The 115,700-nt window shown below is 42.5% G+C and overlaps 3 protein-coding genes and 1 pseudogene across 5 annotated transcripts; 3 read left to right on the top strand and 1 right to left on the bottom strand.

The window, feature by feature from the left end:
* The first annotated feature begins 4,084 nt into the window (after positions 1 to 4,084).
* LOC311133189 (protein NDRG3-like) lies at positions 4,085 to 53,950 on the top strand. Of its 2 annotated transcripts, XM_084166637.1 has the most exons (16): positions 4,100 to 4,262; positions 29,467 to 29,538; positions 31,159 to 31,191; positions 45,318 to 45,423; positions 45,652 to 45,835; positions 45,949 to 46,009; positions 46,733 to 46,819; positions 48,995 to 49,051; positions 49,201 to 49,304; positions 49,425 to 49,490; positions 49,588 to 49,639; positions 49,810 to 49,857; positions 49,973 to 50,008; positions 50,110 to 50,161; positions 51,960 to 51,998; positions 52,564 to 53,950. In XM_084166637.1, the coding sequence occupies exons 2-16, from the start codon at positions 29,482 to 29,484 to the stop codon at positions 52,734 to 52,736; spliced, it is 1,155 nt and encodes a 384-aa protein (XP_084022763.1). In that variant the 5' UTR covers positions 4,100 to 4,262; positions 29,467 to 29,481; the 3' UTR covers positions 52,737 to 53,950. The 2 variants fall into 2 exon arrangements, with proteins under 2 accessions (XP_084022764.1, XP_084022763.1); XM_084166638.1 differs by lacking the exon at positions 51,960 to 51,998 and having other exon boundaries at positions 4,085 to 4,262.
* Positions 53,951 to 58,348: 4,398 nt separating this feature from the next.
* Positions 58,349 to 63,379, top strand: LOC311133565 (src-like-adapter 2). Its single transcript, XM_084167069.1, has 8 exons — positions 58,349 to 58,444; positions 58,785 to 58,899; positions 59,029 to 59,128; positions 60,049 to 60,135; positions 60,993 to 61,096; positions 61,269 to 61,421; positions 61,574 to 61,703; positions 61,872 to 63,379. The coding sequence occupies exons 2-8, from the start codon at positions 58,827 to 58,829 to the stop codon at positions 62,008 to 62,010; spliced, it is 786 nt and encodes a 261-aa protein (XP_084023195.1). The 5' UTR covers positions 58,349 to 58,444; positions 58,785 to 58,826; the 3' UTR covers positions 62,011 to 63,379.
* A 237-nt stretch (positions 63,380 to 63,616) lies between these two features.
* On the top strand, positions 63,617 to 77,809 carry LOC311134161 (short transient receptor potential channel 4-associated protein-like). The gene is made up of 17 exons (XM_084167771.1): positions 63,617 to 63,754; positions 67,341 to 67,469; positions 67,596 to 67,712; positions 67,869 to 67,926; positions 68,029 to 68,084; positions 68,201 to 68,329; positions 68,472 to 68,673; positions 68,904 to 69,092; positions 69,329 to 69,471; positions 69,586 to 69,717; positions 69,862 to 69,920; positions 70,007 to 70,108; positions 70,294 to 70,609; positions 70,808 to 70,919; positions 71,077 to 71,189; positions 71,339 to 71,545; positions 75,546 to 77,809. The coding sequence occupies exons 1-17, from the start codon at positions 63,629 to 63,631 to the stop codon at positions 75,681 to 75,683; spliced, it is 2,328 nt and encodes a 775-aa protein (XP_084023897.1). The 5' UTR covers positions 63,617 to 63,628; the 3' UTR covers positions 75,684 to 77,809.
* A 1,034-nt stretch (positions 77,810 to 78,843) lies between these two features.
* LOC311133958 (myosin-6-like) lies at positions 78,844 to 95,962 on the bottom strand (annotated as a pseudogene). Its single transcript has 36 exons — positions 95,762 to 95,962; positions 95,046 to 95,189; positions 94,635 to 94,791; positions 94,388 to 94,415; positions 93,880 to 93,976; positions 93,229 to 93,262; positions 92,289 to 92,383; positions 92,089 to 92,192; positions 91,824 to 91,962; positions 91,542 to 91,660; positions 91,097 to 91,246; positions 90,705 to 90,874; positions 90,320 to 90,477; positions 89,773 to 89,948; positions 89,165 to 89,253; positions 88,920 to 89,037; positions 88,703 to 88,826; positions 88,440 to 88,576; positions 86,156 to 86,411; positions 85,799 to 86,041; positions 85,301 to 85,477; positions 84,980 to 85,125; positions 84,802 to 84,885; positions 84,275 to 84,651; positions 83,259 to 83,437; positions 82,942 to 83,125; positions 82,593 to 82,758; positions 82,209 to 82,333; positions 81,986 to 82,101; positions 81,639 to 81,831; positions 80,819 to 81,177; positions 80,507 to 80,677; positions 79,643 to 79,747; positions 79,337 to 79,427; positions 79,131 to 79,213; positions 78,844 to 78,943 (listed from the first exon to the last, which is right to left on the bottom strand). The product of its transcript is annotated as a myosin-6-like (transcript).
* Positions 95,963 to 115,700: the final 19,738 nt, after the last annotated feature.

Below are 115,700 nucleotides of genomic sequence, written 5' to 3'. Positions count from 1 at the left end.
CAGGTGCCTCGTGTTTCCATTGATCATCCTTGAGATGTTTCTACAACTTGATTGGAGTCCACCTGTGGTAAATTCAATTGATTGGACATGATTTGGAAAGGCACACACCTGTCTATATAAGGTCCCATAGTTGACGGTGCAAGTCAGAGCAAAAACCAAACCATGAGGTCGAAGGAATTGTCTGTAGAGCTCCAAGATAGGATTGTGTTGAGGCACAGATCTGGGGAAGGGTACCAAAACATTTCTGCAGCATTGACGGTCCCCAAGAACACAGTGGCCTTCATCATTCTTAAATGGAAGAAGTTTGGAACCACCAAGACTCTTCCTAGAGCTGGCCGCCCAGCCAAACTGAGCAATTGGGGGAGAAAGGCCAAGAACCTGATGGCCACTCTGACAGCTCCAGAGTTCCTCTGTGGAGATGGGAGAACCTTCCAGAAGGACAGCCATCCCTGCAGCACTCCACCAAGCAGGCCTTTATAGTAGAGTGGACAAACGGAAGCCACTCCTCAGTAAAAGGCACATGACAGCCCGCTTGGAGTTTGCCAAAAGGCACCTAAAGGACTCTCAGACCATGAGAAACAAGATTGATCTCTTTGGCCTGAATGCCAAACGTCACGTCTGGAGGAAACCTGGCACCATCCCTACGGTGAAGCATGGTGGTGGCAGCATCATGCTGTGGGGATGTTTTTCAGGGGCAGGGACTGGGAGACTAGTCAGGATTGAGGGAAAGATGAACGGAGCAAAGTACAGAGAGATCCTTGATGAAAACCTGCTCCAGAGTGCTCAGGACCTCCAGAATGGGGTGAAGATTCACCTTCCAACAGGACAACGACCCTAAGCACACAGCCAAGACAACGCAGGAGTGGCTTTGGGATCAGTCTCTGAATGTCCTTGAGTGGCCCAGCCAGAGCCCGGACATGAACCCAATCGAACATCTCTGGAGAGACCTGAAAATAGCTGTGCAACGATGCTCCCCATCCAACCTGACAGAGCTTGAGAGGATCTGCAGAGAAGATTGTGAGAAAACTCCCCAAATACAGGTGTGCCAAGATTGTAGCGTCATACCCAAGAAGACGAGGCTGTAATCGCTGCCAAAAGTGCTTCAACAAAGGACTGAGTAAAGGGTCTGAATATTCATGTAGGGTACTAGGGGGTAACTAGCCCCCCCCCCCCCCACCCCCCCCTAAGAACAATGTCTAATTGCTGACACAAAAAAGCAATGTTTGGAAAAAAATTGGTATGTGGATGAAAGTCATGCTTAGGCGAATAAAATATAAAGGGAAATAAATGACTACAGTTTACACTTTTTTTAGTTATTTCATGAAATGTTTTTTTTTAAATTGGAGCACAACTCATGAGTCCACCTCCTGCACTGCTCACACCTAATCCAGTCCCCACCTGTGACTGAAAACAGCTCCTCACAGAAAAGACACTCCGCATCCCCTTCTTTGGTGGCTGAGGTGGCTTGTTGTGTTGCAACAACCTTCTTTGAGACAACCTTTTTTTGAAGAACCTGCTTTGTTTTCTTACTCTCTCTCTCTTTTCATCTTGTTGATGTTTCTGTCCTCCAGCAACCTTTTGTAAGGTGAGGCTGTCAGTACAGCCGCAGACTCTGCCTTCCTCTTCCTCGGCCTCGCCTCCTGGGGCCTCGGCCTCGGGGACAACTCCAATAGAACTGCTGCAGCTGTTGGTTCAAGCAAAAACAAACAAACAACAAGAACACATGAGTATTGGTACAATAAACACTTGTAATCACTATATGCAAATATATTCCCTAAAATTAGTGCTGACTTTTATTTTTCTTAACATTTGGAGCAAGGGTAGGGTGGAGGTAGAGGTTTTGGTTGTGGTGGAGGTAGAGGTTTTGGTGTTACAGTTGGTGGCAGTGGAGGTAGAGCTAGTGATGGTGGTGGTAGAGCTGGTGGCCGTATCAGTAGAAGTGGCAGTAGAGCACTGTGGTTGAATGGATTCTTTGCATTGAAAATAAACAGCAAAAACAATACATCGGTGTTAGTACAATAAACACTTTCTACGAAGTACTTGCTGCTTCTGCTACTTTTCTTTCATTTAGATTACTTTTTCTTACCGGCAATGGGCTCAGGCTCCTCTATAACCTCAGCGGCCATGAAGTTCGCCTCTGTGAAGATGTCCTTCTCCAAAGGCCACAGCCCACTGGCCCGGAAGCCCTCCACTCCTCTCTCCACACTGGCCACCTTGTTATAGGCCTTTGCGAAGAGACCAGCCATTTGGTATATACCTATCCTTTTCCCAGGATGTGTCGTCATCCACTGATCTGCTGCCCTGTTGTAAAAGGCCTTCAGACCCTTGAAGACGATACGGTCTGACAGCTGCATCTTGTGGCTGCAGTGGGGTGGCAGAGTGATGAGAATCACTCCCTGGCCTCTTGCTGTCAGAACAGCCTCCAGGGTCTGTGGGAGTGGTGCCCGATGAGGATGTGGGGTTCCTCAGGGGTGCAACCAACACTGTGGGCGAAGTGTTGGAGCCAGTCGACAAAGATGGTACTGTCGACCCAGCCTGAGTCACTCACCCTTCCGACAGACATTCTTCTTGTATGTTCTCATCTGAAAATAAAAACATGAAATTATATTAGGAACTGACCCTTAACCTAAGTCCTGACCCCTAATCTAACAGATGGCCCCTAACCCTTACCCAAAACCCTCCCTAAACCTAACCCCTAACTACCCCACACAGGACTGTGAACATTAAGACAAGCCAGTTTCTTTCAAACCGTTAGCATTAACCTGCAGGGGGGAGAGGTACCAATTTAAAAGCTTTCTCTTAAAAACGTAGCTAGCTATCTAGCTATATGACATAAAATGCTGTGTAAAATAGCTAAAAAGCTATAAAGTAAGATTAACTGTAACGCTATCAGTCACTAGTGGAAACATTTACAACTGCAATTAAGTTATGTTATCTTTTTTTATGTATTTTACCTCAGATGATCTTGTAGTAAGGTTGCTAGCTAGCACTGCTAGCAGCTTATGCTAACTAGCATTTACTACTAGTAGGATTGCTAGCTAGCAGGTTAGCATAAACTAGCACTAGCTAAATGTCTAAATGACAGGTAGAAACACATTCATAACCATAAAGGGGTAGCTAGCCCCCAGGGGCCAGTTACCAGTACTACTTTACAAAAAAATTATCGAAATATTTCTCTCTAAACAAGTGGATTATTTATCTTAAGGCTTTCCTACTTGTTTTGTTTGAGCAAGAACAGTGGCAGCCAGGGAAAGTGTTTGGAAAATAATCTGGTGACATCTTGTGGTCTTAATGTGAATTACGGGTGGAGGGGGGAGGGGGCTAGTTACCCTCTAGTACCCTAAATGTGATATTTCAGTTGTTTTATTTGTAATAAATTTGCAAACATGTCTAAAAATCTGTTTTTGCTTTGTCATTATGGGGTACTGTGTGTAGATTTATGAGGGGGGGAAAACAATTTTATCCATTTTAGAATAAGGCTGTAATTTAACAAAATGTGGAAAAAGTCAAGGGGTCTGAATAATTTCCGAATGCACTGTAAATACTGTGGATCTGTCGCTGTCTGAGGAGTAAATGGCGCATGGTTTTGAAATAATCAATAGTGCTTTTTTGGCCACACATTTTTCTACACAATTAAGCACAAATCCAGAAAAAAAAATTGCTTGCCTAGTAGGCTATAAGGTATCTTTGTTATCTATCCCTTTCTCAATGCATGTTTATTTTTCTCCCTCATGGCATGAGCACTTAAAGGAAAACAGTCCAGCTGATCCCTACATTTTTACAGCTGGTCTGGAAATGGCCTACAACTTCAAAACAAGTCCGAGGTTTAGATCAAATCGAGTTTGATTTAACATGTTGCAGCACAGCATGTTTGTATTCTTATACAATCAGTTGAGGAATTAAAATAGAAACTAAATTCTAAGCGCATTATCTCCGAGAAATGGGTAAATTCAGTGATGGGACTGATAGTGTACACTGTACAGTATTCAGACAGCATCTTCTCAGTTAAACCTCTTGGGGGCGTTCAAATTAATTTGTACTGCCTCCTCGTAGGCTATTGGCTGGCTGCTTCGTTCGCTTCGCTTGTCCTGGGTGTCTAGGACGCAATGTGTAGTTCCGCCCTGAGAGAGACATCGAAATACTCGTTGAAATAGGAAAGCAACCAGGCAAAGAACGAGAACGTGCAGTTTACAACACCGGTATTTCACCAAAAGCCCAGAGGATTTGACGCAGATCGAACGGATACATATTCAATCCAAGTGGTATGTGTAGATCTATACATTTTCTAATACTGCTATGCCAAATGCAGATGTGGCCATTGGTGTGGATAATCCACCAGCTCGCGGTGTATTCTTGATATAACGTTCCATATCCATCTTCCAGACAGTTCTAATGTAGGCCTAGGTGAGATCTGTGAGTAGCCTAAATTATACGTCAGAATTGTATCCAATGTAGCCTGTCATCCACGATTCTGCGCGCTTTGAAACAAATGTAACAAGATGAGGATAACTTGATAAAAGTGTCAAATGGTGCATGCGTAACTGTATTGCTACTTTATAACTCAACTAGCCTATTCACTTTAATTGTTGCCTCCAACACGATTTGCTGCTGCAACAGTAGCCTCTGTTGGATATCATTTCCTGTTGAATAACTTACTTTTGAGTCACAGGTTAGGCACTTCATACTGTATGTCAATGGCCCGCCCATATCTATAATGTCTCAACATCGAACGATTAGGAAGGCTACTGTATGCAGTTGTTGAATATTTTGTCACGATCCTCGAGATAGACCAATAGAAAAACTGCCTGCCCTGTTCGACTCATGTCTAGAACCGTTCATTGTAACATCAACGTTACAAATCATGTTCTCGCTCGTAGCCTATTGAATTATATGGTTGCTTAATTAAATAGACAAGACTTGGCAAGCTCACGCTGTAACGCTGATGTAGTTGGCAACCAGTGGCGTGGAGAGATTAGGCTACATATCATTCTTCTGGCACCACATGACATTGTCAGCAGTCACCTGGATAGGGTCTATGAGACCAGGCTGGGATAGGTGAAGGTCACACAGGTGTAGCTGTAGGTCATTGGATTCAGGGGTGTCATCATTAGTCCAAACCAGGGGTTTCAAACTCATTCCTTGGATGGCCTGGTGTCAGCTGTTTATATATTTTTTCTTTCTTTTCAATTAAGTTGCATTTTGCAAAGTAAACGAGAGTTTCCATTGGACAAATTCAGGTAGGTCCCTCCCTGTTTTATTCTGTTTGCTTCGTTTGGTTCTGTTTGGTTGCTAGTGAATACACCCCAGGTGTGACCTCACAGCAGGTGTTTGAATTCAGTTGGTGTGAGAGAGGGACTATTACCCAAATGACCTCAACAATGCCACATAATCACCAAGGCGGGCATAGAGTTTACACAATAAACAGTGACATAGTTTCCAGTTGTTGTCATTCACAACAGTGCTCCCATTTGGTCAATTTATTATGGTCTAATGAGGCTTTAGTATGTGACCGAAAGACACACCAAAATTATACTTTAGACCAGGGATCATCAACTAAATTCCACCGCAGGCCGATTTATTATTGAAATTATTTTAATTTTAATTGTTTTTAAGCGGATGATCGTGATCACATCTCTCTTTGTTATGCGTCGGAATACTTGGGGCAGATTACCAAAATTAAAATCACTTGGAGCTGATTTCATGTTGTTTTTACAGTCTTTTATGTCCAGCAATGAAAATATAATAATAATAATAATAATATTCTGCTCAGAAAACTTGGGGGCCAAATAAAACTTTGGCCCGCGGGCCGCCAGTTTGGGAACCCTGCTTTAGATGTTGTTGTTATCATAATAGCCTTAGCCTTCTATTGGGAGGGAGTTGCAGACCACCATGGTTAATTATCACGGTAGAAAGTGATGCCTAACAGGTGACTGCTGACAGTGTCATGTGGTGCCAGAAGAATGATATGTAGTGTAATCTCTCCACGCCATTCACATCCCACCATTCTTTCTCCAACAAAGCCGATGTGTGTGCAACTTTGGGGCAAGACAGACGGGGTTGGCTTTCAATCAAAACAACTCATGGCTTTTAGCCTTTGTTGCATACGCATCAATATCGTGCGCGTGATGTCGTCAACTTAGCCGTCTTTACGTCCATCTACCAAAGGAGTATTCAAATTTGTACTCAGGATGCCACATCCCACGTCCTTTCTTCATTCTACATTAGTTACAGAGGCACAAAGATTATACCCCCAAGACATGCTAACCTCTCACCATTACCAATAATAGGGGAGGTTAGCATTTATTTGGAGGGGGGGGGGGGAGGTGATATTTATACCTTGAACTTTATCACTCATCAGTATTCACGATTAATTCAGGATTATCCGTAATCATGATAGCATCCACATTCATGTCGAAGTGTTAAGAAACATATTCAATTCTTTCTTACAATAAAAGTGACAATTTGTTAACAGAACTCCCCCGGCCAGAAGATACCATTGTCAATAGGCGCTAAAGCAGTTAGCATCTATGAATGGGTTAGTCCAGACTCAGACTGTTTTAACACTCTTGGTTTGACCACCAGATGTCATTTTTTGTTAAAATGACACAATACATTATTCACCATTAATTTATATTGGGCAGAACATAATCTAAACACAACCAAAACAAACTGCAAATGCTCCCAACAAGTTTGTAGAGTCACAAGCTTGATGTAGTCATTGCCTGCTAGGAATATGGTACCAAATACTAAACTTTTGACTACTTTAATACACAGTATAAGTGAATTTGTCCAAATACTTATGACACCTTCAAATGGGGGGACTAGATAAATAGAGTGCTTTCATTTCTTAACAGTATTCAGACCCCTTGACCTTTTCTACATTTTGTTACGTTACATACAGCCTTATTCTAAAATTGATTAAATGAAATTTTTTCTTCATCAATCTACACACAATACCCTATAATGACAACAGAAATACCTTATTTACATCAGTATTCAGACCCTTTGCTATGAGACTCAACTGAGCTCAGGTGTATCCTGTTTCCATTGATCATCCTTGAGATGTTTCTACAACTTGAATGGTGTCCACCTGTGGCAAATTAAATTGATTGGACATGATTTGGAAAGGCACATACCTGCCTATATAAGGTCCCACAGTTGACAGTGTATGTCAGAGCAGAAACCAAGACATGCGAAGGAATTGTCTGTAGAGCTCCGAGACAGGATTGTGTCGAGGCACAGATCTGGGGAAGGGTACCAAAACATTTCTGCAGCATTGAAGGTCCCCAAGAACACAGTGGCCTCCATCATTCCTAAATGGAAGAAGTTTGGAACCACCAAGACTCTTCCTAGAGCTGGCTGGCTGCCCGGCCAAACTGAGCAATAGGGGGAGAAGGGTCTTGGTCAGGGAGGTGACCAAGAACCTGATGGTCACTCTGACAGAGCTCAAGAGTTCCTCTGTGGAGATGTGAGAACCTTCCAGAAGGACAACCATCTCTGCAGCACTCCACCAATCAGGCCTTTATGGTAGTGGACAGATGGAAGCCACTTCTCAGTAAAAGGCACATGACAGCCCGCTTGGAGTTTGCCAAAAGGCACCTAAAGGACTCTCGGACCATGAGAAACAAAATTCTCTGGTCTGATGAAACCAAGATAGAACTCTTTGGCTTGAACGCCAAGCGTCACGTCTGGAAGAAACCTGGCACCATCCCTACGGTGAAGCATGGGGGTGGAAGCATCGTGCTGTGCTGATGTTTTTCAGCAGCAGGGACTGGGAGACTAGTCAGGATTGAGGGAAAGTACAGAGAGATTCTTGATGAAAACCTGTTCCAGAGCACTCAGGACCTCAGAAGGTTCACCTTCCAACAGGACAACAGGACAACGACCCTAAGCACACAGCCAAGACAACGCAGGAGTGGCTTCGGGACAAGTCTCTGAATGTCCTTGAGTGGCCCAGCCAGAGCCTGGGCTTGAACCCGATCGAACATCTCTGGAGAGACCTGAAAATAGCAGTGCAGCGACGCTCCCCATCCAACCTGACAGAGCTTGAGAGGATCTGCAGAGAAGAATGGGAGAAACTCCACAAATACAGGTGTGCCAAGCTTGTAGCGTCATACCCAAGAAGACTCAAGGATGTAATCGCTGCCAAAGGTGCTTCAACAATGTACTGAGTAAAAGAGTCTGAATACTTATGTAAATGTGCTATTTCAGTTTTGTATTTGTAATACATTTGCTTTGTCATCATCTCCCGAGTGGCGCAGTGGTCTAAGGCACTGCATCGCAGTGCTAGCTGTGCCACTAGAGATCCTGCTTCGACCCATGGGGCAGCGCACAATTGGCCCAGCGTCGTCCAGGGTAGGGGAGGGAATGGCCAGCAGGGATGTAGCTCAGTTGGTAGAGCATGGCGTTTGCAACGCCAGGGTTGTGGGTTCGATTCCCACGGGGGGCCAGTATGAAAAAATAAAAAATTAAAATAATGTATGCACTCACTAACTGTAAGTCGCTCTGGATAAGAGCGTCTGCTAAATGACGTAAATGTAAATGTAATTATGGGGTTATGTGTGAAAAAACTATGTAATCAATTTTAGAGCAAGGCTGTAACGTAACAAAATGTGGAAAAAGTCAAGGGGTCTGAATACTTTCCGAATGCACTGTATGTATGAAAATACCCTCACATAAATGGTGACATTTTGTCCAGTCTCCTCATATGAAACATTTGATCTCATATACAAAATGCTGGAGTATAGAGCCAAATTAAAAGTTTTAGCTTCACTGTCCAAATAAGTACATGGGGGTGTGTAGGACACTTGAGACTGTGTTGTACCTGTAGTTACAATTTAAAAAACACACACACACACACACACAGATTCCTGTACCCCATTCCCATAAGTGAGGAGTCTGGTGATGGAGAGATGTGAGACTTGTAACGGAGTTGGAGAGATGAATGTCAGGGAATACTGGCCACAGGGGATATGAGCGATTTAATTAAGCTGTGCTTCCAGTCAGCCAGTCTGTTGGGTTCCCTCTCACCTCAGCTTCCCTGTCTGTCTGTCATGGCAGGAGTGCAAAACAATGCCCTGGGAACCATGGCAAGGAGAGAAGTAATGCGTCTTGAAGTTTTCACACCTCCATGTTTCCTCCACATCCATGTCTCACCCTCGGGCTGCTAAAATTCCTATCCATTAGTCTCATATTAAGTGTACGGTTCTAGTAGTGACGTCTTCTAGCCTAGAGTATCAGACAACTTCGCTGTTTGTGGTTATTTTCTCACTCACTGGTTGGTATAGTTATGTGCTACGTCTCTCTATACCCATATCACTATTTTTGGTTTTTGTAACGGTACAGATTCACGTATTTGCCCTCAAGCAAAGTGATGGGTCTTTAGTTGCTGTAGTTGAACTGTGTGGATGTAATTTAAGCTTTGCAAGTCCCAGCAATCCTTAGCAGTACCTGCTTTGCACAGCAGGTTCTTTTAAGTGGACCTATCAGAGGAAAGAGCTGATGCACTGGCATCTGTCCTGGGGCGGTGCCTATAGTTCTTGTAAAGGGGATTTTCAGGTGAACAAAAGAGAAGAGCAGTCGCGGACATAGTCAATCATAAATCATTTCGATTTATTTACAAGTTGCAACAGGGATACCCCTCCAGCACAGAAGCAGAGAAAATCTCTAACTTGGCCTTCGCCGAGAAGGCCCTTATATTCTAATTACACAGAACCAGGAAGTAAATTTCAACTTTGTCAGCTGCTACAGAATCACACAGTGTTCCACAGAACAATCAGTGTCCTTGGTACTTGGACCTCCAGTCTGGCGTCAATCCCTATCAACAGATATGAGTTTACCATACAGCATCGAGTCTAGTGACCATCAACCAGTGACACAAATGAGTGTCACAAATAGAACACTTGAAATCATGTGAATTACATAAAGGGAAAACATATAAATATGCTAATCATTGTGTTAATGACTCTTAACTGAATATGAACTTGATTAATCTTAAATATTCCCCATTACAGTCCTCCATTTTGGTCATTTGACATGGGCCTCTGTATGCCTATGTAGATATTCCATTTAAAAAATCAGCCGTTTCCAGCTACAATAGCCATTTACAACATTAACAATGTCTACACTGTATTTCTGATCAATTTGATGTTATTTTAATGGACAAAAAAATTGCTTTTCTTTCGAAAACAAGGACATTTCTAATTGACCCCAAACTTTTGAACGGTAGTGTAGGTAGGGGTAAAGTGACTATGCATAGATAATAAACAGCGAGTAGCAGCAGTGTAAAAACAAATGTAAATAGTCCGGGTAGCCATTTGATGAATTGTTCAGCAGTCTTATGGCTTGGGGGTAGAAGCTGTTAAGAAGCCTTTTGGACCTAGACTTGGCGCTCCGGTACCGCTTGCCGTGCGGTAGCAGAAATAATCATTTTTTGGGCCTTCCTCTGACACCGCCTATTATATACAGTGCCAGTCAAACGTTTGGACACACCTACTCATTCAAGGGTTTTTCTTTATTTTTACTATTTTTTACATTGTAGTATAATAGTGAAGACATCAAAACTATGAAATAACACATGGAATCATGTAGTAACCAAGAAGGTGTTAAACAAATCAAAATATATTTTATATTTGAGATTCTTCAAATAGCCACCCTTTGCCTTGATGACAGCTTTGCACACTCTTGAATTCTAAATACATCACTGACAGTGTCACAAGCAAAGCACCATCACACCTCCTCCTCCATGCTTCACGGTGGGAACCACACATGCGGAGATCATCCATTCATCTACTCTGCGTCTCACAAAGACACGGCGGTTGGAACCAAAAATCTCAAATTTGGACTCATCAGACCAAAGGACAGATTTCCACCGGTCTAATGTCCATTGCTCATGTTTCTTGGCCCAAGCAAGTCTCTTCTTCCTATTGGTGTCCTTTAGAAGTGGTTTCTTTGCAGCAATTCGACCATGAAGGCCTGATTCATGCAGTCTCCTCTGAACAGTTAATGTTGAGATGTGTCTGTTACTTGAACTCTAAGTTCAAGTTCTTGGGCTACAATTTCTGAGGCTGGTAACTCTAATGAACTTATCCTCTGCAGCAGAGGTAACTCTGGGTCTACACACACATATACATACACATACACTACCAGTCAAAAGTCATTCCAGGGTTTTTCTTTATTTTTTACTATTTTCTAAATTGTAGAATAATAGTGAAAGAACACATATGGAATCATATAGTAACCAAAACAAGTGTTAAACAAATCAAAATATATTTTATATTTGAGATTCTTCAAATAGCCAGCCTTTGCCTTAATGACAGCTTTGCTCACTCACAATGTAGAAAATAGTAAAAATAAAGAAAAACCCTTGAATGAGTAGGTGTTCTAAAACTTTTGACCAGTAGTGTATGTTTCACAAGTTTGGATAGCACAATAAAATACAATACAGTAAAGAATAGTACAGTATATTGTACTGTACTGAACTATACTCTACCCTACTCTGCTGTATTGTACTGCACTGTACTCTACTGTGATGTCCAAACTTGTGAAACATGAGGGGAATGACATTCATATCCATAATTATGCATTTACATTTTAGACATTTAGCAGATGCTCTTATCCAGAGCGACTTACAGTTAGTGAGTGCATACATTTTTTTTCATACAGGCCCCCCTTGGGAATCGAACCCACAACCCTGGCGTTGCAAGCGCCATGCTCTACCAACTGAGCTACACGGGGCCCGTTCAGATCAGGGACCCAATTCGGTTACCAGGTGTAAATCCACTTCACTTACTCTAGTTCAATAACCAAAATATATCTTTTTCAAACTCAAGGTGCCGTGTCATAGCTGACACCCCATTCTGCAGACATCTTTGAATCTTAAAACCTCTATATGTAACTTTTTGGGTGACCTGTCGAAATTCACATAGGAATGTGACTTATAGATCTGTCATTCTCATTGAAAGCAAGTCTAAGACGCAGTAGAGCTGTTCTATGTGCGCTATTTCTATGCTTCCCATTCTAAAGTTTTGTTTTTGTGTCTTTTACTTTCGGTTTTGTACACCAGCTTCAAACAGCTGAAAATACAATATTTTTGGTTATGGAACATATATATTTTACAGCAGTTTATATGGTACAGTGATTCTCTACACTATACTGTACTGTCACATAAACTGAATTTAGGCAAACTATTAGAATTTTAGTAACCAGGCAATGGCAGAGTGATTTCTGCATAGTGCATCTTTAATTCGGAGCAGATATTTACGTTTTTGGAAAATGTGGTCACATAAAAACCTGTGAGATATTTTTCCGTAATTCTGTTAACAAAGTTTGCATCTGCACAGTTCTTCCACTAAATTAGTTTTTGTAAAATTTTCTGTGGAAATTGTTAAAAGCATTCGTTGTGCATAGAGTTGTATGGTTTGTTAAACTTTGAAGTACATGGTTTTTGTTTGGCATACATTTTAAGGGGAAAAAACAGAGTCAAAGCGTAATTCCTTTAACGTGGAATTGCCCATACTCATAAAATGTTATTTATGTTTATTTTAAAGTGACCCCCCCCCCGGCATACTGTATGTCCCTAAATCAATGTTCTGTTAAACCTCTATTGGATTATCCTATTCAACAAACATCAAAGACAAATATACATGAGTATAGACTTGTGGGTTGTGACCAACAAAGTCGATGCATGCATAACTTTGGGGCAAGACTTTGCGTTGCACATGCATAAATATTGTGATGTTGTCAGCTAACCCGTCTTTACATCCATTTACCAAAGGGAGTATTCAACATTATATTCAGAATGCCGTTCACATACCGCCGTCCTTTCTCCATTTTGGAACGTGTTTTAGTAACTTTGATCTACTGTTCCAAAAGTTTAACAAAATTCAGTGGTAATCTTTAGATACCAGGGGAAGACAACCTCTTGGAGAGAAACCACAGAAGTACACACAATTGACTCACCTCCAGGGAGCTGATTCTGAAGCTTTGCTCAGCGAACATGGCTGAAAACCTTAGCATCCCATCCTCATTGCCAAACTGTAAAGAGGATTTTCAGGTGAACAAAAGGGAAGAGCAGTCACAGATATAGTCAATCATAAATAATTTTGGTTTAATTACAAGGTGCAACAGGGAGACATTTTCTCTGTTTCTGTGCTGGAGGTGACTATATCAGCAGTCGCTGATATCAGCGACTGCTGTTCTCTTTTGTTCACCTGAAAATCCCCTTTACACTTCTCGTTTTCAAAACCTGGGGCTATACTTAAATGGTCAGTCTTACAACATTGCAATAACACTAATAGACTAGTTAGGCCTATACTCCACTACTGTACTCTAGCCTGACACACAACACAGAGGTGATTAGTGTGTCTAGTCTGTGCTGAACCTCTGTACAGTCTCATCATAGTCATATGAAGCTTTGTGGTATCCTGTTCTCACAAAGCCAATCTCTTGGATCACACCTCTGGGAGCTCTCTCTCTTCTTCATCAGTGTCAGCAGTAGCAGCAGCAGGTGGTGACAGAGGGAGAGGGAGCACAGGTGGCCGGCTTGTTGATCCATGAAGATGGATAGAGTCCAACCCGGACCTCTGGATGCCCTGTGCTGTCCTTCACTGCTGCCGGGGTTCATATTCACACTCGCACGCATACAGACATGCACGCACGACACGTACACATGTACACACACACACACACACACACACACACACACACACCTCTGCTGCAGTGAACTATTAGGAGACACCAGACCACAGATACTTTTCTCAGTCGACATCTGGGTATCTCTACACTGTTGGATATTCTCAACAAGGTGTCTGTGAGTGTGTCCAGTGACTGCATTTTATTGTATTTTTTTTTACTGATTAAGATCTATGGACTGGACAGTAATGGATGGATGTATAGTCCTCATTATTTTTCCTCTTAATGGAAAGACTGCTCTTCTGTTGTGTTCATTTTTTAAAACTTCATATATTTTATTATATAAAGTTGAAGTCGGAAGTTTACATACACCTTAGCCAAATACATTTAAATTCAGTTTTTCACAATTCCTGACATTTAATCCTAGTAAAACTTCCCTGTCTTAGGTCAGTTAGGATCACCACTTTATTTTAAGAATGTGAAATGTCAGAATAATAGTAGAGAGAATGATTTATTTCAGCTTTTATTTCTTTCATCACATTCCCAGTGGGTCAGAAGTTTACATACACTCAATTAGTATTTGGTAGCATTGCCTTTAAATTGTTTAACTTGGGTCAAACGTTTCGGGTAGCCTTCCACAAGCTTCCCACAATAAGTTGGGTGAATTTTGGCCCATTCGTCCTGACAGAGCTGGTGTAACTGAGTCAGGTTTGCAACTGCTTTTTCAGTTCTGCCCACATATTTTCTATAGGATTGAGGTCAGGGCTTTGTGATGGCCACTCCAATACCTTGACTTTGTTGTCCTTAAGCCATTTTGCCACAACTTTGGATGTATGCTTGGGGTCATTGTCCATTTGGAAGACCCATTTGCGACCAAGCTTTAACTTCCTGACTGATGTCTTGAGATGTTGCTTCAATATATCCACATCATTTTCTTTCCTCATGATGCCATCTATTTTGTGAAGTGCACCAGTCCCACATGTAGCAAAGCACCCCCGCAGCATCATGCTGCCACCCCCGTGCTTCACGGTTGGGATGGTGTTCTTCGGCTTGCAAGCAACCCCCTTTTTCCTCCAAACATAACGATGGTCATTATGGCCAAACAGTTATATTTTTGTTTCATCAGACCAGAGGACATTTCTCCAAAAAGTAAGATCTTTGTCCCCATGTGCAGTTGCAAACCAAAGTCTGGCTTTTTTATGGCGGTTTTGGAGCAGTGGCTTCTTCCTTGCTGAGCGGCTTTCAGGTTATGTCGATATAGGACTCGTTTTACTGTGGATATAGATACTTTTGTACCTGATTATGTTGTAGCAAATTGTCTTTGTCCTCAGTCAAACACAAAGTATTTCAGAGTTTTTGTAGAATTAAGATAAAATAATGATGTTCAGTTTGAACTTTGTTCAACCCTGGCTCACCCTGGCTTAACCTGGAGATGGATTGTGGACAACATGGCAGGCCCATAATCAATCTCTCAAACATACCCAAGCGTAACCCCTCTGTCCCAACCCGTCACACTATAATTTAATCAGGAAGACGCTCAAGGAGAGACAAAGGGTTCAGTTTGGTTTCAGTCACTGATATGATACAACCGAAGACAGGTCAGATGACCAGAGAACAAACACATAAACCCAGTGAGAGAAACCAATTACGTTCTTGCCTATCAACAGAGATGTATCATTAACCATGTCTATCCCATAGTCCACTGAAAAATACTCATCATATGGTTAAAATATTTCCTGGCTCTGTTTCACAATTCCCTGAACTATTTCCTTGCTCTGTTTCAGGCCTCTTCTTTTCATGTTGTGATGAACTATTTAACCATAGATTGTTAGCTTTTCATGATGTAATTAACTATCCTTACTATGCTTAACTGTAAAATCCCCATAATTTCCTCCAGCATCTTCACAAGGTCCTTTTATGTTTTTCTGGGATTGATTTGCACTTTTCGCACCAAAGTACGTTCATCTCTAGGAGACAGAACGCGTCTCCTTCCTGAGCGGTATGACGGCTGCGTGGTCCCATGGTGTTTATACTTGCGTACTATTGTTTGTACAGATGAATGTGGTACCTTCAGGCGTTTGGAAATTGCTCCCAAGGATGAACCAGACTTGTGGAGGTCTATAATCTTTCTTCTGAGGTCTTGTCTGATTTCTTTTGATTTTCTCATGATGTCAAGCAAAGAGGCACTGAGTTTGAAGGTAGGCCTTGAAATACATCCACAGGTACACCTCCAATTGACTCAAATGATGTCAATTAGCCTATCAGAAGCTTCTAAAGCCATGACATCATTTTCTGGAATTTTCTAAGCTGTTTAAAGGCACAGTCAACTTAGTGTATGTAAACTTCTGACCCACTGGAATTGTGATACAGTGAATTATAAGTGAAATAATCTGTCTGTAAACAATTGTTGGAAAAATTACTTGTGTCATGCACAAAGTAGATGTCCTAACCGACTTGCCAAAACTATAGTTTGTTAACAAGAAATTTGTGGCGTGGTTGAAAAACGAGTTTTAATGACTCCAACCTAAGTGTATGTAAACTTCCGACTTCAACTGTATATTTTTACTTTTACTTGTTCATAAGTGTTTTATGCATCTGTTATTGTGATACCTTTGCCTGTGTATCTCAGCTTTTGTGGGTTACATCTATAGATTTCTCATGTTCTGTAGCTAAAGCACCATTTGGGAGGCCTTCGCTGATCTGTGCTCCGTTCAACAAAACACTTCAGCGACCGATCAATGATTGTGGTCAGGCTCCTCCCATACATAAATATCCACTACACAGTCAGCCATCTAGTGAAGGAAGTCAAACGATGGAAGGTTAGAGATAGGTAACAGAGTATAAGTATTTTGTCCTTGGATTCTTTTAACAGGCCCAGAAAATGTAATACCCTACCAGTTGTAATGGCAGAGAAGCAAATATGACGCCTGAGTGAATGTAATTCCTCCTAGGGCTGTGTTTCTGTGAGTGCAGTTAAACGGAGAGCGAGGGGAACATGACAAACAAACATCAAACACTCATTTACTGAGTGAATGGCACTCCGTGAGATTGGGCCTGTGCTTAGCAGCAGCTCCCCAGTGAGTTGTGACCCTGCTGTGTGTGGAGTGTATGTAGACCACAGGATAGATCTGGGCATTTCCATCAAAGGACCCATAAGCACCAACATGTGAAGTTCATAGGAGCATGTCAAATTAAAGCTAAGAGTCTATATTTTTGAGAAATTAAAGCATATATACATTTTTCAACCATTTTCCATTCTAAAAATTAGGAATAAGGAATGGCTTTGATTTCTGGTCCAACATGGAAAAGGAGTCTTGGACAACATCTACCAGAAAAAGTCTTAAGGTATCAGAAATACATAAAAAACAATGTTGAAGTAATGACCCCTGCCAACTAATATCAACACTTATATTTACTTTTGGAGATAATATTTGCCTTCTGTATGTTTAAGAAACATTGCCTTGTGCCTTGTAATTCCGTTACCAAAAACCCACATATATTTAAGATATTTTCTAATTTCTCTACCTCATGAGAGAGAGGATAATGAAAGTTCACAGAAGTAACAAGTAAAGGTAGACCTAACAATTAGTTATAGCAATTTTACTGATATCAAGTATGTTTATTAATTATTATACTGAACAAAAATAAACGCAACATGTAAAGTGTTGGTCCCCTGTTTCATGAGATGAAATAAAAGATCCCAGAAATTTTCCATATGCACAAATGTGTTTACATCCCTGTTAGTGAACATTTCTCCTTTGCCAAGATAATCCATCCACCTGACAGGTGTGGTATATCAGGAAGCTGGTTAAACAGCATGATCATTACACAGGTGCACCTTGTGTATATGGCGTCGTGTGGGCAAGAGGTTTGCCAACGTTAGGAACAGAGTGCCCATGGTGGGGTTATAGTATGGGCAGGCATAAGCGACGATGTGAAATCCATAGATTAGGGCCTAATGAATGTATTTCAATTGACTGATTTCCTTATATGATCTGTAACTCAGTAGAATGTTTTGAAATTGTTGCATGTTGTGTTTATTTTTGTTCAGTGTAAGTGAAATCGGTAACGGAATTACCAAGAAATCAGTAATGGATTTACTGCAATTCAATTGGCTACAATGTGAAATCATAGTAGTCACAAACCACAGTTGGGCATACTGTTGTTTTGTGTGCAGCTGATAACTGTTTGTTTTCTTCCTCTTTGTCGTCTGGTGATCAAAGCAAGACTGTGAAAACAGTCTGGACAACCCCTTCCTCTCACTCTCTCTGCCACTCTCTCTCACTCCCTCTCTGCTCCTCTCTCTCACTCTTTCCAGTTAATGTCACCTGCCCAGGCCCTTACTGACAACTGCCATGACACCTACCACTTACCCTCTTTCTATTTACTGTAACAAGCATCTTCACCCACTGAGCACCGATTGACACCAACGTCCATGGACGTTGAAAAGTACCCACCCTGGCTGGACCAAATCTTAACCAATCATAGACGTCTATGTTTCACAAGTTTGGACAGCACTGTACATTACTGTACAGTAGAGTTCAGCACAGTATAAAACAGAACAGTACAGAAAAGTAAAGTAAAAAAGTATAATGGAGTACTGTAGAGTACAGTATAATGTACTTTACTGAACTCTGCTTTGCTGTGCTGAACTGTACTGTGATGTCCAAACTTGTGAAAGATACACTTCTATGATTGTTTCAGATTTTACCTTATCTGGACCAACCAAATGTGGTCTTGTCTGGGGGTGGAGCTCTTTACAATAATAACCAATGTGTATAATAATACCCAAATATGCAAAAGAAGGATATTACATATTTCTACCTTTTTGTGTACCTATGAAGGATACATCGACATGAAGAGAATGATATTCATATTCCAAATTATGCATTTCTGTATAGTGCATATCAGGGAGCCATGATGTAATTCCGTTCCCGGATGTAAATCCACGTTACCTACTGTAGTTCAATAACCAAAATATATATTTTTTAAACTCAAGGTGTCATGTCATAGATGACAGCCCATTCTTTCTGCAGACATCTTTTAATCTTAATTCAGAGCAGATATTTTAGAGTTTTGGGAAAACGTGGTCACATAAAACAATGGAGGGAGATGTTACTGTAATTCTGTTACCAAACTTTGAATCTGCACAGTTCTTCCAGTAAATGTGTTTTTGTGAAATGTTCTGTGTAAATTGTTCAAAGTAGTCCTTGTGCAGATAGTTGTATGGTTTGTTAAACTTTGAAATCAATGGTTTTTGTTTGGCATACATTTTAAGTAAAAAGTCTGAGTCAAAGCGTAATGCCGTTGCCATGGAATTGCCCATCTGTGGGTAGTGTATGTACAGAAAAGATCTGTGCTAAAGAAGGCATTCTTATCCTCACAAAGTTTTTTTAGTTACTGTACTTTGTCTTAATTTATCTAGACCTTAGGCCTTTGGATACATTAGCCTATCCATCTAGCCTATCTGAATGGTCAGCTTTCAGGGTTTTGCCTCAACAATACTAAGGACATTTTACACTGTTGAACCCTACTGTGGTTGCTAAATTGCTTGGTCTGATCAGCGTTCTTAGGTATTATCATTAAAAGGTCATTTGGTCGTCATGGCATCACCGGCAGGGTTGCATGGAGGGGGGTGACGGCCCCCTTTTGTTGTCAAGGACACAGCCAGCCTCCCTGGCGACCAGGAGAGGAGAGACGGCGCCAGTGCTGTTCTGGGAGGGTCCAGATTGAGTTGTCATGATCTGTCACAGTGACAGCCAGTCATGGCTGTGTGATGGCTCTATCAGGAGAAAGGCTAAACCCTATTTGGTTAGACCAACAGGCTGCTCACCATCAGATCCATACATTTCTACAGTCTGACCTAGACCCAACCCACCTACCTGCCATCCGCATAGAGATACTCTTATATACCTGTGTTGAATAAAGAATACTGCCTTGCGTTTTTTCTATTTAATAATCTAGCAGAGAGAATGGGTGTGTGATAGTGCCTTTTGTTATCTCTGAGTGTGAGCCTTGCTGTTGTCACACTAACCTGTACCAATGGCCTTGTGGTTCTGTCATCCATCTTTGGGCCAGTGTTATGCCCTGTAGTGTAGACACATCAGAGCCCTGGGTCCTGTAAACCTGTTATCTGAAGTAAGGCTCACTGTGGCACAACTCTGACATGAACCCCTGCCTCATCTGCTCTCGCTCTCGCTCTCTCACTCTACCCCTCTCTTTACCCCTGTCTCTACCCCTCCCTCTGCCCCTCCACTCCTGTCTGCACAAGTAAGCAGTGCTAGGAATCCCCCACAGACAGTTCCTACCAGCTCCCAGGCAGGGCAGCCTGCGAACAGAGTGGAGTGGGGCTTTCAAGCAAAGACGGTCAAGACTCTATTAGCAGCACTTCGAACAGGCCCGTCAGCCAGCCCATTCAACCTTATTTATAGCAGGAGGAGTAGCACTGGTAGCGTCCTGGCCCATGTTATACAGTGAGGAAAAAAAGTATTTGATCCCCTGCTAATTTTGTACATTTGCCCACTGACAAAGAAATTATCAGTCTATAATTTTAATGGTAGGTTTATTTGAACAGTGAGAGACAGAATAACAACAACAAAATCCAGAAAAACGCATGTCAAAAATGTTATAAATTGATTTGCATTTTAATGAGGGAAATAAGTATTTGACCCCCTCTCAATCAAAAAGATTCCTGGCTCCCAGGTGTCTTTTATACAGGTAATGAGCTGAGATTAGGAGCACACTCTTAAAGGGAGTGCTCCTAATCTCAGCTTGTTACCTGTATAAAAGACACCTGTCCACAGAAGCAATCAATCAGATTCCAAACTCTCCACCATGGCCAAGACCAAAGAGCTCTCCAAGGATGTCAGGGACAAGATTGTAGACCTACACAAGGCTGGAATGGGCTACAAGACCATCGCCAAGCAGCTTGGTGAGAAGGTGACAACAGTTGGTGCGATTATTCGCAAATGGAAGAAACACAAAAGAACTGTCAATCTCCCTCGGCCTGGGGCTCCATGCAAGATCTCACCTCGTGGAGTTGCAATGATCATGAGAACGGTGAGGAATCAGCCCAGAACTACACGGGAGGATCTTGTCAATGATCTCAAGGCAGCTGGGACCATAGTCACCAAGAAAACAATTGGTAACACACTACGCCGTGAAGGACTGAAATCCTGCAGCGCCCGCAAGGTCCCCCTGCTCAAGAAAGCACATATACAGGGCCGTCTGAAGTTTGCCAATGAACATCTGAATGATTCAGAGGAGAACTGGGTGAAAGTGTTGTGGTCAGATGAGACCAAAATCGAGCTCTTTGGCATCAACTCAACTCGCCGTGTTTGGAGGAGGAGGAATGCTGCCTATGACCCCAAGAACACCATCCCCACCGTCAAACATGGAGGTGGAAACATTATGCTTTGGGGGTGTTTTTCTGCTAAGGGGACAGGACAACTTCACTGCATCAAAGGGACGATGGACGGGGCCATGTACCGTCAAATCTTGGGTGAGAACCTCCTTCCCTCAGCCAGGGCATTGAAAATGGGTCGTGGATGGGTATTCCAGCATGACAATGACCCAAAACACACGGCCAAGGCAACAAAGGAGTGGCTCAAGTAGAAGCACATTAAGGTCCTGGAGTGGCCTAGCCAGTCTCCAGACCTTAATCCCATAGAAAATCTGTGGAGGGAGCTGAAGGTTCGAGTTGCCAAACGTCAGCCTCGAAACCTTAATGACTTGGAGAAGATCTGCAAAGTGGAGTGGGACAAAATCCCTCCTGAGACGTGTGCAAACCTGGTGGCCAACTACAAGAAACGTCTGACCTCTGTGATTGCCAACAAGGGTTTTGCCACCAAGTACTAAGTCATGTTTTGCAGAGGGGTCAAATACTTATTTCCCTCATTAAAATGCAAATCAATTTATAACATTTTTGACATGCGTTTTTCTGGATTTTTTTGTTGTTATTCTGTCTCTCACTGTTCAAATAAACCTACCATTAAAATTATAGACTGAACATGTCTTTGTTAGTGGGCAAACGTACAAAATCAGCAGGGGATCAAATACTTTTTTCCCTCCCTGTAGATTGCAGCAGTTTTATTGGGAGTTATTCATCTGTTGTCATTCTGCTCAGTAGTAATGTTTTTTAAGTTGCCCCTATGCCTTTTGTCAGGGCTGTGTTGGCTCGTATTGATTTACCGATAATGATAATGCATGCAAGTTGCCATTGTCAGAATGGAAGGGCAGCGTCTCCATTCTCTGATTTAATCTGTTAATAATCCTTTGGAACGTCAGAGACACCTCCAGATTGTTTACCTGCCAGCATATTTTGAATAGGTATAAGTTAACCAGTGTTCTATTTCAATCTGTGGGTATAACGTCATGTGAAAAATATATACTAGTATAGCATTTTCCACCGCTAGTGTTGAGTCAGAGGTTCTGTGCCTCTCTTCCTGCGCTATAATCAACCCCACTTGATGTAACAGGGGTATCATTGCTGAGAGAGAGAGACTGAAGAATCTAATCACATCACCCAAAGAGCACTCTATAAGTTATATGCATGCAGTGTAGTGCTCAGTCCACCACATGACTTATACATGAACACCAAAATAGATGTTGCTGAGTCAGAGACTCAGATTTTTCACTTTAATATGTATACCAAAGAAAAAACATTGATTTCATAGAACTCTATACACAATGACTCCTTTTAACATTTTCCACTGAATATTTTACGAAAACACATTTACAGGAAGAACTGTGCAGATACAAAGTTTGGTAACAGAATGAAAGGGGGATTTTACCGTTATTCTGTTACCAGTAAATGTTGTATTTATTTATTACTGTGTAAATTGTTCAAAGTAGTAATTGTGGATAGAGTTGTATGGTTTGTTGGTTTTTGTGTGGCATACATTTTAAAGTGAAAAATCGGAGTCTCGGCGTAATTCTGTTATCGTGGAATTGCCCTCATACAATCGCCTCTTGAAGACACTCAAGACCTACAGTTGAAGTCGGAAGTTTACATACACCTTAGCCAAATACATTTAAACACAATTCCTGACATTTTAATCCTAGTAAAAATTCCATGTCTTAGGTCAGTTAGGATCACCACTTTATTTTAAGAATGTGAAATGTCAGAATAGAGAGAATTATTTATTTCAGCTTTTATTTCTTTCATCACATATATATATACAGTTGAGGTCGGATGTTTACATACACTTAGGTTGGAGTCATTAAAACTTGTTTTTTTCTTGTTAACCAACTATAGTTTTGGCAAGTCAGTTAGGACATCTACTTTGTGCATGACACAAGTAATTTTTCCAACAATTGTTTACAGACAGATTATATCACTTATAATTCACAATTCCAGTGGGTCAGAAGTTTACATACACATTTTAGCCATTTTAGCAGACTCTCTTATCCAGAGCGACTTACAGTTAGTGAGTGCATACATTTTTCATACTGGCGCCATGCTCTACCAACTGAGCAACAGGGGACTGTGCCTTTAAACAGCTTGGAAAATTCCAGAAAATGATGTCATGGCTTTAGAAGCTTCTGATAGGCTAATTGACATCATTTGAGTCAATTGGAAGTGTACCTGTGGATGTATTTCAAGGCCTACCTTCAAACTCAGTGCCTCTTTGCTTGACATCATGGGAAAATCAAAATAAATCAGCAAAGACCTCAGAAAAAAATGATAGACCTCCACAAGCCTGGTTCATCCTTGGAAGCAAAATCCAAACGCCTGAAGGTACCACGTTCATCTGTACAAACAATAGTACGCAAGTATAAACCCCATGGGACCACGCAGCCATCATACCGCTCAGGAAGGAGACGCGTTCTGTCTCCTAGAGATGAACGTACTTTGGTGTGAAAAGTGCAAATCAATCCCAGAACAACAGCAAAGGACCTTGTGAAGATGCTGGAGGAAACGGGTAAAAAAAAAAAATCTGAGGTCTTGGCTGATTTCTTTTGATTTTCCCATGATGTCAAGCAAAGAGGCACTGAGTTTGAAGGTAGGCCTTGAACTACATCCACAGGTACACCTCCAATTGACTCAAATGATGTCAATTAGCCTATCAGAAGCTTCTAAAGCCAAGACATCATTTTCTGGAATTTTCCAAGCTATTTAAAGGCACAGTCAACTTACTGTATGTAAACTTCTGACCCACTGGAATTGTGATACAGTGAATTATAAGTGAAATAATCTGTCTGTAAACAATTGTTGGAAAAATTACTTGTGTCATGCACAAAGTAGATGTCCTAACCGACTTGCCAAAACTATAGTTTGTTAACAAGAAATTTGTGGAGTGGTTGAAAAACAAGTTTTAATGACTCCAACCTAAGTGTATGTAAACTTCAGACTTCAAATGTACATGTCATGAGGATGCAGTATTTATGGTTTAGACATATACTTCCTTTGATGTAATGTTTAAATGGAGTTTTCCAGTTTGCTATTTGCAGTGGGGGAAAAAGAGTGCTCGACAGTGACTGCAGGACAGGTTTTTGACAGTATTTAGTGTAGTAAAACCAGCATCCCTTAGAATTTGTGACATAATGATTTGTGCGTTTGCACATGCATGGTGGGGGGGACGGGGGGACGACTGTATTGGAAACCTGCTGATGATGCCAACTGATATGAGGTCTTAAATCAATATGGGAAATGCCTTTTTTAATCTCATAAGTACATTAGCAGATGAAGTGCCCCCGCAAGGAATAATGCAATTCTTTAAAAGCCCTCTAAGAATAATGAGAGATGTCTTGCAGTGGATGTGCCGAAAGAAGAGAGAGAATTGACAGAGCGTGTATGCGCGCATGTGTGTTTTTGTTTATGAATACGACAGGGTTGCCCAGTCCTTAGCGAGTTTAGAGAGGGGGATGGGGCTCCCCCTTTGGCAGACAGAATGGCGCAATGACTGCTGTGTGCCAGTGAGGGCTCTGATAATGAACTGAGCCTCGACCTGCTCTGACACACACACACACACACACACCGGTGACTGAAGCAGGGTTTCCTCTGACTCAAACAAAACTGGGAGAATCCCCCAGAGTATGTAATATGAAAATATTGAAATGGAGAGGGACTGTGAAGGAGAGGGGGAGAAATAGAGAGAGCAAGAGACTACAAGGTCACGTTACTCCGCCACTTTAATGCCTTCCTATCAAAGCCCTACTCTAGGACAGGGTGGAGGGTTTGGCGTTTATCATTCATCAACCATCTGTGTAAAACCTAGGAATTATTGGCTGTGTTCTGACTTATTGCTTGTAGGAGGGTCAGGAAATTAAATATGTGAGAGTGTCTATGTGGTTGTGTTTTCCGATATGAAAGTGACAGGTTTAGCAATTTAAGTCATTATAAGTTAACAATGGATTGTGTATTTGGCTGTTAATCCTTCAAAGATCCAGAGAAGTGCTTGGCATTGTGTGGGCTCAGTTCCAGATTATTCCTAACACTCTACTTCTTTTGGTCAGCGAATTAGAGGCAAAATCTCTTCAGTTCACAGAATTATACTCTGGGGTGGATTATATGCCTTTCTTGCACTAACACTCACATTTGTATTTTGTCACTAGCACTGACTTGAAAGGTTTTAAGGATGACTGTGGGTTGGGTGGTAGCCTAGCGGTTAAGAGGTTGGGCCATTAACCGAAAGGTTCCTGGTTCGAATTCCCGAGCTGACTAGGCAAAAATCTGTCGATGTGCCCTAGAGCAAGGAACTTAATCCTAATTGCTCCTGTAAATCGCTCTGGATAAGAGCGTCTGGTAAATATGCGTGGTTGTCTCACCTAGCCACCTTAACATGAATGCACTAACTTTAAATTATACACAGACTAAGCGCTCTAAACAGTGGAGCAGGGCAGATGTTTTTACTGAGATGTTCCTGGTTTGAACACAAGCCAGTTAGTTGTTCCTTTCAGAAGGTGGCCATGATAGGACCATTGAGTCACATAAAAGAAAGCAGTCATGGGATCTGGTATCAATGGTTGGCTGGGAGGAAGGCGTGCCCATCCCAGGAATTTGGCTTGGCTTGTTTTCCGCATGTTTTTTTATGCCTGACTACCAATCCAAAACAAGTTCCCCACACACAGAGGATTCTCTGTTCTTTAATTGGGACTGTCATTAAAGTTATTTGGCACAAAGTGAAAGGGGACAGCCAGACAACAGACAGTCCCTCTATTTCAGCTTGTTGTCAGGGCCCTGCTCTCACAGTAGATCCATCAGCCATAGGGGACATTACGGTAGGTCAAATCAGGGTCACCATGGTGATGCCTAGGTAGGTTACCCTAGGCCTAGGGTTTCAATGGTGATGTCTAGGTAGGTAGAAATAAGGTCACCATGGCAACATTTAGGGGACTAATTCAGGGTCACCATGGTGCCGTTTTAAGGAAGGCTACCTCAGGGTCAGCATCACGACTAGGTTCTCAGAAACATGTGATCCATCATTGGAGCCTCTCTCAGACTGCACTGCTCTTCAAGGTGAGATGGAGATAGATAGATGGAGAGAGGGCTGAGGCAGGGGGAGGAGTGTGAATGTGTCCTCTCCATCGATCATTCAGCACCGGCTGCTGACAAGGCGGCTACAGGACTCCCTTTTGTTTCACGCTGGCGTGTGTGTCTCAGCACTAGGCTAAAGCTAATAACACCGCTGACCTCCAGCTAGCCCAGGTCAGAAGGCAGGGCATCAATGGTGGGTTCTCCTTTAGACCAGTGTAGTTTCAGTCACACAGCATTGAAGACAGGGAACAGAGGAAAACACAGTCAGACATTTTAAAATATGACTATTTTGACTCTTAGATTCCTCTTAAGTAGTATATTGCCAGGACTTTAGTAGTATATTGCCTGGTAGCAGTGGTGAAGACCTGAGCTTTCTTCAGTTTTGTGGCTGTGGTTTTTCTCAGACATGATCTCCAGTGATGCTTTTCCTAGCGTTCGGTCCCAAGTCACTGTTGCAGTGTGGTGTGATTTTTAACATTGATTGGAGGAGGCACTGGGAGCAGTGTGCTGGGAGCTAAAATTGACTAGGAGAACAGCTACTGTGTCTGTGTCTGTGTGCGCGTGTCCATGCATCTCCTTACCCTTTTCAAAAATGAGACTGTTGATAGACATACTGTATTCAGAATATCCATAATCCACCACCAATCAGGCTTTCCAGACAATATGCACCTCATTGTACTGTCAGCTGTTTCCGCCATTTCCCCTTCTCCCATCCTCCATATTTATTCATGCACTTAGCATGTTCTGAGCATCGTCTGATGTCAGAGGCATTTAACCAAATGTGACCATCTCTAATGGACTCCCAGTCAAATATGTTCCACAGAGTGCAAACACATGCCTTGTCTATCCATCTGTCCTCTAGGCTTTCTCCTCTTAACTCTCATTGCCTGAATAATGTGTATCTCTGAATGACTGTATCTGAAGTGTCCTACATGGCACTGTGGATGAATGTGACCAGAGGGAAGGAGTTATCAAGCCAGATGATTTGGCGTCTCTCTCCAGACCTACACTGCCCCAATCTGTTCCTCCCATTATAGTCTATCTCTTCCCCTTGTCTCTTTGGCTGTCATTTGTCCCAAGGGGCTCCTAGCTTAGAATAAACATTGCAGGGTTTGTCTCTATGGCAACCGCAGCACACTCCGTACAGTGAGACTGTTGGAGATGGATGTATCTAGACGTGACCTGGTGTTCTTATAGTTGATGTGGGACAGGGTCGGGCCATAGAAAATGTACAGTACAATAAAATACAATACAACTTCCTATTGTGGGATAGGTCTTAGGGATTTACTGGAAAAACTGTGCAAATGCAATGTTTGGTAACAGAATTACGGTAAAATATCCCTGTTTTTTTCTGTTACCAAACATTGTATCTGCCCAGTCCTTCTGTAAATATGTTTTTATAAAATATTAAGTGGAAATTGTTAAAAGTAGTCATTGTGCATAGAGTTCTATGGTTTGTTAAACTCAGTGTAATTCCATTTACCATGGAATTGCCCAAGAGCAATTGAGGTTTGTTTGTCAGGTAACCCAGTACTGGTCAGAAGGGTTGAGGTGTGAAATGAACCTGTCTGTCATTTGGGTACAAGCCTGCCCCTGCCCCCTGGTGGTTGTGTTAGCCGATTAGTAGGCTACGATTACAGTTGGCCTTTGCTACCGGCCCACTTTCTGTGTCAGCCAGAGGAAGTGTTGGATTGATCCGGCCAATACGCTCAATCTGCTCAAGCATGCAGAATATTTGTTTTTCTTTTTTCTCGCTTCTTGTCAAAATATTATTTAGTTCCTTTGAGCCGGATTTGTCAGCAGGATTGCTGGGCATATTTTGACCCTGCTAAGTACCGCCGACGCTTGATGTGCAGGCATAAGCTACCGTTTTGCTTACTTTTATGTGATTGAACGTCCAGTCTGTTCCAGGAAGGCAGTGAGGTCTTGCCACAGGGATATATTATATTATATTTCACTCATCAGACGGAGGCTATGCACACTGGTCATGCACTATAGCAGGTCTAAGAACAGCCTAATGGTTCCTGCTGACTCAAACTGGGATGACGTAATCTGTGGAGTGGAGCTGTTCTGGTTGGTTGACTTCCAGGCAGTCCAAGCAAATCACCAACCCACCCTGAAGGTTATATGCTACCTCAGCTCAAGGTTGTTAGAGGCGGGCCCTGACACAGGAAGTGATTGTAGGACTGGAACTCCCATTGGCTGTTGTCAATCCAATAGCCATGGCCTTTTTCTTTTGCAGACAAGCCTTCACTGTATTTGTACTGTACATTTTTAGAGTGAGTTTCTGTTAATTGAGCTTGTTAATATGAGTATATTATATAAATAAAATATAGGTGAGAGTCAGTTACAATATCGGCTAAATTTGATTTTATTCTGTTAGAAGCATTGACCTAAGAGAAGGCCTCTATGTGATATCTCCTGTTATCCGTAACATGATCTTGTCTCTCAGAGAGCCAGGTAACAGGACACCGTTAAGGTCCTCACCTTGAGCAGGCGGCACTGGGGTAAAAGGGGGAGGGGCTGGGGCTGGCTCTGGTGCGGGTGATTGCGTGCTGCCCAGGCGTCGTCTCTCTCGGTGTAATTATTTGCCAGGACAAACTGAGGCCTCAAGGGGAAAACAAATGAGGAGGGATTTGTGTGGTATCCCTGCCTTTCTTCCTGCCTGCCTGGTCCCTGGGTGTAGTCTATGAAAGGCTAGTATGACCTTTCACACAGACAGGGAGAATGCTCTTCAACCCCTCAGCTTCATCACGTGTGTCAGGGCGACACAGCTCAGATGTGTGTGGGAGAGTCCCAGGGGAGGAATGACAGAGCCAGGAGGGCCACAGTACGACACACGGAGGGCCAGGGCCAGGGCCACAGTACGACACACGGAGGGCCAGGGCCACAGTACGACACACGGAGGGCCAGGGCCACAGTACGACACACGGAGGGCCAGGGCCACAGTACGACACACGGAGGGCCAGGGCCACAGTACGACACACGGAGGGCCAGGGCCACAGTACGACACACGGAGGGCCAGGGCCACAGTATGACACACGGCTGCCTGCCGCTCTCATCCCATACAAACAGATCAATCAGCCTAATGTGTAGTTACTAACTGCTCCCATGTTAACTAATAGCGTGAAGCTGACATGAATCTGAACAACTTATCGACGCAGCAGGGGTCTCTCAGATCGTGTGTGTGCATTGACACATGCAAATAATAGTCTTTGTATGATGGTTTGTGCTATAATTGTGTAGCTACAATTTCTGAAGATGTGCTATGTATGCCATGTGTAGCTCACATAGGTTAATGTCTTGTCTTCCTCTCTCTCTGTCTCTCTCTCTCTCTCTCTCTCTGTGTGGCGTAGTGACCAGACAGGAAGATGGATGAGCTACAGGACGTGCAGCTGACTGAGATCAAGCCCCTGCTGACTAATAAGGTGAGAGGATGAGATGACCACTTGCATGGGAGATTCACACATACACAGACAGATGTGCAGAATGTTGCCTATACATGACACACAGAGACTTATTCAGTATTTGTCTCCAACGTGAACAGTGCCTCTCTCCCCACTCCAGAGCGCTGTTCATCAAAGTGAATGATTTATCATCTCAGCTTCACTGTAGTGAGGGAAGAGTCAATAGAAGAACAAAAAGCAAGGGATGTAGTTAGGCTCAAGAGAGAGATACAGAGGATAGAGAGAGATGCAGAGAGAGGGAGAGGAAGCAGGAGGGAGGGGAGGAAAGAGGGAAAGATCAAAGGGGAAGCTAGCAGAAACTGCTCTTTTTTGTGAGCTTGAAAGATTCAGGTAAGAGGGGAAAAAAAGAGCTCCCAGCCTGCCTTGGGGTGGGGCAAGAAGGAAGTCAGCCCATCTGTGTAAATTGACCCCTATTACACCCAGAGGGGACTATCCTGTTACAGACAGTTCCAGTGCGAACTGGAATTTTTATTTAGGAGCACCAGTACGCCTAGAACAATTACAGATTCTAGCTTTGTTACCCCAAATATTTTGCATTGTGCTCCTACATTTCTTTTTGTGCGCCTACATTTTTTAAATTAGGCACACACGTGCTCCTTGTAAAAAAAAAGGTCAGCATAGAGCCCTGTAGACTCTCTCTGCTTCACAGGAAATCAGTTGATGTATAGGTTGAGGCAGAGGGTGTTGCGTCATGCGTCATGCATCATGGGCTGAACAGGCCATTTATCATCTGACAGTGGTGCTGGTGAAGTGGGCTGGCTGTGGACAGAGAGGAAGAGAAGTGAGAGGGTTCACTACCGTCAAAATCTGTCCACGATAAGCAGACTGCCTGCCTTCCCTCCTTTGGGACAACGACTCCCATTGTTAGGGTAGAGACAAGACCATCTTGTCAATATATACAGTATCTCGGCTGTGGACAGGTTGAAGGAAGTAAGGCAGAATCATGAGCTCATCTGAATGAATGGGTTTATGGCTGACCTCTCACTCCACCTTGTCTCCCGAGTGGCGCAGTGGTCTAAGGCACTGCATCGCAGTGCTAGCTGTGCCACTAGAGATCCTGGTTCATATCCAGGCTCTGTTGTAGCCAGCCGCGACCGGGAGACCCATGGGGCGGCGCGCAATTGGCCCAGCGTCTTCCAGGGTAGGGGAGGGAATGGCCGGCAGGGATGTAGATAAGTTGATAGAGCATGTCGTTTGCAACGCCAGGGTTGTGGGTTCGATTCCCACAGGGGGTATGAAAAAAATAAAAAATAATGTATGCACTAACTTAACTGTAAGTCGCTCTGGATAAGAGCGTCTGCTAAATGACTAAAATGTAATGTAAATGTAGTGGCCAGGCCACCTCATTAAGAACCAAGCAGACACTCACAGCAGCCTGCAGGATAGACGTGAGGACATACAGACAGACGGTAATGAGATTATAGGAAAGGGAGATAGATGGGATAGCATATTTAGTCTGTCAATCAGCCAGAGCATGTATACTGAAACTCCCATAGTGGTGCTTTCTAAAATACTGTAGGTGAAAGAATTTCTAACATCCAACACCTCAGTAACATACCTTTCTTTCCTCTTTTCTCTCAGAATTCACGTAACTTCCAGGACTTTGACTGCCAGGTAAGTGTCTCCAGTTCTATAAGAAACAGATGCTGTTTTGTACTGATCTATTTCAGAGATGTGATTCAGGCCAGGGGAGCTTTGAAAGGGCTCTCCTCTCAGTTCCTGTTAAATGAGCCAAACAGAGGGAACGCGTTGCGCTCAGGTAACAAGAGGCGGTTTGGGGACATGGCCTCATTCTGATCCTTCTACTACTACTTTCAGTTTGTCCTAGATTTAAACCGAGTTCCTTTCTCACAATGAAGAGTCTGTAGGTGGAATGGTGATGCAGAGTTTGAGGTAGTATAAGTTTAACCACAGATCTTGGATCAGATTCCCCTACCTCCAATCCTAACATTAACCATTAGAGGGGGGAAATATCTGACCCTGTATCATTGGCTAAGGGCAGCATATATCTACTGATGCTAATTTCACAAGCCAAGTGGTGGAAAACATGTTGCTTATGAGACTGACTCAGCTTGTTTATTTGTTGGTGTGTATGCAGCAAACAACAAACAACAGCATTAGTAGTGACCTTTGGATCACCCTCCCACTTGCCTTAAGCTCAGAGTTATAGCCCTGTTCCTCAGCTCCTGTGCTGTGAGTCTGCTGATGGTGAGGGGTGTCTGAGCCGTGGGGAGCGTGGGACAGCCTGGCATTCATAGTGGGCCTCCAGCCATACAAGGCTCAGTGGGGTATACTACGAATCACGTTTGAGGAGTTAGCGAGGTTACTTTGGTCAACTCTGAGTTCAACTCGGGATAACCGGTATCATGAAAGTGGCTCACCTTTTAGCCAGGTACATTTCTATGGCAACGTATCCTTCAGAGCTAACCTGCACCGGGGCAGGCTAACTCAGAGCTAACTCTGTTTATCCTAAATGAAGTGTCTGAGCCACGGGTTGAGGACCAATGAAATCAGATTCCCTCCCTCTTGCAAAGATTGCGCCATCATCCCTTTCATTTGAGGAAGACGACTGATTAAATATTAACGATACAGTGCATTCGGAAAGTATTCAGACCCCTTGACTTTTTCCACATTTTGTTACGTTACAGCCTTATTCTAAAATGTATTAAATTGTTTTTTTCCCTCATCAATTTACACACAATTCCCCATAATGACAAAGCAAAAACAGGTTTTTATACATTTTTGCACATTTATGAATACAAATAAACTGAAATATGACATTTACATAAGTATTCAGACCTTTTACTTAGTACTTTGAAGCACCTTTGGCAGTGATTTCAGCCTCGAGTCTTCTTGGGTATGACGCTACAAGCTTGGCACACCTGTATTTAGGGAGTTTCTCCCATTCTTCTCTGCAGATCCTCTCAAGCTCTGTCAGGTTTGATGGGGAGCGTCGCTGCACAGCTATTTTCAGGTCTCTCCAGAGATGTTCGATCGGGTTCAAGTCCGGGCTCTGGCTAGGCCACTCAAGTACATTCAGAGACTTGTCCCGAAGCCACTCCTGCGTTGTCTTGGTTGTGTGCTTAGGGTCGTTGTCCTGTTGGAAGGTGAACATCCGCGCCAGTCTGAGGCTTTCTGGAGCAGGTTTTCATCAAGGATCTCTCTGTACTTTGCGCAGTTCATCTTTCCCTCGATCCTGACTAGTCTCCCAGTCCCTGCTGCTGAAAAACATCCCCACAGCATGACGCTGCCACCACCATGCTTCACCGTAGGGATGGTGCCAGGTTTCCTCCAGACGTGATGCTTGGCATTCAAGCCAAAGAGTTCAATCTTGGTTTCATCAGACCAGAGAATCTTGTTTCTCATGGTCTGAGTTCTTTAGGTGCCTTTTGGCAAACTTTTACTGAGGAGTGGCTTCCGTCTGGCCACTCTACCATAAAGGCCTGATTGGTGGAGTGCTGCAGAGATGGTTGTCCTTCTGGAAGGTTCTCCCATCTCCACAGAGGAACTCTGGAGCTCTGTCAGAGTGACCATCGGGTTCTTGGTCACCTCCCTGACCAAGGAAGGCCCTTCTCCCCTGAATGCTCAGTTTGGCCTGGCAGCCAGCTCTAGGAAGAGTCTTGGTGGTTCCAAACTTCTTCCATTTAAGAATGATGGAGGCCACTGTGTTCTTGGGGACCATCAATGCTGCAGAAATGTTTTGGTACCCTTCCCCAGATCTGTGCCTCGACACAATCCTGTCTCGGAGCTCTACGGACAATTCCTTCGACTTCATGGCTTGGTTTTTGCTCTCACATGCACTGTCAACTGTGGGACCTTATATAGACAGTATAGTACATTTACATTACATTTTAGTCATTTAGCAGACGCTCTTATCCAGAGCGACTTACAGTTAGCGCATACATTATTTTATCGAACCCACAACCCTGGCGTTGCAAACGCCATGCTCTACCAACTGAGCTACATCCCCTGCCGGCCATTCCCTCCCCTACCATGGACTACGCTGGGCCAATTGTGCGCCGCCCCATGGGTCTCCCGGTCGCGGCCGTACCGTTCCAAATCATGTCCAATCAATTGAATTTACCACAGGTTGACTCCAATCAAGTTATAGAAACATCTCAAGGATGATCAATGGAAACAGGATGCACCCAAGCTCAATTTCGAGTCTCATAGCAAAGGGTCTGAATACTTACGTAAATAAGGTATTTCAGTTTTTTATTTTTAAGAAATTTGCTCACAAAAATAGAAACCTGTTTTTCGCTTTGTCATTATGGGGTATTGTGTGTAGATTGATGAGAGATAAATAAATACATTCCATTTTAGAATAAGGCTGTAATGTAACAAAATGTGGAAAAAGTCAAGGGGTCTGAATACTTTCCAAATGCACTGTACATAATAAAAGAAAGACGGCACTTATAACAGCCTATTTCACACCATAGCTTGCTGAATTTGCAAAATAACTTTTAATCCATTTTTAAATAAATGTGGCACTGACATGGATTGGTGTTTCAGCATTTTCTCAATGAAGACTTCGGCATCGATTAGCCATGTGCGATATGAACGTGCAGTTACAAGCCTAGCTCGAGCAGGCTCAAGTAAGTGGCGGGTGCATGATCAATATTTACCTTCGTAGTACGGATATTGCCTGAGCTGGAATGTGAAGCTAACTCAATCTGGCTAGCTTTATAAAAGCCTGAGTAGATCTAGCTTGCTTTGTAGTATTGACGGGTTGGTTGTTTAGCAACAAAACCGATGCGTGTGCAACTATGGGGCAAAACAGACAGGGTTTGCTTAGATTGTTTACAACATATAAACTATATTTTGTCTCCAGTCTTTAATGAAAATATAAATCAATTTGCACTTGCCTCTCAAATACATTGTTACAGTTGTTGGTTGCTAGCTATAGAACATTTTCGTCACAGCACCTCAAAACAAGACAAGGCTTCAAGAACAAGCCACTTACTATTCCTAACATGGCAGTTTCTTGTAATTCTTGCTAGCAATCTGGCCATCCAGAATCACAACAACACGCTGACTTCTGCCCCATGGAAGCGTGCACATCGTTTTCATGACGTTGTCAGCTAACCCATCTATACCGTTCTTGTTAAATTGTGACAGACTTGAGATGGGGTTCATCATGGGGTGGTTGTGGTTACGGGAGCCATTTTGGTTCTGGAGTTGTATCTGTCAGTTGTTCTGGTATGGTTCTCTATCAACGTACGATTTAACAAGTTATGTTTTATGCCATGATTAAGGCTTTATTTATTTTGATACTTTGTATTTGTGCAGATTCTGGTGTGTTAAGTTGTTGTAAGGCCCTGTTCTGTGGACAAACCTCTGGGATAATATTGAGTCGTGACTCATTAAACCACACCAGCCTGAGGCCCTGAGGATCAACACAACAGCCAATGAATGCCTTTCGGTCTCCATTACACAGCCAATCACTGCTTCACTGCCATGTATCACTGAGTGTGAAGAAGAAGAAGAAGAAGAGTGGCTTCTATGATATAATAATAATAATATGCCATTTAGCAGACGCTTTTATTCAAAGCGACTTACAGTCATGTGTATTGTATGATTCTTTCATATTGTATGATATTGTGTGATGTCTAAATACATTTCAAACATGCAAATAGAGCTGCCAGACAGGGTAATTATTAGTGATGGGGGGAAAAAATCGATACAGTTACATATCGGGATATTCGCTTTGACAATGTATTGTTTTGACAATAACGCAATATTATTTTCGCGTTAGTTAGCTGTACCTGCACCAAAACGCCAGTATTTTTCCTTCATAGCTTGTTCTCCATCTTCTTTTTAAATAGGGAGCCAATTTGTTTTCAGCACTTTAATTTCCATGACTGATCAGACATATGGTCAGCAATATGTTTGGAATTTCAAATCGCAATAAAATCATAGTATAGAATTGTGAGAATCGCAATACATATCGTATTGTGGGTTTGATTACAGGGTCAAAATGGCCAGAAACAAATAACTTTCTTCTGAAACTCGTCAGTCTATTCTTGTTCTGAGAAATGAAGGCTATTCCATGCGAGAAATTGCCAAGAAACTGAAGATCTCGTACAATGCTGTGTACTTCTCCCTTCACAGAACAGCGCAAACTGGCTCTAACCAGAATAGAAAGAGGAGTGGTAGGTCCCGGTGCACAACTGAGCAAGAGGACAAATACATTAGTGTCTAGTTTGAGAAAGATGCCTCACAGGTCCTCAACTGGCAGCTTCATTAAATAGTACCCGCAAAACACCAGTTTCAACGTCAACAGTGAAGAGGCGACTCCGGGATGCTGACCTTCTAGGCAGAGTTGCAAAGAAAAAGCCATATCTCAGACTGGCCAATAAAAATTAAAGATTAAGATGGGCATTCTGAGATATGGTTGCAATACATTTGCAACAATTTCTAAAAACATGTTTTTGCTTTGTCATTATGGGGTATTGTGTGTAGTTTGATGAGAAAAAAAAACAATTTGAACAATTTTAGAATAAGGCTGTAATGTAACAAAATGTGAGAAAATTCAAGGGGTCTGAATACTTTTCGAATGCACTGTATCTACTGTAGGTAGGAGAGTAAGCAAGCTCAGTGGAGCAGGGCTGGTGCATGCTTTCCTTCTCCATGTGGTCCTGTCTGTGCACCCATCCCCCCTTCATGCATACACTCAGCCACACATATAGGCATTGTCACTCACACACACACACACACACACTTTCAGACATACAGTATTCCCTTCACTTTTGCCACATCCAACAGACAACCAGCAGTGTTTACATCTAGCCAGTGTCATTATTAAAGATGCTCCCATGATTAATTCCACTGCAGCACTGCTGTGACGTCATCACCCAGAGACAGTGTGTGTGGATGGGAGGGGGAGACTGGGCCAAAGGGTGTGGTATCAGTCTCCACAGGGATGCTGCCCTGTCTTACATCACAGGGAGGTGTCCACTAGATGTGTCCCCCTCCCTCCCTTCACACATGTATGTACATTTACACTCTTGCAGGAATTCTGAAAAATAAATGAGGGGGCTAGAAATGGCTATGCTTTCAAAATTGAAACGCATGAAGTGATGCTAATTGAGTGCAGTCCTAGGAGATCTGCTCTGGGAGCTGCAGTAATACGAAGGCGGGAGTAATGGGATGCTTAGCTCTGTTCAACATCACAATTTAGTCCTCCTTAGATCTAGCAAAGATAATGGTGTAGACCTAATCCATTTCAGATATGTTGTTCTCCTATGTACAGTAAACATGCAACATGCAACAACTTCAAAGATTTTACTGAGTTACAGATCATATAAGGAAATCAGTCAATTGAAATAAATGCATTAGGCCCTAATCTATGGATTTCACATTACTTGGAATACAGATATGCATCTGCTGGTCACAGATACCTTAAAGAAAAGGTTGGGGCGTGGATCAGACAAACAGTCAGTATCTGGTGTGACCACCATTTACCTCATGCAGCGCGACACATCTCCTTTGCATAGAGTTGATCAGGCTGTTGATTGTGGCCTGTGGAATGTTGTCCCTCTCCTCTTCAATGGCTGTGCGAAGTTGCTGGATATTGGCGGGAACTGGAACACGCTGTCATACACGTCGATCCAGAGCATCCCAAACATGCTCAATGGGTGACATGTCTGGTGATTATGCAGGCCATGGAAGAACTGGGACATTTTCAACTTCCAGGAATTGTGTATAGAGAGCCTTGTGACATGGGGCCGCGCATTATCATGCCGAAACATAGGGTGATGGCGGCAGATTAATGGCACGACAATGGGCCTCAGGATCTTGTCACAGTAAAATGCCATCTTGCCATCGATAAAATGCAATTGTGTTCGTTGTCCGTAGCTTATGCCTGCCCATACCATAACCCCACCGCCAGCATGTGGCACTCTGTTCACAACGCTGACATCAGCAAACCACTTGCCCACACAACGCCATACACATGGTCTGGGTTTGTGAGGCAGGTTGGAAGTACTGCCAAATTCTCTAAATCGACGTTGGAGGCAGCTTATGGTAGAGAAATGTACGTTCAATTCTTTGGCAACAGCTCTGGTGGACATTCCTGTAGTCAGCATGCCAATTGCACGCTCCGTCAACTTGAGACATCTGTGGCATTGTGTTTGTGTGACAAAACTGCACATTTTAGAGTGGCCTTTTATTGTCCCCAACACAAGGTGCACCTGAGTAATGATCATGCTGTTTAATCAGCTTCTTGATATGCCACACCTGTCAGGTGGATGGATTATCTTGGCAAAGGAGAAATGCTTACTAAGGGGGATGTAAACAAATTTGTGCATAAAATCTGAGAGAAATAAGCTTTTAGTGCATATAGAATATTTCTGGGATCTTTTATTTCAGCTCATGAAACATGGGACCAACACTTTACATGTTGCGTTTAGTTTTGTTCAGTGTATACTAGAATTAATGTAGAGAACCTGACAACAACGTTGGCTTGATCTTGGCCTCCTCCAGGAATGCACTGTCCTCTCTCTTCCCCTTCAGTGGGTGAAATGTCTCCGTATAGCGTCAAACTGGGATTGCAAGTCATTGCTGTGGCCCCCTGTGTTTTGCTGATCTCATTTAGCCCAGGAGAGGGCGTTGTAAGCCTGTCTGACGGGACAGAACAGAGGAGCTGGACTTTAGTGTCTGATGTGCCTGTACAATACAGAAGGCTTGTCTATGTTTTAAAAAAAAAAGGCTGATATTAAAATGTGATTCAGATGTCGGTAAATGTAGGTCACACAGAGATGTAGAGAAAAACAGTGCAGAAGAAGTACATCAGTGTCCCCTTTAAGACTCTACGCCTGTCCTCCACTTTCTCCTCTGAGTGTCCGTCCATCTGTCTGTCTCCTTGGAGGTGGTGGTTGGTGCTGAGACAGCAGTGTCTGTATGACTCACAGGGAGGGAGAGGCTGTGTCACTCTCACTGTGGTGCCTGAGAGACTTGGAAACAGTCATGATGAGTCACTGTGGTGATTTATCAGTAAAAAGATGTGTGCATAGCTTCTGTGTGCATGAGATAGCAGTTATTGATATCCAAATGGGGTAATTTGTTCCAGAGATCCACGCATCATCATCATCATTAGACCGACCGGTCAACGTGTGTTTGTACAGTGTGAATGTGTACCTGTATCCATGTGTGTACCTCTGTATGTGTGGGTATGTGGCACCCCCTGTGGGGCAGTAGTGGGAATAATGAATGTAGATATGCTAGGTAGTACAGTCGTGGTCAAACGTTTTGAGAATGACACAAATACAAATTTTCACGAAGTCTGCTGCCTCAGTTTTGATGATGGCAATTTGCATATACTCCAAAATGTAATGAAGAGTGATCAGATGAATTGCAATTAATTGCAAAGTCCCTCTTTGCCATGAAAATGAAATGAATCCCCCAAAAAAGATTTCCACTGCATTTCAGCCCTGCCACAAAAGGACCAGCTGCCATCATGTCAGTGATTCTCTCGTTAACACAGGTGAGAGTGTTGACGAGGACAAGGCTGGAGATCACTCTGTCATGCTGATTGAGTTAGAATAACAGACTGGATGCTTTAAAAGGAGGGTGGTGCTTGAAATCATTGTTCTTCCTCTGTTAACCATGGTTACCTGCAAGGAAACACACGTGCCATCATCATTGCTTTGCACAAAAAGGGCTTCACAGGCAAGGATATTGCTGCTAGTAAGATTGCACCTAAATCAACCATTTATCGGATTATCAAGAACTTCAAGGAGAGAGGTTCAATTGTTGTGAAGAAGGCGTCAGGGCGCCCAAGAAAGTCCAGCAAGCGCCAAGACCGTCTCCTAAAGTTGATTCAGCTGCGGGATCGGGGCACCACCAGTGCAGAGCTTGCTCAGGAATGGCAGCAGGCAGGTGTGAGTGCATCTGCACGCACAGTGAGGCAAAGACATTTGGAGGATGGCCTGGTGTCAAGAAGGGCAGCAAAGAAGCCACTTCTCTCCAGGAAAAACATCAGGGACAGACTGATATTCTGCAAAAGGTACAGGGATTGGACTGCTGAGGACTGGGGTAAAGTCATTTTCTCTGATGAATCCCCTTTCCGATTGTTTGAGGCATCCTCAGCCAAGGGAGTGGGCTCACTCACAATTTTGCCTAAGAACACAGCCATGAATAAAGAATGGTACCAACACATCCTCCGAGAGCAACTTCTCCCAACCATCCAAGAACAGTTTGGTGACGACCAATGCCTTTTCCAGCATGATGGAGCTCCTTGCCATAATGCAAAAGTGATAACTAAGTGGCTCGGGGAACAAAACATCGACATTTTGGGTCCATGGCCAGGAAATTCCCCAGACCTTAATCCCATTGAGAACTTGTGGTCGATCCTCAAGAGGCGGGTGGACAAACAAAAACCCACAGATTCTGACAAACTCCAAGCATTGATTATGCAAGAATGGGCTGCCATCAGTCAGGATGTGGCCCAGAAGTTAATTGACAGCATGCCAGGGCGGATTGCAAAGGTTTTGAAAAAGAAGGGTCAACACTGCAAATATTGACTCTTTGCATAAACTTAATGGAATTGTCAATAAAAGCCTTTGACACTTATGGAATGCTTTTAATTATACTTCAGTATACCATAGTAACATCTGACAAAAATATCTCATAACACTGAAGCAGCGAACTTTGTGAAGACCAATACTCTCAAAACTTATGACCACGACTGTACGCTTCACCCAGCTCGCCTGGCGCTCCCTGTAGGTAGGTGGAGTTCACACTGTAGGACCAATAGAACACACACAGTGTGCTGCTCCGTCCACTCGACACATTCTATGTACGTTCCATTGGTCCCCTTGTGTAAACTCCGCCCACCAGGCCAGCTGCTTCCTGCAGGTAATAGAGAAGAGAACATGATGAATCAATAGGTTCAGGCTCAATAAAGAAAGGGGGAGATTTACAGAGAAAGATCTGTGTATCGCTGTATGCACCACTCTCTTCGATTCCAGTGAATGCATGCATACACACACTCTCTCTCACTCACTCACTCACTCACTCACAGTAGTGATATAGAGCAACGTGGATTGTTATTACAGTGTAACAGCCATTTGTTAATCTCTCTTAGATACAAGGTGCTCTTTTGCAGCCCATCAAGGTGATGGTGCGTTGGATTACCATGGGGTCACAGCAGGTTGAATGATTGCAGGGTCGTTAGTGAATAAAATCAATATACTGAATGCCTTAGTTACTGGAAGATCTGCTGTTACAAAACCATATTGGTGCATTAGAAGACTGAGATCATATTGATATTCAATGCAGACCTTCTTCCCTCACTGCCTAGTCTAGTCTGACAGATTTCATCATCATGTATTAGCCTGGTTGCTCATTGATGACAGGTGTAGTGTTTAATCAAATTCCAGCCCATAAACTGACATCTCAAGGTGATGCTCTGATAATTCATCAGGATCAGACAGTGATTTTAGAGCGCTGCTGCTGAGCTGATGCAGAATGCACTGGAAGGAAGGGGTCAGTAGTCAATGTCAGCATCCTTTTTACAGCACCACTCGATCTCCCTCTGTGATGTCAGAGTGTTGCATGTCTCCTAGTCTGCCTGCCTGCCTCCACCCCAACACCCTCTCCTCTCTCCATCCATCCCCCATCCCTTTCCTCTGTTCTCCTCTAGCCCAACCCCTTTCTGCCCACCTGACCTGCTGAAATCCAATTAGAATCACCAGGACACAGCCTTGGCTGCACAGACGCGCTGTGCTTACCAAGCACAAACTTCAGTCTCACTCTCTCCTTCTCCCATTCTCTCTTTTCCTCTCTCTTCCCTCCGCATCTTTTCTATCCCTCCCACTCTTGTTCAAAATATTCACTCTTTCTCTCACTCCATTTGTCTTTGTCTGTCTTTCACTCTCTCCCTTCCCTCTCGCTGGTCTAACTTTTGCAGCTAGTCTCTCTATCACCCCAATCTCGCTCTCTCGCTCTCCCTCCTGCGCTGCTTCCCTCCCTCTCTCCCTCCCTCCTAGCAGCACACAGTCTCCTCCTGCGTGGGAAACATGTCAGCCATTCTGGACCTGGACCAGATCGCATGCTCTGGGAATGCAGTGGTGAGTGCGTCTAACTGACACACCTCGCTGGGTTTAGATTCAGGGTGCCGAGACCCTGGTTCTCTTGAAGGTGCTGGACTGGGCAGGACTCCCTGGCTGGTTGGTAGCACACATAACTGCCTGCCTCCTCAGATGGCTAAGCAGCTGTGCCGTTTCAGTGCGCAGAGAGGTGTTTGTGTGGGTGGACGTTTGTCTGCAGGAGAACACTAGATTTTTCTTGTTTGTGTGTTTGCATGCACTTACTGTCGAGACTGTGTGTGTGTATTCGTGTGCGGGGAAGTGTGTGTGTGTGTTGTCAACATAGACGGCATGAATGTGTTCTTGTGTGTTGTTGGTGCATTTCAATGTGATGGCATGAAATATGCATGTGTATAAGTGTTCAGGAGTCTGAGCATACAGGAGGGTATGTGGGAGGATATGTGGGAGGATATGCGTATGTGCCTGTCTGTGTGTGCACGTCTCTGGATGTACTGCATTTCTGTGTTTGCCAGATCGTGAAGAGAAAAGAGCTATTTCCTCTGAACATATGAGTGGTGACGGAGACCAGCTAGACAGGCCTTGTGATCCCTGTGTGTGTATCCAGGTAAACTGCGACATTCTGTCAGGGACAAGGAACTGATCTTTCACCCACATAGCAACAACAGATTTGTTGAAGTCTGAAAGATTTCCCACAAGGACCTTTACTGGCTAAATGTTGTTTTCAACCCCATGACATAGACAGGCTCTCTCTGGTCGTGTGTGTGAGAGAGAAGCTGTTAGCAAGGGGGCTGTCATTTTTGTCCCCTAACGCTGCTCTGTGTGGTGATTGATGCTGTCGCTCTTAAGGCCGGGGGAGGAGACGGGCAAAGGAGATGGATGGCAGAGAGAAGTGAAGCATGACACATTGCTCTCCTTTTCACCTGTCTGACTCTCCCTCTTTCCCATCTCCATCACCTTACCCTCCTCCCTCACCCTCTCCATCCCTTACCCTCCTCCCTCACCCTCTCTATCCCTTACCCTCCTCCCTCACCCTCTCTATCCCTTACCCTCCTCCCTCACCCTCTCTATCCCTTACCCTCCTCCCTCACCCTCTCTATCCCTTACCCTCCTCCCTCACCCTCTCTATCCCTTACCCTCCTCCCTCACCCTCTCTATCCCTTACCCTCCTCCCTCACCCTCTCTATCCCTTACCCTCCTCCCTCACCCTCTCTAACCCTTACCCCCCTCCCTCACCCTCTCTATCCCTTACCCTCCTCCCTCACCCTCTCTATCCCTCCCTCTCCTTATTTTCAATTTTCCTTCTCTGTGTGACTTTGTTTCAATCTTTGGCAGATTCCTCTTGGTGTCTCTGCAGGCACCTCACTGCCCTTAGCCCTCCATTTGTTATAGATCATTATCAGCCGTCTTTGACCATACACAAACCCAAACCCCACATTAACATTCTCCTCCACATTCTATGAAGTTTGTCTAAACCCCCATTACAGAAGCATAGTTTCACTTTGGTAAAGGGTAAAAAGGGTTTCAGCCATTGCAGTGCTCTCTACTCTCCCCCCTCCCTCTGCAGGCCAGCAGCCCCACCCCAGTTCTGTTTGCATCTGAGGCTCAACTGATGTGTGTGTGTGTGTGTGTGTGTGTGTGTGTAAAGTGAGCGAGATTAAGGAAAACAGACAGTGTGCATGGCTTACTCCTAGATCAATACAAACCAAAGACAAGGATCTAAGCTAGATGACTGGATCTGAGGCCTTGTTCAGATCATCATGTTTATGATAAACCATATTCTTCCTCTGCCAAGAAAGTCACTCCCTTGTGTTTGTTTTTCATCAGTGGGCCTCCTCAGCTTTGTCACCCTTTTCTCGATCTTTCATGCTCTACTTATCTTCTCTCTTCTGTTCTATCATTCTATATCTTCTCTTCTTCTCACTCCATCAGCAGCCTCAGTGTTTGTGTGTGTGTGCCTCTGTGTGTGTTCATTCCATTTATTCGAACAGTCGTTGTTTCTCTCACTCACTGTGTCCTTGTTGCTGTCCTTCTCTCACCCCTAAACACTCTGCTTCTGCAGCAACACAGAAGGGAGTGTTTCATTGTTAGTGACAACAGGTCGTGCTGCCTTCATCCTTTGACAATCGTGTCATTTCTGTGAGCTTCAAATACGTTCTTTGAATGCAGAACTGTTTAAACGGTCGTCTTCTTTTTTATAATACTTTGATATGAACAACAGATAATAGTAAAGCCAGTAACCTGAGGAAAAGCCTTTTCCATTGATCTCTGTTTTATGTGTCGCCATGTTCCTGTTCTGTCTTTGTCTCCACTCTGTGGGTGCCTGGCTGTTTATTAATGCATGTACTTGCCTCCGTGCATTTCAATGAAGTCTTAATCTTACTATAGTGAATTTTAAAGCATAGAAAATGGCTGGTATGTTTGGTTGAGATCTTAGACAGGGATACTGTTGCCTTGTCCTTGACCGGAAGGTTTAACCTTCACTTTCTCCAAAGGAACTTTGATATCCACCATTCTCAAAAATGGTAAAATGGTTCCTGCTGCAGTGTTCCCAGCCCTGCCTCTGAGCAGAGGAGGCTTGTCTCACTCTCTCTTAATTATTGTATGACCAGTGTGCCCTGAGACTAGGCAAGCTCTGTGCCCACCACTACCTCATGCTGCTAAACACACGCTCACACTCATACACTAACATGCTCAGATACCCAGTCCCAAGTAATGCCGACCTTGCGCTGCAGTGTGGTGTGTGACGTCAGCAGATACTGCTGTTACGAATTTAGAGAGGTACAGGATAGGTCTATAGAAAGTGTGGTGGCACGCCAGGGAATGACGCTGTTATTTCCCTTGGTGTATTGCATCACTTCCTGTTTTAAGTCATGATATGTGATGAAGCTCAGAAAGATGGCAGTTTATTGCTGGCATCTTTTTGGGTCTAATTTGCCCTGGTCAGCCAGATTATTATCTGACTCGGTTACACTGAAAACCTTAATGCACAGACTTGGAATCATAAAAATCATTCATCATTTTATGGATGGCTCTAGTCTCTGTCTCTGTGTAATTTTAGGGTTCAGTCTCTTTTTAAGAAAGGAAGTTATTTAGTGCAGAGAGGCATGGAGTAAAAAGTTTCAGTCTGAATTTTAATAGAAGAGGGCTACTCCTCCCTGCAGTGGCAGCTTCCAGAGGAGGCGATGACACTGGATTTTTGTACAGTAATACCTCGGGGTGCAGTGCATTTTAAAATCTCCAAGGGAACCAGCTGATCCTCTGCCCAGTGCACACTCTGTGCTCCTCCTCCTCCCGTCTGAGGGCTCTGGAAAGGAGACTGGAAGCTCTGTAGTCTGTACATACTCAATCATAAGGACTCTCTCATGATTGGATTGTCAATTTGTTTGGCCTTTATTGTCTTTCTCATATCTGATGCATGATGTAGTAAGCTGTAATTAGAATATGAATCCATAAATATCCACATCAAACCCACTCCAGATCCCCCTACACAGACCCTGAGGCACTTGGTGTAGATTGAAAAAGATTGGATAAGAAAAGACAGTATGGTGAAGGACCTCAAGGGCCTAGGAGTCAGTTTGGAAATGGGAACATGTCGGTCTGGACACCAGGATGGCTCCCTCCCTACCTCCGTACTGTTCAGATCTGTCTACCAACGCCCTGACCTGTCTGTTCTCCTCTGATTGGCTGCAGGAGCATGATATCGAGACTCAGCATGGCGTGCTCCATGTGACCATGAGGGGCGTTCACAAGGGCAACCGGCCAGTCATCCTCACCTACCATGACATTGGCCTCAACCGTGAGTGTGCAAATTAACCCTAATACTATTATCTAAGACACAGTGTGGTTATAAACATGTACAACATGTACCAACTTCTATAAGTATTACTTGTAGGTTTATGCCATGGATTTGTGTTTTATGTATGATAGGTTTGTGCCATTCTTGTGTATCTTATTTCTAGGTTTACTTCTTTATATCTAATGACTGGATTTGCATTACTATCCTTTTGGTCCCTTCTCTGTGCAGATAAGTCGTGCTTCAACACGCTGTTTAACTTTGAGGACATGCAGGAGATCACGCAGCACTTTGCTGTGGTCCATGTGGACGCCCCCGGACAGCAGGAGGCGGCAGCACCCTTCCCCACCGGGTACCAGTACCCGACCATGGACGAACTGTCTGAGATGCTGCCCTCGGTTATGACTCAGCTCAAGTGAGTGACATGGAAATTGACAACTTGACTCATTTAGGTTGTGATGGATAAACCAGTGGAATGCCAGTAAGTTGGTGTTGTTGATGGGGTGATGTATTTCCTGATGTCCACAGGGTGAACAGTGTGATTGGGATTGGCGTGGGAGCAGGAGCCTACATCCTATCCCGGTTTGCAGTAAGTCTACTTAACACTTGACAGCAGCTCTCTAATCTACTGTCCATTTTCTTTTTCTAAATCACCTGTCTCTCTCAGTTCATCTCTGTCTGGTCTATTGTAGCTTCCTCCACAGTCTGAACATCCAACCCACACAGCAGTATTTCACCAGTCCTCTTGTCTATTATAAACCGTGCCATTCTGAGGGGGGTGAATCACCTTGTTATTCTCTCGCCATCTCTCATGTTCTTTTTCTTTCTGCACTCAATGCCTGGCTTATTTTAGTTCTGCTGCATTCTCTAGAAGAGAGGAGAAAGACAATGAGTGGAGCGAGAGAGCACGAGAAGGAGGACAGGGTGGAAATAGTCTGGAGGATTTAGGAATCACAGTGTTTGATGTTCCTCTTGGGGGTCTGCTCAACATTTATTTTCAAATTCCATCAGTTAGGGGTTGGAGTAAAATGGAAACAAGGTAGCTAGATTGGTAACAGCTGTTGTTGCATTTGATATTAACATGTAGTTTCAGGTAACCCGCATCTCAGCAGCCTCTGTTGATACATCTGGCATTTCTTGAAAATGACAAAAGTTTGTAGCATTCTGAATGCAGTTTTAACGCCACTACATCTTCCTGAGATGTTCATCATCATCTTCATTCCTTATTACTAAACTATGTAGGAAGACTGGAATGCTGCTATGCTACTTCACCTCATGTTGGGGGCTGACATGTTGTTCCTCTCATCTGCAGCTGAACAACCCTACTCTGGTAGAGGGCCTGGTTCTGATCAACGTGGATCCGTGTGCCGAGGGATGGATCGACTGGGCTGCCTCCAAGGTCAGTAGTCCTCTAACCAATCACCCATCTTTAAAGACAAAGCCATAGATCCTTTTAATCTCCTAGAAGACTGTCACCTTAGCTATGCGTAGGGCTGTTGCAGTGACCATATTTCCGTCACACCGGCAGTCATGAGTCATGACCGCAGTAAAATTCACACGGTAATCTCCTTTTATGCACTCTGGACATGTTTTGGTAGTACCCAACTCACTATCGACTATCGGGTCCTAATGGCCTGGTACTCAGGGCTCCATTGTCCCTCTAACCATCAATGCAAATGAAATCAAAAATCGCATCAGACAGTTATCATCAAAACAGTATCATGCTTTTAAAACTCACCTCACTGTGATGATCAATTTGAAGAAAGAAGTTCAACAGCAGGTTGAAACTGAGTGTAAAACATGGTAGTTGTGGATGATGTTTCAAAGCCTTATACAACTAAATTGACAGCGCTTTCTAAGGTGATGATTAATTCAAATATTAAAGCTTATGCATAGGCATAGGCTTATAAGCCCAAGCCTGAAAAAAACCCTGAATAAAAATGATGATTGTGCCATTATACAATACATAGCTACCGCATATTACCCATGGCAGAAAAACATAAATGGTGCATAATTGGTCTAGCCTGTACTCCAAAATTAAACAAATTAGAGTAATAACCTTTGTGTGGACTGTATTATTATTCATGCTGGATGGACTGGTTACCTTATGCTACGCTCCAATATTTCTATACACTAGTCTGGGAGAGAATGTATAACCCTAGGCGATGCTGTTGGTTCATTGATTTGTGCAGGGCGGCTTACAGTTACCCTATAATTATAGTGAATTTGTATTTGATTTTGAATAGCCTAGTAATAGGGATTTTTTTATATTTTCATAATTAAATGGGTGACACGTTACCTTTTTAGCTATACAGAATATCTCACCATCATGCATTTCCATCTCCTCCTCTCTATCCTTTATTCCTTTCTCAAGTGCGCAGAGGGGCTGTCAACAGTTTAGTGAAATATGTTTTGTTGCAAAAACATGTTACTGTAGGTGTTCCCGAACAGATTTCACTTAGTTTCCGAAATTTAAGCACTGGGTAGCTGCAGGAACAGGGTTGGAGAGCCCATGGCATACAGAGTTTGGGCGGAATATCACCTGTTGCGCAGCGAGAGCATTCTCCTTAAACAGTAGTTGATGCCTGGAATGAAATAAGTGTTCTTATATTTATTTCTCAGCAGCTCATATTAAACACAGCTCCACTATAAAACCGAAGTAGCCTACCCAGCATCATTGAAAAACGGACCGGCGGGAAAGCGCGTGGCCTCCATTCGCTAATCGAGTGCATACAGATGACATGTATTTTTTCCCCCGCCCCTGTTCCTGCCCATTGGGCCATTCTAAATCAAAACGAATTTTACATATTAGGAAAGACAAGATTAAATTGAGAATAGTCTGATGGGTGAAAATATGATCACTTGTGGAGAGAACAGCTGTTCAGCCTGAGGCAAGGAACAGAGAGCAAGCTTTTTTTGCGACTTTCTCAAATCATCAATAGCCTATAGTCGCATCATGCAGCCCATATATGTTTAGATTTTTAAGACATTCTAAGGTTTGTATCGTTCAAAACTAAAGTTGCCACATAACTCTAAATCTAGCATATGAGGCCTGTTTCAAATTATAACTTTTACGCTCAACAAAGCCACTTCATATGCGCACTCGCTCTGGAATGGGAAGAATATCCTTTCTATTTTAAGTTCAATTATATACTTCTTACTATAAAATCATATAATATAAAATAATGGTATGGGACTTATAAGCATATCTTGTCAGCTAAATGAACAGGCCTACGGCATGGACCATAGCCAGATAACATAGGCCTACAGTAGGCCAACTCATATTCTGTTCTTGAGAAGAAAAAAAATTCTTCCTATCATAATGTTTCTTTCGACCTGACTAAAATAAATAATGGATTTATTTGTGATGGTGTATATTAAATTGATTTATTAGACTTTGTTTAAATGTAGAAGTTCCAAAGGCGTGCATCAGTGGATTTTATACAGCTTGTATGCGTGGAGGCCTGGAGATGCTAAATGTGTTTGTTAATTACCGTGAGACCGGCAGACTTAATTTCATGCCACAGCCCTAGCTATGCATTACTTAGACCTTGTCCTGTTTTTTTCTCTTCAGCTCTCTGGGTGGACCAGTAACATCGTGGACACAGTGATGGCTCACCACTTCAGCACTGTGAGTATGATGGGTTGGCATCTGCCCACCTTTGAGTTCCATTCACCTTTGATAATATACTAAAAACTAACCTGGTTTGAAACATCTAAGATGACATCATGATACCATCCACACACACAGCCATACTGATGCCTTGTGTGTTCCCCCAGGATGAGCTAACAGACAACCAGGAGCTGATCCAGACCTACCGCCTTCACATCGCCCAGGACATCAACCAGGACAACCTGGCCCTCTTCTGTGCCTCCTACAACGGGTACGCTAGGCAGGAGTGGAGACGGGGCAGGGATCCACTCCTGCCCACCGTACTCGCTGACTCTACTACTGGCTGACTAAATGTGGCATTAACCTTTTTTTCTCTTTTTTTCAATGACAGTCGTCGGGATTTAGAAATCGAGAGGCCAGTCATTGGTGTGAATGAGGACACAGTGAACACACTGACGTGAGTTTGAACCGGTTTTACCGTGTCTTCGGCAGTATGCTCAAACGGACCTGTTGTAACTCACAGTGCTTAAGGAAACTCTTCTCTTCCCCTCCAGGTGCCCTTCTCTGTTGGTGGTTGGAGACACATCTCCTGCAGTGGAGGCAGTGGTGAGTTATTTAGGGTGGTTGTTGTTTAGCTTGTGACTATGGATCATGCGCTTCTACATGCTTGTATATATATATATATATATATAGTATGATGATGGAACTAAATGTTGAATATCAGTTCCTTTATGTGATTAAGTTTTGTCCACTAACTCTCTTTAACCTTGTTTCAGGTGGAGTGCAATTCCAGGTTAAATCCAACCAAGACTACACTGTTTAAGGTGAGGTGAAGCATGTCATCCTGTGTGTGTCATGCATTAATATTTTATGCTAAACTATTACATGTGTAGTGACTCGGAAGTTCTCTCTCTTTCTCCCCTCTCTCTCTCTCTGTAGATGGCTGATTGTGGAGGCTTGCCTCAGGTTGTGCAGGTGAGGTTTGAGCATCTGAAATCGTGTTATTATATCCTTGTGTGTGTGTTTTTATAAAAAATGGATTTACATTGATAACTAACATGTCGTCTCCTCAACAGCCTGGGAAACTGGCAGAGGCCTTCAAGTACTTTGTTCAGGGTATGGGTTATAGTAAGTACACAACTCTTACTTTTCTTTGTAAATGTGTGATCTCAATAACCACTCCTTTCTAGCATACTTAAAAATATATATAATGTCTCTGGCCACTTGTGGCTAGTAACTGGTTGCTACCTTTGAATTTTACTCTTGCGTATTGATTATCCACTAACAAGCTGTTGTACACATTTGTGGTTAAGATCTGTGTTCTCAGTGTATTTCCTGTCGACGTGAGCAAAATAACAACTGTTGCGCAAATGAGTATTGTTTTCATCACGGTTTCCCATGAGCCTTTGCCAGACCCCCTCCTGGGTTTGGAGTGCAGCCAGTCGTGTCTGAAAGGACCCTCTCTTTTTATCACACTGGTCACGGAGGAGGCCGCTCCTCACGCCTCACGCCTCACAGCTAACGTAATTTCCTCTTTCATCTTTGCAGTGTTGCATAGCCTCAGTTCTTAGTAGGTGAGAAACAGTGCTTGTGGCATGAATGACTAGCAACAAAGATGTTCTGAACAGCAATTGACTTCCTGTTCAATTCTGCGTAGGAGAGACTCTCTTGCATTGCCTTGTGTGTTTTTGTTTGTTTTCTAACCAAATTGTTTAAGATGCAGCTCTTCCTGTGACACAAATGTTTTCACCTCTCATTCACCAGCACAGCATTTCTATGGTACTAGGCTCTTCTGTTTTCTCCCCCATCCCTCCTCAGTGGGAGTGCTGCCTGCAGCCCCAGGTGTCACTGGTAAAGGCCAGGCAGCACAGAGTCACTCCCTGCAGAGACACAGCCAGAAGAGGACTGGCCACCCCTCAGAGCCTGGTTCCTCTCTAGGTTTCTTCCTAGGTTCCTGCCTTTCTAGGGAGTTATTCCTAACCATCGTGTTCCTACATCTGCATTGCTTGCTGTTTGGGGTTTTAGGCTGGGTTTCTGTATAAGCACTTTGTGACATCTGCTGATGTAAAAAGGGCTTTATAAATACATTTGATTGATGATTAGATTAGGAAATGTCACTGCCAGATTAGAGTTGATTAAAGCCTCTTCTCACAGTGATCTATGAGATATGTTATACCACACGCAAAAGCAGCACGTCTGCGAAGCAAGGTTAATTTGAACCAGCATAGTTTTACACTTCAAGTTCGTTGTCTTCGGCAGCGAGAGCGTTGCAGAGACGTAGATGTACAGAAATAAGCACATAATATCAAATATACATTCATAAGTAATCTCAAGAATCCTAAAACTAAGTAGGAAAATAGCTACAATCACCCTACACACATTGAAAGGTCTGGTATCACATTTTAGGCTTGTATTAAAAAGACAGATCAGTTGACACAATTGTTGATGTAACTAGCTACTTCAAATCATTTTAATTACAGCAACTTAGTTGCAGAGGTTGCAAGAATATCTTCCTATTATGAAGTGTGGCCGAATGAAAATAAATCTTCCCATTATGAAACCTATGCCATGACATTAACGCATCTCGTCACGCTCCCAGTGCAGCACCCTGTAAACCACGTTGACAGATGTATGAGGGTACGCGCTCGTCACGGTGTTAGTGTAGTTTCGCTGTAAGGACCCATTGAGTATTGGCCGAAATTCTGCTTTGTCCCTTTGGGCTATGCCTGTCTCTCCCCTACCCCAGAATCAGACAGGAAGAACACATTGATTTTTTATTTATTTTGTCTCTCTGGTATACAGCAGTTGTCTTTTCCTTCAAAATAACTTCTATTCATTACCTCAACCTTCATAAACCGTATTTCCGTTCAATATGTTCTCCTTTCTTCTTCTTTCAATCCTTTCCACCCTCCATCAATGCTAACAGTTCCCTACATTCTTCTCAGTCACCTGAGCAACGAATCAGGTACCAGGTTTTAAAGCAGTAGCAGTTTTAGACCAGTTGGCCAAATACCAGCCTCCATTCAACCTAACACACATTACATGAATGTCAATGTATGCTCAGAAAGTCCATTTAACATCATGACATATTGGTATTTTCGGTCATCTGTATTGTTCAATTAAGTGGAGAAATGTCTGCATACTTTGACATTTGTTTAGGTGGTTATGTGACTCCTTTAAGCATGAAACTTGTGTTAGATATTTTTCCTATTGTTGCACAATGTGCTAGTTTTGCTTAATTTAGCCTTTTCTCTATTTTTTCAGTGCTTTATGCTATTATTGTATTGCTTTTTTACAAGACATGCTTGTCAGTGTCTTCGGCTTGCATACTGTAGTTGTGTGTGTGTGGTGCTGAAGTATTTTTCTTTCTTTTATTGGTCCCTCAGATTTGTCTGCATGGTGAAATCTGCAGTATTTGTATGATGTATCGATGTAATTCCCTAACGGAGGGAACACATCATCATGCTTCCTGCATTGCATGAAGTGCTCTGCATTGTGACTGGAATGTTAACACTCCTGTGTTGTCGTAGTGCCCGCGGCTGGAATGAGTCGTCTGGTCCGATCCCGCACCACCTCCTCCTCCAGCATCACCTCCATGGACAGCATCCGCAGCCGCAACCTCAACAGCCTGCTGGAGAGAGCCAACACCACTGGGGGCCTGGACAACCAGCCTGGGCCCCAGACCATGGAGGTCTCCTGCTAAATCTCCCCATCTCTCCCTCACTCCACACAGGGTAGCAGCCCTCACCGGTGCCCCTCTCTTCCTTCAGTAACTTATGTCTCCCAGTCTCTCTCTCTCCTACCCTGCTCCAAAGCTACTCAATGCCAGGGGATTCTGTGATGAATTGTGTGATAAATATGAGCATATATACAAATGAATATTAAATATAAAACTGTATACATGTCAAACTTCGAGTCATAAGCAGAGGGGACAAAATAAAGGATGAATCAGATATACTGTATACTTCAAGGGTCTAGATGATACGATCCCCCACCTAACTGTTTCCCATTTTATATGTGTGCATGTGTCTTGTGCAAGTGAATCTGGAGACTTATTCTCCCAGTTTCAATTACTGTACGTCCCTCCTTTGTTCCAATTGTTGTTTTTCACATATTGTATTTATTTGGTTCACCATGTGTCTTTGTGTATAGGATTGGTTCCTCAGCACAGGAGGGGTTGAAGAGTCCCATCTCTCACATCCACCGTAGTCCAAATACACATTCCTCTTCCTTCTCTTATACTATGATCTAGAACACATTTACACTTAAAACCTTCATTCTTTGCACATATTTAGACACATATCTTTTTATATGTTGTGAACTGTGAACACACGCCTCCTTTGATTGTGTGGCATAGTGTAGATGTGTGTTTTCCTGTACTGTACCTTGCTGCACTGCTCTGCTCTGCCGAGTCACTCCATTCACACTGTAGAATGATCACTCGAGCTGGGTGCAAACAAGATTAATGATTTCCTGTACATTTCTCTGCATTGTGTTGTTTTCCAAATGGCAGGTTATAGTGGCCCAAATGACAGAATAAATGCACTGTATTTTGGTTGTTCTAGAACATTATACTTGATTTTTAGGAATATGCAAAAATGTAAAGAAAGTCAATGGGAAAGAACCGTCGGCCAACGTGATTGTGTAGATGCAATCACTTCTCCTTTCATCTGTGTTTTAAAAATCATTTTTATTTTGTAATTGATGTCATCTTTTTCTGTTTTACATTTTTGTTTTTATAGTCCGTTCACTCATCTCTTGAGTGGACATACACAATGAATAACAACTTAACAAGCCTGTTATAATGTGGAAATGTGTTCAGTCGTCACTGAGGGGCCCAGTGGTGCTTATCACGGTCTGCCAATTCAACTCATTTATACTACTATACTACTAAATAAAGCTAGAAGATGTAAAATGGCCCCTTGGTTTGTGTTCATATCTTCAAGTGTTTCCACTACACGCATAACCAAACACACCAGAAAATCTATCTAAAAGTTGCAAAGGGTTGAGAAAAAGAATCAATGTTCTGCATTTCAGACTAAAATAGTTGACACGCTTCTGTTTTGTCTTGGTAGAAGCCTTAAAGGAACATGGTCAATAGTTTCCAACCGCATGTGAGCTTTTTCTCTTTCACTCTTACATTGATTGACCTCAAACTGCATGTAAACGGTGAGGGCAGGCTATTTTTAGCTTGCTCTAAAAATAAAGTAGAACGGTCAGCTATGCCGTAGCTCAGAGAAGGTTCTCTGAAGTTGACTCTTATTTCCATTTCAGCTAACCACTGAGAGTGCAAACATGTAGTACATCTCATTTCTGCGTCTCACTAAGACGTTCCATCTGAGTCCATCAGGTCTTAATCAGTTGGGTTTAGGTCAAGACAAAATAGATTATCATCCTTTATGAGTCAGATTCTCTCCTCCTATCTGATGTCCAACAGCCTATATGGAAACATTGCGTTCCATCTACAGTTGAAGTCGGAAGTTTACACACACCTTAGCCAAATACATTTAAACTCAGTTTTTCACAATTCCTGACATTTAATCCTAGTAAAAATTCCCTGTCTTAGGTCAGTTTGGATCACCACTATAATAGTAGAGAGTGATTTAAGCTTTTATTTCTTTCTTTCATCACATTCCCAGTGGGTCAGAAGTTTACATTGTTTAACTTGGGTCAAACGTTTCGGGTAGCCTTCCACAAGCTTCCCACAATAAGTTTTGAATTTTGGCCCATTCCTCCTGACAGAGCTGGTGTAACTGAGTCAGGTTTGGCCTCCTTGCTCGCACATGCTTTTTCAGTTCTGCCCACATATTTTCTATAGGATTGAGGTCAGGGCTTTGTGATGGCCACTCCAATACCTTGACTTTGTTGTCCTTAAGCCATTTTGCCACAACTTTGGAAGTATGCTTGGGGTCATTGTCCATTTGGAAGACCCATTTGCGACCAAGCTTTAACTTCCTGACTGATGTCTTGAGATGTTGCTTCAATATATCCACATCATTTTCCTTCCTCATGATGCCATCTATTTTGTGAAGTGCACCAGACCCTCCTGCAGCAAAGCACCCCCACAGCATGATGCTGCCACCCCCGTGCTTCACGGTTGGGATGGTGTTCTTCGGCTTGCAAGCAACCCCCTTTTTCCTCCAAACATAATGATGGTCATTATGGCCAAACAGTTATATTTTTGTTTCATCAGACCAGAGGACATTTCTCCAAAAAGTACGATCTTTGTCCCCATGTGCAGTTGCAAACCGTAGTCTGGCTTTTTTATGGCGGTTTTGGAGCAGTGGCTTCTTCCTTGCTGAGCGGCCTTTCAGGTTATGTCGATATAGGACTCGTTTTACTGTGGATATAGATACTTTTGTACCTGTTTCCTCCAGCATCTTCACAAGGTCCTTTGCTGTTGTTCTGGGATTGATTTGCACTTTTCGCACCAAAGTACGTTCATCTCTAGGAGACAGAACGCGTCTCTTTCCTGAGCGTTAGGATGCGTGGTACCATGGTGTTTATACTTGCATACTATTGTTTGTACAGATGAACGTGGTACCTTCAGGCGTTTTCTCCCAAGGATGAACCAGACTTGTGGAGGTCTACAATTATTTTTCTGAGGTCTTGGCTGATTTCTTTTGATTTTCCCATGATGTCAAGCAAAGAGGCACTGAGTTTAAAGGTAGGCCTTGAAATACATCCACAGGTACACCTCCAATTGACTCAAATGATGCCAATTAGCCTATCAGAAGCTTCTAAAGCCATGACATCATTTTCTGGAATTTTCCAAGCTGTCTAAAGGCACAGTCAACTTAGTGTATGTAAACTTCTGACCCACTGGAATTGTGATACAGTGAATTCTAAGTTAAATAATCTGTCTGTAAACAATTGTTGGAAAAGTGTATTGTGTCATGCACAAAGTAGATGTCCTAACCGACTTGCCAAAACTATAGTTTATTAACAAGAAATGTGTGGAGGGGTTGAAAAACAAGTTTTAATGACTCCAACCTAAATGTATATAAACTTCCGACTTCAACTGTATGTGCACATACGTACATACACTGCCTTCAGAAATTATTAATTCCCCTTGACTTATTCCACATTTTGTTGTGATACAGCCTGAATTTAAAATTGATTAAATGTATTTATTTTTCTCACCAATATACACACAAAACTCCGTAATGATAAAGTGAAATATTTAGCAAATTTATTGAAAATGAAATACAGAAATATGTAATTTATACTGATCAAAAATATAAACGCAACATACAACAATACTGAGTTACAGTTCATATAAGGATATCAGTCAATTGAAATGAATTAATTAGGCCCTTATCTATGGATTTCACATGACTGGGCAGGGGCGCAATCATGGGTGGGTGCCAGGCCCAGCCAATCAGAATTACTTTTTTCCCACAAAAAGGGCTTTATTACGGACAGAAATACTCCTCAGTTTCATCAGCTGTCTGGCTGGCTGGTCTCAGACGATCCCGCAGGTAAAGAAGCCAGATGTGTAGGTCCTGGGCTGGCGTGGTTACACGTGGTCTGCAGTTGTGAGGCCGGTTGGTCGTACTGCGAAATTCTCTAAAGTGACATTATGGCTTATGGTAGAGAAATGAACATTAAATTATCTGGCAACAGCTCTGGTGGACATTCCTGCAGTCAGCATGCCAATTGCATTCTCCCTCAAAACTTGAGACATCTGTGGCATTGTGTTGTGTGACAAAACTGCACATTTTAGAGTGGCCTTTTATTGTCCCCAGCACAAGGTGCACCTGTGTAATGACCATGCTGTTTAATCAACTTCTTGATATGTCACACCTGTCAGGTAGATGGATTATCTTGGCAAAGGAGAAATGCTCACTAACAGGGATGTAAACAAAATTGTACACAACATTTGAGAGAAATAAGCTTTTTGTGCGTATATAAAATGTCTGGGATCTTTTATTTCAGCTCATGGAACATGGGACCAACACTTTACATGTTGCGTTTATATTTTTGTTCGGTATACATAAGTATTCACACCCCTGAGCCAAGAGCTTTGCACACCTGGATTGTACAATATTTGCACATTATTCTTTTTTTAATTCTTCAACTTCTGTCAAGTTGGTTGTTGATCATTGCTAGACAGCCATTTTCAATTCTTGCCATAGATTCTCAAGGTGATTTAAGTCAAAACTGTAACTAGGCCACTCAGGAACATTCAATGTCGTCTTGGTAAGCAATTTCAGTGTGTATTTGGCCTTGTGTTTTAGGTTATTGTACTGCTGAAAGGTGAATTTGTCTTCCAGTGTCTGTTGGAAACCAGACGGAAACCTGGCACCATCCCTACGGTGAAGCATGATGGTGGCAGCATCATGCTGTGGGGATGGTTTTCAGCGGCAGGGACTGGGAGACAAGTCAGAATCGAGGGAAAGATGAACAGAGCAAAGTACAGAGAGATCCTTGATGAAAACCTGCACCAGAGCGCTCAGGACCTCAGACTGGGGTGAAGGTTCACCTTCCAACAGGACAACTACCCTAAGCACACAGCCAAGACAAAGCAGGAGTGGCTTCGGGACAAGTCTCTGAATGTCCTTGAGTGGCCCAGCCAGAGCCCAGACTTGAACCCGATCAAACATCTCTGGAGAGACCTGATAATAGCTGTGCAGCAACGCTCCCCATCCAACCTGACAGAGCTTGAGAGGATCTGCAGAGAAGAATGGGAGAAACTCCCCAAATACAGGTGTGCCATGCTTGTAGCATCATACCCAAGAAGACTTGAGGCTATAATCGCTGCAAAAGGTGCTTCAACAAAGTACTGAGTAAAGGGTCTGAATACTTATGTAAATGTGATATTTCCGTTTTTTTTTTTTTTTTTTATAAATTAGCAGAAACGTCTAAAAAACTGTTTTTGCTTTGTCATTATGGGGTATCGTGTGTATATTGATGAGGGGAAAAAACTATTTAATCAATTTTAGAATAAGGCTGTAACCTAACAAAATGTGGAAAAAGTCAAGGAGTCTGAATACTTTCCGAAGGCACTGTATTTTGTAGGCCTATACGTTCATGTGGTGTATTCATGACTCAAAGCTCTGATGCTGATTGCTAACAGATTACGTTAGCCTGGGGAAAAAGGCTTAGTTTGTAATTTAAGCAGAATATTGATCTCATGTTTTTTGTGCACTTATGCACTTATGCAGAAATGCAATGTTATTGACATATAAAATGTCAACCCTCCATACACACGCGCACACACCCACACATTGCTTTGTGTCAGGATGTCAGGGCATTGGGTGTCACAGGAAGCTACTAGAGACATAAAAACCTGTCCTCAGCGAGTGAGCCTCTGTCTTGTATCTATCTACCCATATGCCACATCTGCATAAACGGAGTAGTCTCCTAAGCAACGGTGAAGAGGAGTGAGACGTATTCTCTTTCAATAAGGTGAGTACATTTTCAGTTTTACTTTATAACCCACTAACATACTATGGAAGCACTTTGTATTGCATTTATACTAATAACAAGTTATTCCACTGGTAATTATACTGTTCTAAGGCCTGTGTATTGTAAAGTGCACCCAACTATTTTATTTTTTCAGAGTTAATATTTAGATAGTAATGAATATGTACAAGGCTCGTCATAATTTTTAAAAAAATGTAAACTTCAGGTTATTGAGGAAATTATAGTTTCTAGTTGTGGTTATTTCTCTTCATGTGTCATCTTGTTTTAGTTAGCCATATGACAAGAGAAGATAAATGACACTACACTTCTTTCTCTCTCTCAGCCTATAGAGACATACAGACATATAGCTAGAGAACAGCTGGTCATGGGGAATTGCCCCGTCAAAGTCCGATCCAATATGCCAACCCTTGAGAATCTAACTGAACCTGCAATGTCAGGTAAGACCAAATGCCCAGCTTCCTCCATAGGTCTTCTGAATTCTTGAATTTGTTAACCTAATCTGAAATCATCAACCACCCAGTGTGAATGCTGATTGCAACTATTACAAATCATTCTTCCTTTTTTAGACAATAACAAGCCCATGGTGGTGTCCCTCTATGACTTCCCGTCCCAAGGTCCCTTGGAATCCGCCATCCGCATGGGGGAGAGGCTCACTGTGTTATCAGAGTAAGTGGCATACACGCATGGAGCTGTACATATACAATGGTGTCCGAAATGATTGACACCCTTGATAAAGATGAGCAAAAATGACTGTATCAAATATATTATTCAAATAATGAGCAATATTTTATGCACACAAAAAAAATAGGAAATTATATTATTTTATAATAATACAATTGCTCAGAGTGGTGGTTTGTTTGTGTCGAAATGAGAATGCATAAGCAGAAAAGAACCCCATACCTACTGTAAAATATGGTGGTGGATCTTTAAATTTATGGGGCTATTTTACTTCCACTGGTCCTGGGGCCCTTGTTTAGGTCAACGGCATCATGAACTTTACCCAGTACATTTTATCCCGAAACCTGGTTGCCTCTGCCAGGAGGCTGACACTTGGCCGCAAGTGGATCTTCCAGCAAAACAATAACGACACATCAAAATCCACAAAGAATTTGTTAATTGGCCACAAAATCAACATTTTGCAAAGGCCATCTCAGTCTCCAGACTTGAAATCCATTGTAAACCTGTGGTTTGAATTGAAGCGTTCCATAAGCGCAGATTAAGGATATCAAGGATCTGGAAGGATTCTGTATGGAGGAATGGTCTAAGATCACTCCCAATGTGTTCTCCAGATCATAAAACTGTTATCCTCGCAAGGCCGTTATCCTCGAAAGGTATTAAAAACAGGGGTGTCAATAATTTTGAACCATACCTTTTTGAGAAAACAGAATATCTTTATCTGAGCAATTGTATTTATATAAATAATATAATTTTCCAATTTTTGGGAGTATACAATATAGCTCAGTATTTGACATATTTATTTTATAGAGTCATTTTTGCTCATCTTTATCAAGGGCATCAATCATTTCTGACCCTACTGTATGTGAAAGTTTGTGATAGTTTGGTTGAACGCACCTCTTTATTTGCAGTGATGGGGATTTTTGGATGGTGCGATCCACAACAACAGGCAATGAGAGTTACATCCCAAGCCACAACACTGCCAAAGTAATAAACAGGTAAGATACCTACTACTTATTCTCAAGTTTTTTTTATTTCTGACTGTCACAGCTGTTTACACATCAGTGAATGTCATCAAATCAAATCAAATCAAATTTTATTGGTCACATGCGCCGAATACAACAGGTGCAGACATTACAGTGAAATGCTTACTTACAGCCCTTAACCAACAGTGCATTTATTTTTAACAAAAAAAAAGTAAAAATAAAACAACAACAAAAAAAGTGTTGAGAAAAAAAAGAGCAGAAGTAAAATAAAGTAACAGTAGGGAGGCTAATAATACAGGGGGGTACCGTTGCAGAGTCAATGTGCGGGGGCACCGGCTAGTTGAGGTAGTTGAGGTAATATGTACATGTGGGTAGAGTTAAAGTGACTATGCATAAATCATTAACAGAGTAGCAGCAGCGTAAAAAGGATGGGGTGGGGGGGCAGTGCAAATAGTCCGGGTAGCCATGATTAGCTGTTCAGGAGTCTTATGGCTTGGGGGTAGAAGCTGTTGAGAAGTCTTTTGGACCTAGACTTGGCACTCCGGTACCGCTTGCCGTGCGGTAGCAGAGAGAACAGTCTATGACTAGGGTGGCTGGAGTCTTTGACAATTTTGAGGGCCTTCCTCTGACACCGCCATTAGAGAGTGGGTATTAGAATGCATCAATTTGAAAGAGAAATAGATGTTCTCTCGTTCTGAATGACATCATCAATGTCCTAATTATGTCACTCCTCCCCCAGTGGGGGATGATGGCACCTGTAGTTCCAGTGGAGTTTCCTAGTAGGGCGGAGAGGAGTGAAAAATATAATGACCTATGTTCTTTTTCTTCTGATAGTGAATATTTTATCTTTCTCCTCCCTCTTTAATCAGTTGGCAGTATAATGGCATCAGCAGGTTAAAGGCAGAGGAGCTGCTGCTGCTGCCACACAATTACACAGGGGCTTTCCTGATCCGACAGAGTCAGACAAACACAGGTTAGTCCATGTTCATGGCTTAGGGCTCATTTCATTAAATTAATTTTAGTGAATGTTATGTCATGTTTTTTTTTTTTTTTTTGTTAGCTATAAGCACAACAACTAGCCTAGGACTTGTACACTGTTTCATTGTTGTAGCGTGACAAGAGTCTTGTGTTATTTTTGATCACAGACACCTTCTCGCTCTCGGTCCTTGGGAGGACGGACTCCTCGTACATGGGCACAGTGAAACACTACCGCATCCGTCGCCTCCAAAACGGCTGGTTCTACATCTCCCCCAGCCTCACCTTCTACTCTCTGGGCCAATTGGTGGAACACTACTCTGGTGGGTACAAGCCCATCGACAGGCTCAAATGCATTATTATTATTATAGCACAGTTCTTACTCTGGTATGCAAAGAGGGTGGACTGTATGGTACTGTAATAAGTTGTTTGGATAGAGAATGTTCTAAACATTTGGAAACATGTCTATCCACAGAGTCAGCAGATGGGTTGTGCTGTTTACTGAGGGAGCCTTGCGTCATCCAAGGCTCAAACAATACTAATATGACCAGACCCTATCCCAAAGCTATCAGGAGGCCCACCCTCAACTGGAAGGACGTAGACAGGTGGGGCACATTCCTAAATTCTCCATCTACCATACTTTGTGTCCCAAGTGATCTACACACTATTTATGTTACTGTTACAATTAATTGCATTGTAATTCACATTGTAAGATGATGCATATGCTGGTGGTAGTTATATCACATTCTTTGTGCCTGCCTCTGTCTTTCCAGCTCAATGATCTTCAGTAATGCCAGAGTGGATTCACAGGACTCTCTGGTGAGCAAGGGGCTGAGGGAGGCCATGAGCTCATACCACTACATGACAGAGGCCAGCTGCCAGGACTGTGGCAAACACTGGGATACCTGTTGAGAGGGAAGACTGTGAAATTAAAATAATAATACATAATACTGTCTGGTCTGCTGCTGCCCCGGCCCAACAGTACTAGGCCAGAAAGGGTGACCTACACAAAAGCAAAGAGGAAGTTAAAAATAAGTAAGCCTACCATTTACAACCACAATGAAAAAATGAAAACTACAAGCATGTCTTGATGGTTAAATATGGGTTTGGGTTCAGGTAGCCACAGGGAGCCGTGTTACGTGGCACTTCTAATGCTAGCGGTTCTTGTTCTCAAGAGCACATTTCACAAGGTGAAACTAATGATTTATATATACACTAGATGACTGACAGGGGTTGCGCCTCCATCTTGTCACTTCCCCACCCTTGCAAAAAATATTTAGGAAGCTATAGAAATGCATTTATTAATGTCTACATTTGTTTTTGCCACGTTTATTCTATTACAGACACCTTAATGCACACTTTTAAGTTATATGATGTGAGCTAAACATAAACATTTAAAATGAAAAATATATATAAAAACATACTTCCTTAAAGTATAATAAGTACTAATGTTACTGCCCCACTACAACAACAAATACTTAAATACGTGTAATTTTGTCCTTGAAACATTTAATTGAAATACTGTAGAATTCCATTCATTCCTATGGAGCAGGGTTTCTCAAACTCGGGTTTTAGTTTTTTCCCTATAACTACACAGCTGATTCAAATAACCAAAGCTTGATGATGAGTTGGTTATTTGAATCAGCTGTGTAGTGCTAGGGCAAAAACCAAAAGGTGCACTCAAGGGGGGCCCAAGACAGAGTTTGGGAAACTGCTGCTTGGAGTGACAATATGGCCAACGGTGGCTTTAAAGGCTCTTATTGGCCAATACAAAGTATCAGCAATCCAGGGTTTATATACATTGAGTGGAACTGAGAGGTCTTATGATGTGAGGAGGAGCACTTCCTTTCAGCTCATGGAAGGTTTCATACTGTTTGTCCACACAGAAACCCCTATGCATTGGTCTCTTTTGAACCAAAGAAGGAAGATGACTGAAATACAATAATGTTGTATCTGGACTAAAGGGAGAACCAATTGTTAGTTTCATATGCAATCTGTTTGTATGAATGAAATGCCATGTCTGTGTAAAGGACGTCACACTGCTTGCTTAACAAGAACCACTTCCTCCCGATTGCCTTGCTTGCACCCTCCTTGAAGCATTTTACCAGTCGGCTAGCTAGCTATTCGCTGGCGCAAATGAGGACAATTAAGGCTGGGGAGTAAGTTTCACAAATCCCCATGTTCAACAATTGAAATAACTTGAAACGAACTCAGACATTTTACCAGAAATGTGCTTGTTTGGTGCGGGTGAGGATGAGAAATAAATAAAGTTCTGAGTGACAGTTTTGTTTCATTGGTTTCTTATCATGGCCAACCTCTTAATTCTAAAAACAAGAGCATCAAAACATACAAGACAATGGATGCTGTAGTTCTCTCACATCTGGGCCACAAAGAGAAAGCAACTCATGTCAAAACCATTTTCAAATCCTACCACTAGATGCCGCTAGATACATGGGCATATTTTTGTATCAAGCCTAGCTCGCTAAAACCACAGAACTTCCTGTTTGGAACTGTTCAGGAAAAAGAAATAATGGCGACGCTTCTGGGGTCCGAGTCCCCTTGGACTGGAGGAAAACGAAGCAGTCGCAATGACAATATCATTGCGAAGATCACACACAGTCAGATCGCAGGCCAGGGTTTCAGCCGAGGGACACAGGTAAGACAACTAGTGCGATTTCTTGGCAATGAAGGTATCTGAAAAGGGGGAGGACTGGCAATCCTGGGATTGCGTTTGTAACCCTGCTGAGAGCTCGCTAACGTTAGCATATATAGGGATGAAGTAGCTAGCTAGCTGTTTACCTGGCTTTCTGGTTAGTTGGCTAACATTAGCTGTATATGCTACAAAATGTGATCTTTTCGCTACATGAAAGTCGGAATACACATCGCAAACTAGTTAACGTTAGCTACTTACAATAAAATGCCAGCTGACAACCTTCATGTAGCCTACACTAGCTAGCTCTTTTGTTGATTAAGAAATCGTTTTGGCTAGCTAGCTAGTATTTACGCCATCTAGCTTACTTGCTAACCATAGTTAGCTAGTTTGTTAGCTGTACTTAACGTTAGTAGCTAGCTATCTGTGGTAGTATCGTATTTGTTTGTCTGATCCCATCCATAATATTCTATGCAATTGGCATCTGTATTTAGTTATATTACTGTTGTTATATCAGCGAGTTACCTAACATTTTTGATGAGTTTGCGAAACTGAATGAGTGCGCCACTGCTAGCTCGCTTGCAGTTAATGTTAACTAGCGAACTATACTAGCTTGGTTTTAGGTTTGATCAGCGAATTGGGAGCAAATTTTATTTTGACAGGCTGTTTCCATTTGCTATCTAGGTAGTAGAACAAACGCGAAATAATTTGGAACAGCACGCGTGATTACGTAACGTTAACGACACCATCCACACGTAGTTATAGCTGGCTAGCCAGCCCCCAGCTATTTTCGTTACCATAAATAGGTGCCGCCCATCTGTGACTGGGCACGGCTCAGTCATACTGCTAACAGGTATTTTACCTAACTAGCTACCTGTTTTTGCTCATGTGAGCCTCACATTACTAGCCAGCTAAATAAACCTTACACAGGCAAAAGCTTTTCTCTTTCATGCACTGTTGAAAAATCAACGGCACCTTTTTTGCAAATAATATTGAGGAATTTATACATGATACACTCATTCATGTGTGTTTACAAAAGGCTTCAGTAGACTAGATGGTGGCTATTTAAAACAAACCTCTTGAATTATACATTTAACATGAAGAGCTCACTTAGCCCCAGACTGCACTTCTTGCATAGCTGTCTGTGCTACCCTGTCCTAGAATTACATTTATATTTTAGTCATTTAGCAGACGCTCTTATCCAGAGCGACTTACAGTTAGTGAATACATATTCTATTTTTTATTTTTTTCATACTGGTCCCCCGTGGGAATCGAACCCACAACCCTGGCGTTGCAAACGCCATGCTCTATCAACTGAGCTACATCCCTGCCGGCCATTCCCTCCCCTACCCTGGACGACGCTAGGCCAATTGTGCGCCGCCCATGAGTCTCCCAGTCGCGGCCGGCTGCGACAGAGCCTGGATCTCTAGTGGCACAGCTAGCACTGTGATGCAGTGCCTTAGACCACTGCGCCACTTACCCCCTCAGACTCCCTGCCCTTCTTCTTCAAATCACATTTTATTTGCCACATGTGCCGAATACAACAGGTGTAGACCTTACAATGACATGCTTACTTACAAGCCCTTAACCAACAATGCAGTTTTAAGAAAAAAAGTGTTAAGTAAAAAAATAAAATAAAGAGCAGCAGTAAAATACAATAACAGTAGGGAGGCTATATACAGGGGGTACTGGTACAGAGTTAATGAGCGGGGGCACCGGTTAGGCGAGGTAAGCCCCCAGTGTAGCTCAGTTGGTAGAGCATGGCGTTTGCAACGCCAGGGTTGTGGGTTCGATTCCCACGGGGGGCCAGTATAAAAATGTATGCACTCACTAACTGTAAGTTGCTCTGGATAAGAGCGTCTGCTAAATGACTAAAATGTAATTGAGGTAATATGTACATGTGGGTATATAATGGCGGTCCTCAAACAAACGTTTACAGTGCATGCTACCACCTACTGTGCTGGAATGTACGATCAATCATGATCTACCCAATTCTGTACTACCATGAAAATAGAATTCAAAACCAAATAAATCCCTACTAACTTCTATCACAACCTCTCCCAAAAACCCTCCCTACCCCATTAAACTTTATCTATATCATGCTGAAACACTCCACCCTTAGGATTGTTCAGCATGTCAACAACCATTTCAACAGTAACATCTGTTACCCCCAATATCTCTTTTGCCGTCTCCACAATAACTTTCAACCTGGCATTTCTGCTTTCTAATCAAATGTTATTTGTCACATGCACCGAATACAACAGGTGTAGACCTTATCGTGAAATGCTTACTTATAAGCCCTTAACCAACAATGCAGAGTATTTTTTTTTTTTTAAGTATGAAAATAATTGCTTAAAAAAACATTTATTATTATTATTATTATTATTATTATTATTATCACACAATAAAATAACAAGAACGAGACTATATACAGGGGGTACCGGTACCAAATCAATGTGTGGGGGTACAGGTTAGTCGAGGTAATTTAGGTAATATGTACATGAAAGTAGGGGTAAAGTGACTATGCATAGATAATAAACAGCGAGTAGCAGCAGTGTAAAAAAGGTGGTCAATGCAAATAGTCTGGGTAGCCATTTGATTAACTGTTTAGCAGTCTTATGGCTTGGGGATAGAACCACAACCCGAGTCGTATTGATAACCGTACCAATAAAAGCTATGAAGTCAACTCATGAGCGCAGGATTTCTGAACAGGTCTGGAAACCATGCCAGGACCAGCAGAAGCACCAGCCCCGACATTAGGTCCACTTAGTACAGGAGCAGCCATGGAAGCTCCACCAGTCCGCACTGTAGTTCCCCCAATCTGTCTTACAGCCTCTGCTCATGGCTGATTCTATATCACTGAGCCTCTCTAGCCTCTCTCTGGACCTGGCATCCACCAAATGCTGCACTATGTTCCCCCCACACTTCATCTTCAGATTGCTCCCACATTCACCGTAATCATGTTCCCCTCCACACTTGGCACATATTTTATTTCCTTTACACTGAACAACTAGTTGTTTAAAATGTAAAACGCTGCAATGGGGATGGGACAAATTCTCTGACGTTGAAACTAAGGAATCCTATCTGTACTTTTCCAGGCAAAACCTTCTCAAACCTCAGCAGCACTGATAAGCTTTCATTTCTTTGACTCATTCTCTTCTTGTGAAATGTGGCCTGCTTAACTCACTGCCAACTTGCCCTAAAGAATAGAATAGGCATATGTGTTGCTCTATTGATTCCAATAAAAAGTCTCAAATGGCAGTTTGAGCCTCATTCCTCTCAAAGTTTCAATAATAATTGAGTTATGAGAACTGAAAGTTATATTGTGCTCCATTTGTGAGGGATTTCATTTGGGCATGATTTGGAATTACTTCTGACTTAACTGGTGCCAGAAGATGGTCTCTGCAACTGGAAGTTGGAGAGGAAGTGATTATTTTGCACTAACATCTAAGACCTAGGCTTTTATTAAATCTGTCTGAGGTTGTGTGGGTGTGCGGAGGGTAGGGTAAAATGACCAACTGTCTGTGTTCTGGGGGCATTCTCTAAGCTCTTGCATATTTCCTGGATTCACCGCTCATTCATTGTGTTCCAGCTCCCAGAGGCGCTGCTCCAGGAGAGAGATAAGAGGGCCAAATGGCATGGCATCCCTGAGCTGCTGCAGAAGCTCCATGAGAGCAGCCATCCTAACAGTGACCTCTCCCAAACACACAGTGTACTAAAGGTACCCACATAATAAATACACCACACCATCAACAAAGCGCAGGCTCCTAGGCTATATGAGCCAACTGATTGTGTATAATTGACTCTAAGATTAACACCAGGCCTAATTATCTGTTATTTTTTACAGGAACTATCATCCCTACTTTCCATGGAGGCAATGTCTTTTGTCACAGAAGACAGGAAGAGTGCTCAAGAATCCACCTTTCCCAACACATACACCTTTGACCTCTTTGGTGGAGTAGATGTAGGTTTACATCCTGTTTATTATGCTCTTGCTGCTAGTGTGTTCTGTGCTGTGATGGAAAGTAATGAGTGATTCATACTGCAGTGTATCAGTGCCTTCTGAGATATTATCAGGTCACGTTTGTTCATTGCATTCCTATTTTTTGTCCATTCAAAGCTGCTTGTAGAGATCTTGATGAGGCCTACACTCACTATGCAGAAGAAGAAACCTAAAAGTAAGCAGTAAACACTTAGGTCTGATATAATTTCTCTCTGAAGGCTGCACTTTTGACATAAGGGACCTTTGCTATTCATGTCTGTGTGTCTTGTCCCTGCAGTGAATGATGACTTGGTCAAGGACTGCCTTAGTGTTCTTTACAACTGCTGCATATGTGTAAGTACCCTTGCCGCAGACCATCACTTCATATGCAAAAAAAAGAAGGAATCATGTCTGCCTTTTCTTCTATAAACATTCATTAATCGTCAAATCTCTCCTCCAAATATTCTCAGACGGAAGGGGTAACAAAGAGCCTTGCAGCCAGAGATGACTTTGTCCTGTTTCTCTTCACCTTGATGACGAACAAGAAGACGTTTCTACAGACTGCCACTTTAATCGAGGATATTCTTGGCGTCAAGAAGGTCAGAGCAACTTTATGACAAAATCTTTCACAAATATTGCTCACCCTGAGAGTATGAAGGTTTGCTCTAGGCAGAGATTTTGTGTCCATGATCATGTTATGCTAATGGTGATCCATATATTTTGGTCCTCTCTCTGCCCCAGGACATGATCCAGTTGGAGGGGATTCCTAACCTGTCTGGTCTGGTCCAGAGCTTCGACCAGCAGCAGCTGGCTAACTTCTGTCGCATCCTCTCTGTCACCATCTCAGAACCCGACGTGGGAAATGACGACAAACACACCTTGCTTGCCAAGAATGCACAGCAGAAACGCAACGCAAGCCCCTCACGTGCAGAGGTCAATCAAGGTAGGACAGGGATACGGAAACACAGTGAAGAAATTAAACATTTTATTCTCACTCTTTAGCTCAATTACCCTTTCTTAGGGTCTTGTTAAAATATTGGTTTGATTAATCTGTTGATTTGTAGTACTCCTTTGATTTGATCACTTTTGGAACGAATAAGGGTTTCTCCTCAGTGCTTAACCTAAAACTGTTGTAGAGTACATGATCAATGAATGAGCCCACCCTGTTCCCAGTGACCCTCCTGAACATCCCGGGCTTCATCGAGCGCCTGTGTAAACTGGCCACCAGGAAGGTGTCTGAGGCCACCGGGGCGTCTAACTTCCTGCAGGAGCTGGAGGACTGGTACACGTGGCTGGACAACGCCTTGGTGCTGGACGCCCTCATGCAGATGGCCACGGAGGAGGCTGAGCACAGCAGTACAGGTCAGCAGCCTCTCTCCTCCTGCTCTGGACCACTGCCTTAAACATCAGTTATCACTGAAAAGGTCTAACATTAGATGCGCCATTCTGCCTGTGAAATGTTTATTTATAGCACTATACAGAAATATCCTGGACATCTCGGTTGTCCTCTGTTGTCACCTACCCTTGTACCTCTGTACCTGTCTATGAAAATGTATTCTAATTTCATTTTTTTTCATCATGTTGTGTCTCCTCCACAGAGTCATCAGATGAGAGTTCGATGGCCACCAGCCCTCTGAGGCACCGTTTGCCCCAGTCCATGAAGATTGTCCATGAGATCATGTACAAGGTGGAGGTGCTCTATGTGCTCTGTGTGCTGCTAATGGGCCGTCAGAGGAACCAGGTGAGGGGCTGGGGGACAGAGCAGACGCCTCACCTAATACAGGGCAGGGCTCTCTCGGGAGTAGGCACTCCTGTGCGCTTGCATGTATTTGACCACCTGATGCGTCTTCCTCAGGTACACAAGATGTTAGCAGAGTTCCGTCTGATCCCAGGCCTCAACAACCTGTTTGACAAGCTGATCTGGAGGAAGCACACCTCGTCCGATCACGTGGTGCATGGCCAGAACGAGAACTGTGACTGCAGTCCGGTAAGCAGTGCACTCGTCTCTCACTGAGCTGTCACTGGACATGATCAGTGGCTTTTTCTAGGATTCTCACTCTGGGTACATATTTCCATTGCTGTGTTTTAACATTTGTAATATCAATCACTCTGATTCTGTCCTTCCCTTTAGGAAATATCATTCAAAATCCAGTTTCTGAGGCTTCTCCAGAGCTTCAGTGACCACCATGAGTGAGTAACCTTCAAACAGTCTATTTGACCGAAAGTTCCCTGCCAGCTTCACTTGAATTTAACAAACAACATTTTCTTTATTTCAGGAACAAGTACCTGCTTCTGAACAGTCAGGAGCTGAACGAGTTGAGTGCCATTTCTCTGAAGGCCAACATACCGGAGGTGGAGGCCTTAGTCAATACAGACAGGTATGCATCCTCTGGTCCCATCATCTACTTCCACCTTTTTGACTCCACCCTCAATACTTCACACTACAGTGCAAAAGAGGCATTGTGTTCTCCGAAACCTCAAATGCAATACCATATTGTGTGTCTAAATCTGTTGTGAGTGATTCACACTAATGCCTTCTCCCTGTCTCCTTGTGCTCCTCCAGGAGTCTAGTGTGTGATGGGAAGAAGGGTCTCCTCACACGTCTGCTCGCCGTCATGAAGAGGGAACCTCCAGACTCCTCCTTCAGGTTCTGGCAGGCCAGGGCAGTGGAGAGTTTCCTCCGTGGAGCCACCTCCTATGCGGACCAGATGTTTCTGCTGAAGAGGGGGCTACTAGAACACATCCTGTTCTGCATCATAGACAGCGGCTGTAAGTCGAGAGACGTCCTGCAGAGCTACTTTGACCTGCTGGGGGAACTCATGAAGTTCAACATCGATGCCTTCAAGAGGTTCAACAAATACGTCAGCACAGACGACAAGGTGAAACCCTTAGCAAGTAGCAACCCCCCTCAATGTGAGAGGACCCTGTCAGTCCTTACATCGTCCCTGAAAATACATGAAATAAAGCAATATAGATTATTATAGTCATATTTAAGTAATGTCAATGTACCCAGGGTTGTGCAATGTGTATGTTCTATAATGCTGTGTGTCTCATCCCTTTGTTCGGCTCGGCTGCAGTTCCAGACCTTCATGACCCAGATCAACAGTTCCCTGGTGGACTCCAACATGCTGGTGCGCTGCATCGTCCTTTCCCTCGACCGCTTCGAGAGCCAGACAGAGGACGTGAAAGGTAAACCACCCTGTCTATTCCCATACTAAGGAAATGGAACGATGAGAGAGGGTCAGATGTAGGATCTCAAGCTGCCAATGTTGGAATGAATTCAATCTTTGAGTGCGTTATAATGGTGCTGTTCCTGCTGTAATTGTTGCTGACTGTGGTCCTGCAGTGGTGGAGGTGCTGTCTGAATGCTGTCTGCTGTCCTACATGGCCCGGGTGGAGAACAGGCTATCCTTCCTCTTCAGGCTGGTCAACATCATCAACGTGCAGACTCTCACACAGGTCTCTCTAACACCGGACACACACACACCTCTGTACCTCTCTTTCAGGTTAAGATGAATGTATCCTCAGTTACTTAGGGTTTGAGGTTGTTGTTCTCCAACATGTGGCGCTGACCTGTCCCCCTCTGCCCTGCCCATCCCTTGGCCCAGGAGAATGTGAGCTGTCTGAACACCAGCCTGGTGGTCCTGATGCTAGCCAGGAGGCGGGGCAAGCTGCCCTTCTACCTCAACACATTGAGAGAGAAGGAGTATGCAGAGAAATACCCCGGCTGCCTGCTAAACAACTTCCACAACCTTCTGCGCTTCTGGCAACGCCACTACCTCAACAAGGACAAGGACAGCACCTGTCTGGAGAACGTGAGTGTCCTCTCCTCACTCTGCTCTGTCCCAAACGGGAAAACCGTCAAACTTACCAATAGTATATTGTACGTTCAGATTCTTTCATTTTCTTCTAAAAAAGTTATGCAGGGATGCGAACTTGCCACTTTTTGGCGATATTCGCAGTTTTTATCTCAAAATAGGTCATCCACATGAATCGTGTAAATCCGTTTTTAAAAAATAAACGTTTGGGGGGGGTCTGACAAAGTGCGCAGACGCAGAGTGTATCACCCATTGAGCTATAAAAGAGAGGCGCGAACAGAATCTCAATTGCACACTCCTCGCGTCCTCTCTCCTCGCCTCCTTCTCAAAACCCATTGGAGGAGAAGGTCAGAGGGGAGGGACCTCTGGCTTTCTCATCCATTGGGTTTTGAGGAGCAAGGAGTATGCACTTGAGATTTTCCCACTGTGTACTCACTAACGTTACCTTCTCTGGCGGCTGTGTACTCACTAACGTTACCTTCTCTGGCGGCTGTGTACTCACTAACGTTACCTTCTCTGGCGGCTGTGTACTCACTAACGTTACCTTCTCTGGCGGCTGTCATCATGCACTCCACCCAACAAACTTTGTTCCTGACTGAAATTTGGAATGCAACTTGAGGTAAGCAACCTGTGTTCAAAATAATGCTGTGGTTATATTTGATACATGCAACTATAATTTGCTTATGTTTAGGGCTGTGGCGGTCACAAAAGTTTGTCAGCCGGTGATTGTCAAGCAAATAACTGCCGGTCTCACGGTAATTGACCGTTAATTAACATAAACACATTTAGCATCTCCTGGCTTCCACACATAGCCTACAAGCCACTGATGCAGATCTTTGGAACATCTACATTTTAAAAAGTCTACTAAATCCATGTAATATAGCCTACACCTTCACAATAAATCCATTATTTATTTTAGGCAGGTCTAAAGAAACATGATATGAAGAAAATGTAGTCTATTTCAGAAGAACAGAATAGCATACTCTGAGTTGTCCTGATCTGGCTGTGGGCTACACTAGTTCATTAAGCAGACAAGATTTGCTTAGAATTTCGTGGCATTATTTTATAGTATGAAGAATACAATTGAACAAAGCTGAATAAAATAGAAAGGAGAGATGTATGTATATATATATATATCTATCTCGGAACGATTTGAGGGAGTCCGCACATGCGGCTCTTCTATGTTGAGCGGTTAACAAAGAAGTGGGTATTCCTATATGCTTAATTTAGAATTATGAATGTAACTTTAGTTGTTCTACAAACGTTGGGCCATATGTTTTGATTTTTAATACATTGTAAGGCTGCTTCTTCACATTATAAGCGCATTATTAGCGGGAAAACACCATTATCAAAAGTGACCGCAAATGCGATTATGCATTTAATGCTTTTATTATAAAGGTGCATAAAGGAATTATCTTCCCCAAACTTGAAACTCACGCGCTACTTATGTACGCCAGTTATATAAGCAGATTGTAAAGTGGATTAATGTACTTAATTTTAAGAAGTTATTTGGCCACTTTAGTTTTTATACAAACCTTATCAAAACATATAGGCCTATGGGCTAGGCTACATGAAGTGTGCGACTATGATTAGAAAAAGTCGCAAAGAAAAGGCATTGTTTCTCGCTGGGCATCATTCACAAGTGATAATATATCATTCACAAGTGATAGGCTAATATTGTCACCTGTCAGACTATTCTTGATTTAATCTTGTCTTTACATATACTAAATAATATATGTGTGAAATTTGTTTTGATTTAGAATGGACCATTATCATGCACCTGTCTCGAAACAGGGGCAGGGGAAAAAATTAATGTAATCTATGTACTTAAATAGCGAATGGAGGACGCTATTCCCATGGTTCATTTTCATGCCAGCCAGATAGGCTATACTCCTATTGTAAAGAGAAGCAATGTGCTTAATATTAGGAAAGTTGAGAAATAAATGTAGTAGGCCTAGCCTATAGAAATCTGATGGGATCCTCTTTTTAATAGAGGCCCCATCACTCTGTTTTCTCACGCAATTGCATAGCCTATAGAAATGTTGCGCAACATGAGCTCATGGGCTCTCATGAAGTGTTTGATTAGGTTTTCGATCACATTTGCATTGATGTCAGAGTTATTAGAGGGACAATAGAGTGCTGAGTACCAGGCAGTTAGCAAGTTTGGTAGGCTACTAATGACCAGCAGCAGCATCAGAGCTTGGAGAAGCCTAATTACTGTGACTAAACAGTCACGTGGAATTTGACTGCCTTCATGACTCGTGACCCCCGGTGTGGCGGTCAGCCCTACTTATGTTTCAATAGCGCAAATTATAACACACAAAGTTATTAACGTTAGCTACCTAGCTACTTTAGTATCTAAGCTGGCAAGCTAAAATGGAACATCAGAGTTCAGAGTGTGATGTCAGATATGTCAAATCGGATAGCTTTATCCAATAATATCACGTGTGACAGCTGTGAGCAGCCAGTCGCATTCCCTTACCAGCCATTAGTCTACTCAGCTGCTTCTCTCCAGACCCGGGGCCAGGATAAAGTGACTAAGGGGGCAGTATACATTTTTTGGGGTTTGCAAAAATTTTGGGGGAGGTCTTGCATTGGAATTTTATTGAGTTCTGCTTATGTCACGCTATACCACAATAACCATACAGTTCAAATGCCGAGAGTCTGAGACCATTGATTGAGTGCTTTTGAAGTGACAGGTTGGCACAAAATTCATAGCCCATCTCTGCTGCGTATCATCAGAATGACACACTAAAGCAAGGCTGTTTTGGTAATGAATATAGGCTACAAGATAGATAGATAGATAGATAGATAGATAGATAGATAGATAGATAGATAGATAGATAGATAGATAGATAGATGGGGTAAGTCACCTATTACAAACAGCCTATGTGAATGTAGCCATAAACACCGCTGTCTTACCAAAATAATGCAAAAATAAATGCTGGAAGTAGTAGCCTAGTTATTCATGCATGCAAACAAAAATACTGGATAGCAGTTTGGCTTAGTATACTGACACAACTGCGAATGCAAACGAATGAATGCAAATAGAACAAAACAGTGGGACCAAGTAGGACTAGTAAAGAATATCAGATTGATAAAGGCATGACACAATCTATATTTAGGCTAGTTACATTAACAGTAAACAAACGCAGAAAACAAAAGGTGAATGATACTACTGCGCTGCACTGTTGGAGCTAGGAACACAAGCATTTTGCTACACCCGCAATAACATCTGCTAAATATGTATATGTGACCAATAAAATTTGATTTGATTTGAATGGAGATCCAAAGAACCAAAACACAGCCTACTACCGTGAGATGCAGCCATGCACAGCCGGCTTGCCAAATAGGCCTATACAGGCCCTCTTCAAACATGGAATATAATGCCGCTCGCTCATGAGTTCAGCAACACGTTGTGATATGGAACAATACACTTATGTGATACAATTCGACCCATGTAATCAATTAAGCAATGCCAGCCTACCATAAACATGTTTCCAGAGGATTGAGATTGTTCAAAAATATTATCTGAAAATATGCTAATTACATGCAATTTTTTGTCACCTTTCTGGACCCTCGCCAGTTTGCATCCCTGTTATGAGCTCACCCGATCTAGTTGCAGTCCGTAGACTGGCTGGTCTGTCATTAACTAGCCCTTGACTAAACTTTCAATTCAAATCTTGCAAGGTTTAGTGAGGGGCCATTTAGTCAGGGACTAGTTTAGTGGCACTCAGCTGGGTGCATCTCGGAAGACGCGAGAGGAGGCCAATCTTCAAATCCCATAAATGTGCCTATGTTTTCATTAGTCGGTGTCCACCACATTTTGTTGGGGTACCGGGCAGGTGCGCCGGTAGTATTTTGTATTTCCTAAGACCGGGGAAAGTTTCAAGTTGGGATTTTGCACTACGCCACTTACAATGAATATCCGCTTCTCCTCTTTGGGTAACATTTTAGTATTTTACCAGTCTTAACCCCTGTTTTCTCCCTCCCTCAGAGCTCCTGCATCCCCTTTGACTACTGGAAGGAGACCGTGTCAGTGCTGCTGGGCTCAGACAGGACTTCTCTGTGTGCCATAGCCAGCTACATAGACGAGCCCTTCATGGACCTGGACAGGGACCTGCTGGAGGATTAACCCATACAGGAGGGCTTGGCTGGGCTGGTGGAGGGGTAGGGGGTCGCTGGGGTATGGACACCTATCAGGAGTGATGACCATGTCAGAAAGACAGAGCGGGGCTGTAACTATGGCTGGACACAGGGACTCGTCGCTATGCTGTCTGTAGCTAGGCCAGGAGGCTGTTACTAAAGAGGGGGGGGGGGGGGGGGGGACTCTACAATCCTGGCCATCTTCACTCCTTTTCTCTTCAGAGGAGAAGGGGCGAGAGTGCACCTGTTTGTCTGTCCATCCCAGACCCTACAGTAGAGAGTTATACATTTATTGGACCTTGAAATACTCCTATGTTGGTGGTTTGCTTTAGGTGAAATCAAATAGCCTTTTTATATATTACATAAATATATGGAAAAATCTATACGTACGATGCAACAAATTAGATGGATGGATCTATCCATCTATCACAGAAAATGATTTGTTTTCACCGTGGGGGGCTTGTCATAGGAGGGGAGGCCCAGAGTATGTGTCTAAAGACTAGTCCCCCTGCGTCTCTTCTAGACCACATGGCTCTCTTAGAGATGGGAAGTGTTGACTCCATGTCTGGGAGCCTAAGAGGGCTGCACATGACTGGATGCAGAGATGGCATCAGTCTTGTCCAGTGGTCTTTTGAATGAACAGCTTCGTCTCTGATCTATATGTGTATGTAGGCCTCTCTCTTAGGTGAATCTAGTCGACTGATACTTTGTAGCTTTACTCAGCCCGTCCAGGTAGCTTGTGGATCTGTTGATGGTTTACATTCTATGGGGTCCTGTGGTGGATGAGATGGGGCTTTGGACGGGACTCCCACTCACCTGATGCCACAACCCCTTCATGACTTCACTCAGAGACAAGGAAACATTTTCCTTTCTGGTTTTGTTTTCATCTTGTTAAGAGAATAGCTTTTAGATCTAAATAAAGTGTAGATAAAAAGAAGATAAAACATTGCATTGTTTGAATTGTTATTTTGATGAGACGTTGTTTTTATTTTGTATCCATCAAGTGAAAGGAGGTTTGGTAGAAGAATAAACTATGCAGGTTCTAGTATTTAATCCCACTCTGTCTCCGACAGTTCTCACAACGGTTCTTTCACTTCTTATCCTTCAACCAACAGCCACGCTGTGCTGCATCACTTGATTGTTCTCTAGTCATCCACTTAACTCTTGACTGCTCTTATCTTACCATGAGCCTAGACTTTGACAATCTTGATCTGTCTTTGTGTGATGATTCTGTGCTTGGTGTCACCTCTAATGTGATTGGCTAAAGGGGGGGAATGGGTGTGGTTATATTGCTATGGCTCCTCTGGCTAGAATGTGCTGATGTTGCCGTGGCAATGGATGCTGAGCTGAGTAAGCATTTTGCATTTCTCCAAACAAAAAATTAGTCCAAAATTTGACAAATGATTGCGCTACCTCATTTTTCAACCCAGCAAGCACCAATTGGATCACTCACAGGGTTTATGTCGAAATGGAACTAATCCTGTTCAAATGTTTTTCTTTGTACGTTCACATGAATGAATGTATGAAAGCAATCTGTTCATAATCTGGTTTGCCCTAAGAGTTGGTAGTACTACATGACCACGGGCTTTCCTACGATGTGTGTCCTCGCAGCATTTAGTTTCTTTACCTACCTACACTTCACCACTACTTCATGTGGATGACTTGTATTCATGTACATCATGGAAGGAGCCTGCAATGTTCTACTGGTACAGCACCAGTTACGTCATTCTGTGTGTCCAGTCTTATCTTGTTCTAGTGTTTGGAACAGAACTGTTGCTGTGAGAACTCCATGCATGTTCCACGCTCCCCAAGAGACATGATTGCCTGTGGAATCCCAGATTGTCCGTTTTTTTTGTTTGGCATCTGGTGCAGAGTAGATAACCTACTTTAAAAAAATCTCATCTTAATTAATTCTAGATATAACTTTGAAAATCAAATGCAGTACTGTATTTCTTATACTATCCCTCATTAACAGCCACAAATATTTTGTATTGTTGAAACATTGTACAGATTTGCTTCACGCTAAGAACTGAAAGACACTTCAGAAGCAGCCTAAATCCAATACAAAAAAATTGAAGGTCTGAGTTGATAATCGGTGCTTAATTATATGAATTTGATTGTACTCCGAGTCTCCTACCCTTCTTACATGAGGTACATGGAATTCTTTCTGTTCTTTGGCATACATGCCAAGTTAGTTTCCTTTGTTTGACTGTGTGTGATATAACCCAGTCACTGTTATCATTGGAGATTAATAATAAAAAATAATTGTGGTGTGTGTATACCTAGAGAAATTAGATCAGCAAACCTTTATCACGTTTTCTGAAACATTAAAAAATAAATCTTTTTTATTTTGCCTTGATATTGGGGTGGTGATGTTTTCGTGTACATTGGATTTACCCCCCCCCCCCCCCCCACACACACACACACCACACTTAATCCTGATTCAATCCACCATAATCCCCCTCAAATTCAATTTCACACCCTTTTTCTTAATCTTATGTTGAACTTAATTTAACAGTCTTGTTTGTGAATTTAATATAATCATAAATTCTCACAACTTTCTCTCGAATGTGTGCCTGGTGTATTTTGTCACAGTGGTCTTATGGTTGGGACACCGATAATGATAATGTGTGTTGGGTGCTTATTTGTCCTAATGAACATCGGCCGTGTGCAGCAGGCAGCCGTCCTCTTGCCTCTGACCACAGAGCATTGGGCGTCATTTTCTTTTAATTTCCCGAAGATTCCATGCGTTGACAGCTACTATCTATTACTCACTTCATCTCCACATACCACACTGACTGTAGACAGTAATGTTGGCGGCAGGTAGGTAGCCTAGCGGTTACAGCGTTGGGCCAGTAACCAAAAGGTTGCTGGTTTGAATACCCGAGCCGACAAGAGCAAAGGCACATAACCTTAATACGCTCCAGGGGCGCCGTACTACTATGGCTGATCCTGTCAAACTCATTCCACGGAAGGCCGAGTGTCTGGGTTTTCGTGCTAGGGCAAAAACCAAAACGTGCACCGAGTTTGGGATACCCTGCACTAGGCCCTACATGGAATGAGTTTCACACCACTGCTGTAAAACAACACCTTTCACTGCACCTATCTGGTGAGACAAATTGTCCTATAAATGCTTTTAGTAGTATTTATTAGGTCTGTCTTGCACTCCCACAGTCACACCACAACTGTTGCAGCTGGCTGGCTGTGATATCCTTGGTTGGGGAGTTATCCTCTGGATTACTCTGCAAGCTGAAATACACGAGAAATACAGTGTTTCAGTAACAGCCACCGATAATACTGAGGGCATGGAAATAAATACTCCGGAGAAGACCAACTTCGGCTGACTGGCTGAGTCCAGTGAGATGTTTATTACAAAGCCACATGTTATGTGATATATCACACTTTACTGGTATCTTCCATAAAGTGTAGTACTGACCTGGTCTCGGCCCTCTCCTCTGCATTGTCCAGCTCATGCTGGATCTTCCTGAACTTGGTCAGGTTGGAGTTGGCTTGTTCCTCCTGAGTGGAGAAGACAGAGCCGGGAAGTAGATCATACCACTGTAGGTCATTTGGAAACAGACCCACATTCTATACAGTAACACAACAGTAAAATGAAAACTTGAAATGTTATGGGGGACTTACTGCTTCCTCAGCCTGCCTTCTTGTAGCTCTTGGCCTGCAGCTTGTCTATGAGCTCTTGCAGGCGGGCCAGGTTCTTACTGTCCTCCTCTGTCTGCAAGAACAAACACAAGCAGCAGGGGGCAGCATGAAGCACTACATCGCAACACCTCACAGGCAGGCAGCTCTATCAATAAACAGTACATACAATCAACAACCGCAAAATGTCTCTAATCATAGAAAAATTATGTTTAAGATGATCACTTTGATCAAGTGTGGGGAATAATTGTAACATTGAAATAAGAATGTTAATGTGGTATGTTTCAGTACCTGGTAGGTGAGCTCTTTGATCCTCCTCTCATACTTGCGGAACACCTTCTGGAACTCCTGGCTCCTCTTCTGCTCAGACTCCAGCTCATTCTCGAGTTCTCTCACCTGTTGATGGGAGACTGTCAGATCACTGATCTACACTCACTGTTCAATATTGGTGAACAACTTTAACCAAGTAAATTAAGGAGCCTTGCTTGTGCAAGAAGGAGCAGGTTGCCATTTATTGGGATGACTCATGTACTGGAGGCAGCTCTGCAGGGTAGTCACTAGCTGGCACAGCCACAAAGTCATAAAATCAGATTTTAACCCTAACAGTAAACACACTGCTAACCTTATGCCTAACCTTAAAATAAGACCAAAAAGCACATTTTTGTTTTCATAAATCTTTTCAATATATAGCCAATTTTGACTTTGCCACTGGCCCTAAGAATCGCGCAGCTCTGCCACCAGAACAAGATTCATCCAAATAAACGCCAACCTGCCGAGCTGGAGCGGCTCATAGAAGCAGCAGCTTATCTCCTGTTTCTGTAGCGCGAGGCAGCTTGATGTACAAGTACACCCCCTGGACGCTAGTCTATCGCAGGGCCTTTCCCCCAATGCTGAGTGCTAAGCAGAGACACAACGGGTCCCGTTTTTACAGTCTTTACAGGACTGTAGAAATGGGTAAGGCCTAAATCGGTAGAGCAAAACCCTGAGCATGCTTATTGAGTCAACAATCTAGTTACTTTGCACTCTCCTAATGAACAGATCAAGTCAAATGTATTTTCAAATTGTATTGGTCACATACACGTGTTTAGCAGATGTTATTGCGGGTGTAGCGAAATGCTTGTGAATGAGAAAAGGGTGTGCTCTCTGGACTCTTACCCTGCCCTCCAGTGTCTGGATCTGTTTCTTGCCACCCTTGAGGGCGATCTGCTCGGCCTCATCCAGGCGGAGCTGCAGGTCCTTGGTGGTGTGCTCCATGATCTTCTACATCATCTCCAGGTGAGAGCTGGTGTCCTGCTCCTTCTTTAACTCCTCAGCCATCATGGCTGCCTGGACAATGACAGAGAGAAGAGTTTGATTTGCAATATGGTTCCAGTTTTCCAATGATAAGATCTTTGTAATCGGAAATTAATTTAATTGAAACTAGACACACAAGTAAATCTAGCCTGGGTCTCTGGTTCTCTCCCTTACATCAATGATGGCCTTCTTGGCCTTTTCCTCTGCGTTGTGGCACTCATGCGAAGCCTCGTCCAACTCAGTGGACAGCATAGACAGGTCACTCTCCAACTTCTTCTTCTGGTTGATGAGCCCAGTGTTCTGGAAGTGCAGCAGGTTAACCCTGTGTTCTGGAAGTGCAGCAGGTTAACCCTCTCGGTGGACTCCAGCAGCTCGTGCTCGGCCAGTTTGCTTGCACGGTCGTCCTGCTCCAGCAGGGCTCGGAGCTTCTCCACCTCTGCAGTCACCAGGTTGTTCCTGCGCTCTGTTACCGCCGTCTGCTCCTTCAGCTCCTCGTTCTGGTGCAGCGTCTCATCCAGCTCCAGCTGCAGGTCCTGGGGTTACAGAAGAGACAGCGTGTGTTCAGTAGTAGTGCAGGGAGCTTGTCTAGTGGTATACCTGCCAACCCTCGGACCACACATTGCCCCTGGAGGCAAGGGTTCAAACCCAGACTGTGCCACTTTCCATTCCATGTCCCTCTCCTTTATCTCCCCATCTCAATCACTTCTTTACTGTATTTATCAATAAAATAAATGTGTCATAATTATACAAATGTTAAAAAAGGAAGGAAAAAAAAGCCAATGATTGGTACAGCACGCTATTGACAACCCAGCAGGCAAACAATCTGAAGTATGGAAGAGTCAAGTAGCTAACTTAAAATTTGTTCATGAGTCTGAAGAGTTTGTTACAGTGTAAACAAAGCATTGTAAAAACCAAATATGAGGTCCTTTGTCTGGACTTTGTCCGAACCCATAAGTGAGTGTGCAGTTGTCAGACCAGCTGCTAAAGGACTTGCCTTGATCTGGACCTGCAGGTGGCACAGTAGTTTCTGGGACTCAGCGGCCCGACTGTTGGCGTGGTTCAGCTGCACTTCCATCTCGTTCATGTCCCCCTCCATCTTCTTCCTCAGATGCACCGCCTCATTCCGGGACTTACACTCCGAGTCCAGGGTGGCCTGCATGGGCTCCAGGGTTCGCTGGTGGTTCCGGCTGGGGGGGCAAATGGATGGGGAGAGCAAAAAATGAGGAATTAAAAAGGGAGGACATTCCTAGACATGGGCCTCTGATACTAAAAAGAGTGAAAGCTACCAGTGCCTGTACAACCACTGACATGTTTTTCTAACTGTATGGTGATTTAACCCACCAGAGGTTATCGATTTCCTCGTCCTTCTCCGCCAGCTTCTGGTCGATGTCGGCCTTGATCTGGTTGCGCTCCAGCTGGATGCAGAGAGTCTTACTCTCCTCATGCTCCAAAGTGCCCTGAAAGAGAGAGAGAGAACAGCATATTATACAAACAAATACACACAATAGTTACAGTACAGCACACTTAAAGAGAGACTGGGAGAAAGAACAGAACAGTGACTTACCTCAACCTCCTCTAAGGCAGCTTGGATCTCACTCTTCTCCATGTCCAGACCCTTCTTTATCTTCTCCAGCTCATGGATGGTCTTCCCTCCCTGGCTGATCTGATCAGACAGGTCAGCAATCTCCTCTGTAGGTGGGGGGAAGAGGACAGTGGGGTTATTGGAAAAAAGGCCTTTCAGTTTGCGTTTCCATACTATGTAAGATTGATGTGAAATTCTCAACTAATAAACATTCATTTGAATATTATTTTATAATGACATATGGGGGGATTGGGGGGAGAAACGAATTAGGCTATGATATAATTCAATGGCTCAACTCATGTAGCTTGGACCAGGACCAATGACTCTGTAGTCTGAGTTATTCCGATGTGTGTGAGGTGGTTGTACCTTGGAGGTTCTTGTTCTCTCTCTTGGTGGTGTCCAGGTGGTCTAGGGCCTCTTCGTAGGAGTTCTTCAGCTTGAACAGCTCTGTGCTCAGGCTGTGAGACACCTTCTGAGAGCTCTCCAGCTCACACTGGCATTTCTGATACTTCTGCCTCCACTCAGCCAGCACCTGAAATCAGAAATTCACCTCATTAGCAATGCCTGGATAAAGTTTAGGTTCAAAACAACCTAAATTGCAATTTTTTCTACTGAGGTCATTCCAGTTCAGTTCCTTACTCAGCAACAGCATGTAATCAAGTTGACAGCATGTCTCCGTAATTTGCATTGCCCATGATAACCTCCAATTGCTCACCTTATAGAAGTTGCGCTGCTTCTTGTCAAGGGCGGCGGCTGCAGTGTTGGAGCGCTCCAGGTCCATCACTAGGTCCTCTATCTCTGTCTGCAGCCGGTGCTTGATCTTCTCTAGGGAGGAGCACTTGGCGTTGGACGCCTCCACAGACTCCTCAGCTTCCTGCAAACATGTCACCAGCTTCTTCCTGTTGAATATATACATCTCACATTAATCAGATGTCACTTTTTTAGTTACTATAACAGGTTTGAAAACATAGATGAGAGTGAAGAGTTGTTATTCTAATGTCATTGTATGTAGACCTCAGATGTCTCACTCACTTTGCCTCCTCCAGCTCCTCTGTCCTTTGGATAGCGTCTGTCTCATACTTGGTCCTCCACTGGGCCACCTCGGCGTTGGCCCGCTGCAGCTCAGACTTGGCCTCCTGCTCCCTGTCATACTGCTCCCTCAGCAGGTCACAGTTGTGGCGGGAGGACTGGAGAGCATGGGCCAGTGCATTCTTTGCTGGAAGACAATGATAGTGGAGATAGCGCCAAGATGGTGGAAGGAGGAAAGGTCAGTCGTACTGTTAAGCACACCAACTAATGCCGGGTGTACACTACACGACTTTTAAAATCCTAACATCGCTGAGCCTCTCACATTAAACAACAGTCTTTCCTGTCGTTTCTTGTCTTGCCGACATAGTGGTGCGCACATTAAACAATCTGGCACAGACGGGGTTTCACACACTACAACAATCTTCACTTGGTCGTGAGGATTCTCCATACCACCACGCTGTCATGCGAAAACAATTATATGATGACGTGATTAGATTGTTAACGTAGCTAGAACGAGCTGTGGCTCAAAGCAGCTTCATAAAAGTTTTCAGTCAGACATTCAGAGTTGACATTACTAGCCAACATTTTGAATTGAATAACATTGCTTGTGAACTTCAGCACTGTAACGATGTAACACTCTGGCTTTGGTTAAAGGCAAGTACAAACGCATACTAGTAGTCATCGCTCCTGCTGGAGAGTCTACACATTCTGGGTGACGCAAAACAACGTCATCATCTCACTGGGTTCTTCTCTGTCAAGCTCTCATTGGCTATTGCTGATCACCGTTCGCAAAACATGTCGTTGCACAGCTCACACTACAAAAGCATTGCACATTTTGTGCAGATAAAATCAAACGTTTGAAAATATCGGGATGTCTGGGACTGCTCAAAGACAGGATCGGTAGCCTCATCTGGTACTCATACAGATGACACATCTTCTCAGCATTAGCCTGGAAATCCAAGTGGGATCAGCGGAAATAGTATCAGTGTGTGTCCGTGTGTGCATCTTTATCTCTCTACCTTGCTCTTAGAGAGCTGCTCCACGTTGGACGCTAATTCGTCTGCCTCCATCTTGGTCTCGCCCCTCTCCTTCTCCAGCTTCTGTTTGATGCGCTGCAGGCTGTCGATCTGCTCCCCCAGCTTGGCTACGCTGTCAGTGTGTTTCTTCCTCAGCGCGGTTGCCGTAGCCTCGTGGTGCAGCATGGTCTCCTCCAGATCCCAGCGCATCTTCCGGAAGTCTGAATTGCGCTTTTTGTTCATCTTGATCTGAGCGGCGGTGGCGCCCCTGGCCTCCTCCAGCCACTCACTGAGCTCTTCCAGCTCCCTGGCCACATCGCCCCGCTGTTTCTCCACCTTGGCCCGGGATCCAGCTCCTCCTCTAGCTCCCTGATACGAGCCTATGAGAAGACATGGGCATAGATCAATGGATGCATTCAGCTTGTGGTCTATGATCTTTGTAATGTACTGAGAAATGTGATAGTATTGTATTATATTATATTAATCAGAAATCACTGTTAGTATTTCTAGACCCAGTTGTCCATTCATACCTGTAACTCTTTTTCTGGAGCTGAATGGTCAAGGCTTGTTCATCCTCAAGCTTAGTGCTAGTGTGGTTAATCTCAAAGTCTTTCCTGATTTGAAAGAAGAGTGGGTTACATTCATATTTTATCAATAATCATAGAACTGATCAGTTGTTTAGTCTTCAATCAAATAGATTGTTCTCACTTTTTCAGCTTCTCTTCAAGTTGCTGCTTGTCATTCTCCAGGTCCATGACAGACTGCATGGACAGTTTAAGGTCTCCCTCCTGCTTGCGCTTGACCCGTTCCAGGTCCATGCATACTTTCTTCTCTTGCTCCAAAGAGCCTTCCAACTGATTTGGGGAAGAGTATGGGAAATGTCAAAGCTAATGGCCATAACAATGTATTTAATAACAGGCAATATGATGTGGCAATGTATCGAAACAAAAATCAGTTTCTCTTGATTTATATCTATTTTCGTTTCAGTCAGGTTGGATATGGATTGTAGTTCCTTGTGCATAAACTCACGTCGTCCCCTTGCTGTTCCAACTTGGCCTTGGCCTTGGAGGGTGTGTTGACCTTGTCCTCCTCGGCCTGCAGGTTGTCCAGTGTCTGCTGGTGGGCCTCCTGTAGGGCCTTCTTCTCCTTGGTCAGCTTCAGGATTATCTCATCCAGAGCTGCCATCTCCTCAATCAGGTTCTTCATCTGGAGAAGAGGAGAAGGCATATGATGACTTCAGGACCTCAGCTATGCACATCTCATTCTCATCTGCACATATTCACCAATATTAAGTTGCTTAGGTTAGATCTTTTTCAGACGTTTCAGTTGGGTGGAGTATTGAGGCAGACTTGATTCATTAATTACATGAAGTCAGGGCTATACTGCCACTGTTTGTCATCTGAAATAAAGAGGAATCTCTTCCGCTTTAGAGGACAAGAGGACTATGACATCTGTAGTTCTGTGTCCTCTCCCTCTCTGTGAATGTCTGGTCTGATCTCCTTCTCTGTGATCCTCTAGTCTCCTCACCTTGTTCTCGGTGGCGTATTTCTCCTTCTCCACCTTGGCCAGGGTGATCTCTACGTCATCAATGTCCTTCTTCAGCTCAGCACACTCGTCCTCTAGCTTGCGTTTCTTGGCGAGAACACAGGCGTTCATCTCCTCCTCGTACTCCAGTCTCTCCATCATCTCTTTAACCTTGGCCTCCAGCTGGATCTTAGCCTTGATCAGGAGGTCACAGCGGTCCTCTGCGTCCGCCAGGTTTTCCTGCTCCTGCAGGGAGAGTGGAGAGAGAGGGAGAAATGGGAGGTGACATTGGAGCCCTACTGGTACCATGCTGTAGGAGGTAGTAAATGCGTGCATCGCCGTCAGTCTGTGGGTACTTACTGCCTGCAGCTGCAGAGAGAGGTCATTCTTCTCTTGGATCAGGCTGACCTGCTTCTCCTCCAGCTCTTTACGTTTCACCTCTGAATTCTCCAGGGCCTCCTTCAGCCCGGCCACCTCCTCCTTCAGAGTGGCCATCTCCTTCTCTGTGGCGGCGCTCTTCAGCAGAGGCTTGATCTTGAAGAAGAGCTTCATCCATGGCCAGTGCTTCACCACGTTGAAGGCCCGGATGTTCCACTGGATGATCATCAGAGCCTCTCTGGAAACAGGAAGTGAGTAGAGGACAAAATTAGGGCTTTTTCCGTCTTCTTCCTGTGCTCGACTTGGACTCAACCAGTTTAAGGTGCTCCATCGAGTTCATATGAGCAAGTCCAGAGTAATAGAGATATACCCTGACTTAGATGACAAGTGTGAACGTTAGGCCCAGCCTCCTGCTAATCTCACACACATGTTCTGGTCTTGCTCCAAACTGATGAGCTTCTGGACTTCCATCTTTTAAATCTTATCACAGGTCCTAGCTATTCAACTTCTTCAGCCTGTGGTTTTGGAACCAAACAGGGTTCTACCTGGAACCAAAAATGGTTATCCTATGGGGACAGCTGAAGAATCCTTTTAGATACAAGACATTTTTGCAACCTGGTCAGGCACTTCCTGTCAGAGTTGTGAATGTGTGCCTGAGTGAGTGCAGGGCCATGGTCAGGCAGGGTGTCGGGGGTAGCAGGGTGAATGGGGAGGTGGCTGTGGTATGAGTATGATTGCATTTCTGACATGACTCCATGCTCTATGCCTCTCAAAGGTGAGTGTCTCTGTGTTTATTTAGAAACTAAAGCCCTCTGTCAAATGGCAGGCTTTAATCCTCTGTCACCCGCCACATATCCCATCTATGTGCTTACGTAGAACTGCAGGCGCCTGGGACAAAAGAGGCCAAGGGCCACGGGGCAGGCAGGGGGGGTTGTATTTTTAGGGTGGGCCAAAGCAGCTGCCACTTGGCACATGTCGCCACCTGGCTCTAAGGACATCGTCATCATTGTTTAATTTAGGGAGAGCAGAGAGGGGAGAGGGGTGTGGAGGAGTGTGTGTGAGGGACGTAATGGGGTCAAAATTACCATGGGGGCCACACACATGCAGGGTAACCATACATGGACAAGCACACGCCTCACACACGCCGCAAACATTGCCCTTGCATACCACACATACTAGACCAGGAATATTCAACTGGCAGTCCACGGGCCAGATCCGGCCCGTTTATACATTTATACTGGCCCTTTGATCAATTCTGAACATTTAATAAAAGATCTGCAAAAAAATCCCTGCACAAATCCGACATTCAGTACCAAAACGACTATCGTGGTTGTCTATAGTGTGGTTTCTAGCGGTTTCTTGCGCCTCTGGCATGTTGATTTCGTTTTTCTTCATATGAATTTGACTCTAGCCACAGTTTAAGCTACAAAATATTATGACCCCATTCCTGAAAGGAACACGTACATATGTGCCTTCTGTTTCCCTCTCTGAGACTCGTAGGACTCGTTAGAAGGGAGTGTGACAAAAAGCGCACCTAATGACAAAGGGAAATGAATTCAAAGCATACTTCCTTCCGACTAGAATTTGGCATTACCTGATTTGACATATCTTTGTGTTATTTATTGAGATGCTTAGTTTTCAGATGATTTTAAAATGGCCTAATTACTTTTAATGGTTGTTTAAATAAAAGAAAATAATGGTTAGCGAGATTTTCCTTTTCAATTATGATCTAATTTTTTGGTTGCACCTCGACTCACATTGGTTGAGCGCCCTCCACCTTTCCTAATTACTTTTAGCAACGTTTAATTTTAAGAAATGTTTTTTATTGTTGGTTGTGCATTGCTTTTTTATACAGTTCTTCCGAAGAATGTGGAAAATGTCCGGCCCCCATGCAATTCACCTTTTTTACATCTGGCCCCCATAAGAATATAGTTGAATAGCCCTGTACTAGACCATAGGAGTGTGCACAGTTATAATATATCACAAACTGAAAGGGTGCAACTGATCATATTACTATTGAACCTGTTGGAGGAAGCAACTGGTGGAGAAGTTGGTTTGTTTATACTGATGTCTTTATCTTACTATGAATTGTTCCAAAACAAATGCCATTATGTACTCCCAACACTCCTCCACTCCTAAGAGATAAAATCTCTCTGGGTTTAATTGTTGGCCCAATACTCTAAGATCATAAGAACAACTTACTTCATTTAGGTACTTTACTAGAGCACTTGAAATGATCAAATCAAATGAAGCCATGGTCCCTTACTTCCTGGTCATCATATTCTGGAGCTCCATCCTCATGATCTTGCCTCGGCTGACAGCCTGGAGCAGCGTGAGGACCTTGGCCAGACATTCATCCCTCATCTCCTCCAGCAGCCCCAGCAGACCCGCCTTAAAGAACACCTACAGGAGGAGAACACCCAGACCCAGTCAGGAAGATCAAATACAACTTCATTTGCCTATAGATACAATTCGTATTAATGTGATTCATTGACAAAACGTGTAAATGTAAAGCCTCATGCCTCCTACCTTGGTCTGTCCAAATTTGTACTGGTTGTGGTCGACGTCTAGGGACCAGAGCAGTTTCTCTGTTGCTTTCCTGCTGTCCACAAACGTATCATCGGGGATGGCATGTGGTTTCAGGATGTGATAGCTGTTAGTAAAAAAAACATTGTATTGTATGATTAATTCCAAATGTCTTTTTTATGTGTCTGTTGTGGGAATGAACGTGTGTTATCACACTCACCGCTGTTTGACCTCTGCGTAGATGATGCGGTTTGGAAATCCCTTCCTGCAGATCCTGATGCCCTCCAGCACACCGTTACGGCGAAGCTGGTGCAGCACCATGAAGGAATCCATGATCCCTGCAGAGGACCGGGGGAGAGGAGGTAATCAATCAGAGAGGAGAAGATGCTCTCTGGAGCACTTACAGTAAACAACATGTTCCTCAGATTTTCTTGGATCTCAGTTGAATGTTGTACTGTGGCGTACCTGGGCGTCTTGGTCTCGTTGGGGATAAGGCAACGGACAAAGTGTGGCTGAGTGCAGTGAAGGTTAGTCATCAGCTTGTTCAGATGATCCTGCAGACAGAGGGCCACACATAACGGATGGAGAGAATGAAAACCTAAGCTAGCATTGATGACAGGAATGTTGCTCAATGTAGGTTCAGTGTTTACAACATCAGCAAATATGTACATTTTTGCAGCAGTTTATGAAAACAAATTCTCCCTCACTCTTTCAGTTATGGTGCACAGCTGAAGCTCTTCCATTGACTTCAGGGAGGATACAGTATGTGATGTTTATGAGAGTGGAGCCAGCACAGACTTAAAGTGATGTTCATGTGATCATTTCCCTAAACATCACTGCAAGTCTTAACTGTCTCCTTCTCAGCACTGGATAGATGATCTCTCAATGTTGATGCAGCTTCACTGCCTTACTAGCTATGTCCTTTCTGTTTGTTTATTATCCTGTAATGACTTGTATAGTTTTACTGTCTACTGCAGTATATCAAGTATAATCCAGCTTGATCACATTATATTAGCTTGTGATATTGTCAGTTTAGCCAGCATTTTGCCAGTAGAGTAAGTTGTCCCTCTCACCTTCTGTAGCTGTGACACGGTCTGGAAAGTGGCAGCCTTCTTCCTCTTCTCCTTGCCTCCAGTCTTTTGGTCTGAGTCAGTGCCAACATGATGGAGGACTTCTGGAAGCGCACCACCACTGTCTCATTCAACGGGTCTTTGTTTTTGTCCAGCCACCCAATGATGTTGTATGGAACCTGGAGTGTCAGGATGAAGTCAACCATTAACATCCTACTAGATTATATTTTCACTACAAGATCATTAGGAGGACACATGGTTTTGTGGAAAGAGTGGTATAGAAAGGAGATACTCAGGGACTGGGTACCACAATACTTGTCAATCCTGCACGGTTTTGACTGAATATCACTAAGGATACCAATGGATTGAGAAACTCATGTGGCTAAAGGTTGCTCTAGCTACTGCCAAAAGAATCATAATGCAAGTTGTAAGTGAAAAATCAAAGGTTTGTTTCCTTTTCTATCTTCTGTGTTGTATATCTATTCATGATTATCAAGTTATTGGTTTGTTTCAATTGTATTGTAATATTATACCATTCATACACACTTACCACTCCAGTGTAGTGCATCAGCTCAAAGTTGCGCTTCTTATCGGGCCGCGGTTTCTGGAAGTTCCAATGTGGTTGTCGTACATCTTGGCTTTCAAGCTGTTGTCTGTAGCCTTGGGGAACATGCACTCCTCTTCAAGGATGGACATGATCCCCAGGGGCTGAAGAAACAAAGCTCAACTAAACATACATGTAGTGAATCTGAGATGGATCATGCAATCAAATATAATACATACAACCAATTCTGCAGGAACAAACACACATACAGGTTCCTATCATGAAACATATTAGCAAGCAAACACATCATTGGGTTCAATACCTCATCCGAGGTGGGAAGTTCATTTCTAATTTTAGTGCAATGACTTTGAGAAGTGGTAGCTCGCCATACCTTCTCTATGAGGTCAATGCCAGCCTGTAGGTCGAGTCCAAAGTCTATGAAGGTCCACTTAATACCCTCCCGTTTGTACTCCTCCTGCTCCAGGATGAACATGTGGTGGTTGAAATACTGTTCAGTTTCTCATTGGTGAAGTTGATGCACAGCTGCTCAAAGCTGTTGAGCTGAAATGAAAGAGGGACAGGTGTTCAGAATAAGCATGTCGAGTGGAATAAAAGCCTCAGACTGTAAGAATGCAAGAACCACTTCAGATTTTAGTCTTGTGACATGAAGCTGAAAAATAATGTTGACATTTACAGACCACACACAAAAAATCTAACAGTGAAAGATCCAGAAAGAGAGTGAATGAAATCATTCTGTGAAAATTGTTGTGAGGAAAGACTTACATCAAAGATCTCAAAGCCAGCTATATCCAGCACTCCGATAAAGAACTGGCGAGGCAGGGATGTGTACAGGGTCTTGTTGATGCATCCCACTAGCCATTTTAACATGCGGTCGTAAGTGGCTTTGGCCAGAGCTCCGACGGAATAGTTCACCTACAGCACGCGGACACACACATGCACATGTGCACATACACACACACACACACACACACACAGGTTACACAACTGTCATTCACATGGATACCCACTGTTGCTTGGATACCAATTTCTAGAGTCTGCTGAGTATATTGATCAATAGAGGATTAGGAAGCTATCCCTGCTGGCATGCTCATCACTGAGCTAAATGAACAAAAAATTAAGCTGAATTCACTTCAAGACAACTGAATATTTGTAGCTATACAGATGCTATTGGGTGCTGTGTCCTGACTGTGTTGTGGTGAGCCCTGACCTGTTCAACGCTCTGTCCCTTCACCACGTATTCGTTCCCCACCTTCACCCTAGGGTGCAGGAGCCCCTTGATGAGGTCAGCTGAACTGACTCCCATCAGGTAGGAGGCTTTGTCAGCACCTGGACAAACACACAGGACATATACATTATGAGACACAAGCATAACACACTTGGTTGGAGGCTACAATGGAATTGGTCCTGATCTGCTCTATGTTGGTCTTGATTATTAGTCTTAGACTTAGTTCACTTTTATGCAACATCTCAAATTGGTAGTCCCCCTTACTTTCAGTGCCATCAGCCTCTGCCTGCTCCTCGCGCTGCTTCTGCTTGAACTTCATGTTGCCGAAGTGCATGATTGCTCCCACTATCTTATAGCAGTCATACTTCTCATCAGGAGTGAACCCCAGGATGTCCATGGCATGCTGTGGAGAAACCAGGGTAAGTGATGTCATGACTCACCAAGGCTGATCACTGGAGCAAGTACATTTGACAAATTCCTTACTGATAATTGGTCTAGCAGTAAGGAATAGCAGAGTAAGAGCTCTTACATCGGTGGCCATGAGCTCCCCTCCATCGTCCATGTTCTCCACATTGGTCATGCCCTGAGAGCAGAAGTGGTAGTCCTATTGGTTGGTGGACACCAGCAGCATGTCTGTGGAGGAGACAATCTTTGTCAATCAAAACCCACGCAATTGGGTCACCTAACATTAACACTTTCTGGGTAGTATTGGATTTGATCCTAATTTACCTAGAAGTTCTGGTTTCTTCTGGGACATGATCTGGTAGTAGATATGGTAGCTTCCCCAGGCTGCTGAAATATCACACTGGATTTTTCCAGAAGATCTAAAGGAGAGAAAGAATGGGCATATCTTTAATTTCATCACAGCCCGAAAATTCTGTTTTAGAGAAACTTGTGTGCAGAGTTTTGCTCTTTATGCAGGTGTTATGAGCTCATCCCATTTTGCTTTTTGATGGTACTCACATATACAGTGCTATGAAAAAGTATTTGCCCCCTTTCTAATTTTCTCTACTTTTGCATATTTGTGAAACTGAATGTTATCAGATCTTCAACCAAAACCTAATATTAGATAAAGGGAACATAAGTAAACAAATAACACAACAATTACATATTTATTTCATAAACAAAGTTATGCAACACCCAATTCCCCTGTGTGAAAAAGTAATTGCCCCCTTACACTCAATAACTGGTTGTGCCACCTTTAGCTGCAATGACTCCAACCAAGTTCTCAAACTTTTTAGGGACGGGGACCCTTTTGTGATAGCAAATTCATCAGGGACCCCCTCATAATCAGAACATAACTCAAGTGAGATATAAATAGCATACAAAGAGTTTTACTATGACTCCGGCAGGGTATGGCCAGACAAACCCAAGTCTTAGGCCCTGGGAAGGAACATTTTAAAGGCCCGCCTCTTACCATCAGAGAGAACATTTTGCAGTTTTCAAGCGAATTTCCAGCAATTGTACACATTTTGTCAAGTGGCAGAGAGATCTTTTGTTGTTGCAGCTTTAAAGGTAATATCCTGCAATTCCACACATTTTTCCATGAGGCAGAGAGAAAACGTTGCAGTTTTAAATCTTAAATTACAGTGCATCTATTCTTTAAAAAACACATTTTTGGGAATACAAGAAGTATTAAGTAGATTTGTTTAAATATTTGTTGGAGTACTGTGGAAACCAATATCCCTGTGAGCCTCCCAGGCCTATTTTTAAGAACATCAATTGTAGATTAATATTTAATTATATCGTATTACACGCTCTAAACTTATTCCACGGATCCCTTGGCCAAAATTAGTTTTATCTGTTGTTGTTAGTAATAATCATAATTTTGTATTTATATATATAAATACAAACCGCACATTGAGAACCCCTGGTCTAGCAATCCAAAGGTTGCATGTTCGAGTCGCGTCGGGGATAACTGTATAATTTTAGCTAACCCTTCCCCTAACCCTTATTCTAAACGTAACCCAATTCAACATGCTACGTAAATTCACCTAACCTTCGTCTTTTTAGTTCACTTAACCTTTGTCATTAGTTCCCTTAACCGCCAACGTAAATTCTCCCTTAATTCTCTTTTGTTGTTATGACGCAAACGCAACTTGGTCTCAGATAAAGATGTGCAAAATTATATATGTCCTCTAAAATGTATGATAAGCTACATTATCCAATCCGTATGCTATTGTACGACTGGGTAAGATTATGACCAAGAAGTCAAAAAGGGAAAGGGTAAACATTTAGCAAATCCGTATGACAAAAAAAGACCAAAAATGTTTTAAAAGGGAGAGATTTTTTAAAATCTGGAATGCCATATTGGCCTTACTCCTTTTTTAGCAGCTGCTTCCCCAAGAGCTGCTACAATGGCAAAATACTGAATGACACGTTTCGTGTTGACAGTTTTGCCAGCACCGGATTCTCCGCTATAGGAGTGTGGGAAAAGTATAGATAAGAAAGGAAATGTGTAGATAAAACAGGTAAAAAATGCACAAATCAAGAAAATTAGACTATAAACTGCAGTCAGGAACAAAATACCAGAATGTTCTCTCTGAAAGAAAAAAAAGTAACAAAATCTTTTGCCTCCCCCCAAAAAACTCCTGTTTTGACATCTTGAGTTATAGCATATAACAAAAATATTATTTTGTTTTGTAGACACATTTTAAAACTGTGTTTGGATGGCCTAGAATTCATTATGATTGCTCATACAGTGACAAGGCCAACGTCACAAGTTGTTCTTCTTGTTTTTGCTAGTAGTATGTGAAACAACAGCAGACTATAGGGTATCACAGTAATTAGAGCACCGTTTTCTGAGATGGATTTGGGTTTTTGCTTACGTGATGAGCATGGACTGATTCTCACGATCTGTGTAGATATCATAAAGAGTGAACTAGTAGAAAAGGCTTGTGTAATAGTAGTAGTACTACGTCAACTTGGTTATGTATTTTGGTGAAGCTGTACTTGAGTCATGTCATATTCCATTACTGTCTGGAGTTTGTGTGCACAATCATGACTTCTAATGACAAGTATCAGGTTTCTGACAACATGGAGGAGTGTGAGTATTATTTGTGCTGAGTGACTTACTGCGCAGCATGTCATTGTAGGCGTTGTTTGCGATGGCGTAGATGTGGGGCGGGACCTCGGCGCGGCGCTTGCCTTTGTAGGCAGCGACAACAGGGGCGGTGTAGACAGGCAGCCATTTGTATGGGTATACTGTCACACATAACAGCCCAGAGTAGGTCTGTGGAGAGAGAGTTGAAGAAGGCAATGCATGATACCTGGGCTATAGTTTCAACACCTCTGACATACCGTTTAATCAAGTTATTCACCAAAAGACCCAACTGAGCAATAATAGAGGGATGAGGGGCACTAACTGACAGTCTCATTTCATATGCCCTACAAACAGACTGACATGTGGTTCTGGCTACTCAGGGATCCCAGGAAGTGCATGGAACAACTGTCCCATCCCTCCATTGCCCCTGTGGGGTCACTCACGTAGATCATCCAGGCGGCGTAGCGCCTGCGCAGGTTGAAGAGCACAGAGGCCTCGTTGAGGTGTGTCAGCATGGTCATGTCCTCTATCATGTCAAATTTAGGAGGATTAATCTGCTGGATGTCCTCCTCCTTCACTGTAAGAGAGTTGGGGAGAGGAAGGAGGAAGAGGCAACAGTGAGACTGGGGCCTTGGGCAAAGGGGAAATCTGTTGTCATATATATTCTGGTTCTGTTGTCATATCATTTTCAGTCACTACAAACCTATATTCCAGTTTAAAAACTATTCATAATAATGTATCAGAATAAATTATTATATATTTATTACGAGGATTTTATTCTAACTATCTATAAACACTTGCAAAGAAATGACCCACTGGGCACAGATGTCAGTTCAACTTCTAGTTTTGATTTACATTTGGTTGAGTTGTCAACTAACGTGAATTCAACGTGAAATCAACAAAACAATTCATGTTATTTGATTTAGGTTAAAAGTTGGGTGGAAAAAATACGAAATTCCCTTATGTTGATGACTTTTAGCAAATCCAATCCGTTTTCCCACGTTGATTCAACGTCATCACATAGATATTTTGTTCTTTTTTTTATGACGTGGAAAAAAGTTGATTCAACCAGTTTATGCACAGTGGGGAGGTAATGCATAGTAATATTTTCTGATCGTGAGTAAACTGTACTATCAAATCCCTTGAGCGCACCACTCACCCTTCTATCTTTGGTCTCAACGATGACTTTGTCTCGGTCGAGCTCCTTGATCTCAACCTCAATGTAAGCCTCCTTTTCGTCTGGAACCCATGCTCGCTTTTTACCATCAAACGCAATGGTCTTCGCAGCCAGCAACTCCAGGTCAGTTTTGCATAGAAAAGGACCAACCTCTCCGAACTCATTCGCATCAAAGCGGGACATGACTGCAATGGCAACGCCACACGCCGACGAAGCACCCGACGCACTGACAGGACAGACGATTTCTCAAACCCCTTGGAAAAGAGAGGAATATTTACTTTGCATTCTTTTGTTTTCACATTTAAGTGAGTCAGCTCTTTCCTCATTCATAAAAAGTTTAGTTTGGACAAACGTAGGAATGAAACATCACCAAACCAAAAGTGCACTCAAAGGAGAACGTTTACAATTCGTGCGTAATGTCGTGAGTAAATCCAGTCTTGACAATAGATGACAAAACAGTTTAAGCAGCACAGAAATAGCAAGATAAATGTTTCAGCAATAATAAATAAATGATTGTATGACAAATCTAATATGAGAAACAACCACACATGGGTATGGCACCGCTGCGTAAAGACGCGTAATGATGTAAAAAACCAAAACCAGACGAGTTGTAAGTTGTAAACTGACCTCAAAACAGGGTCCTGCAACGGGATGCCTATTTGGAACGGTGTGTGCGCTTTTTATTGTCTTTCTCAAGGTCACTTGTCAGAGTAGATATGTCCCTAATTAGCATATGCCACCTCCTCCATCGCCTATTGGTGGTGACCGCGTGTCTCAATTGACACAAAAGGAAAGCAACGTTTTTATCTCAAGCTGGCTATTTTTATAGTTTTATTTTATGTAGGGTACACATGGAGAAGGGGTAGACATAATTACAGAATGATTGAGCGTGCTTTTATAAACTTTGGTGTCATTGTCAGCTGTGGAACCACTATCTAGTCGACAACCATGCAGAATGACAATACGTAATTGCCTCTAACTAGACTGGAACACGATACGTTTGACTGATAATCCGTTTAAGTTGCCCACAAATTTGTAAACGCAAGGGGTTTAAAAAGTGCAAATGCCGTTGTGAGCAGATAGGTCTATAAAAGTGTCATCCTGAAATCTATTCTAAATAACTGTCTAATTACACAAGGGTTAACTCATAGTTTACTATCAAATAGTTTATTAATAATTATTTACAGTTATTATTACTTGTGAATGCAATTGTCAGGTATATTTTACAGAATACTTCACACTTATCATTATATGTAGTAGCTTATTAAATATATTTGGTGAGACTAAAACCTGTCTAGTGTCACTTTTGTCCTCAATGAAAATACCAAGTGTTATCTTATTCTCTATAATAAAAGTTCCTGAAAAGCTCAAGTCTGCACAGCACAACATGAAGTGAATGAGATGCCCATGTGCTCACTCTGCCCCTCAGTAATTGCCCAGGCGGCTTCTTTGTTGTGAGGAGCCAACAGGGGTGTCTGCCATTGTGTGTGGCCACAGGAGGATGCAACCTTAGAAGAGATTATTTCAGGAGCCCGTCTGTGTGACATTAAACATGCTCTATAAATACATCACACAATATTAATAGAGACAAACAGCTCTCTGTTTGAACATGGTGGCGGACAATACATCTACATTCTCTATGTGGAAGATACTGACACACTGAAGATGTTAGAGCAATGTATTGATGAAATAGCAAAGCTGTAGACTTTTGGTAACAGATTATATTGGTGTTCTGTCATATTGTCTACACAAGGTGGTCATAAATGACTTATGCAAAGATAATGGCACATTGCCAGTACTCCATATTGTGAAAGCAAAATATCTAAACTCTAGAGAACTCTAGTGTGCTAAATGTGAAAGGAAAACCACTAGTGTGCTTTAGTCTATGAGTGTTATGAGTCTTATTATTAGGACGGTGTCTCTCAAATTCTGTCCCCAGTGGACCTGACCTTCAGTCCAGTGGAGCAGAGGAGATGGTGCCTTGTATGAGTGCATAGAGGGGGGTGGGTTCAAAGTGTCCCAGAATAGACAAAGCCAGAGTCCAGCATTCCTGATTGAAAGATTCACTGTTGGAAAGATCTATTGTTGAACAGGCTCAGTAACACACTTTCATGCTCCAGTGCTGTAGCCACAGCAGTACTGAAGCAGTGGCCGAAAAGCGATTGGGATTCATTTTTTATTTCCTCAGCTGAAGAGACAGTACAAACAGAGAGAATACACAAATTAGAGGCTTATAATTTTCAGTAACACTTTATTTTAAGGGTCCGTTATAAACCATTCATAAGGCATTTGTAAATTGTGTGTTCACCATTTATTAATCATTACTCCTACATTAATAAACCATTTACTAATCATTTGTAAAGTATTTTTGCAGTCCCTAATCTAAAGTGAGTGCTATTTGTACTTTATAATAAATACTTTATCAATGTTTTGATTGACCAGTGTAATTTCTCACAAAAAGATGAGCATGCCATTGATAGACATTCTTGCAGTACCTGGTAAAACAATAATCACACAACACAGGATGTTTAAGGAACTATATATACATGTGTGAATAATTAGCTTACTAACATTTACAAATGTGGGAGTAATGATTAATAAATGGTGAGCAAACATGTTCTTATGTGTTAGAGTGCAGGACTCAATAGTGATGATAGGAGAAAACAATGTCCTACATGGAAATCTTGGTTTAAGAGGCAGCCATCTTTGTTGATGGCACTATCTCCTGCCGTGGCAGGGCGACAGGTGTTGCGTTGATGGCTGAAACTTTCTTGGGCATCAGTTAGATATAGCAGGCCAGAGCTATTTCAGGACAAGGGGCACTTCAGAGTAGTGGTGGCTGTGTTATGTACTGTGTCACTTGCTCTGCAGTTAAAAAAGCTGACATGCCGATAACACATGAGAGGGGATGAATCCCCAAAGTCCACCAGCGTTGCTTTAAAATAAATCCACACTGTAGTGTAGTATGGACCCACCCAGCACGTCCCTCTGTAGTGCCACACTGCATCCCAATGCAACAGCTGAGTCCTGAAAACAACAGCTCTCCTTACATCCTGGAAATACTCTACCAAAATCATTTGGGAGGTTGTATGCAGTGAAGGCCCTCTCAATGCCCATATTTTGATTATTGCACATAGACTGTATGCTGTGGGTTTACTGGCCCAACAGTAAGTCGATCTCAATGTGGAGAGCCAGTGTAGTCACCTGGGACATCACGACAAGACCTGAATCCCAGGAATCAGAGCTGGGATGCTCTGAAGGGTCACAGTTATTTTAGATCTTCATACACAGAATGCCAAGTGGCTTAGACAGAGAGATCGAAAGAGATTGAGATTTAGGAGTGCATTGCATTCAGCAGTGTTAAACACCACACATGCATGCTCTCAATCTCTCTTTCTCTCTCTCTCTCTCTCCACCTCACACGTTCACACAATTACACGATAACAAAAGTAAGACCTGTTGATCCACTCTTACCCCTTTCCCCTCTCTTCCCATTTTCTGTTCGTGAGGAGAATACAAATTCCAATCCCTTACTTTTCCATTCTAGATAACCCAAACCTAGTGGCAGAGACACTGAGGTGGCCGTCCATTTTCTATTGTACATTTCATTGGCTGATCATTTTTCTGTAGTCGTCCAGTGATTGCCTACAAAAGCTGACTTCAACTGTAGAAGCTCAAGTCTAGCCATCAATTCATCAGAGAGGAGACACAAAGACGCGTCACACAGGCCAAAGCCTCAATGATTCCTCTGTGAAAGCTCCCTCCATGCCCCCTCCTACTCAACAGCTATAGCCCACACAGACAATAATATGAGCTAATCAGTTTTTTTAGCAACTCGTTTGGGTGAGATACCTCTGCCATTAGCCCCTGGCTCCAAACAATGGTATGTCTTTCATTGTGTTAAGTCTCGGTTTCTGTCTGCGCACCTGCCCCTGGCCGGGGTATGGACGCCCTCAGCTGTCTTTCTATTTCAAGAGCATGGAGGCATACCTCAGCCTTGCCGGCCCATCAGAGACAATGGGCATGCTGCCTTATCCAAACAGCCCTGCAGACAATCTGACGCACTCCAGGATCCCACTGAGAGCCTGTTGCAGCCTCCAGCCCCCCCATTAAGCACAGAGACTGACTAGAGGAGAGGAGAGGGGTTAACAAGGCAACACAAACACTTACAGCACAGACAAATATTACTCAAAAGCTGTTAAGTTATCTATGGACACTAAACGGTCCAAAACAAGGAGTAGTCCACTGAGCTCAGTAGTCCACTATTTAGTTATTGTCCACTTTTCTAGTGTATTTTGGGCATAAATATGAAAATATCAAAAGATGCTCTTCCATAATATTGGAGATATCTTGATTTAGTATTAGTATAAAGAGCAACCTGGTCTCAGAGCATTTCATATTATTCTGTATGTAAATCCGAGACACTCAATTTAGTATGATATTGTGGTGAGTGATTTTGAAGGAGTCAGGCGCAGGAGGATAAATCACAGAACAAAAGGGTTTATTCCGAAAACATAGCGGTACGCAGCAATGCGTCAAACACTCCAGTGCGTAAATCAGGCGCACTGGGAAACAACAAGGCACACGGGTGAAATATCCTGGCGAACCAAAATACTAGGAGCTCCATCGAGCTAAACTAACCTCCACAATAGAAAATCACACACAAAGACAAGGGGGCAGAGGGAACACTTATACAGGTACTGATGAGGGGATATGAACCAGGTGTGTGTAATAAACAAGACAAAACAAATGGAATGATGAAAAGAGGAGCGGCAGTGGCTAGAAGGCCGGTGACGACGAACGCCGAAGCCTGCCCGAACAAGTAGTGGAGGCAGCTTCGGAGGAAGTCGTGACAGATATGTTACGTTTCGTATGGTATGTATTCATTTGTGGATGTCCATCACCCATTTCGTATTATATGTAACGCATTTTCTAAATGTACAATATGTTACGAATTTGCAAAATGTATGATATCATTTACATTTACATTTTAGTCATTTAGCAGACGCTCTTATCCAGAGCGACTTACAGTTAGCGCAAACATTATTTTATTGAACCCACAACCCTGATATGTTATAAAGTCTAGCTAGGTGGCTAACGTTAGCTAGGCTAGGGGTTAAGGTTAAGGTTAGGGTTAAGTTTAGGAGTTAGGATAAAGGCTTAACGTTAGGGTTAGAGGAAGGGTTAGCTAACATGCTAAGTAGTTGCAAAGTAGCTAAAAAGTAGTAAGTAGTTGAAAAGTTGCTAATTAGCTAAAATCATAAAGTTGTCCATGATGACATTCGAACTCACAACCTTTGGGTTGCTAGATGTTCGCGTTATACACCCACCCATCCACCTCAACCAACCACCCTACTTTTGTTTTTGCCTTAAGTAACCATCTGTCTTGTGTAACCATACCAAACGTAACATATCATACTAATTTGAGTGTCACAGATTTACATTTACTATGTTACGTCTAGTCTATGAGACCAGGTTGTAAAGAAAGGTTCTATACTGTGGGCCTTGGGTTCAGTTGCTCTGCATGGCCTAAAATAGAATTGGAGGTCATTTGTCTGGCTGCTTGTGAGAGCAGCATTATGTGACCCACGACATCTCATTGTCAGCGTAGGCATATCTTAACCTAATTTACAAGCAGGCAGGCGTGCCCTTGGGGGTCCTTTTAAACATGCCCATGGGGTACAGGTGGCTACACAGGCTTGAGACAGTGATTTGGCCCCTATGATGTTTTGATATGAGATATGAAAGCTCCTGTGACAATGAGAGGCATGCCAGTGGGCCAGTGTCAGACCATAAACCAACAGGAATGTGTGACTGGTGCACAGGGTCTCTTTCACAGTTTACACTACATGTGTCAAACTCATTCCACGGAGGGCCGAGTGTCTGCGGGTTTTCGCTCCTCCCTTGTACTTGATTGATGAATTTAGGTCATTGATTAGTAAGGAACTCCCCTCACCTGGTTGTCTAGGGCTTAATTGAAAGGAAAAAACAAAAACCAGCAGACACTAGGCCCTCCATGGAATGAGTTTGACACCCCTGGCACAGTCCCCAAGCCCTGACTTATTTCTGCATACTTGTGTATGCACACACACATACACACACACACACACACATACATACCCCATAAGACAACAGCACCTGTCTCCCATGGCAACTGTTTCACTGCCCAGATCCACCGTTTATACCTGGTTCTAACATGCATCCTTTGTCCTGATCTTGTCCACATTCTGATTGTGCCTATGTTTTAAGACAGGTGTAGACGATTAAAATATGCATTGTGATCTGATTGTGATGAGATCTTCCTGACCATCTCCAGAGGCAGTCAGACACACATTATGGATCTGGGCAGTGAAACTATTGAAATGATCATTATCCTGCCCTCTACAATCATTGACAGGTGGCACCATTGACTTATGGCATCAATATGTCTTAAAATAAATAAATAAATATTATTTTGAAAGAATGTTTGTCAAATAATTTGCATACAGGGAGGGACGAGGATAACTGGTCACAATGTTGACACAGAGCATGGATAAGAGATACATTTTACTACCATGTGTAGCAGTGGAAGCTCCTCAGAGGAGGAAGGGGAGGACCATCCTCCTCAGTGAATTTCATAAAAATGAAAATGTTAAAACATTAAAAAGGTTATCCTTTTTACATAAAACTATACTAAATATATTCACATGTCACCAAATAATTTATGAAAACACTGTTTTAAAATGAAGGTCTACAGTAGCCTCAGCAGCACTCTGTAGGGTAGCACCATGGTGTAGCCGGAGGACAGCTAGCTTCCATCCTCCTCTGGGTACATTGACTTCAATACAAAACCTAGGAGGTTCATTGTTCTCACCCCCTTCCGGAGGACGTCCTCCAACCTATCAGAGCTCTTGCAGCATGAACTGACATGTTGTCCACTCAATCAAAGGATCAGAGAATGAATCTAGTACTGAAAGCATAACCTACAGCTAGCTAGCACTGCAGTGCATAAAATGTGGTGAGTAGTTAACTTAAAGAGAGAGAAAGACAATAGTTGAACAGTTTTGAACAAATTAATTTCTTCAAAAATGAAGGAGAAGCACGAGAGATGGAGATTATCATTTGTTTTCAGTTTCAGTTTCAAATGCAGCTAGCTAGTTTAGCCTACTCAAACACCCTGCTCAAACAGAGGGATGCTATGTTAGCTAACTGGCTATGACTATCCAACACAACATTGGATCTCTTCCAAGTCAAGTTAAGCTTTTGATTTTACTAATTTATTGGCACCGTGCTTATGCATTAGTTTTATTAGCTATGTTGACTATGACGTTACTTTAGCTAATATGGTGACACCAAGGTAAAGACAGATTCAGGTTGGATATTCGAAGGATATTCGCCTGTAGTTTTCCTTACATCTACCAACAGCAGTTAGGGACCGTCAACATAGTGACAAATCAACATTTTCAAATGTCAATAGCTCTTTAACCATTACTCCTAAATCTTTAAAAAAAACTGGTTCTAGCTAACCCAATGGTAGAGACACATATTGCTCACACTTTTTTTGTCGATTTACATCTTGCACTATTTTAACTTATTTATTTACATTTTTGAAATTCAATAGTGCCTTGGTCATGTGACCCACACACCTCAAACAAGGTTCATAATGTACACTCAGTGGGCCTACACATTGCACACCCTTTTGCCTCTCATGAGATTTTACAATAATTGTTAAACGTTTCAAATTTCAATAGCTCCTTAGTTATATGACCTACAACCCTCAAACTACTTTCAGAATATCTACTGCCTAGCCTTATATATTGCACACCACTTTGTTTGTCCATTTTCATCTCAGGTGATTTTACATGTTTTTCATTGTTTCGAATTTCAATAGCTCTCTAGTCATGTGACCTACTGACCTCAAACAAGGTTCAGAATGTCCACAGACTACCCTTCTATATTGCACACCGTTTAGTTTGAATTTCAATAGCTCCTTGGTCATGTGACCTACTGACCTCAAACAAACTTCATCATGTCCACGGACTAGCCTTAAATATTGCACACTCTTGTTTGTGTACTGTAATCTCATGCAGTGTTATGTAAATTTGTCAAAGTTTTGTATTTCAATATCTCCTTGGTCATGTCAATTACACACCTAAGAAGTGTGCAGTGGATATCATCCCCCATAACCTCTAGTTATGTATCTTCTATATTGTTGTACATTAATATTAGTTTGACAATTAGGGGGTTTAGTCCAGTGTTGTGTTTACCCTTTTCTTTAATGTTTATCTATAATAATTGATAGTTCTGAGTAATTATTTTCCCTTTCCTTAAGTCTTTATTTTGCTACAGTATTTAACAGTGGTACACAATAGGAGAGAGAAAGAGAATATTTCCTTTCATCGTTAATATCAACCATAAAGGAAAAGGACAAAGCAGGGATGGAAAGTGAACTGCATGGCCAGTAAGGTAGGCTGCAGTGGGTTTGCTGGTCAATACATATACTGAACATGTACCCACAATAATGGTGGCCAGATAATCAATGAATTAAAATTGAATATTGACAAATTTAACAGAAATTGTAGACCTTTAATATTTTCCAACATGTCAACAGACACTTTACTTCAAATAAGTTCAAAACATTTCACAGTGTTAACTTTCTCTTTATCCCTGGTTGATGTACATTTCAGAGCCTCTTCAGTGTGGATGGGGTATAGCATACATTTTCAACAACAAAGACAGCACTTCCAGTTTGTGTTCTTCACTCTGTTGAACTCTTTTGTATTCATCCCTAGGCACAGCACATGGAACCACCGTTGGCATGAAAAACATTCAATCTAAAGCAGAACAAAGCGTAACACGTTATAAATAATATCAAATATCAATGCAGTATGACGAATTAGCCATCCATTGTGTAATATCATATATTGTCTTACATGCCGTCACTGTTGTCAAAAGATTATAAACATGTTAAATAATGTTACTAACCCAGTCAGTCTTTGGGCCACATCCAAGTTCTTTATCAATGGCACACATGAAGCAGTTGTTGGCTTTGTTGAACTTTAAAATCATAGGCATAAACTGAACATAAAACTGAACAACTACATAAAAATAAAGAATTGACATTTCCTTTGAATGAAATTTCATTACATACCAGACTTTTTTTTTTAAGGGGGTAGATCAGCTTTAATATTGCAGATAGATTGTAACTTACATCAATGTAATTGTCTGCATCACTTCCCCATATGTTTTTTTCTCTCGCAAATATATACTGTATATATATACATAAACATACATACACATACATATACACATACATACATATAAATACATACACTTAGGTTGGAGTCATTAAAACATCTACTTTGTGCATGACACAAGTAATTTTTCCAACAATTGTTTACAGACAGATTGCTTCACTTATAATTCACTGTATCACAATTCCAGTGGGTCAGAAGTTTACATACACTAAGTTGACTGTGCCTTTAAACAGCTTGGAAAATTCCAGAAAATGATGTCATGGCTTTAGAAGCTTCTGATAGGCTAATTGACATAATTTGAGTCAATTGGAGGTGTACCTGTGGATGTATTTCAAGGTCTAACTTCAAACCTAGTGTCTCTTTGCTTGACATCATGGGAAAATCAAAATAAATCAGCCAAGGCCTCAGAAAAGAAATTGTAGACCTCCACAAGTCTGGTTCATCCTTGGGAGCAATTTCCAAACGCCTGTAGGTACCACGTTCATCTGTACAAACAATAGTATACCGTCATACCGCTCAGGAAGGAGACGCGTTCTGTCTCTTAGAGATTAACATACTTTGGTGCGAAAAGTGCAAATCAATCCCAGAACAACAGCAAAGGACCTTGTGAAGATGCTGGAGTAAACAGGTACAAAAGTATTTATATCCACAGTAAAACAATTCCTATATCGACATAACCTGAAAGGCCGCTCAGCAAGGAAGAAGCCACTGCTCCAAAGCCGCCATATAAAAGCCAGACTACGGTTTGCAACTGCACATGGGGACAAAGATTGTAGTTTTTAGAGAAATGTCCTCTGGTCTGATGAAACAAAATAGAATTGTTTGGCCATAATGACCATCTTTACGTTTGGAGGAAAAAGGGGGATGCTTGCAAGCCGAAGAACACCATCCCAACCGTGAAGCACGGGGGTGGCAGCATCATGCTGTGGGGGTGCTTTGCTGCAGGAGAGACTGGTGCACTTCACAAAATAGATGGCATCATGAGGAAGGAAAATTATGTGGATATATTGAAGCAACATCTCAAGACATCAGTCAGTAAGTTAAAGCTTGGTTGCAAATGGGTCTTCCAAATGGACAATGGCCCCAAGCATACTTCCAAAGTTGTGGCAAAATGGCTTAATAATATGATATTTAGCAGACGCTTTTATCCAAAGCGACTTACAGTCATGCGTGCATACATATATATATATATTTATTTTTTTGTGTATGGGTGGTCCCGGGGATCAAACCCACTACCTTGGCGTTACAAGCGCCGTGCTCTACCAGCTGAGCTACAGAGGACCACAAAGTCAAGGTATTGGAGTGGCCATCACAAAGCCCTGACCTCAATCCTATAGAACATTTGTGGGCAGAACTGAAAAAGCATGTGCGTGCAAGGACGCCTACAAACCTGACTCAGTTACACCAGCTCTGTCAGGAGGAATGGGCCAAAATTCACCCAACTTATTGTGGGAAGCTTGTGGAAGGCTACCTGAAACGTTTGACCCAAGTTAAACAATTTAAAGTCAATGCTACCAAATACTAATTGAGTGTATGTAAACTTCTGACACACTGGGAATGTGATGAAAGAAATAAAAGCTGAAATAAATCATTCTCTCTACTATTATTCTGACATTTCACATTCTTAAAATAAAGTGGTGATCCTAACTGACCTAAGACAGGGTTTTTACTAAGATTAAATGTCAGGAATTGTGAAAAAGTGAGTTTAAATGTATTTGGCTAAGGTGTATGTGAACTTCCGACTTCAACTGTATATACATATCCTTTAAAAAAAAATATTTCCCTTTATTACTTTCCAATCCCACCACCCCTTCCCTAATTGGAGTAAACTAGTGAACAACAATGCTTAGGCCTCTACTTCCATCTTAAACATACTATATACATTTTACGGACCCAGTCAATTTTACAATAATTCCATTTAGTTTGTTTTTAGTCCTGAACCTCTACCCACAACCTCTCCGATCATTTTCATGATGTCCATCCGGTTTGCTTCTATATGCCATATCTTTCTAACTGTGCTCTTTCACAAAAGCTCTCAACCTATAACCTATATACCTATATACTTGTTGTTATTAGTTGTTGTTAGTTGTTATTAGTCCCATCCTTCAACTCCATTCAACACCACCCATCTATCTCTTAACACCATCCATATTGGATTTCTATTTGCCATATATTTTTCAACTGTACTGTGAGAAATTCTGAACCCTTCTATTCTCATTGTTTCTACAGATTGTAAATTGAAAATAAACATTTTTGCTAAAAGTATTATTATATTATTGATTGATTGACTATGACTTTTCAAATCACCCAGTAGTGCTATCTGCAGGATTAGCTCCAGGTAAATATTGCAATCCTTTAGCCATTCCTGGACCTGTGACCAAAAACAAGCTACAAATGGACAGTACCAAAACAAAGGATCTAATGATTCTGTCTCTTCGCAGCAAAATCTGCAGAGCTGGGAAGATTGTATGGAAAAATTATACGTTTTGATTCCGGCGTCGTTTTGCGTATCAGTTCATAAACACTATGCCATGGAATCGGTACGTCAAAAATCTCTTCCCAACTATTTTGCAATCTATATGGGACGGCTGTCAATCCTTTGGTCCTTAAATGAAACTGGTATACTTTTTTTAAATCACAATTTTCTTTAACCAATTATGTTCTTTAATGCAGGGCCGACAGACAAGTTCCTTACTTTTTCCCCTTCCACTTTCCTCTTCCATTTTGGCGGTAATGCTGCAATTATTTGGTTGTAGTTTTGGGTAAAGCAGACATTTCCATATGTTTTTGTTAGCTGCATGTGCGACATAACTCCACCAGTCCTACCTATGATATCATTTACGAAGATTATACCTTTTTATACCTTACGTTTTTTCATCAATTAGTATATTTGAGTTTAACCACAATATTTGTTGCATTATTTGTTCTGTCGTTTCTGGAGGATTAAATTGAAATTGCAACCAACTTTCTATGGCTTGTTTTAGAAATAGTGATATTTGGGAGATTATTTCCTTTTCAAATAACTGAAAGTGAGAGGTTGTAATCTGAATAAAGGGAAAAAGGCCATTCTTGAAAATTGGATGAGACAATCTTACTAATTTGCTAGAATTTAAGTATAACTTTAATATTTAATAATTTCTGTCCTCCGAATTCATATTAATTATATAAATACCAGACATTGTTAGTATATCCTCAGCCATTTCTTTTCGCAGTTGCTCCATGTGTTTTTGTGAAGGTTCTATATCCATTTGGGAGGGGATGTTGGGGATGTTCTGTGCAACTTCCAGATTTTTTGACCTAATTGTCACATAACAGCTAACCTTTCATTATTGAAAATATAACTATCAAACCTGCATTACAAAGACCCCGCAGCTGAAGGTGTCCTGCTGCATGGTGTGAGTTATTTCCCCTCCTTTCCACTTTATGTTCACCCAGTCGTCTTTTCCATTGCACGATCTTCTCATTTTGAAGTATTCTCTTTTTTATGTAAACATAATGGAATTCTGATTAGTTATAGGCAAATGAATACACAGGCCAAAACTGTATGCTGTTTTCCTTATCAGCATAATCTAGTAGAGGAAATGTCCTTTATGCCCCATTCTACACACAGCCTAAATTATTGGCACTGAACCCTTTACAGGAGAATAATACAAGTAGCATATAGGATCCAACCCTATCACAGAGTGAATAAATGTAGTGTTTGTAGACTTTAAGAAAAAAAATATTAAGTGACAGTTTCATCAGAACGTACTTAAAGAAAGTCATCACAAAGATCACAGATGACAGTGCCCACCAAGTCAATGACAATAGATAATTAATTGTAAGCACCAATTTAAAGCGTGTTTTGTCAAAATAAGATCTGAAAATGTCAGTTGTTGAACATAATACTTCTATTTGCCATAGCAATTCATGATATATGCAGTTGATAAATATTCCATGTACCAACACTACATGTAGGACGGACATTCCCACATACAGTATACACATACAAAGAGGCACTTTTCAGCTACGTTTTTACCACTCAGAATCCAGAACGGATATGACAATGGGGCCTGCACAGGACCTAATAAACCCTTACAACAATCGACTTTTTGATCTTCTTGAATTCTTATCTGGTAAACTGCTACTGTGTGTCAAAAAAGGAGCCCCAATTAATGTTTAGTGTACTCCAGTAAAAAAGGGTTGGTTTAGATTAGAAACTATTGCCCAGGGTCCCCGTTCATAGGGACTAGTCAGTGGTAGAATTGAGTTGGCCCAAACACACACCCACAAGGTTGAGGTCACTCATGGACAGTAATTAGTGAACAATGTTTTTTTTCTGCATTGACACATTGTGTCTTCTAACTGTCCAAGAATAGGATCCAAAGTGTTAGGAAATACTTTTTCCCATAAACACAAAGGAGGATGTCTCTCCTCATACCTCTGGCACTTTAGTCAGACTGCCAGACTGTGTAAAAACATTACGATGGGGCCGGCAACGGAGTTCCCATTGGCCAAGCACCACGGAGACCAATCAGGAGAGAATAGAGACAGGTCAAGGGTGCCAATTGCAAGTCAAGTGGTGTGTCTGCCCTTTGGATTACTCTCTCCTTACAGAGAACCCCTGTGGTTCAAGTCAAGAGCAACCCTCCCCCTTTTAGTCTGCTCTGCGCATGTCTGAAAGTGACAGAGCCAGCAACCAAGAGAGTTTTTCACAGTATGTCATAAAATTATTACACTTATGAATGTATGTAAAATGCTAATATTTATTAGATCCAGTACAATGGAATAACTAACACCTGAATTTGAATGCAGCGTGTTCCGATTCCTCCTTCTCTTTCTGTCCAGCAGGGTCAACCAAAAACACTTGGCCTGATGGTTACTGGGGAAGCAATATAGAAATGTATTGATCCCTTAAATTATTTTACGATTAAATCACACATATCACAACCCTAATACCTCTTACCAAAAAGGATTTTACTCACAATTAACTTCCAGTGGTTCTTGTCTACATTCAAGAAACTATCGTATCTGAAGATTATGTCTTTGTTAAATGTTTTGGAGGAACAAAGAATGTTGTTTTATGATCTTAGTTCAAATGTAGCGTTTGGAGGGTGACGCCCCAGGGGAGACTGGTGATTGGCCAGAAGAGGGAGCCACCCATCTTTTTGCATTGTCTATAAATAGGGGCTAGACTACAGAAAGGGCAGAACGGTCATGGCAATCTGAGGAGCCGTTCTCCGGACACCGAGGGTCTGTACTTATGCTGTAACCTCGTGATTTTAATAAAAGCCTCTAACACGATGCAGCTTGAACGGACTCTTTGTTGACAGCAATAATGGCCACCACTCATCAGATACGACATAACTCATGACAGCATTGTAGTTACCGAAGTTCACCTGAAATAAATATTTTCACATGCTTGCCACTAAGCCAAAAAAAATGCATCAATAGTTAATCCTTTAAAACTCCACTAACAGATTTGATTAGTACCTTGGGAAGACTTTGCTTGCACACTAAACTTCTTTCTCCATTTAGAATGACTTGGGCTGAGTAATGATTTAGGATGTAAATCTTTGTCCCGTGACCGCAGCTTTTTGTGGTTGCTTGAAAGTACCATTCGATTGTCTGTATAAGGAGAGAAAGTAAAACCACAAATGCTGTGAATGTGAAGAACATTATACAAATAATTAAGCATAAACTGAAATATATAGACATTTCAGAGAATATTGGTTAGTTAGAAGGATTGTTTATCGATATTTAAAACAAACGTAATTACATTTGCCTTTGTTTTTATTTTTCTAATATATTCGGACTACATGCAACTTAATGGGTCATTGTTACATATATATGCCTTGTTAGGGAGATTAAGTATCATACATAAGGTGTTATGTAGTCAAAAAAGTGTGTTATTGCAGACAGTACTGTGTTTATGTGATGACACATCTTCACCATTTACTTTAAAGTGACAGAATAAAGGCCATAAATATTTAATGTATGTCAGAAACATTCAACTCCAATTCCAGTTAACTACATAATGATATTACATGTCCTTAGACTTGGATAGGTACACATCTAATGTACTTCTATGTTCATCCTTCATACTGTATGAAATGTACTTTTCCACAATATGTTTAGAATTGTGATTGAAAAAATGCTTATTGTCATGTTATGACCAGTATTTATTACCTCACCCACAAGTTATTTGTGGGGTTGCAGAGTTTTAAACTCTGAATGATGGAGAAGGAAAGAGGACGTTTTGTCTGTAGACCTCACAACAGCAACCACCAATTCTTTCTTCGCCACAGAGCTGTGACCTGCAATACGCAAATGAAACACATTTAGAAGAGTTATTGTCCGCTTAAACATTAACTGAAAACAATCTATCACAATCCTTTAACATTTGAAAAAAATACATACCTGGCCTGCAGCCTCGTTGTCTTGGAGTGATGTTGCCTCATCCCTGCTTTCATCTTTCTTGTGGTGTGCCTTCCCTGCTGGTTTCTTTTTACCCTTCTTCTTTGGCTCAGGCAATTGTCTGGGAGGCTGGAAATACTTTAACCTGGACTTGTCAGGTGAGTCTTTTTCTTTGTCTCTTGGCCCATTGCTCCTCTTCCTGGTCCAACGACTTCTTGCGGTAGGGGGATTTAGAGAACAGTGATTCTGGCAGATCATGTTTTATTATGTGCTCCCTTCCTTAGAGGGGGGCATGCATTTTCAAAATGAATTCAGCTGGACGGAGGAATTTCTTCTTTTGCAAAATGGAATGCTTCAGGGTCCAGAACCATTGTTCCACATAGCAGTTGGTGTCCCGTGATTTCACTGATTGCAATGTTGTGTTGGTCACATTACAATATCTTGTAAGGTCACCTAGCAGTATCCCACTCCATAGGGGGAAAATGGCCATGTAAGTGTCTATTAGAACATTGATTATCCAAGGGCAGAAAAACTTATTTTCAGGCCCTGTCTGTGTCTCCTCCAGAAGACTCTGCGAATGTTTAAGAACTGACATGAATTCACATGGAGATGATCCACATATTCTTTAGTTTTTTGCTGACATTGTACTTTCTTCATAACTGTCATCTCTCATCACGTCCTCCACTTTCACCTTCTCTGACTTCATAATACTCTCATCTAAATGCTTTTGTGATTCATCCACAAGATTACTTTTATGTTTTGATTTGAAAAGCACACACGTGTCTAAAGACATTGAGTGCCTCGAAGAAAGAGGTGCTGTTGAGCAACAAGGCAAAGCAAAAAGTTGCATACTCTTTGAGCCCATTGTCATTTGTTTTCTTCCCAAATCCCTGGGCGACAGCCTTAAGGATGTGGGCAGAGCACACATGGAGCACTGTGAAATCTTCGCAACCTTCTTTTTCCTCCAAGGAAACTATGCTGTGGGCTCTGTTTAGATAAGAAGTGATGCTCTCTTTGTTAAATGAGAGCAATACACTTCCAATCAGCGCCCAGCTGAAATCAGCTTCCACCTGTCTCACCTTGCAGCTTGTCATTTGTGAGACCTTGCGTACTGTCTCCATTAACCAAAAGGTTATTGTTGGGATGGAGTGCTGAACACTAACCATCTTGGATACGGGGAGGGGTGGTTTATCCTTGCCCATTCCGGAAAGAACCAGAGCATAGTACAGAACTCTTTTACTATGATTGCTAATCTTAGACACAACCCCACCAGTGGCATCAAGATGAAGAGTCACTGGACTGTGCTTTCTCAGATGTTCAACTAGGATCTTCAAACCCTCTTCTGTGTACAAGTGAACGCCAAACGGCTCGACTTGGAGGTGCTGCATGTATCCAGATGTAGTAGCTGAAGTTGTGGCACACTCCTTCAAAACCTTTTGTGCAAGCATGAGCTCTAGCATCATGTCATGGTGCAGCCTTGTGCTCTTTCTGATTTCAGCCCCAATCACTTTGAGAATATCTTTTGAAATGCTTCTTGTAATGTTGCCTGCCAAAATCTCCTCTGTAAGTGTATTTTTTAACTGTCTGTAGTGGTAGTTGCCTTTGCTACTGCACCTCTGCGATTATATCTTACAGGCCTACATCTTCTCTCACTTTGTTGGTGTGTCACCTCACCAAATCTGAACACAATGATATTGACATATTTGCTATATTTGCTTGGCCTTTTTTGTTGTCTAAACATGTATTTCTCTTTACACGAGTGAAAGGTGCAGGTGGCCGAGACACAGAAGTAAGTTGAGGATTTTTATGGCTGGATATGCTGGTATTTGAATGCCAAGGTTCAGCATGGATTGACCTTATTACATTCAGAATAAAGCACATCTGTCCATGGCTGTTGTAGATTTGAGATACCTGGTAAGGGCTTTATTTTCTTCCACCTGTCCATCTTAATAGAAATGGAAAATTACTTTGCCCCTGGTCTGGTCATTCTTTTAGCATCACTCACTTGTTCTGTCCCTCTGTCTCCGAAGTAGTCTTCGTCACTTTGTGCTTGTATGTCATCTTTCCTGTCCTCTAGAGTCTCTGCCTCACCTTCTGTACCTCTGTCTCCGGAGTACTCTTCATCTCTTTGTGCTTGTATGTCATCTTTCCTGTCCTCTAGAGTCTCTGCCTCACCTTTTGTCCCTCTGTCTCCGGAGTACTCTTCGTCACTTTGTGCTTGTATATCATCTTTCCTGTCCTCTAGAGTCTCTGCCTCACCTTTTGTCCCTCTGTCTCTGGAGTAATCATCTAGTTGGTGTTGACTGAATTTCTGGCCATCATCAATATTTCCCTTTCCATTGTCATCTTTATTAGCCAGTTTCATGACATGCTCTGTTTCTAATGTGTTGTTAACTCAATCATTTTGTTTTATGTTTTCTGTAATGACATTAAAAGTTAATTAATCACTATGTCGATACCTTTACGTCACTCAGAAATACAAAAAGCAATCAAAATGTAAGTTGATCACTGCACAGTAGTATCAACGTGTAGTTGAATGTTATACATTTTGCAGTTACACAAAAGACGTTGGAATTTATTTTTCCAGTTAGAAATAGTAGGCCATGCATCAAATAACTATTCTCATCAGAAAAAGTAACCTGCAGGTGGTTTGTTGTGAATGCACTCAAATATCAAGTCAATGAGGAAGTGAGGCAGCCCATTGTCATAAGCAGCTTCTGTAAACTGTGTGCTAATACTCACAGTAGAGGATTTGTCTTAATGTATATGAAAGTGATACTATGAAAAGGATTCTTTCACGTTATCAAGCTCACTCTGACTGACAAATCACTGCCTATTACTGCAATTAAAAAGAGCATATGAAAATTCTCAAAAACATAAGAGAGCTCCAGTAACGATGAGCATACAGAGAATTGTATGCTTGTTCATGAAACATTGTTTTTCATGAGGCCTACCTGTGCGCCTTCCTTTAAGCACCTCTGTTCAAACACCTCTCCTGTCCTTGCTCCATACCACATACAGCCAGTTGCGGATCTTTTCAGTGTGAAAGATAGTTATTGCGAGGCTGGACCATTTGTTAACTTCCACTTCTTTTTTTGAACACCCATGTGAAATGAAGGCCTGCAAAACTGCCTCTCTCCCTCCACCTTTTTTCCACAGATCTGATTCCGAGCTTCTGTAGTCTTTTTTAATACATCACAGGGCTGTGAAAGGCAAACTGGACTCTTGAGGCAAAGAGCTGGGTGACAAATGCAAATATTAAACAAACTTCAAAAAGTATGCTTTAGACTAACAACAACCAGCTTAGTGGACAATATGACAACTAATGTCACAGTACCATGCAGCTGTATGCGCCAACTACAAAGGACAGTTACACGTATTTCCAAACCAATGTGGACAAAAACATGACAATAGCTATTACAAACAACAGCAAGTATTGCATTGAATGCATTATGATGACCAGCGTACAAGCAAACATAAGTTGCAGTGATCTTGTGCAGAGTGTTGATGGCAAAGTTGGCAGATATACAGAGCATCAAGGCCCTCAGGAGCACCCTTCCCTGCAGTTCTAGAAATGACATTGCCATAATCTAATATGAGAAGGATGGTCATATGGATCAGGGTTACTTGTTAGAGGGAGAAAAGTAGGAGCATTTTATTTATGTTTGTCTGTATATAAGCAATGCACTGGGACCAATGGATAAGAGCTCATTGCCAGATGTGTGACCCAACACGTTTGGCCCCGTGTGGGCAGCCCTTATCAGCCTCATGTAGTTATGGCCCACAGTCATATATTAAACAGTAGATGGGCTGATGTCATAGGCCAACTGTACAGTCTATTTACTCGTTTAGAGGCCACCCTCAGGCAAATAAGTCCAGTACATCTGGACCAGAACCAGGTTATTCTCCAGTGCTGTGACCCTCATCAAAAAACAAGTCCAGAAAATAGTGATGACTCTACTGTCACTACAACAGCATCCCCCTCTACTGTCCATATCCCACAGCTGACTTAACATTTACCATTGCACTGAGCTGTAGTGCTTCTTTATTAACATTCATACAGCTGTGAAAGTGTTTTTATCGCTGCCAACAAGATTTGTATGTTGCAAAGTCAAATTAAACAGAACTAGTTAGTAGTATACTTTCCCCCTTCTGATAACCAGGTGGCGAATCGCATCTCTGCATGTCTGGCAGACATATCAGTGTGGATGACGGATCACCACCTCAAGCTGAACCTCGGAAAGACGGAGCTGCTCTTCCTCCCGGGGAAGGACTGCCCGTTCCATGAT

The sequence above is a fragment of the Coregonus lavaretus genome (assembly GCF_964263955.1).
Source record: "Coregonus lavaretus genome assembly, chromosome: 8".
NCBI lineage: Eukaryota > Metazoa > Chordata > Actinopteri > Salmoniformes > Salmonidae > Coregonus > Coregonus lavaretus.
Note: the sequence above shows the minus strand (reverse complement) of the source record. Positions and strands in the feature narration are given on the sequence as shown.

What these genes read in the sequence shown, in the direction of transcription:
- LOC311133565 (XM_084167069.1), top strand. Translation starts at nt 58,827, where the DNA reads ATGGGGAATTGCCCCGTCAAAGTCCGATCCAATATGCCAACCCTTGAG. An exon ending in ACAGAGTCAGACAAACACAG is followed by an intron (nt 61,097 to 61,268) that starts GTTAGTCCATGT and finishes TTTTGATCACAG; the next exon opens with ACACCTTCTCGCTCTCGGTC. An exon ending in AACTGGAAGGACGTAGACAG is followed by an intron (nt 61,704 to 61,871) that starts GTGGGGCACATT and finishes CTGTCTTTCCAG; the next exon opens with CTCAATGATCTTCAGTAATG.
- LOC311133189 (XM_084166637.1), top strand. Translation starts at nt 29,482, where the DNA reads ATGGATGAGCTACAGGACGTGCAGCTGACTGAGATCAAGCCCCTGCTG. An exon ending in CCATGACATTGGCCTCAACC is followed by an intron (nt 45,424 to 45,651) that starts GTGAGTGTGCAA and finishes TTCTCTGTGCAG; the next exon opens with ATAAGTCGTGCTTCAACACG. An exon ending in TCGGTTATGACTCAGCTCAA is followed by an intron (nt 45,836 to 45,948) that starts GTGAGTGACATG and finishes TGATGTCCACAG; the next exon opens with GGTGAACAGTGTGATTGGGA.
- LOC311134161 (XM_084167771.1), top strand. Translation starts at nt 63,629, where the DNA reads ATGGCGACGCTTCTGGGGTCCGAGTCCCCTTGGACTGGAGGAAAACGA. An exon ending in ACCTCTTTGGTGGAGTAGAT is followed by an intron (nt 67,713 to 67,868) that starts GTAGGTTTACAT and finishes GTCCATTCAAAG; the next exon opens with CTGCTTGTAGAGATCTTGAT. An exon ending in ACGTCAGCACAGACGACAAG is followed by an intron (nt 70,610 to 70,807) that starts GTGAAACCCTTA and finishes GCTCGGCTGCAG; the next exon opens with TTCCAGACCTTCATGACCCA.